Source organism: Saccostrea echinata, unplaced genomic scaffold (assembly GCF_033153115.1).
Source record: "Saccostrea echinata isolate AGI-Se365-2 ecotype Australia unplaced genomic scaffold, CSIRO_AGI_Sech_v1 ptg000057l, whole genome shotgun sequence".
NCBI classification, from domain to species: domain Eukaryota; kingdom Metazoa; phylum Mollusca; class Bivalvia; order Ostreida; family Ostreidae; genus Saccostrea; species Saccostrea echinata.
The window spans coordinates 2,930,073-3,053,490 of NW_026889806.1; the positions used below are offsets into that span (position 1 = coordinate 2,930,073).

The 123,418-nt window shown below is 32.1% G+C and overlaps 6 protein-coding genes and 1 pseudogene across 6 annotated transcripts; 1 reads left to right on the forward strand and 6 right to left on the reverse strand.

Moving 5' to 3' along the window:
* Positions 1-2,086: 2,086 nt before the first annotated feature.
* LOC133174048 (atrial natriuretic peptide receptor 1-like) lies at positions 2,087-19,643 on the forward strand. Its single transcript, XM_061309088.1, has 22 exons — positions 2,087-2,390; positions 2,586-2,945; positions 3,036-3,196; positions 3,343-3,483; positions 8,298-8,525; positions 9,129-9,270; positions 9,525-9,609; positions 10,160-10,274; positions 10,502-10,564; positions 10,772-10,849; positions 11,078-11,185; positions 11,286-11,357; positions 14,844-14,991; positions 15,229-15,384; positions 15,597-15,768; positions 16,585-16,734; positions 16,826-16,949; positions 18,216-18,284; positions 18,367-18,541; positions 18,819-18,917; positions 19,259-19,350; positions 19,590-19,643. The coding sequence occupies exons 1-22, from the start codon at positions 2,087-2,089 to the stop codon at positions 19,641-19,643; spliced, it is 3,096 nt and encodes a 1,031-aa protein (XP_061165072.1).
* Positions 19,644-25,519: 5,876 nt separating this feature from the next.
* On the reverse strand, positions 25,520-27,399 carry LOC133174049 (trichohyalin-like; annotated as a pseudogene).
* Positions 27,400-41,978: 14,579 nt separating this feature from the next.
* Positions 41,979-48,720, reverse strand: LOC133174193 (L-fucono-1,5-lactonase-like). The gene is made up of 8 exons (XM_061309260.1): positions 48,644-48,720; positions 47,758-47,919; positions 46,008-46,084; positions 45,451-45,608; positions 44,346-44,393; positions 43,994-44,107; positions 42,392-42,458; positions 41,979-42,273 (listed from the first exon to the last, which is right to left on the reverse strand). The coding sequence occupies exons 1-8, from the start codon at positions 48,684-48,686 to the stop codon at positions 42,082-42,084; spliced, it is 861 nt and encodes a 286-aa protein (XP_061165244.1). The 5' UTR covers positions 48,687-48,720; the 3' UTR covers positions 41,979-42,081.
* Positions 48,721-54,721: 6,001 nt separating this feature from the next.
* Positions 54,722-61,473, reverse strand: LOC133174206 (L-fucono-1,5-lactonase-like). Its single transcript, XM_061309277.1, has 8 exons — positions 61,381-61,473; positions 60,497-60,658; positions 58,750-58,826; positions 58,192-58,349; positions 57,088-57,135; positions 56,736-56,849; positions 55,135-55,201; positions 54,722-55,016 (listed from the first exon to the last, which is right to left on the reverse strand). Exons 1-8 carry the CDS (start codon positions 61,421-61,423, stop codon positions 54,825-54,827), a joined length of 861 nt encoding a protein of 286 aa, XP_061165261.1. The 5' UTR covers positions 61,424-61,473; the 3' UTR covers positions 54,722-54,824.
* A 6,017-nt stretch (positions 61,474-67,490) lies between these two features.
* Positions 67,491-74,861, reverse strand: LOC133174192 (L-fucono-1,5-lactonase-like). Its single transcript, XM_061309259.1, has 8 exons — positions 74,769-74,861; positions 73,889-74,050; positions 71,590-71,666; positions 71,031-71,188; positions 69,927-69,974; positions 69,574-69,687; positions 67,904-67,970; positions 67,491-67,785 (listed from the first exon to the last, which is right to left on the reverse strand). Exons 1-8 carry the CDS (start codon positions 74,809-74,811, stop codon positions 67,594-67,596), a joined length of 861 nt encoding a protein of 286 aa, XP_061165243.1. The 5' UTR covers positions 74,812-74,861; the 3' UTR covers positions 67,491-67,593.
* A 5,994-nt stretch (positions 74,862-80,855) lies between these two features.
* On the reverse strand, positions 80,856-87,736 carry LOC133174184 (L-fucono-1,5-lactonase-like). The gene is made up of 8 exons (XM_061309249.1): positions 87,644-87,736; positions 86,763-86,924; positions 85,012-85,088; positions 84,458-84,615; positions 83,355-83,402; positions 83,002-83,115; positions 81,269-81,335; positions 80,856-81,150 (listed from the first exon to the last, which is right to left on the reverse strand). Exons 1-8 carry the CDS (start codon positions 87,684-87,686, stop codon positions 80,959-80,961), a joined length of 861 nt encoding a protein of 286 aa, XP_061165233.1. The 5' UTR covers positions 87,687-87,736; the 3' UTR covers positions 80,856-80,958.
* A 5,794-nt stretch (positions 87,737-93,530) lies between these two features.
* LOC133174275 (L-fucono-1,5-lactonase-like) lies at positions 93,531-95,952 on the reverse strand. Its single transcript, XM_061309361.1, has 4 exons — positions 95,901-95,952; positions 95,550-95,663; positions 93,944-94,010; positions 93,531-93,825 (listed from the first exon to the last, which is right to left on the reverse strand). The coding sequence occupies exons 2-4, from the start codon at positions 95,633-95,635 to the stop codon at positions 93,634-93,636; spliced, it is 345 nt and encodes a 114-aa protein (XP_061165345.1). The 5' UTR covers positions 95,636-95,663; positions 95,901-95,952; the 3' UTR covers positions 93,531-93,633.
* Between the last annotated feature and the right edge of the window lie 27,466 nt (positions 95,953-123,418).

Consider the following 123,418-nt stretch of genomic DNA (forward strand, 5'->3'; position numbering starts at 1 on the left):
GGAGATGGAGGTGGGTAATTCAAAAAAAAAAAAAAATATCATTGTATCAAAGATTATTTTATATCTCTTATTAAGCAGGTAATTGTAATTAATTACTTGTATTTAAATCTGAAGAGTAAACGACAACCTTGCCCCTGGTTAGACGACTGGTTCGTCAGTTTGGGCTTGTATAGATATCATTTGTTAAAATTATAATTCGGTTGTATACACTTAAATCAATTATTTATTTTAAACATGACAAATGTAGAATTCCTTACTGCATATCTTCAAAAGTCTACATCCAATTTTACTTCCAAAAACCGACGCAAAACCTGCCATGAGAGTATGATGATGTGCATTTCAAATAAACCATGTTTTATTTATTTTATCAAATATTCGAATATATTCGAATACTTTCATTGAATATTCGAATATGAATTATTGTCAAAATTGACATTCCTACATAAAACACATGAAATTTAATTAAAAATAATTTCACTAGCATAAAATATTATTGTAGTTGTTGTATAGATGTAGCAAAACAGACCATATCATCTGTATACATCAAAGTAAAGAAATATAATTCTTGAAGTACTGGAACAATTCCATTTTTATGAACTCAGTTTCAAAATTATTCACATACCATGAAAAAAAAAGAATAGAAGTGTTTCGGAAGTGTGATATATACGAAATTTATGACTTTGATAGTTTAACAAAGATAGTACAACAGATGTGCAAGTAGGCTCCTGAAGATGGCGGATTTCCAGCTAATTAATAAACTATTAAAATCATAAACCTCGTATCACACTGCCGAAACACTAAATTATTGTCAAGTGATTTTAGATACATGGCTGATGAGAGCCAGCTACTTTGAAACCTGACCCAGGTTTTAATTTTTTTTTCTCCACATTTTTTAATACTATTTCATTTGTTGCTTTCATGCAAGAAATTTCAGAAAGTTGATTAGAAAGACATTTGTGGCTGTATTAAGAAAATTAAAAAAAAAGAAGAGAATTTGTTAAAATATTATGTAAACATTTTACAGTCATAATGAAAAAAGAAAGCTGCTTCAGGAATCTCTAAACACTGCTCACTAAAGTGTTTAAAATCCATGGTAGTTTTATACAGTTAGAGTTATCTGCCCTTTAATGTAAATGGAATAAACGGAAATCTAGAGTAAAAGACCCTATCTGAAATAGAATAAAATATTTTAACATCATATTAGACAAAGATACAGTAATTGAAAACATTATTTGCATTTATTTTCCCAATGAACGTAAACAACAGGGGTCTCTTTTCACTAATACTTCCATGTGTTTGTACATTTTTTTTGGAGAAGGTACCCCATGTTGAAAATGAACTAGATAAACTTAGTATTTATTAGCTGCAGAACTGTAGCTCTCTGGTTGAGAAAATTCGGACATAAAAACCAGAGAGCTACAGATCCATGCATTGAAAAAAAACCCTTCGATTTACGGATACGTTTTTTTCTACACACTTCGGCTATTATTCCTTGTATTATACAACCAGAGAGCTACAATTCTGCAGCTAAGTAATTATATTATACTTTTCTTAAAATAAAAAAAAAATCATTAGTGTTTAGAGTTTCCTAAAATGTACAGAAAATCTGCATATTTAACAAATTTATCTGATATAAGCTTATTAATATTCGCTTTTTAAGTTCTTAAAACAAATTTTCATTTGAAAGCCCTAAAATTACTTTAAATTACGTTGTTCTTCAGTTTATACATGTATCAAGCTTTAAAAAAAAAAATCAAATTTTGACTGTAATAAAGTTGGTTTGATTTATGATATCTTTAAAATTTTATAAATTAAAATTTAATGAGAGACAAACAGACACCCAGTCTTTGATCGCATCTTTTTTTCACCTTTTGAGGTTAACATTATGTAAGATCTGATAAAAAAATGGTACATAATTAAATAAAAAGCATACATAAGTAAATAAAAATTATCCGTTATTAAGGTATATAATTGTAGTGATTTTACTTGAGGTACCTTTAGCAGTTTGGACGCAATCTACAAGTCTAAAGAGGAGTTTTCTTTTTTCCAATCAGACTTCGAAAGAAGAAAAAAATATACCGTAGCTATGTTTCCAAAACAACTTTTATTCTTGGTATTCTTATACCATTTACATGTCTTATATTGCAACAAACCTGAAATCAACATTGGTGTTTTCGTGATGAAGGGAACAGAAAGTCCATGGAGTATCGGTAGAAGCGAAAAAGCGATAGAATTAGGCCAAAGAAAACTAAAGGAAATGCTGGAGGGGTTGGCGACCGTTCGCTTCCTCAGAAGCATGTCCAAAATCGGTAGTTGTACCAAGTACGACTTTGGCGCACTCGGAGCAGAGCATCGTTTTATTAAAAATACCTCTGTATTTATTGGACCTGGTAATCTTTTGTTCGTAAAATTTTAAATCAAATACACATAAGTAATTACATATTTTTCTTCTTCAAAGCAACGTTAATTTTAGAAAAACCTAAAAGCTATTGTATAACAACTCATTGTTTTAATAATAATAATAGGCCCAATAAAGATAATTCATGCGATAATCCTTTCAGCGAAATTCGTGATTTGTTTCTCAGGTTGCAGCACAGGTGTTGAAGCGATAGGAAGAATGGCAGCTGACTGGAATATTCCTCTTATCACCCCCGTCGGAATCAACTCTTTATTCGACAACAAAACGTTCTTTCCAACGCTAACAAGAATTTCATTTTCATTTGATATGGTTGGCCAGTTTTACCTGCAATTATTTCAATTATACAAATGGAAGGATATTGCAATTATACGAGATGCTTACCTTGAAAAAACACTGTCCATTACTCATTTCCAAAGTACTAGTCTTTTACAGCTTTTTACTGAAAATGGACTTCGAGTTACTCTATGTGAAACTCAAGTTTACGGTTTCACAAACGCTCTGAAAGCTGCAGCTAAAGTTTCAAGAGGCAAGAGCACTTCAGGAAATTATGTTTTAATATCAAGTTGCCTATATTTAATGTTTTTCCTTTTAATGAAACTATTCTTTACATTTTTAGTGATTATATTACTCTGCTTCTTTCAACGCATACGAGGATTGCTGTTGGAAGCTCATGATTTGGGTATGACGAATGGTGAATTTGTTTTTATATACTTTAAAACATTTTCACCTTTTTTGTCTGACTTGTGGTATATGGCAGGGGACCAAAAGACGAACGAGGCAAGTAAAAGTTTCTTAAGAGTAATACATCAAATTTATAGGCAGCAGTATAAAAAATTTTTCCAATGTATTTAAAATTACATAAAGTTAAATGTCTTCTTGAAGCATCGTTCTCGGAAAATAATTACACATATATGAATTTGTAGATTGCAAAGAAAGCATTCAATGTACTACTGGTGGCACTTCCGAAAAACCCAGAGAGCCCCGAGATCAAAGTATTTGAAGCCTCCGTGAAGAATCATTCCATTACCAAATATAATTATGATTTTGATACTGAGAAAACAGATGTGAGTTAAATTTATTAATAGAAATGGTATATTATTTTCTCAAAAGAAAATGTCAAAAAAATTATAATAATAACTAGAAACTCATTACTAGTAATGAGAAGGTCTTCCGTTATACTACTTCCTGTTTGCATAAACATGTCTTTTCCAACGTCGGTATCAGCCTAAAACTGATGTAGAAACAAAATAACTTAAAAAATTACTTTTTTCTTCATTTCCTGTCACGACCGGAAGTAATGACGACAGACGATTTTTACACGATGCAAATGAACTGATGACTGACTATAAGTCCTGAAAGTTTTAGACTTCAGTCTTTTACTCTTACCGAGCAATTGTGAGAACACATTCTAATTTTGGGACAGGAAAACACACGACCGGAAGTGAATTGAATAAAAATTTCTGAATTTTCTCTTGACATTTGTAGTATCTACAGCATATGTATAAAAAAAACATTTCAAATACTTATCTTTAAGTGATATTTATGAGAAGGCTAAACATCGAAATAACGTAGTTTATCTCTTTAAACCGGAAGTTTGCAGTTTTTGTTTCCGGTGGAATCTAACATATTTCAAAACACGAAAGAGATGCAACAAAGTGATGCAAGTTTTAATTTTATAAAGAAAAGTTGAAATTTTCGATTTTTTGATCACTTCCTGTGACGACCGGAAGTGACGGCTGACGCGTCTAACCCTATGTGTTTTGCCTACTCTTCAAGGTCTATTACTCATTTAAGTTTGGTGTCTTAATCTCATGCCGTTTCCGAGATCTCGCTCAGATAACTTTTCATTTTGAGGACAGGAAAAACACGCGACCGGAAGTGAATTTTACTAAGATTTTTGACGTTACTCTAGACATTTGCAGTCTGAATAACATATCTAAAAATCTTTTCAAATACTTTATCTATAAAAGATATTTAAGGGAAAGTAAATTACTCAAATTATGTAGTTTACCTCTTATAACCGGAAGTTGTCGTTTTTGTTTCCGGTGGGACTGACATATTTCGAAACTACACATGAGATGCAATAATGTGATGCAAAAAAAAATTCAAAAAAGAAAAGTTGAAATTTTCGATTTCTTTGATCACTTCCTGTGACGACCGGAAGTGACGGCTGACACGCTTAACCCAAATGGGCTCGCCTACTCCTCATGATCTATTACTCGTATAAGTTTGGTGTCTTAATCTCTTACCGTTTCTGAGATCTCACTCGGAAAAAATATTTTTGAAAAAAACGGAAATCGGACATATCTGACGACCGGAAGTGAATTTTGAAAAAATGAAAAAAACGCCTCGGGGTATTTTCATTCTCTATCAACCCTGAAAATTTCAGGAAAATCCATCCAGTCATCTCTGAGAAATCCTGCCGACAAAAAAAGGGGAAAATAATAATAATAATAATAATAATAATAACTAGAAACTCATTACTAGTAATGAGAAGGTCTTCCGTTATTCCACTTCCTGTTGGGAGTCGCCTATGTAACACAGTGTTTTTAGCGGTTTTTTGGCCGGTACTTCTAGCGGAAATAATTTGCTTGGACATGTCCTTTCTAATTCGGTATTATTCTAAAACTAATGTAGAAAGAAAACAACTTGCAAAAAAATTCACTTTTTTGTATCACTTCCTGTCACGATCGGAAGTAATGGCGACACACGATTTTACACGATGCATTTGAACTGATGATTGGCTATCAGTCCTGAAAGTTTTAGACTTCAGTCTTTTACTGTTTTCAAGCAATTTTGAGAACACATTCTAATTTTGAGTACAGGAAAACACGCGACCGGAAATGAATTGTTTAAAAATCTCTGAAATTCTTTTAGACATTTGTAGTATCTACAACATATATAAAAAAACATTTGAAATACTTTATCTCTAAGTGATATTTATGAGACAGTTAAACATAGAAATAACATAGTTGATCTCATAAAACCGGAAGCTTAGGTTTTTGTTTCCGGTGAAATCTAACATATCAGAAAACAGCAAAAGAGTTGCAATAAAGTGATGCAAGTTTTAATTTTAAAAAGAAAACTTAAAATTTTTGAATTTTTATCACTTCCTGTGACGACCGGAAGTGACGGTTGACGCGTTTAACCATATCTGTTTTGTCTACTCCTCAAGATCTATTATTCTTATAAGTTTGGTGTCTAAATCTCTTACTGTTTCCGAGATTTCGCTGAAATAATTTTTCATTTTGAGGACGAGAAAACACGCGACCGGAAGTGAATTTTACAAAGATATCTAAAATTACTCTAGACATTTGCAGTCTGAATAAAATATCTAAATATCATTTCAAATCAATTATCTATAAAAGATATTTATGGGAAAGTATAATACTCAAATTATGTGGTTTTTCTCTTATAACCGGAAGTTGTCGTTTTTGTTTCCAGTGGGACTGACATATTTCGAAACGACAAATAAGATGCAATTAAGTGATGCAAAAAAAGATTCAAAAACGAAAAGTTGAAATTTTTTATTTCTTTGATCACTTCCTGTGACGACCGGAAGTGACGGCTGACGTTCTTGCCCCAAATGGTTTTGCTTACTCGTCAAGATCTATTACTCATAAAAGTTTGGTGTCTTAAACTCTTACCGTGTCTGAGATCTGGCTCAGACAAATTCTCATTTTACGGACATTCAAACGCGCTACCGGAAGTGAATTTTATTAAGATATTTGACGTTACTCTAGACATTTACAGTCTTGATAACATATCTAAAAATCATTTCAAATACTTTATCTATAAAAAATATTTATGGGAAAGTAAAATACTCAAATTATGCAGTTTTTCGCTTATAGCCGGAAGTTGCCGTTTTTGTTTCCGGTGGGACCAACATATTTTGAAACTACAAATAAGATGCAATTAAGTGATGCAAAAAAAGATTCAAAAAAGAAAAGTTGAAAATTTCGATTTCTTTGATCACTTCCTGTGACGACCGGAAGTGACGGCTGACGCGTTTAACCAAAATGGGCTCGCCTACTCCTCAAGATCTATTACTCATATAAGTTTGGTGTCTTTATCTCTTACCGTTTCTGAGATCTCACTCGGAAAAAATATTTTTGAAAAAAACGGAAATCGGACATATCTGACGACCGGAAGTAAATTTCGAAAAAATGAAAAAAACGCCTCGGGGTATTTTCATTCTCTATCAACCCTGAAAATTTCAGGAAAATCCATCCAGCCATCTCCGAGAAATCCTGCCGACAAAAAAAGGGGAAAAAAATAATAATAATAATAATAACTAGAAACTCATTACTAGTAATGAGAAGGTCTTCCGTTATACTACTTCCTGTTTGCATGAACATGTCTTTTCCAACGTCGGTATAAGCCTCAAACTGATGTAGAAACAAAATAACTTTAAAAAAATACTTTTTTTGCTTCATTTCCTGTCACAACCGGAAGTAATGACGACAGACGATTTTTACACGATGCAAATGAACTGATGACTGACTATAAGTCCTGAAAGTTTTAGACTTCAGTCCTTTACTCTTACCAAGCAATTCTGAGAACACATTCTAATTTTTGGGACAGGAAAACACACGACCGGAAGTAAATTGAATAAAAATCTCTTAATTTTTCTCATGACATTTGTAGTATCTACAGGATATGTAAAAATAAAAAAAACATTTCAAATCTGTAAGTGATATTTATGAGAAAGCTTAACATCGAAATAACGTAGTTTATCTCTTTAAACCGGAAGTTTACAGTTTTTGTTTCCGGTGGAATCTAACATATTTCAAAACACGATAGAGATGCAACAAAGTGATGCAAGTTTTAATTTTATAACGAAAAGTTGAAATTTTCGATTTTTTGATCACTTCCTGTGACGACCGGAAGTGACGGCTGACGCGTCTAACCCTATGTGTTTTGCCAACTCCTCGAGGTCTATTACTCCTATAAGTTTGGTGTCTTAATCTCATGCCGTTTCCGAGATCTCGATGGGATTACTTTTCATTTTGAGGACAGGAAAAACACGCGACCGGAAGTGAATTTTACTAAGATTTTTGACGTTACTCTAGACATTTACAGTCTGAATAACATATCTAAAAATCTTTTTAAATACTTTATCTATAAAAGATATTTAAGGGAAAGTAAAATACTCAAATTATGTAGTTTTCCTCTTCTAACCGGAAGTTGTCGTTTTTGTTTCCGGTGGGACTGATATATTTCGAAACTACACATGAGATGCAATAATGTGATGCAAAAAAAAATTCAAAAAAGAAAAGTTGAAATTTTCGATTTCTTTGATCACTTCCTGTGACGACCGGAAGTGACGGCTGACACGCTTAACCCAAATGGGCTCGCCTACTCCTCATGATCTATTACTCGTATAAGTTTGGTGTCTTAATCTCTTACCGTTTCTGAGATCTCACTCGGAAAAAATATTTTTGAAAAAAACGGAAATCGGACATATCTGACGACCGGAAGTGAATTTTGAAAAAATGAAAAAAACGCCTCGGGGTATTTTCATTCTCTATCAACCCTGAAAATTTCAGGAAAATCCATCCAGTCATCTCTGAGAAATCCTGCCGACAAAAAAAGGGGAAAAAAATAATAATAATAATAATAATAATAATAATAATAAACAGTACAATCACTATAAGGTCTTCCGTCTGGAACGGAAGACCTTAATAAACAGTACAATCACTATAAGGTCTTCCGTCTGGAACGGAAGACCTTAATAATAAACAGTACAATCACTATAAGGTCTTCCGTCTGGAACGGAAGACCTTAATAAACAGTACAATCACTATAAGGTCTTCCGTCTGGAACGGAAGACCTTAATAATCTGTAAGCTAAAATTTTGTTTTGCTTTGTATCTTAGGTACATCACTACATAGTGGGATACCATGACTCTTTCCTAATTTATGGCAAAGTGATAAAAGATATGATTCAAAATGGTGAGAATGTATTCGATGGGCGACTAGTAACGAAAAGGATGAGAAATAAAACATTTAGTGGACTAATGGCGGGGAGGTTTAGGATAAACGAAAACAGCGATGGAGAGAGAGACCTATCAGTTCTTGATTTCGATCCACAGGGAAAACTTTGGGTAAGACATTTTGCACGAATTTTTAGGACATCTTTGCAACGTGGTATGTGAAAAACGTATATTTCGAAAAACAGAATCAGTATACAACAAAAGTCTATCATTCTGTTATATACGGAATCATTCTGAAAATCGGAGAATTTTAAATTTCAAGGGAACAGGGAAAATTAGTTATTCAAATTGCATTTTAGCGTCCTCGACAGGTCCATCCACTAATTTTTAAGTATGGGCCCAAAACAAAAACATTGGCATATTGCACAGTTTACAGGAATATAATCAAGTTTGAATAGAATTTAAAACACGTTTCAAGCGATACAAAAGCAAGTTTCACCTATTCGTCAAGACGACATCTCTTGCAGATATTTGAGGTCATTTATTTACAAATATTCATAAAATCTTTGTTTAACAAATTCGTTGTGAAATTCAAGTATACATTTTATAAACGTCGAAATTGGTGATTTAAGTCTCTTAATAAGTAGTCTTGAAGCTAACCTGAACCATATTTTTGTTTACAATTCACTATCTTATTGCTTTCGGATTATACTATATTCAATTTTAGAACATTTGTAGAAGCAGTATTGTTCAACACTGGATTTTTTAATACAGACAGTTGGGGTCTACTCTGGTGCTGACGCCATATTGCGCATGGAGTCAGATCGAAGTATCAAGTGGCCAATGGACAAAGGACCCCCAGTGAATAGACCACGGTGTGGGTTCACGGGTGATGACCCGATCTGTTTTCCAGAAGGTGAATATATTTTACTTTTGTTTTTAGACCAAATACATGTATAATGCTTATGATAAGTATACTTGGCATACTGTAAAAACTATCACTGAATGTGTATATTTCTGTGCATTTCTGTGCATAATGGGTGCATGAAAAGTAAATATAAAATAATGAATGTCTTTTTATGAATATGTTGAATAAGCACTGGATTAAAAGGTGAATCCATTATAAAGCTGTTAATAAACGATAATATATTTAAGCTTTTATATTTTTAGATGGATCTAATCTATTGATTGTCCTGGCCATCGTCTTTTGTGCCATACTAATAATTTTCCTGACTGCAGGAAAAATGATTTACAGGTAAAAACAAAGAATGTTTATCAATATAAAAGTAGATAATTCACAGGCCAATGGGGGAGGGTGTATCTGATGAATATAAACCTTATATTTTCATTTTAAAGAAAAATTACATTTAAATTCTGATAATTTTTTCCTTTGATTTTTTGTGTGGATCTAACTAGTTATGACTTTTACCTAACAAAGCAGCTATAATAGTATTAAAATTACACAGTGTTTGTCACCTTACTATTCGGCTTTGAAATGAAAAAAAAAATTACATGGCAGTCGTGTTCATAAACTTTGTACTGAAACAGTGTATTTTTTTTTAATAATTGATAATATTATATCAAATGTTTATGAAAATCAACCCTGAAAAGATTTTAAAAGTTTGTTCTCATAATTTTTTATTCTAAAAAGTGATCATATTTGAACCATGCATATTTTTTTTTTTCAGGCGGGACAAGATTATATGTAAAACATTATCAATGTGCAAAATTTTAAAGGATTTTTACAAAGCATTTATTTAGATACAACAACATTGAATCGCATTTCTTTAAAAAAATCATTTTAGACAGCTAAGACTACGTGTGGAATTACAAAGCAATTGGTGGAAAATAGAATGGGAAGAATTAGAGAAGAATTCTGAACGAAATCAATCCGTTTTGCGGAATTCAAAAGTATCTAAGGTTAATCAGAAATTTATTATGATAGTAAGCCACGTCAAATCTCTAGATTGGCATTTGTCGCCATTAAATATTCATTGTATACCTTGATGAGGCATGTATAAAGAAGATATTTTAAGATATGCAAGTACCGTAATCATAGTTTTAAAGATTTGATACACGATTTATGCTTTGTAGGTTTTCTTTGTCCAGTGCTTTTACATTCAACACATATTCTGTTTATTGTACAGCTTCATATTCTTTCTGAAAATAACTACGTCAAAGAATTCGAAAGCTTGGTCAAAATGTATAAGGCAAGTATACAGTTAAATATTTTATTTAAATACAACGAATTTAATTCTGAACAGATTTACACTTGACACCTAAAATGTCAAACTACCAAATCAGCAATTCGGTGGAATCATTTTAGCATTGGTTCTGATAATGAAGGCAATTCTTAACTAACTCATTAGAATTGCTACACTTTAAGTCAAGTACTTATCAGTCTGTTGGTTTTGCAGGGATCTGCAGTTGCTCTCACACCAACTGTAATTAAGAATTTCCAACCAACTCGAGATACACAGATGGAATTCATCCATGTAAGAACTAAAAATGTTTATATGTCTTTATATAAATCCACCGAAACATGTCTCTGAATCCCAAAGTATATTTCTTCGATAATAACTTATAAATCTTTCGGAATGTTGTTCAAGAACTTTTATTAAAATAGTTAGTACGAAGACTAGCCAAAAAGTTCGTCGACACATGCTTCTTTTTCCGTACATTTTAATATAGACCAAATTCAAATCTGCTCAAATAAATTTTAGCTTAGAAATGTTAATTGTATTAACCTGACGAAGTTCTATGGATTGACTCAGAAAGACTCAGCAGATTGGTACATTATAACGGAAGCCTGCAGTAGAGGAACACTAAAGGTAATGAATATAAATGCTGTTCATCGTCTATTTATAGATATATTAACTATTTAGAATGTTAAAAATCAGCTTTTTATGCGTTCATTTGTTTCTCTTACAGTTCATTCTCCAAGATGATGGTTTCAAAATCAATAAAGATTTGCAAGCGTCGTTAATATGTGATATACTAAAGGTACTGGTGCGGATAAAAAATTAACAAGATTTCAAGGTGTCATTAAAACTATTTCCTGGATCTCTTTCTCCCCCGAACCGAGTATTTTTGTACAAAATATGAACCTCACAACGTCAGGGGTCAACACGTTGCCGTAGGACCCCTGACTAACTTCGTTTGGTTTTCTTCGGGCTTGCTTCTCTCATTGAGAAACACCAATCGAATTGAAGCTTTCATAAATAGACAGATAATGAAATCAGGAAGGAATCTGTTGACACCTAAGATACACGTGTTACAAGTTGTTTATCACCGAAAGACTTAATATGATTGATAGAGATATAAGAAAAAACAATCAAGACTTAATTTTCTCGAAAGATGCTGTGCAGTAAGTCCTTAAAATATTGAATGAAGTTAGTCAGGAGTCCAAAGTAAACGTGTTGACTCAAGGATCCTTGACGTTGTGAGGATAGATCTGGACTATAGTCATTTAATCTGTCTAATTATATATCCGATATTGAACACCTAATGGATAGGCACTTATCAAAATAATAATAGCCGTCGAACTTTGATTGATTGATTGTATATTGTTTTACGTCCCATTCGAGAATTTTTCACTCATATAGAGACGTCACCATATACCGGTGAAGGGCTTCAAATTTTGACCTTTACTCGGCACTCAGGGCCATTGAGCAGTGAGGGATCTTTATCGTGCCAACGCCTGCCGTGACACGGGGCCTCGGTTTTTAAGGTCTCATCCGAAGGACCCGCAACTTTCACTTCAAAGTGCCGAGCGCATGGCGAAGGAACAGTTGCTACCTATTTTTAATCGACTTAGGTCTGTCGCGGCCGAGATTCGAACTCACGACCTCCCGATCACGGAGCGAGCGCTCTACCGACTGAGCTACCGTGAACGGTCCGTCGAACTTTGAAACCAAGAAACTAAATCATGAAACCAAGAATCTAAATCATCCGGCCTTATGTGCAATAATCTAAATGCACTTTTAATATCCGATTTGGTAAAAACGCTCCGCTCCCAAAATGTTGAACATGCAGATTGCCTGGTTGAATTTGTGTAATAAGCAAAGCAAAGCGCATCGTCAATAGAGTCATTAACAGAATTCTAGGTAGGGTATTCGTAAACACTACAATTGCGAAACGCACAAATTTGTTATAGGCTTCAATTTTTATCTGCCGGTCGGCAGGGGATGCTCACTCCTCCATAGCACCCACCTGATCCCACCTCTGATGACTTAGAGGTCCGTGTTTGCTCTACTCCTATTTTGTAATGTTTAAAGGACTTTTGAGCTCGAATACTGTTCGTTATCTCCACATATTTCATATAAAAAGGTCTGGACATCCGTTCTTAGTAATTCCTTTCCCACTATTTCTCAGACTACATCTGCATGATTATAAAAGGAAAGCAAACTGTGTGCCTTTTGGATTCGTGGAGCATGATTATCTAAACGTAAACCGAATTGAAAACCATTCAAAAGCTATACCATTTTTTGTAAATTTAAATAATTTACAAGAAACTTTCTTTACGCTCATGTGTTAATTTAAGAGTTTGCCAATCATTTTTTTCTTATTTTTTGTGGACTGCGGGATGCTGTTAGACGTCCTTGAAGCACTATAATTATCATTTTTTGAACAACCCTATTTTGGATGTTTACCTTTGCAATCAGAAAGAATGTTCGCGTATCTGCAGGTGGCTGTGTTGCAACGACCCCTATTTTAACTAAAACAAATGCCCTATTTTAAATTAAAACAGACAGCAATGTGGGTGCAATAGATTCTGACTCGAGTGGCACAACAATCAAGCGCATTTAATTTGATCAATATCAATCTGCAATTGCTTGACTTACTCTTAGATTGCTCGTCATAATTCCACAAAGCTATACCCGGAATTTCTTGCGTCAGGTATAATAAACATCTTTTGCATGTTTTCTGAATGTCTTTGAATAAAAACATGCACAAATATTAGAAACGCACCCGTCCATGTATCATTTCCTGTTATTTATCGTTTAGCACTTCAGGCTTGGTCTCGAGCTCACCCTTATCATTTAAAACAAAACTACTTACAGCTCTACACTGCCTTTCGTTAGAATTACCATGCCGATTTTCTGCTTTAACGAAAATGGCACATGGTCACATATCGTCTTCAGCGCATGCCTCCCTGTTTGGCATGATCCTGAAGTTATCTGCTCATATCACAGCAGCTTGCCCCTGTGCAGGTAACGTATTAGTAAAATCTAATTGACAGCCCTTGTTAAGGTGAAATATCCTTCTGCTCTAAATTTCACTATTTTTTTTTAAATTCCCAACATTGATTTTCATCGGCAACAATTAGCATTAGATTCAAATGGAAAATAGTAAGAAGCGTTGCTTACTTTTTTAGAAATGCATATCATGTCTAATTATAATATGATGAAAACGCAAGACAGTGAATAGAAAGATCAATAATTCATCATTTCAAAATAAAATTAAAAACATGAGGTATATATGAATAGAATATTTAGTGTCAAATATATTAATATTTGAAAACATAATGAGGCGTTGAATTTTAGATTAGAATATCATATTGTTTTCTGTGCTTGTAAAAAATGCATCCATCTACAAGAGTTATTAAAAAACCCCACCTTTTTAATGGAACAAAATTATTAATTACGGAAATTCTGCATCTGACACAAGATAAATTACTGTAGCATTTTAAGAAAATGTTTATTGAGAGGTAGCAAACTCTCAATTTTAAAAGTTTAAAATAACTGAGTGCAAACGTTTTAGGTCAACTATTATAAGTAACTATGAAAAATATTAGCAAAAGAAAACAGATATCAATATTTGTAACATAATTCAGACTTGGTTGAATTGACTGTAAATTGGTCCTCATTGTTAAACTCTGGTAAGACAATTCATTGGATAGCTCGGAATAATTTCCTTGAAAAGGTATCTCTCTTATCAGAGAGACATTCCATCTTAAGCATCTCGAATTTATCATTACTTGGTGCTGTACGTCTTTCAATTAATAAATTCGAAATTTCATGTGAGATCGTGATATTAATTGAAGCTTGGCGGACTGAAGCTCACATTCTCCTTACCCTCTATCTATTGGCCGCTCTTCTTCTTTGAACTGTTGCTATTGTCATTCCCCAGTTAGAACTAGGACTTGTCTGTTTTTTAGCTCTTACGGGTGGCATTTTTATGTTTTCAAGTGAAGCAGTACTAAGTTGCTTAAGATGCTAAATAGCTATTTCAAGTGTTAAACACCTGTTAAACACCAAGAGTGATCGCATGAGCCACGTCCTTCTTTTACACTTGTAATTATCGGAGGAAAAAAGTTAAAAGTTCTCCCCTACCATTTGGAAAGCAAATAAATGTGTTTAATTTGCAAATTCATTCAACGATATAATTCGACATAGCTTATGAATAAGGTCACGCAATACCTTTATGGATAAACTATGAACATAAGACCACGCAATACATTTATGGATAAACTAAAAATATTTTCAGGGATGTTGCTATCTCCACAATAGTCCTATCGGTGTCCATGGAAATTTAAACAGTCATCAATGTTTGATTGATAGACGATTTGTTCTTAAACTAGATGGTTTCGGACTTCCAACGATTCGAAGTAAAACTCTTGGAACAGACAAAAGAGGTATTCTGAATGCTTAATTGTTGAAGAATTAACTTGGTAAGTTTTAATGGGAATTTGTTCTAACTTTTCAAATATTATATCATGTAAAAGTATAAGGCATCCTGGCTGTTTTAATGTTCAATTTCGCTACACTATTTTTATCAGAAGTATATGGAATAAACAAACAAACCCTCCAAAACGGTCCAAAGTTACCAATATTTTGATCTATTTGATATATGAATTCATTTAAAACTGTAGAACTACTTTACTTTGCACCGGAGCTATTAAGAAATATGCGAAGAAACACCCCGGTGCAGCAGTCCGCTGACGTATACAGTTTTGGAATGATTGTGCTCGAAATAATAACCAGAAAAGAACCCTTTGAAGATGAGATGAAATTTTGTTCCATAGAAGGTACATATACGAGTGTATCAACATTTGCTTTCTTATTAAGTACTGTTGTAATTTAATGAGACAATGTCATAGCAGGTTTTAAAACCCTGCCCTCACATGAAGTTTTATTTTCTTTTTTAAAATATTTTATAAAATAAATTTTATATGTGATAATATGTTAAATACAATCTTTAGTGTTTTCTGAATATTGAATGTGATTTATGCATTCCTAGACATCATCGATAGGATCAAATTTCCATCCAAAACACCATTCAGACCAGGCCTCGAGGATAAACTGGAAGGGGATAATTCACTCATATCTATGATGTATTCATGCTTGGAGGAAAATGTAGAAAATAGACCAACATTTCCGAGTATAGCAAAGGATTCAAAGCAGATGAAATGGCAAGTACATTGTATCTTAGATATGATTGTGGCATATATAGATAAACTTAAAAAAGATATATGTATCCAAAAGCATTATGGAAAATGTCTGAAATTAAAATTTACTTTTAAGAAAATAAAAAAGAAAGGTGATTAAGGAAAGACATTTCTCGGAAACTCTTTAAATTATTACTCGATGGAATGTCTCAACAAGATTCTTGAAATTTATTCATTTTTTTATTACTTTCATCTCATTCATCATTATACAGTAACAGCCTTATAAAATGTAGACATTTGCACCCCGTGAAGGTACAAAAAATTATAGAGAAATTGAATTTCCTTCCATATCAATGTTTATTAGCGTGAACTGAAATTGGAAGTTATCTGTAAAATCAATGCAGTGAAATGACGTCCTTTGTACACTAAGCATTATATAATTATTGAAGTTGATAGAACTAAGTAGAAAAACCTGCTATTTCCCGAAAGCCAAAATACCGATGGCTTTTTATCCTAAAAATACTTTTTGATCAAATTTTAACAAGAAAATGTAAAACTGGTGCTTTTATTCACTTTTATTCTGAAAATATATTGGAGATATGATAATTTTCCTTATATATGAAATGATTAACTATAATGACGTACTTTGAAAAATAGCAAGGGCTATTCACATTAATTTGTGAATTCAGTTACTTTTTATTTTAGTATTTTTAATAACTTCACCACTGATTCATAGAACCTGAGGAACGGACTACCTTAAAATGGATTTGACAAATTCAATAAATATAATTCACTTCAAAATACTATCTTTCTTAATTATTTACCTTTTAATTCTACAAGGGGTACATTAGGGGAGAACTTTCTTGACAACCTTCTTTCCCGAATGGAGGAGTACGCTAATAATTTAGAAAATGTTGCCGAGGAAAAAATGCATGCCTTTTTGGATGAAAAAAGACGTTCAGAGGAGCTTCTTTATCAGGTGTTACCCAGGTAACGGGTTTTTGATAGTTTCTCTTTAAAACATTGTTTTGCTCTGTGTTAAATCGAATATTTTAAACGTAATGTATTTTTTTTACTCAAGGAGCATCGCACGTGACTTAATTCATGGAAACAAAATAGAGGCTGAAGCATACCAATGTGTCACGATTTACTTCAGTGATATTGTGGGCTTCACCTCAATATCCACAGTAAGCACACCCATGCAGGTAAGGTTTATATGGTTATTGACATTTTCCTGAATTTCTTGTGTACGAGGGGTTATCAAAAAGTTCGTGGACTGATCAGATAAAATTAATACCATGTAGTCTACGCTTACAAAATTTATAAGGAACATAAAACAATAAAAGTTAAAGAAATGTTGAAAATTGATACGTTGATAATTTGCCAAATTATCATTAAATAAAAAAGACATTATATGATCACCCGGCGCTGTCGCCGTTTAGTTTCATGACGTCGGACAACGTCATTGTTTCTCAATGTCCGTTCTCTCTACCTCATACACTTATCTTGATGAAATTACCTGGAGTTAAGTAAGGATTTAAGCACGTCTTGTTTATATGTCTTTACAATGTAATGAACAGCTGCTTTAAATTCATATAATATTGTAAATGGATCTATACATAGGGAAAGATCCTCACTTGATTTTGCCATAATATTTAGCTTGCTACCACATATGATCAACGTCACTTTTCGATGTGACTGACCTTTGACATCCTGACTAAAAATCGACGTTAACTGTGCATCTTTCATCTCTCTGAATCTTTTTGGGCATTTAAAAACAAGTACTATGGATGCATTTTATTTTTCTGTAGCCCGTTTAAACATTCCTTAGGTCTATACCAGTTTTCCAGGAGAGAAACTTTATAGAATGTTGGAAAAAGAAATCCCTCCCCCTTTTTGACGTCATTTTCAAGCCCATAATTGTTTGGACACTCCATATAAAATTTACGATTAAATTTCATAGAACTTACAGAATCGGGTAAAAAGTACAAATTTTACGGAACAATTGTGTCGTTCCACATGCCTGAATTAAGGGGATTTTTTGATGACAAATGCTCATATCAAAAGAATTTTTCTCAGTAACACTCAGGTAGAAAAAAAACACGTCATATTTGAGGTTGCGACATACCATTGCTTACAAAAACGTTCACAATTTATTAAAAAATAAAACTTATGATTTATGGTTTATTCTATAGATAGAAAAGATGATGCTAACTAAATGTGTAAAAATTCATTGATGTATCTAAAACTGTTTTGATTTTATGGCGCTAGTCCACGAACCTTTTGATAACCCTTCGTAAACGCATTGTCATTTGGATGGAACTCTTACTTAAGAATCTTATTTTAGTGATAAATTTATTAAACAATGATTAACTAATTGTATTAAATAAATATGGAATAGTAATTTTTCCAGTCAAATTTTTTTTTCTAGAAAAATATTTTAACATTAAATGGGTTTAATCTTCATAAAGGTGGTAGACTTGCTCAACGATTTGTATACGTGCTTTGACACAGTCATAGAGAACTTTGATGTTTATAAGGTAGGTCTGCAAATTCATTTCACGTGTTACTTATTGGATAATTTTTCATTCATGATTATTGATGTAATAAACTGTTTTGGAGGTGGAAACTATTGGAGATGCTTACATGGTTGTTTCCGGTCTTCCTCTGCGCAATGGGAATGAGCACGTGACCGAGATAGCTAAAATGTCGGTGTCTATCTTGGACAATGTGAAGAACTTCCGAATACGGCATTTACCAGAAATAAATCTTCAGGCACGAATAGGCATTCATTCAGGTGAACTTCTGTCTGATTTACAAGCTGTAAATAAATGCAATCAACGGAAATATCATTTAAAGGTTGAATATTCATTTGTTAACTCGTATGATGGCTCACAATTTTCCAACAGAAATATAAATTAAAATTAAAATGGACACAATTTAATTATACCTTATAACCTGGCAACATTTGAAAGAATTAGTCTTTTGACAAAATTTCATAAAGGAATAATAGTCATTTATTCCAGTTAGTATTAAATTTACCTTAAATACGGATTCTTTGATATCTTGCTCAGGGCCTGTATGTGCTGGAGTAGTAGGAAAACAGATGCCCCGTTATTGTTTGTTTGGAGATACTGTCAATACAGCATCAAGAATGGAATCTAATGGGGAAGGTAAGACATATGAAATCTTTTAGAATTGAATTATTTGCAGACAAATGATTTGATTCGTAACAGGAAAAAAAAATATATGAATCAATATTAAAAATATTAAATTTTGTACATTAGAAATATTTTAAAGGCTGTACTTTTACTTCAGATTTACTCAATTTTTCCCCCAGCAAATAAAAAATGTTCTATTCAGGGCACATTTAGTGGTCAGTATGTTGAAAATCCACATTAAATAGCGTATGTAATTCGTTCTATCATTTTTCAAATCAACGGGAATGCCTCGTGAAATTTTACGATGGAAATAGAGGACTTTGAAATTTAAATGAATTCTTTGTACATTGAAGCCATGAAAATCCACGTTAGTTTGGCAACACGAAATCTCTTGGTTTCCCATGATCAGTTTTTGTTAATTGAACGAGGACCCATTGCAATAAAGGTGAGAAGAAATACAAAGCACAATTGTTTCTAACTTGCTCAAATAATTTTCAAACAATCCTTATGTTCACTGAGTTTTGCGGATCAAATAGATTTTATATGTATAATCATCTTTATTTCTGTTTTCTAGTAAATTTAAACTAAAGGTTTTTAAAATATAGAACAATTTTTATTTATTCTATTGATTTGTAATCATAACTCATTTGCCGCAAGGAACGGAAAAATCTGCTGTTTTTACAGGGAAAAGGAAAGATGACAACCTATTGGCTAATGGCAAAGAATGATGAGCTATGAGTTGAAGATAATACAATTTTGACCCAACTATTAAAATTTTGGTTTTGCAAATTAAATTGTAGAATATCTCATAACGTTGTTTTATTTAACTCAACTTATTTCATTTACTTTAATGTGTATGCTATATGGATACTTTTTCTTCTCCCTTTTATATTCAAGAACTTTTATTTATTAATCTTACTCATGTTACACAAACGATGCTGCAATCTCTCGCAGTTTTCACAGGAGCATGTTATGTATGAATTTTTAAAAATTCTTACACAAATTCTAAAAATATCCTTAGATCTTATCTCATGTTTAAACTTTCTCTGTAAAAAGTTTTGAGATCGGAACGATTTATAACTAATTTTAGTGAAATGGATAACCAACCAACGTATACGGATTTGGACATAGGATTCAAATAATAATATAAAGGAACCTAGTATAAAGTTTAATTATTAAATAAACATAAAAATATAAACATAAGAGTTAAAGAATATAAGAAAGAGCTTTTCGGCTAAAAAAGATATAATTGAGATCATTTAGGGTAACCGACGCTGAAAAACTCTCTCAGTATAAAGACATATATATGATTTATTTCACAATGTAACAACAAAATCTACATTCGTCTGCATTCAGAAATACTTTCTCATTTTCATATGTGGAGTGAAAAACCTAGATTGTGGGGTGAAGTGACCTAGATAAATGAATGGTAGGGTCTAGGATAGAAATTGCATGGGCGAAGGACCGGTCTCCACGTCCCACAGTGGGATTCGAACCCGCTACGTAAGGATCAATTCCTTACTCCGCGACTCTAGAGCGAACGCTCTATTCACTGCGCCACGCGGGCGACTATCAGCATAGTAGATTAAATTAAAATATCTTTTACGGTTTTTTAACTGAGCTTAAGGTATGTCACTCGTGAAATTTGTTATATCAAGGATTTTTTGAGAAGTATATTTTGGATAAGTACTCATATAGTATGACTCAAAATCGCAGAGAAAATGGGGGGTCAGTGTGCATCTAACTGAGCTACGGTACAATTAAGTTGACCTTTTTGCACTTAAATTGTAACCCTTTGGTTAATCACTTTAAGCGTTATCATATTTTATAAGATGTAACCATGGCAATGAACATGATCTTAATTTACGTAAAATAGTTTGAATAATATTTATCATTGAACAAATCATGCAAATTAATGCGCGTAAATTATCGCGTGACCTTTTTGCACTAAAAAAGTCTCATATTTGGGGTATTAAAAATCTAAATAGGCAATAGAATATTTTCTTGTATCAAACTTTTTACGACTTAAGTGCTGATCGGTCAAAAGTATCGAGTAGTTTAAAATAATGAAAGAAAAAGTTGGGGTCAATGATGTAAATTTTGAAATATTGGTCAAAATATACAATTTTCAGGCCAAAAAACTGTGTAAATTTTATCTCGACTTCCTTAATATATCTTCGTTTCTTGGCAATGTTTGTTGAGCGAAGGTGTAAATTTTGTTATAAAAATATAAATTGAGACCTATATTTAATATTCAAAGCATATCATAACGGTAAATACATGTATACTCTGAGTAAAAGTATGTACATGTAAGGCTAAAGTTCCAAGATATTAAATTCAATAAATGTGTAGATTTGCAGAATTTTCTGCTAAATATCCTTCCGCCACAAGAAATAGTCCCTTATAAATCTTGCTTCTTCGTGAATTTTTGAGCCGTTTTTTAATTGAATGTTGAACATTTTACATTGTTTAATTTAAATATGTTATAAAGATTGAATTGTAATAAATAGTTTTTAAGTAAAAGGTTCTGACTGAAATTTTCTAAAAGGCTGACGAGTGACATACCTTAATACAATTTTAAGATAGGTGAAGTCAAAGGAAAGGCTTAGGTAAAAAAAATGTTGATGCAGTTGAACAGCTCTGGTCCATATGTATAGGCATATAAGATTTGATAAAAATATCCTAAGTTTCTCTGAAAATGAGATAATGACTAATTGAAGAAGGTGAGGTAAAAATCAAAAGGAAAGGTAACAATGTTAATGCAGTTCAAAAGCTCTAATCAATATGAATCAGCAGATGAAGTTTGATTTATTTTGCATAACATATAATATTTTAGGACAGGAACCAATAATATAAGTTGTAAGAACTTTTTTCAATCCTTTTATTCAGTAACACATCTTCAAAACAAAACAAGCCGATATGTAAACAAAATTTTGCTTTTTCTGAAAGCAAAACTGACTTTGCGGTTCAATGACCTAGACAAATTATTAAAAATGATTTTTGTTATATACGGTAACATATCTAATTGGTCATAGTTTCAAGAAGCCTATTTTAGTGAATCTTTTTTTTTTTAAAAAAAGAAAGAAATGTTTATTGATTCATGAATTGTACAAAAATTAATATTTTTTTAAATATTCTTTTAATACTTTAACAATTGCATCTAATGATTTAATAGTTTTGTGGGATAAAATATGACTCATAAGGGGGAAATGCTGGATCAATGTTGCGGAGATAACAGTTGCTGCTACTCAACCATCATAGACGTCGGAAGCAAATTGAAAGTGGGGTGGCTAATTGAAAGTGGGGGTGGGGGGCTAAACCAACGGAAAAAGGTAAGCCCCAATTCCCAATGCCTATATTATACCTATCTTTGAAAAAAAAGTGTGTGTGGGAGGGGGGGCTAAGCCCCCCCAGCCCCCCCCCCCGGTTCCGACGCCTATGACCATAACAGAAAACAGCAACTGTTTTTCACAACAGAGAAGGATATACCCCCAACAGAGAGATGAAAAACATTATTTATGTCTCTGACCTCAACAAGGGAGACCGTCACGGTAGCTCAGTCGGTAGAGCGCTCACTCAGTGATCGGAAGGTCATGTGTTCGAATCACGGCCGCGATTAATAAAAATAGGTAGCAACTGTTCCTTCGCCAAGCGCTCGGCACTTTGAAGTGTAAGTTGCGGGTTATTCGGATGAAACCTTAAAAACCGAGGCCCTGTGTCACGGTAGGCGTTGACACGATGAAGAACCTTCACTGCTCAATGGCCCACCGAGTAAAGGTCTAAATTTTAAGCCCTTCACCGGTGTATGGTGACCTCTCTATATGAGTGAAAAATTCTCGAACGGGACATGTAAATCAACAAACAATCAATCAATAAACAAGGGACCAAGGAGCAGAAGATTCGGTGAAAAGACCCAAGTTCGATACGGGGATAAATCGACGAAAGAATCTCGATATGTTGGAAGAAGATGAAGTCTCTCTCCTGACAACATGGTACTGGACCATGGGAGACTTAACATGAGTCTTCAGATAACTATCTGTACATCCTACTGTGAAACATTTACTGCACTGGTTAAAGGACATTCTCGTTTTTTTCAAAACTTTGCATTTCTTTGATGACAATTATGATGCAGGATTTTTTTCCTACGTTTTGAAATTGAAAATATTTATAAGGCAGTGTGAATGTTTAATCATCATTAACATTCTAAATTAATCTACTGACTTTTATTCAAGTAAAACATTACTTCGTAAATTAATAGATGAAACCTGACCTGAACAGCTTTCTAGTCGGACAGCAGTAACTTGGAATAAACACAGTTCTCATAATAAATATTCTCTGTCACAAGTCATACAACTCAAACAAGTTCATACATTTACATTCAAATGTAATGACTGATTTGGCATAAAATTTCAACTTATTACTGAAAAATGATAGTCAAAAACGTGTTTCATTTCAGAGTCTAAGTTCTACTTCAATATTCCCAGTACAGAATTGAATTTTAAGAGCATTTTTGCTTTTATTGCAATCTTCCATTAAAAAAAAAGACAAACTCTGTTGACTTTGAATACTTTTCGTTGCTTTAGATATATAATTTATGTACATAAAAAATTATAAACTTTTACTATCTCAAAAACTATAAGTACATAAAACAAAACAGAATTCATACAATCAAACATTTACTCCATAAGTGAGCATTTGCATTAATTTATCAGAGGGAATCAAAACAACTGTACGTGAAATTGGAATTATTTTTCCTTGAACAATTTATGTCATACAATCTTAACCATCTTATGATTAATCTACAAAATCCATATCATAAAATATCAAGAGTTGTGCAAAAAAGATTCAAAGAATTGACAGATCTTAAGATATTTGAAGAAAGGAAAGAAGTCTTAAGTAAAAGACAGCTATATCAAACGCAGTTTTCTTAATAGAAAACAAGCAACTTAGAAAAAAAACATCTGAAGCACTTGTTGACAATATACCAGTATTAGGTTTGTAAAAAGCACTACCTTGTAAGGACTCTGAACAGAGTAGAATATTTAAAAATATACATGTAATTACATACATTTTAATGCCTGTCAATACTTTTAAATAAGACTGAAATATAGTTTTATAAATTTTTCTTGTATCTTCAACTAAATCATAAAATCGCAGTATAAATTATGATAACACCTTTAAAAGAAAACTTATGTATTAAACTTCAATAAAACTCTTTAATTCTTGAATTCTTGTAAATTTTCAGATTCTCTTTTTAAGTTACAAGCAGCTTGACTTTATATTTGTAAAAACTAGCATTATCTCAGACTGTTCTTCCTACATGTATATAATTTTTTGTCCTTTTTACAGATCTCAGTTTTATTTTATCCCACTTGTTATATATTTGAGCATTTTGATATAAGAAAAATTGCCTATAATTCTGATGTACCAGAACTGCTTTTACTACATCTCTAAAATAGTTCATTGATTTTGACATCTTTTAAGTCTTTACAAATTCATTATTATTTTTTAAATACACATTACAAGTAGCACTGGGCTTAATTTGATGAAAAAAAAAAGACTTCTGAATCAGTATCTTCATTCATAATGATGAAAAGAAGATGTAGTATAAAGGGAGGAACTCTGTCTACTCATAACAAAAATCTGATAAAATCATATTTTTAAAAAAATTATCCTCCATGGCAGTGTACACATTGTTTTTACTTTATAATCTAATTTCAAATCTGCAATTGTTCATTGCTAATCTAGTATTGTTCTCTACCATACTATACTGAACAAAACTACTACATAAAATTTACTTTTAGCAAACAACAAAGTTTCTTTCATGATATACTGTAGACCTGTAAATTTTTCATCACACACTCAAAAAACAAAATTGTTATTTTAAAGCATTATTTTAAAAAAGAACAAGGTATAGTTATGGCCAAAAACATAACCATAAATTTGCTGCACTCTTTTGAGTTCATTTTGATGAATATCATTAATAAATTGTATTCATATAGATTGACAACAGTAAGTAAATAACATTAAAAATCTTTATAAAGAATAAAATAAAACAGCTTGTTGATTACTCTTGATCAGTGTGCACATGCACAACCCCAAAAACTCTGATAAAAAGGCAAATAAAAATTCCTGAAACCGATGCATTTGGTTAAAGGTGCATAGAATATGCACATATTTGAAAATATATCACTTAGCACTTGCTCCAATACACACAGACAAAACAGTCTCATGTTATATTGCACATGCTGCCCTTTTCACTTTAATTAAAACTGAAGTAAACTGCCATTCTTGTCACAGTCAGGACATTCACACACTGAACATACATGTAATATCAAAATCTTCAAGACAATGCATAGATATTTACAATTTAGTATTTACAATGAAAATATGAAAAAATCCTTAAAAATTGTTTTAATTCTCCGAACAAAATAAATCTTATTGTGTGTATAATCTTGTTAGGATTTGCAAAAATTAAAGATTTCACCAAGTGAATCCATTTCACAGTCTTAATGCTTCTGCAAAGCAATACAGACAAATGATTGGTAAACAAATCTGTCAACAAAAAATAAACCTAATGACAAATACACAAGACAAGTAAAAGAAGTTGCTGCCCATTCACAGTTTTATAATTTACAAATATTCTAAGCAAAGTACATGTTGATTGTTCCCTGAATTGGCTGCCTACACATTGGACATAACTGCTCTATCAGACTGTCCAAACATCCCTGACATGAGATTAAGTGATTACAGGGGGTGAAGGACACCTGGACTTCCTCTACACCACAGATCTTACACTTGGAGCGGTCAGACTGGGCGGACAGTCGACGGTTCTCCTCCTCCAGTTCACACAGCCTCCTCTGCCACTCCCCCTCAGGGATCTGCTGACTTCTCTCCTCTTACATTCTTACCCTCTGTCTCTCCTGATCAAAAAGTCTGTCCTTCTGTTGTAAGACTTGATCCCTCTGTTGTAGGACTTGCTGATGTTGTTGTTGGTTCTGTAGGATGATCCTCTCCTTCTGCTGCAGTCTCTCTCTGAGTGACTGGTTCTTCTGTCGGGATTCCCTCACTTCCTGTGTGGTCTCCTCCACCACCCTCAGTGTCTCCTCCATCTCTCTCTTTGTCTCCAAGATCTCTTGATCTTTCTCTGCCACTTCCTTCTCCAGTTGCACTACAATTATTGGATATATCTAATGATTTTCATTCATTTTTAATTACTATTTTTAACAAAATCTTTAAAAATCTAATAATGTCAATTTCCACTTCATGTTTGAAAATCCCATGTTTGTACATATATTTGCCTTACACTTGTTGAAATGTTTTAAAATGAAGAATCGCACAGAAACTGTGATTAATTAAATTAAAAACTTAAACACATCATCACACTTTTATCATGTTTATATCAGAATGTGTTAAATTCATCTTAAGTAAAATATGACAAATTGTAATATATGTATTTCTTAAATAAAATGAGTAGACTGTTATTTACCTATACCTTTCATGTCATGGTGGATTTCAACAAACTCCTCAGGAGAAGGGAGGAAACCTGGTCAAAGAGAAAATATACGAGGGGTGATCAAAAAGTTTGCGAACTATTTCTATATTTACAAAACCACAATTCAGATCAGAATGAAATTTGGCACACATATAGTCATACACATATTCTATAAATAACAGATGTTAAATAATGTTTTGCTCCGTGTTTGTGACGTCACAATGTGAAAATGACGTCAATATGTAGGTCACTTGTGACAAAAAATGGTTGACTCAGTCGTACTCGAGCAATGAACGGCTGTAAAGTTTAACGTGTATCTTGGAAATTCCTTTGCAATAGAATATGATAATTTGTACAAGGTTAATGAAGACAAAAGACTTACCAGAAGTTCAATCATCAATTGGATCGATTGTTTAAGTGAAGACAGGGAGATGATTAAAAATGATATTTGTTCTGTTGCCCAGCGAAAGCAAGCCGGAGAAAAGATGTGTCCTTAGTTGAGCAATTTGTTATGAAACATCGTCAAGTTACAACTAGAATAATGGTTGAATATCTTAACAATAAAATAATTATTATATCCCTAAAATTTCGTTTACTTTAGACTTTAAACATATGAGATATGATAAAAAGAAGCTAGGCGCCCATACTTTATCCACATTGGATAAACGACGCTCCTTAGACAGATGACTCGGGTTGTGTTGGTCACCATACTAGTTGTGGGAAGGGATATCCTTATCCACACATCCTATTGCCGAGATCTGGCCATTTCTGACAGATAGACTGTTCTTGTTATAAAAAATAGCTTGCATGGTAAGAAATACAAGACTAGGAAAAATCTTTTATTTCTCTTAAGGAAGTAATTCAATTAGTTCGCGAACTTTTTGATCATCCCTCGTACACTGTACCATACTGATTGTTAGCTATACATTTATTTAGCAAATAATGAAGCAGAGTATTAATAGCGATTCTCTGTAACCACTTAAACTTCTTGCCACGCATGGCCACCGATTTTTATGAAACTTTGCCCATTATCAACTTGACACTAGAAACGTATGTCCATTAAAATTTCGTTGCTATGGGTCTTGGTTGCCATGGTAACAACCAGAAAAATTGAAAAAATTGAGATTTTCAGCTACTTTGAATCTTTATTAAGCCTAAATAAAAACTAGCAAAAACAAACAAACCATTCTCACAAAAACATGAGACCTTGTTGCCACTTATGCTATAAAGAAACTATTTAGAATTTATCTCTAAGTAAGTGGTAACCATGGGTACATTTGGAATACATTTTAGATGCTGAAAAATGCTAAATATTCACTAATGATAGATGTTACATGATCAAACTCAATCAACAACCAAAGAAAAACAATAAAAATATTTGACCTTAAGTAATTAGGTATTGGCAATATTATTCTAAAAATAACTTTTACGGTTGCCATGGTAACACAGTGTAACCATGCAAAATATGTTACTAAGATTGGGTTAATGCTACTATCTTGAGGAAAAACAACAAAATTCATGACTGGCACACATACATCCTTAGGACCTTGCAACACCAACAACATAAGAAATATTGGGATTAATTGTTACTTTGCAGTGTAACCATAGAAACAACGTACCAGTTATGATATTTTTTTTTTGCTGCTTTGGGAATTTACTTAGCTTTTAATCGAGAAACATATTATTTGACTCACCTTGAATAGTACTTATCTGGTAGAACTAAAGTTGAATATAATATATTGATAAAGTTTGTTGAAAAATACAACACTGTTTCTATGGTTACCAAGAAGGGAAAATGTTCGATTTTGTTAATTTTATATCAATATTAAATCCTATGTGGCAGCTTTTTGCATCCAGTAAGAGATTGGTTGGTAGTCAAAATTGAAAGTCAGGTTAGTTGTTCATATATATCAATCATAAAAGTTTTGGGAATCTACATACAAGGGTACGTATCCAAGGAAACAAAATATTTTTCAGATTTTTGAGCATATTTTTCGGCTAATTTCCATAGCAATGCCCTATTCAAAGAATTGAATTTGAATATTTTGAAATACAAAAATTAGGGTCACACTAGCGCCTTTAAAAATTGATCATCAGTTATATAGAAATATGCTTTTTAAAAAGATAGGATAACATTGAAACACTAAGAAAGTAAATTTAAAATAAATTTGTGGTATTAAAACCATGGCCACCATTGCCAACCTAGAAGAAATATCATATTTCGTCCTTGGTATATCTAAAAAGGATCTCTTGTCTATAATTTGCTTGCATTTCAACCTATAATTGTTTTTATTCTTAAGGGGGATGTCCGGCCACCTTCGGTGCAATGAAAACAAAAAGTAAACATTTCTTCAAATGACTAAATTACACTATAACTTGATCAAATTTTATGTCCTTAGGATGAAGAAACAATAAATATGCATAACTTAATGCCTGTTTTGCGTAAATAATTTACATTTTTGCAGAAAAATGCTTTTGATATGCATTTTAGAACTGCGCAGCTACACACTTTAATAGAGCCTTAAAAAATCCAAAATGCAAAGTGTGCCTTAATGTTCTCCCTACAATCATTTGTTGAGAAAATGTCTAAATTTTGCACTGTTAAGGTATGTCACTCGTCAGCCTTTTAGAAAATTTCAGTCAGAACCTCTTACTTAAAAACTATTTATAACAATTCAATCTTTATAACATATTTAAATTAAACAATGTAAAATGTTTAGCATTCAATTAAAAAACTGCTCAAAAATTCACAAAGAAGCAAGATTTATAAGGGACTATTTCTTGTGGCGGAAGGATATTTAGCAGAAAATTCTGCAAATCTACACATTTATTAAATTTAATATCTTGGAACTTTAGCCTCACATACTTTTACTCAGAGAATATTTTCCTTTATGATATGCCTGGAATATTAAATATAGGTCTCAATTTATATTTTTATAACAAAATTTACACCTTCGCTCAACAAACATTGCCAAGAAATGAAGATTTATCAAGAAAGTCGAGATAAAATTTACACAGTTTTTTGCCTGAAAATCGCATATTTTGACCAATATTTCAAAATTTACATCACTGACCCCAACTTTTTCTTTCATTATTTTAAACTACTCGATACTTTTGACCGATCAGCACTTAAGTCGTAAAAAGTTTGATACAAGAAAATATTCTATTGCCTATTTAGATTTTTAATACCCCAAATATGAGACTTTTTTAGTGCAAAAAGGTCACACAATAATTTACGTGCATTAATTTGCATGATTTGTTCAATGATAAATATTATTCAAACTATTTTACGTAAAATAAGATTACGTTTATTGCCATGGTTACATCTTATAAAATATGATAACGGTTAAAGTGATTAACCAAAGAGTTACAATTTAAGTGCAAAAAGGTCAACTTAATTTTACCGTAGCTCAGTTAGATGCACACTGACCCCCCATTTTCTCTGCTATTTTGAGTCATACTATATGAGTACTTATCCAAAATATACTTCTCAAAAAATCCTTGATATAACAAATTTCACGAGTGACATACCTTAAATGGTAATTTCTTGTTACAAACAAGGCACTGTTGTCTTCAAAATGAGTGTAAAGAACCAAGAAAGTAGTTCATGGACAGCAGCACGTGATCTATTTTTAGCACAAAATTTTTCCAGACCACTTCTTTTTATGGAGGCACGTAAAGGTCTGAAATGAAGAAACTTTAACTACAGACAAAGTAATAAAACACCTCTATATTAAGTTTATTTTAAAAAATAAAGGAGAATTACTTATGAATTTTTTTAAATTATATAAACACAATAAAAAGAGGAGTTGTGTGTAATAAATTGAAGTGAATTAAAAAAATAATTATTATTGAACATTGGTTTTATAGTGTGTCGTTATAACAAATTCTTCAAGTCTTTGCTTCCAGGCAATGAAAATTGTGCAACATCAAAATTAAAGTTTTTGAATGAATTTTTTTCCACTTTGTAATTAAACAAATGTGGTATTTCAAGTATTGAAAACTTCCAGATTTGTAATTATCAACAATGAATCACAAATAAAGTAGACATCGTAAAATTAATGTGAATGAGCTTGTTTTAGCACATATATTTTGTCATACATACATTTTCAAATTCCATTACATCCTAGCTCCATTTCAATAGGTACAAAATCATTAAGAGTAATTATAAGGGGATTTAATGATTTACAAACATTTTTTTTAATTTCTTTATTTTGTCCATGGTTTCCAACTTACAATTTCACCCAGTGAAGAAAACAAAATCAACATAATTATAAACAAGATAGTACATCTTTAATCATATACCTAGTAATGCTAGAATTTTAAAACTTTGACCATAATTTCAAAAACAAACTCAAGATTGTCATGTACAATATAATTGCAAAACAAAGTGCTAATGAAACATTTTGCTAATAAATTAAGACAAATATGCAATCTATCTCCAGTGATGAACTCTAAATTTCAATATTTATTTTTTAAAGTTGATACTAGCATAAATTTTTTTTATAATATTGATGGATACCTAATGTTCACAATGCTCACCTTAGTCAAATTGCTTTCTCTGAGTCTCTCAGCCCCCTGTCTCTCACATTAAGTAAGTATAAAAAAAAACTCTTTGTGGCCCTAAACCAGGTTTTGAGTGTTACATTATATATGTATTGACAACTGCATTTACTAAACATAAATTTGTCAGATTAGTATTCCCTTTTCAATGTAGTTCCCTTGTTATGCTCTAACCATGGACCCCCCCCCCCCTTAAAAAAATCAAACAATTGAACCTACATTTTTAATACACATGAGGATACACTCTATAAAACTAAATGCATATAAATGTGGACATCTTTCCAATGCTGATCTGAATTTTTTTTTTACTTAATTCTTACAAATAAAATCTCAATATATTGGTCAAGAGAAATTTGAGAAAAAAAAAACATTTTTGATTGTTCTGAAATACACCTATGACCTATTATGATCAAAAAAAAAAAAAAAAATTAGCAAATTGATAGATGCTCATTTGAAAAAAAAATAGTGTGTTACTCACAGAAAGCTGTGATTTTAGACATTGGTTTTACATACATGTATTTTTAAAGTCTGAAGTCTTTTTTGTAATGACAGTGAGATAAGAACTACATGATAAATTTTAAAATAATCAGTCCTTGAAAACTTATGTATAAAAGATTCATAAGATTAATCCCTATTAATACACATTACACACGTACATTGCACACTGCTTAAAGACATATTGTATCATAATATGTGTGAATTTTAGTTTGAATACACAGCCCTTGCAGCAGACAGATAAAAGGAATGAATGCTTTCTGATTTAGAAATCTATTACAGAGTAGTATATTTCAAAGTAAAACTCTGAATGGAGTTCTCTTATTTTACATTATATGATTGATATTCTGCTACAAATTATCTCAAAATCCTATATGTAAAACATCACAGGGAACAGCGCAGTATAACGAACAGAATTGATGTTCCAAAGATGGCACTATTGGGCTCTGATTTACAATGTATCCTCACTGGCAAGAGTCTGGGTTTACCACAGATTTCTTTTTAGTTTAGAATTTCAATGCAATTTTCACAAGATATTCCTCAAAGACCTACAATAATAAAATGCAGTTTTAGAAGATCATTCAGAATATTCAACAATTAGAAAAAAAATTATTATAACAGTAGGAAATTGCAAAACAGTACTTATAAATCCTTTCTCTGTTGCCCAGGATGACAAGCCTTACCCTCTCTGCAAACATTGCCCTCTCTTCCAAAGTTCAAACAAAGAAATTAAGATATTTTTATCAAACTTCATGTGCTGATGTACATGTTTATTGTGGAGAGCTTTCAGCTTCGTGAACATTTTTTGATCTTGACCTCACTTTCTGAGTTTAGCTCAGTTTCAAAGAAACTATTCTAAATATTTTTATGTAAGCTTCTGCACTGATACATTATTTGGGGAGAATTTATCAAATTTGTCCAATTTTTTTTTTAACTTTGACCTTCCCAATAATCTTTGACTTTAACATTTATTATGTATAAAACCAAATTTTAAAGAAATTATTCAAGATATTTTCATCAAACTTCATACACTGATACAAATTTTCATGTTGCATTACTAATGAACCCTGAGTGGAACATTCATGTCCTATGGATATATCTCTGTTTTTAAAACATATTTCTGGTTGCATGGTCTAATTTGCTTATCCATTACTAAGAAACCTGAACTAATATCAGGCACATAACAAAATTCTTCACTGGCCTACTTGACTTACTTAAATAAATTAGCAAGAATATAAATGATACAAATCAAAGCAAGTTTAGTATTGAAAATGCAATATGTCAATTAATTTTTGTAAATGCACATATCAAATTGTGAACAAGAACAGCTTAATATTAATTATGAGAGGAGACCTGCTTTAGAAGCTCGATATGCATTAACCAAAGATACCTTGAGCTGATCATTGTCATCAAAGCATTTGAATGACATGCGATGCACATCATTATCTAAACAAGCTCCTGGATATCCAAATGACTTACTTCTCTCTTGCTTTTCTATTGTAATAATGGGAAGACTTGTGTTCATATTTGCAGTCCATTTGCACCTATAACTTATATCCACACCATTATGAATCTTGAGTTTGCTTATTCTTGGCATTGACTCCCCCTGTAAATAAAATTTTATTGTATTAATAAATTCATTGACAAATGGTGTTAAGAATGAAAAATTTTAGTGTTTATAAGCAAGAACCTTGAAATTAAAAAAGAGGAACTGCACATAGATACAAATGCATGGGCTATTGACAAACTTACTTGATTCTTTTGTGCAAAACTAAGGTCTGTATTAAATTGCATCTCAGAACATCTATGGGAAACTAGTTAAGGATATGACACCTACAATATGTAAAATATTTAATTCATAATAATTTAATCAACAATAAATACACAATACTTGAAGCTTTCCATTAATTCCTGTTACTTTCTATACACACATCTTGATTATCTTCCTTAAATCATGCACTAGTTTATGGTACAAATATAATGTAATACATGTAATACAAAAATTTCCATGGAGAATTTTAATTTTCAAAAAAATGTATAATACTGCCTACTGTTTACATATTACACTCTGCTGCCTAGTTATAAAAATAATCGATTCGAAAAATGTGATTTTTCACATAGTAATTATATCACACATTAGGAAATGTGTGTCTCACTTCATCTCTAAAGTCACCAAGATAATAAAATTAAAAATAAATTACATTTACTCAGTAGTCCCTAGAGAGACAATATATATACCTACTCTACTGACTGGTTGCATGATTCTCCATCAAACTCAAAATATTAAATACTAAGAAATAATGGGTTCAAGCAAATTTAGTACATGAAATTTTATCCAAAATTTTCACAAGTTTTTTTTTAGCCGATATCTGCAAGCAAGGCCATTTCAAGACAATTAAGAAGAGATATGTGCGACCGGTCGGCAGGGGATGCTCACTCTTCCATGGCACCTGATCCCACCTCTGATGTTTTAGAGGTCTGTGTTTGCTCTGCTCCTGATTTGTAATGTTTAATGGACTTTTGAGCTTGAATACTGTTCATTATTTCCATATATTTGATTTGTAATTTGTGAATGCTCAACTCTGGCCCAGCCTACTTATTATAAGTATTGATGCATGGGCAATTTTAGTGTAAATATTATTTTCCAGTTGAACAGCAAATCCTGCAATATAAGTTGACACAGTTGATGCAGAAAAAAGATAAGAAAAGTGTATCATACTCAGATTTTGGAGATAAATTATTGAAGAATAAAATGGTAGCAAACATTTTCCTATTACCTTTCCTCCATGTCCTCTGAAAGTGCTATTTAAATATATAAAAAGCTGCAATTTTTGGGAGGGTTTACTCCATGTAATTGGATTTGGAGTTAGAAACCTTGAGATTATGACATGAGTCATGTAAAATTTTATTACCGGGTATACTATAGGGTGTTTGTATTACAGAAATAAGTGCATGTGTGTCTAGATATATGATACAGTGTCAAAACTGATGCAAAACAAATTTTGGAAACAATTTCACACAGTCACATGAATAGTTTATTTTTCTGACTAATGACTATTCAACATGTCCAATAACTTAAGTATTTTAAAAAAAATAGACTTCAAAACATTGCAGTTAAAAACCTGAACACACATTTCCATGATGTGTTTTTAGGTCCAAAACAATGTTCCATACAATGTGTGGCCCTAATGAACATTTTCGGAATCTCAGACACCTGACATCGTACTAGGACAGCGGACTTGCAAACAAAAGTCAACTTTCGGGGAACGTATAGAAACATGTTTTCACACAGCATTTATACTGTACTAAAAAAAAAATTGAAAATTGATTTAGGGACATCTTACAAAGAAATCACTGCATGAATTTATAATAATATGTATTTATACATGATATTTCAGTTGCGGATCCAAAGGGGGGATACGGGGGTTGCAATCCAACCTACTTTTTGATTTTGGTAAAAAAAAAAAACAAAAAAACACAAATATATAATTAGATAATCATTGTTAAAGAAGTTAGAAGAAGTGAAATAGAGAGAGTTGTGGATACATATCCATGTAAATAGAATTTTAATAATTAATAAGAACTTGTTCAGTATTATGAAGTCGCTCAAAAATTGCGGTTTCTTTCGAGTACACTTTTTAGACGTCGATTCATTTAAAATGACATAGAAACCACCCATTCTTTCTGTTATAATAAATCGGATATATCAACAACAAAATATTGATAAGAACTTTTCATATATGGTATGTTATATATTTGGCTTCCTCAACAACTACGCATAAAAAACGCAAAATTCGATTTAAGAAATACAAATGTACTCGTATATTGCTCGAGTTGATTCTACTCGTCGATTTTAATCTCAAAATGAAAAGAAACAATTATTAGAGATTCTCCTTCATCTTTTAAAGATGATATTAAATCTGTACATGCAAAATATTGAATCTTTTTTTTGTTGTTGAATGTGAACTCGTACGCATAGATATGAAATTAATTCATATATATAGTGTTCATGTTATTCTCCCCGTAATTATTATCTTGGCCATCTCCCTATAATTTACCTGGCTTTTCCAATGAGAATGTAATATTAAGTTATGTTATATTTAGGAGGAAACTTGATTGTGAATTAGAGATGTAAAATCGGGTGTCATTTTAAAACCTTGTGCCTAGGTTTTCTTCTCTGCGCCTAATACGTCGAGTATGAAAAGAGTTGTACTGGTGGTATGTTGTACATAATTGTGTTTAAGCACCGGTTATGCTGTTGCATGTTCTGAGTACCTCGACAAGGAAATTAAATTTTTGTATGTCTACAAACAATTTCTGAAACAATAACATATAATTTTTTTTTCTCAAGTGAGGCCATAAACCGCTCTAACAAAATTTTACAAAAATTATAATTTTAATTTACGGATTTGCGCTTAGTGACATACAATTATTAATATAAAGATACAAGTTTATTAAAATTTCTTAGCTCTTGAAGATCCCTGTTCATCTATTTGTCGTTGGGAATTTGGTGTTATTAATTTGCAAAATGAAACAAGCTTTCGGCCGAGAAAGGGAGCAAAAGTGTATTCTACGAAAAGTGGGGACACGCCCCCTGCCCCGTTACTATGTGTTTATGTACACAGTGTATAGGGACATACTAAAACAAGTCCCACGGGGAAAATAAGTCCCACATGAGTCCCACAGAAAAATAATAAGTCCCACCAGGAAATATGATATTTTAGTGATGTTTAAGAATATATCTTTATAGATTATCATTGTTTAAATATATTTTGAATAAAAAATCATTAAAAAAGTGTTTAGAAGCATATTCTGATCGGTTAAAAAACAAAGAACGATAACTCTTGAATCCTCACATAACTTGAGTGCAATTTCCAAGTCCCACCAATAATGACAACAATTTAGTAGTTTTTGAAAACAAATATTTATAGATATTTTTATTATTTAATAATAATTATCTTTTTTTTGTCTTTTTTATAAAAAAAATGTTAGAAGTTCAAGATGTTTATCATGATCCTTTACAAAGAACAATAACTCCTACACCTGCATCAAGTAACAAGCCATCTAGCATGTCTAGTGTCAGACACTCAGAGTAACAATTTTCATTTCAAGCTAACATAATTATTTAATTATTCTTTAATTCTTATGATTTTTCTTTAAAACAAAATTCTAACATGTTTAATACTGATTTTTTTCCCATATAAATTATAACTTGCAAGTTTATGTGCACTTAATCTAATTCTACTAAGAGAGGATCTCTCAGATCTTTCTTTGAGTAAACCAACATATGAACTTCTTTTTCTTGTGTATAATTTTTTTTTTTATAAAATTCAAGTTTTTATGAACCAAAGATTTTTTGATGTTTGCTCTTGAGTGCACTGGTCAATGATTCTTTGTTTATTATATTATAGATATTTTGTGAAAAATCAAATTTACTTATTAGCATGACTTGAATTTTTTTTTAATTAGAAGTGATAAATAGCTGTCAACAGTGATATATTTCAATGATATCACAATGCTTTTTTTTTTACACTAAACTGTATGTATTTTATAACAATTGAAGTATAATGAAGATTTAAATTACTGCAAAAATTCAGGATGCCATTTGATCACTTTCACAGCTATATAACATGATGACCTTGAAGAAATAGCATGTGTATTACATATTACTAGGGTTAGATACCGTTAAGGATGAAACGGTACGATACCATACCAGTATTTTTTAAACGATACGGTATTTTTAACGATACGGTACTTTACCTTGATGAATGAGAATGATGGTTCATTTTATAACAAATGTGCTTTCACCAATCACCAACCCTTCAATATTATGATCTAAATGAGCTTATTAACTATGTTTATATTTTAACTTTTTAATAAATGATGAACAAACCAAATAAATTGAATCTCAAACAAATTAATTTGACTAGATACATAATCACAAAAACGGACTGACCGCTTCAATCGGTTGCCGGGACCTTATTTGTTTGGTCGCACTAAACGATGACGCATTAGAAAATGGATAGAGATGCAGCCTTTTTAATTTACATTTAATATCAGTTTTTATTAATAGAATTAAAACACGATTAATGTGAATGTATTTTAATTTTTTTTAAAATATATATATTAATTTACCTCGAATATCGACAATCGAAAGCAAGAATGGTATTAAGCATCCATTTCTTTAATTAGCCTAGCCTTTCAATGCGCGGAGAATTCGGTTTTAGCGAGTCTGGAATTGTTTTTTTTTAAATCATATTGAATGTATTAAAATGTTTATAAGACTAAGGAATACCGCACTCAAAATATAAAATTGCTTGGTAAATTTTTTTTACTTATTATAAGTAATATGATTACTTAATATGATTGTTAATAACTGGCTATGATTGAGTATTACTCAGAATTACTAAGTAATTTATGAATTTACTTAAAATTCCTTATTGTAAGTAAATTAATTGCTGAAAGTATATGAGAATTTATTCAGAAAATGAATTTAAGTAATTTTCAGTAAAATAATTTACTTAGATTTTATTGTTGCAAGTAATAAAAATACTTTTTAATACATACAAGTAATTTTAAGTAAAAAAATTCTTAAATGTTTCCTGATCAATTCATTTTAATTACTGCATTTAAAAGATAACACACTAAAGTTTATTTTTACATATTTTGGAAAATAGTATACATCTATTTTTCATCGTTAAGGTGGCGTTATATATATATATATATATATATATATATATATATATATATATATATATATATATATATATATATATATATATATATATATAATAGCATGATAAATGAAATGTACATAGCGCATAAGTCAAAGTCATAGTGCATAAGTCAAATATGCAAACAATTTGTAATTAGGGGATAAAAAAGAGTTGTAACGAGTATAAGGCTCGATGTACAGAGCCACTTAATTAATAATTTTACAACTAAGTACACTGCTTCCCTTTTATGTTTGATTAAATCAACCATATCATGACAAAAATACACATCTTATCACCAATGTTGTACAAATGTAAAGGGAATGGAACAAATATACTAGATGCATCAACAAGTTCATAACCCTGTGCAATTTCAGAATGTTTAACACCATGAGCTTGTATGCCAGAGTCAAATCTCAATGTCTCATACATTTGTAATCCAAATACAATTTGTTGTTTAGGAATATCTTCTTTAATTGTGTTGACAATCCATATATATTGAAGATTTCCAAATTCTGGAAGCCCATCACTTTCACCAAAAGCAATTTCACAATCTTTGGGAATGAACTTCTGTCCATTAAGAATAACCCAGGAAACACTGTATATTTCTTTGATGCAATCAATATCTGTTCCAAAAAAGGCATTTATTTCTTTCTTTGCTTCAGACTGAGTGTTACATTTGATATAATTGATGATTTTGCAACAACCATGTCATTATGAAAAAGAGGATGTTTTTCACAGGCATTTAAAGCACATTCATATCTAGCAAAATGATTTGCCAATGATTTTTCGATATTTTTAAAATTCTTAGAACCTGCCATTTTTTGCTTTAAAAACTGATGCTTGTTTTCAAAAGGCATGCTCCATACATGTACAAGGGGGCCATATTTCTCAATTGTAGATGGCAAGTGAAGTAAATTGTGTTGCTTTGGAATTATATTGTTATTTGGAAATAATTCTTTAAATTTTCTGCAATGCCTGGAAATAAGAATTTTTTACATTTGTACAGTTTCAATACTAATGACAGGAGCCAAAATAATGTGTACTAATTCACAAACCTCAGTTATGAATTCAATGTAAGGATTATTAACATAAGAGTTAAGTTTCTCAGCTAGAAATACAGGCAGAAAACGAATCAACACTATCATGCTTGATGATGATTGATTCAGTGTCAATGTATCTTCTTCAAAAATCTTTTGAGGCATTATGTTTGGTCGACATTCTCTGTGTTTATAGCCGTATGGAAAATCCTCCAGTACCCTATTTAGCTGTTTTTTACAGAAAAGACTCCATTAGCAAACAAACTGCGTAAAACTAAACGGGTTTCATAAATAACAACTCCTTCAAATAGAACATGCATAATATCCTCCAGGACCATATTAATGATATTGAAATATGGAAAATCTCTGGCTCCACTACGTTGGTTTATACCATACGCCATTGAAAGACGGTCTCTCATCCCAGCAGTTTGTGTCATATTTATTTCCGTTGTTTGTTGGTCGTATCTTTCTAAGGACCACAATATAAAATCGCTTTCTTTGAACTTTGTCTGCATATCCTCAAAGGTGCATTCACATTCTCTACATTTTTGGTATGCGAAACCAACTCCTTCTTTGAAACCCGTAAATTCATGGGCGGCTAGTGTGTCACTAACAAATGCAAGAGTAGCACCCCTTACATTGATTTGATTTCCCATTATCTGGAGGGTAATTCCCCTTTCAAGTTCTTTTAAATCTTCATTAATTCTTTTCAAAACTATGTTCCTTCCATATTTCTTCATTTTTCTTCTTTTGACGATAGCAACTAATCGTATTAAGCAAAGTCTTGATCTATATTGAGTAGGAAAATTTGCCAAACTGTAGTAAAAAACACCTAACTTGTGTACACCTGATTTTTTCCGAAGAGGATTACAAATTTCAATGTCGTCAAAATATAACAAAATCTGAAGCGCTTGATCTTCCTGACTAAATATAGGGTGTTCTCTATACACTGACCCATCTGTCAAATTGTGAAGAAAAAGTCCATCAAATGCTTGGTTCCTTTGATTTAAAGCAATGTTAAGTATGTCTTCATTCTGTAAAAGCTGTTCTATACTGTTATGCTGTGTCAGTTTGATTATAATTAATCATTGACTTAAAATTTGCAGTAGACATTTGGATATTTTGCCGTCTTGGCTGTCTCCTCTCTCCATCCCTCAATCTTTTTTATTTATTTACGTATGACTTTGCAATATGATCAACAACTAATTTAAACCTGAAGAAGAGTGAATTAACTAAACTGGCTGTTGAAAAAATCTTTCAGTAGAGAAGAACCGACTTCTCCAAAGTGAAATATTTGTCTTGTAAATATTGTTATCATGTCTTTAAACGTTTAAATAACTTCAATGTATTATTAGGACACAAAAAAGGGGACAAACTTCTGCTGAATATGCCAACAAGAAGGGAATTGTTGAAAATGAAAAAGTTTCATTCATATGTCGACTCGATGTATCCCAGAGAACTTGAAATAAAAGATACCACAGTCTGACACATCTGTTTCTTATTTGGATATTTTGCTAGAAAAAGACGTTAATGGTAACCTAACAACAAAACTGTATGAAAAACGTAATGGCTTAAACTTTTCTATCGTCAACTTCCCTTATTTATGTAGCAATATACCCTTATCACCTGCATATGGAGTTTATGTCTCCCAATTCATTCCATACGCGAAAGCATGCTCTACTTACGAAACTTTCTACAACGAGGCAAGCTATTTACAAACAAGTTGATGAAACAAGGATATCAACAGTCTCGTTTGAAGTCAACATTTCGCAAGTGTTATGGTCAATACAATTACCTTGTCAGAAAATACAATCTATCATTAAGTCGAATAATGACAGACGTTTTTAATGCTAATTGTTAGGCCATTATTTACACACTGAATTTTCTAAGGATTTTTTTTCCGTTTGTCCGATTATGACGAGGAACACACGGCGAGTGTGACCGATCGACAGGGGATTCTTACTCCTCCATGGCACCTGATTCCACCTCTGATGCTTTTGAGGTCAGTGTTTGCTCTGCTCCAGATTTGTATTGTTTCAAGGGACTTTTGAGCTTGGTTACCCTTCGTTCTCTCCATATTTCATAGGTGAAAATAATGAACAGTAATCGATCTCAAAAAACCTACAAACAATATAAATTTGTGAACAGGGCATACAACACGGACCCCTTAAAATTCCAGAGGTGGGATCAGGTGTCTAGGAGGAGTAAGCATCCCCTATCGACCGGTCATATCCGCCCTCAGCCCCATGTATTTATAAGATAGACGGAATTAGTATAAAAACAAAGGTATAACAATTGATATCAAAATTCGACCCAATGATAGGTTGTGTTTAACAAGGCCATTATAACGATCACAGAATTTATGAAATGCTGACTATATCTAGCTGATATTACCCTACAAAATAGACGTATTTTATCACAACCTAAATAATGGACGTCGGAAGGCGAATTTTTGAAACTGATATTCCAAGGCTATATAAGGCTGTTTGGACTACGGTGGTAAATTCAAAAACTTGTTTTCTTTGGCCTGACTTCATGGACAGTGCCAGGTAAAGTCATAAAAGCAGAAGGAGACTAGTTTACCTTTGGTGTCCCTCAAGTTAAAAAGAAGCAAACTGTATGCATGATTACAATAAGCTTTGTCTGGGGCTAAGTTGATCATGTACTAATAATTTAAGACAAAATGTTTCGATTGCATTTTTTTCTTCATGAATTCGAAATGGAACTATCAAAGTGATTTATTTTTGTTAAAAATAAACAATCTGTATACATATAAAATCATTTAATGATTGCATAGTTATTTATACATATATTGTGTAATTATGTGAAAGCTTGCTGATAATGTTTAAATAATGTTTCATTGAAATACACTAATTCAAGTCCAGCTTGTAAAAATTGGCTGCATTCAATTTGAAAATCTTTTTCTTGTCTTCAAAAGTCATGGAAGAAAGAAGACTTTGCAGCAAATCAAACACTGTTTTATAGTCAGCTTTGGCAAGATTGCACACTGGCCAGTCCGATCCAAACATACATCTGTCAATTCCAAAGCAAGCCAGGACATGCTGAAAATAAAAATTTCATTAATACTGTACTAGTATAGTAATGCTTTATGTAACATTAAGTTTTCAATGAAATAATTTGAATCTTTTAACAACTTTTTAAAAACACAAGAATAATTACATCAATATATGGTTGGAAATCCTCAGCTTTCCAGCAGTTCCAATCTCCTTCTGTTACAAGACCAGATCTAAAGAGTGTTAAATAACAGAATTACTCACCATGAAATGGTGATATCTATATTAAATATAATCCCTTTTATCCAATTTTTCATAAATAAGAGACACAAATTCATGTTTTAACTCGAATAACAGAATTGGGTACGTGAAAAGATAATTTAAAAAAAATTGCTGATTACAACCTCTCATTAAATACAGATATTATTGTAGTTAATTCAAACAAAATTAGCAAATTAACATGTAACTGAGTGGTACATGTACTTGACTTCAAGTAACTTATTAAAAATCAGTACATCAAGACTTTTGTTTTGATTTGTTACAATTTTCCCAGATAGGCAAAAACAATTGTTTCTCTCTTGCAAAGGTGCTTCTGACTATCCAAAGTTCTAATAACCTTCCCATACCAATATACAGGTATATCATTATTGATAATATTAGCCTCATGATATACCATAAACTTACAGTTTGCAGTAAACATAGAAAATATTCAATGTTTTGTAGTTGGATATGGAATATATTTCACAAATGGACAGAATTTTTTTGATATTTTCAGTTGTGCTTTGCACTGGTGAAAATATCAAAACCCTGTACCACAAGTGAGATAAATTCCATATCCATCTACAAGACATAAATTTTCTGTTTATTCGTTTTTTTCTCCTTTTGCCTCTCTTTTCACATTATAGCTAAGCAATTGTGAGATTGATTTATGTAAACATAGGATTTACAACAATGTGGAGAAACTTTGCCATTTTAGTCAGTGTCAGAATGGTTTATTTACTACCACTTTCTTGTAAAAGGGAAAACTTTTTAAATTACACTTTTGCCAGTTGGTGAAGAGAAGGTAAATCTTGATTTTTGCCACACTTGTGATATTCCTAACAGTGAAAAATATCAATTTGATATTTTTCACTGTTATGAATATCATTTTCAAATATCAATTTTATTCCATGGATAAATTACTGTTTATTACTGTTGAAAATTAAATAAATTTGGATATTTTAGAGCTTGGCTATGATATTAATCATAACTTACAGCTTGAAGTTGACAATTTTTTTCAAATCAGTGATCTTAGCTTGATTATGATTTATCATGACTTACAATTGCAGTTATCATTTGGATATTTTGCTATCTTAGCCTGAGTATAATTAATCAGTGACTTACAATTTGCATTATACTTTTGGATATTTTGCTAACTCAGCTTGATTTTATTTGACCAATGACTTACAATTTGCATTATACTTTTGGATATTTTGCTAACTCAAGCTTAATTATGATTAATCAATGACTTACAATTTGCAGTAGACATTTGGATACTTTGCTATCTCAACTTGGTTATGATTAATCAATGACTTACAATTTGCCATACACATTTGGATATTTTGCTATGTCATCTTGGTTTTGATTAATTGAAAATTTACATTTTGCAGTAGACATTTGGATATTTTGCTACCTCAGTTTGACTATGACTAATCAATGACTTACAATTTGCAGTAGACATTTAGACATTTTGCTACATCAGTTTGACTATGATTAATCAATGACTTACAATTTGCAGTAGACATTTGAATATTTTGCTATCTCAGCAATTTCCTCTCTCCATCCATCAATCTTTTTGTCCTTTACGTAAGGCATTGCAATGTGATCAACAACAAATTTTAACCTGAGGAAGTGAATGAACAAAAATGGCTGTTATAAGTCAAACCAATTATTTTTTTCTTACATAGTGAAATACTCTTTATATGTACCTAGTCATTGTGAAAATGACTATAAACAATTGAATAAATCTATACCGGTAATTTAAAATGACAAACATAAATTCCACCAGAAAGTAGATTGTTTTGTGGGTATTCAATTTTTTATGGTTTTTTTTTTTTTTCAGAAAACCAGAAGTATATTACCTTGGAAATTTTGATACAACACTGGGTATATATTTCAGATGAGGAGGCCTGTAACATAAAATGATTTCAAAACCAGTCAGAAATTATGAATTATATTCTTTAAATGAAAGAATGAATAAAATCAGTATACACTACATGTATATTTTAGATAATTCCATTTCTAATTGAATAACAAATGTTTTCTTTTTAAAAACAAGACATATTTGTGAAACATTAGAAATTGTATCTGAATTCTTTTACCTCTTTGATCTTACCCTAGGCAATAAACCTTGATGTTTACAAAGCTTTATGATAAACATGATGACTTTAACTTTTCAATCGTTAACTTCCCTTACTTATGCAGCAAAATACCTTCATCACCTGGTTTATATCTCTCAGTTGATTCGATACACAAGAGCATGTTCTATGTATGAACAATTTCTAAAACGAGGTAGTTATTGACAAACAAGTTGATGAAACAAGAATATCAGCAGTCTCGTTTAAAGTCGTCACTTCGTAAGTTCTATGATGGATACAATGACCCTGTCAGCAAATACAATTTATCATTAAGTCAAATGCTGACTGACGTTTTTCATACTCATTGTTAGGCCATTATTTACACACTGAATTGTCGATGGATTTTTCCATTATTTCCCAATCATGACTAGGAGCACACGACGGGTGTGACCGGTCGGCAGGGGATGCTCACTCCTGCATGGCACCTGATCCCACCTCTTCTGTTTTAGAGGTCTGCGTTTGCTCTGCTCCAAAATTTGTATTGTTTAATGGACTTTTGAGCTTGAATACTGATCGTTATCTCCAAACATTTCATTTTTTTTTTAAGAAAATGTTCACTTCCAAATTATTCAAAAGCTATGGCTTTCTGAGGTGTCATGTTTTTAACAGTTAGACAGAATTATTAAACCATAGGCCTATTGGTCACAAAGCTCACCTGAATAACCTTGACCATTCAGTTATTTAGTTTTTAAAAGATTTTTGTCCCTCTTTATTCCCAATTAACTTTTGTTGAGTGAAATATAATAAGCTAATAAAAAATAAATGAAATTCTACAAATGAATGTCCTCCCTTACCAGCAAGTAATTACGGAGTTGAATAAACAAAATACCTTAGGAGTAAGTCATAGGGAATTTCCCTCTCTTCCAGTACCTTCAGTCCAGTGAGAACATCTTCTCTTATGATCCAGTCAGGTTTTTCCATCTCTAGAATATGGCGGACTCCTTTAAACAAGGCATACTTTTGCATATCATCAAGAACTTCTGGAAGCTACAAACAGCAAAAGCCCTTCGTGACAATTTTTAACAAGGGTGCTGCAAAGCGGAGCATCCCATCACAAAAAGAACATTCTGATTCTGATATACTTTTTACGCACACACTCTCTCTCACCCAAACACACAGTAACAAACATGTTACTACGTCTCCTACAACTTTGTTGCGATGGATAGAAAGATATTTTAAGAGCCACCTTGCCTCCAAAAAATCAAAAAAGAAAGCTCATTATAACTCAAGTTACCAAATCTTCATTTTTCAACCCTTTGAAATTCCATCTAACTCTAATAATTTTTTTTTTAATTCTCTGTTTCAGATATATTTAAATGTCATTTTTTAAGTTTTGTTTTTATGCACTTTTTTTCTGATAGAAAATGCTTATTTCCAATCACTTGCCTTAGGACTGGTGAGGTCTATTCCAGCTACAACTCCTTTAATGAAAGGATACTTCTCCGCTTGGCTTATGACCCATTCTGAAATGTAAAAAATTAATCAATTCTATCCACATTTTGGATAGACAGATGTCTAGAAGATTATTAGTTATTCCAAATGCAGTGGTCATATTTGAAAATCCTGTCTTCAGCAGATGGTCCCTTCAATTTGCTTAACATTGTTTCCATCTTTGATTTTAGTCAAAGTTACATATAGTTTTGGATTTATTAAAATCTAATTTCACTTAAAATTGCATACATAGCTTTGTTTAGTACTAATTAGGTAGCATTTAAATTTCCTTTATAACATTGTCAATGTCACAGCTTTATGGTGTGAAAACAGCAATAGTAAAACTAAAATTAAAAAAGAAAAAACATAATATCATTAGGCCTTTGAACAGCATGATTTTAAAAAGGAGAAATGGCCGAGATGGAAAAATGGAGAGGAGAGTAACCTCCCCCCCAACCTCAACCTCAACATCTAGAAACAGAGGTGTCATTGGAGTAATAAAAATATATGTCAAATACATAGAATATGGTAAGACTGAAAGTGATATGTCCTCATCAGATCTCATCCAAAATTATAAACTAAATCTTTTAGCTTAAAAGGTACGATCAGTAGTGATGGGAAATCAGAAAAAAATCATAATCGATTATCGGTAATAATCTGCCGCGCATAATCGATTATGATCGAATTTTTAACTTAAATGAAATAATTCAAATAAATATAAAAAAGTTTAAACTTATTCAGATATAAGTTCAGATTTTTACAAAAAAATCATTTAATTAATTATATTCATAAATTTTTATTATTTTTTTTCTTTTAATAAAGTGGAAAATAGGATTTCTTTACTTAAAAAAAAAACTTAAAAAAATCATCATAAAAATATTGAATGGGAATATTACTGATATTAGTCCAGCGTTGCATTATATGTACTTATTTCTTGGAATTACAAGTTTAAAAAGCAGTTATCCAGAATTTGGACTTGTATTCCTGATTATAATTACGTTTACAGATCGTCTATACTATTAATGTTTTCCTGTGTATAGTAAAACCTCTTAATACTGTCCATTTTTCTGTTATTAGTCTGACCCTAATTTCAATCATGGCGGTATAAATATCAACATGGCATGGACACCTTCGATATTTTAAACACTCATCACTACATGTATGTTAAAACTCTTTGCACATGGATTTGGTAATAAAATTAAAGTATTACAATATTATTTTTTGTCAGCGATGTCGGCGACATTTATTTTGTAATCAATTAGTAGCATCGAAGAGCTGCTAACGACCGACAATCGATCGTCGGCGACAATCGGTCCATCACTAACTATCATATCTATTTCAAAAGAAATTACATAAAATTACAAGTGAGAAGCTGTAAAGAAACTTTTCTCCACAGATTATTATTTTGAGGAATCACAATTTCAGTTAAATCCACAGGTCAAAATTATGTGGATTTCTTGGATGGTCATTCTACGACTTGAATGCAATTTAAGTATGCTGTGACAATTAAATTTTTGAGGAAAATTTGTGACTCTGTACTTTGGGTAAATTAATTCCACACGTAAAAATTATGTCAACAGTATATTTTCATATGTACAAAGTAATATTCTCAAGAAAACACAAACAACAATTTTTCTTCTTCAGTTTCTATCAGGATCAGTGGTATATATTCTTTACTGTGACTATGTTACATTAAATGTATTACTTGCTTCGTCTGGAGTCCCATTCAAACACTGGATAAACACAGCATGTCTGACCGGAGTCTTTGTCAGGTTTGTTTCCAAGTCATGGGGTGAAAAATTTTGAAATATTGCCTCTTCTGCTGAAGTTGGCCAAGGATACTGGAATTTCTTCAAATCCCATATGTCTGAAATGAAAGTTTATGAGAGTAAGTAATATTAAAAAAATATTTAAAAATAATTATATTTGGTGACTTAAATCGGGCAATTATTCCTGTCTTATCCTGAACAAGAAAGAAATCACAGGCACTTTTTATGTACCGGTATAAAAAGAAAGGTGTGGTCAATATCTGAAAAAAAAAATGGCTGTGAAAGAAATGATACATGTATGACTTGTATTTGTGAAGTCTTCCTTTCTTCGTCCTTTTTTTACTGCTAGTATGGGATGAGTTACTGTAAAAGTACGTAAATTAGCGCACTCAAAATTTTGTGCAAAGGATGAATGCCCCTAATGACTTGCCAAAATTCCAACAACAACAACAAAAAAAAAAAACTTTCAAAACAAACATTTTTCTTTTAATTGCAGAAACGGTCAACATCTAATCTACAACTTTACATAATTACATTAAATGATATTGACCCGGTTTAACTGTGGCGAGGGCTTGTCCTGAGACACAGTTAGATTATTCTAACTACTAAAGTACATGCAGTGAGACAGGAAAACAATTCATAAAAAAGAGTACTTGGTAATTTAAAAAATGACACTATTTATAAATAGTGACAAATACTGATGCATTCAGGCGCAGCACTGGAAGTCAATTCGTCAAATTTGAAATAATCAAATTGTGATTTGAGTGTTGATATTTAGTTTGCATCAAATATCTTATATCTTATCTACACTGAAAATCTTACGAAAATGGGAATCCACACAGTCTATTTCATATAAATCAGACATTTCTCTCCATGTGTTTATCTTAAAACCAGATAAAACGAACTTATTATCCTGTGACGGGACATACTAAAACAAGTCCCACGGGGAAAATAAGTCCCACATGAGTCCCACAGAAAAATAATAAGTCTCACCAGGAAATATGATATTTTAGTAATGTTTAAGAATATATCTTTATAGATTATCATTGTTTAAATATATTTTGAATAAAAAATCATTAAAAAAGTGTTTAGAAGCATATTCTGATCGGTTAAAAAACAAAGAACGATAACTCTTGCATCCTCACATAACTTGAGTGCAATTTCCAAGTCCCACCAATAATGACAACAATTTAGTAGTTTTTGAAAACAAATATTTATAGATATTATTATTATTAAATAATAATTATCTTTCTTTTTTTAATAAAAAAAAATGTTAAAAGTTCAAGATGTTTATCATGATCCTTTACAAAGAACAATAACTCCTACACCTGCATCAAGTAACAAGCCATCTAGCATGTCTAGTGTCAGACACTCAGAGTAACAATTTTCATTTCAAGCTAACATAATTATTTAATTATTCATTAATTCTTATGATTTTTCTTTAAAACAAAATTCTAACATGTTTAATACTGATTTTTTTCCCCATATAAATTATAACTTGCAAGTTTATGTGCACTTAATCTAATTCTACTAAGAGAGGATCTCTCAGATCTTTTTTTGGGTAAACCAACATATGAACTTCTTTTTCTTGTGTATAATTTTTTTTTTTTTTTTTTTTTTTTTTTTTTTTTTAATAAAATTCAAGTTTTTATGAACCAAAGATTTTTGATGTTTGCTCTTGAGTGCACTTGTCAATGATTCTTTGTTTATTATATTATATATATTTTGTGAAAAATCAAATTTACTTATTAGCATGACTTGAATTTTTTTTTTAATTAGAAGTGATAAATAGCTGTCAACAGTGATATATTTCAATGATATCACAATGCTTTTTTTTTTTTTTTACACTAAACTGTATGTATTTTATAGCAATTGAAGTAAAATGAAGATTTAAAATACTGCAAAAATTCAGAATGCCATTTGATCACTTTCACAGCTATATAACATGATGAACTTGAAGAAATAGCATGTGTATTACATATTACTAGGGTTGGATACCGTTAAGGATGAAACGGTTCGATACCATACCAGTATTTTTTAAACGATACGGTATTTTTAACGATACGGTACTTTACCTTGATGAATGAGAATGATGGTTCATTTTATAACAAATGTGCTTTCACCAATCACCAACCCTTTAATGTTATGATCTAAATGAGCTTATTAACTATGTTTATATTTTAACTTTTTAATAAATGATGAACAAACCAAATAAATTGAATCTCAAACAAATTAATTTGACTAGATACATAATCACAAAAACGGGCTGACCGCTTCAATCGGTTGCCAGGACCTTATTTGTTTGGTCGCACTAAACGATGACGCATTAGAAAATGGATAGAGATGCAGTCCTTTTAATTTACATTTAATATCAGTTTTTATTAATAGAATTAAAACACGATTAATGTGAATGTATTTTAAATTCTTTTTAATATCTGTATTAATTTACCTCGAATATCGACAGTCGAAAGCAAGAATGGTACTAAGCATCCATTTCTTTAATTAGCCTAGCCTTTCAATGCGCGGAGAATTCGGTTTTAGCGAGTCTGGAATTGTTTTTTTTTTAAATCATATTGAATGTATTAAAATGTTTATAAGACTAAGGAATACCGCACTCAAAATATAAAATTGCTTAGTAATTATTTTTTACTTATTTTAAGTAATATGATTACTTAATATGATCGTTAATAACTGACTATGATTGAGTATTACTCAGGATTACTAGGTAATTTACGAATTTACTTAAAATTCCTTATTGTAAGTAAATTCATTACTGAAAGTATATGAGAATTTATTCAGAAAATGAATTTAAGTAATTTTCAGTAAAATAATTTACTTAGATTTTATTGTTGCAAGTAATAAAAATACTTTTTAATACATACAAGTAATTTTAAGTAAAAAAATTCTTAAATGTTTCCTGATCAAATCATTTTAATTACTGCATTTAAAAGATAACACACTAAAGTTTATTTTTACATATTTTGGAAAATAGTATACATCTATTTTTCATCGTTAAGGTGGCGTTATGCACTAGCTGAAAAAAAAGTTTCTCAAATCAACAAAATACTACTTCATTATATATATATATATATATATATATATATATATATATATATATATATATATATATATATATATATATATATATATATATATATATATATATATATAATAGCATGATAAATGAAATGTACATAGCGCATAAGTCAAAGTCATAGTGCATAAGTCAAATATGCAAACAATTTGTAATTAGGGGATAAAAAAGAGTTGTAACGAGTATAAGGCTCGATGTACAGAGCCACTTAATTAATAATTTTACAACTAAGTACACTGCTTCCCTTTTATGTTTGATTAAATCAACCATATCATGTGTGACAAAAATACACATCTTATCACCAATGTTGTACAAATGTAAAGGGAATGGAACAAATATACTAGATGCATCAACAAGTTCATGACCCTGTGCATTTTCAGAATGTTTAACACCATGAGCTTGTATGCCAGAGTCAAATCTCAATGTCTCATACATTTGTAATCCAAATACAATTTGTTGTTTAGGAATATCTTCTTCATTTGTGTTGACAATCCATATATATTGAAGATTTCCAAATTCTGGAAGCCCATCACTTTCACCAAAAGCAATTTCACATTCTTTGGGAATGAACTTTTGTCCATTAAGAATATCCCAGAAAACACTGTATATTTCTTTGATGCAATCAATATCTGTTCCAAAGAAGGCATTTATTTCTTTCTTTGCTTCAGACAGAATGAGTGTTACATTTGATATAATTGATGATTTTCCAACAACCATGTCATTATGAAAAAGAGGATATTTTTCACAGGCATTTAAAGCACATTCATATCTAGCAAAATGATTTGCCAATGATTTTTCCATATTTTTAAAATTCTTAGAACCTGCCATTTTTTGCTTTAAAAACTGATGCTTGTTTTCAAAAGGCATGCTCCATACATGTACAATTCAATTTCTCAATTGTAGATGGCAAGTGAAGTAAATAGTGTTGCTTTGGGATTATATTGTTACTTGGAAATAATTCTTTAAATTTTCTGCAATGCCTGGAAATAAGAATTTTTAACATTTGTACAGTTTCAATACTAATGACAGGAGCCAAAATAATGTGTACTAATTCACAAAGCTCAGTTATGAATTCAATGTAAGGATTATTAACATCAGAGTTACGTTTCTCAGCTAGAAATACAGGCCGAAAACGAATCAACACTATCATGCTTGATGATGATTGTTTCAGTGTCATTGTATCTTCTTCAAAAATCTTTTGAGGCATTATGTTTGGTCGACATTCTCTGTGTTTATAGCCGTATGGAAAATCCTCCAGTACCCTATTTAGATGTTTCACAGAAAAGACTCCATTAGCAAACAAACTGCGTAAAATAAAACGGGTTTCATAAATAACAACTCCTTCAAATAGAACATGCATAATATCCTCCAGGACCATATCAATGATATTGAAATATGGAAAATCTCTGGCTCCACTACGTTGGTTTATACCATACGCCATTGAAAGACGGTCTCTCATCCCAGCAGTTTGTGCCATATTTATTTCCGTTGTCTATTGGTCGTATCTTTCTAAGGACCGCAATATAAAATCACTTTCTTTGAACTTTGTCTGCATATCCTCAAAGGTGCATTCACATTCTCTACATTTTTGGTATGCGAAACCAACTCCTTCTTTGAAACCCGTAAATTCATGGGCGGCTAGTGTGTCACCAACAAATGCAAGAGTAGCACCCCTTACATTGATTTGATTTCCCATTATCTGGATGGTAATTCCCCTTTTAAGTTCTTTTAAATCTTCATTAATTCTTTTCAAAACTATGTTCATTCCATATTTCTTCATTTTTTTTTCTTTTGGCGATAGCAACTAATCGTATTAAGCAAAGTCTTGATCTCTATTGAGTAGGAAAATTTGCCAAATTGTGGTAAAAACACCTAACTTGTGTACACCTGATTTTTTCCCAAGAGGATTACAAATTTCAATGTCATCAAAATATAACAAAATCTGAAGCGCTTGATCTTCCTGACTAAATATAGGGTGTTCTCTATACACTGACCCATCTGTCAAATTGTGAAGAAAATGTCCATCAAATGCTTGGTTCCTTTGATTTAAAGCAATGTTAAGTATGTCTTCATTCTGTAAAAGCTTTTCTATACTGTTATGCTGTGTCAGTTTGATTATAATTAATCATTGACTTAAAATTTGCAGTAGACATTTGGATATTTTGCCGTCTTGGCTGTCTCCTCTCTCCATCCCTCAATCTTTTTTATTTATTTACGTATGACTTTGCAATGTGATCAACAACTAATTTAAACCTGAAGAAGAGTGAATTAACTAAACTGGCTGTTGAAAAAATCTTTCAGTAGAGAAGAACCGACTTCTCCAAAGTGAAATATTTGTCTTGTAAATATTGTTATCATGTCTTTAAACGTTTAAATAACTTCAATGTATTATTAGGACACAAAAAGGGGACAAACTTCTGCTGAATATGCCAACAAGGAGGGAATTGTTGAAAATGAAAAAGTTTCATTCATATGTCGACTCGATGTATCCCAGAGAACTTGAAATAAAAGATACCACAGTCTGACACATCTGTTTCTTATTTGGATATTTTGCTAGAAAAAGACGTTAATGGTAACCTAACAACAAAACTGTATGAAAAACGTAATGGCTTAAACTTTTCTATCGTCAACTTCCCTTATTTATGTAGCAATATACCCTTATCACCTGCATATGGAGTTTATGTCTCCCAATTCATTCCATACGCGAAAGCATGCTCTACTTACGAAACTTTCTACAACGAGGCAAGCTATTTACAAACAAGTTGATGAAACAAGGATATCAAAAGTCTCGTTTGAAGTCAACATTTCGCAAGTGTTATGGTCAATACAATTACCTTGTCAGAAAAGACAATCTATCATTAAGTCGAATAATGACAGACGTTTTTAATGCTAATTGTTAGGCCATTATTTACACACTGAATTTTCTAAGGATTTTTTTCCGTTTGTCCGATTATGACGAGGAACACACGGCGAGTGTGACCGATCGACAGGGGATTCTTACTCCTCCATGGCACCTGATTCCACCTCTGATGCTTTTAGAGGTCAGTGTTTGCTCTGCTCCAGAGTTGTATTGTTTCAAGGGACTTTTGAGCTTGGTTACCCTTCGTTCTCTCCATATTTCATAGGTGAAAATAATGAACAGTAATCGATCTCAAAAAACCTACAAACAATATAAATTTGTGAACAGGGCATACAACACGGACCCCTTAAAATTCCAGAGGTGGGATCAGGTGTCTAGGAGGAGTAAGCATCCCCTATCGACCGGTCATATCCGCCCTCAGCCCCATGTATTTATAAGATAGACGGAATTAGTATAAAAACAAAGGTATAACAATTGATATCAAAATTCGACCCAATGATAGGTTGTGTTTAACAAGGCCATTATAACGATCACAGAATTTATGAAATGCTGACTATATCTAGCTGATATTACCCTACAAAATAGACGTATTTTATCACAACCTAAATAATGGACGTCGGAAGGCGAATTTTTGAAACTGATATTCCAAGGCTATATAAGGCTGTTTGGACTACGGTGGTAAATTCAAAAACTTGTTTTCTTTGGCCTGACTTCATGGACAGTGCCAGGTAAAGTCATAAAAGCAGAAGGAGACTAGTTTACCTTTGGTGTCCCTCAAGTTAAAAAGAAGCAAACTGTATGCATGATTACAATAAGCTTTGTCTGGGGCTAAGTTGATCATGTACTAATAATTTAAGACAAAATGTTTCGATTGCATTTTTTTCTTCATGAATTCGAAATGGAACTATCAAAGTGATTTATTTTTGTTAAAAATAAACAATCTGTATACATATAAAATCATTTAATGATTGCATAGTTATTTATACATATATTGTGTAATTATGTGAAAGCTTGCTGATAATGTTTAAATAATGTTTCATTGAATTACACTAATTCAATTCCAGCTTGTAAAAATTGGCTGCATTCAATTTGAAAATCTTTTTCTTGTCTTCAAAAGTCATGGAAGAAAGAAGACTTTGCAGCAAATCAAACACTGTTTTATAGTCAGCTTTGGCAAGATTGCACACTGGCCAGTCCGATCCAAACATACATCTGTCAATTCCAAAGCAAGCCAGGACATGCTGAAAATAAAAATTTCATTAATACTGTACTAGTATAGTAATGCTTTATGTAACATTAAGTTTTCAATGAAATAATTTGAATCTTTTAACAACTTTTTAAAAACACAAGAATAATTACATCAATATATGGTTGGAAATCCTCAGCTTTCCAGCAGTTCCAATCTCCTTCTGTTACAAGACCAGATCTAAAGAGTGTTAAATAACAGAATTACTCACCATGAAATGGTGATATCTATATTAAATATAGTCCCTTTTATCCAATTTTTCATAAACAAGAGACACAAATTCATGTTTTAACTCGAATAACAGAATTGGGTACGTGAAAAGATAATTTAAAAAAATTGCTGATTGCAACCTCTCATTAAATACAGATATTATTGTAGTTAATTCAAACAAAATTAGCAAATTAACATGTAACTGAGTGGTACATGTACTTGACTTCAAGTAACTTATTAAAAATCAGTACATCAAGACTTTTGTTTTGATTTGTTACAATTTTCCCAGATAGGCAAAAACAATTGTTTCTCTCTTGCAAAGGTGCTTCTGACTATCCAAAGTTCTAATAACCTTCCCATACCAATATACAGGTATATCATTATTGATAATATTAGCCTCATGATATACCATAAACTTACAGTTTGCAGTAGACATAGAAAATATTCAATGTTTTGTAGTTGGATATGGAATTTATTTCACAAATGGACAGAATATTTTGATATTTTCAGTTGTGCTTTGCACTGGTGAAAATATCAAAACCCTGTACCACAAGTGAGATAAATTCCATATCCATCTACAAGACATTAAATTTTCTGTTTATTCGTTTTTTTTTCCTTTTGCCTCTCTTTTCACATTATAGCTAAGCAATTGTGAGATTGATTTATATAAACATAGGATTTACAACAATGTGGAGAAACTTTGCCATTTTAGTCAGTGTCAGAATGGTTTATTTACTACCACTTTCTTGTAAAAGGGAAAACTTTTTAAATTACACTTTTGCCAGTTGGTGAAGAGAAGGTAAATCTTGATTTTTGCCACACTTGTGATATTCCTAACAGTGAAAAATATCAATTTGATATTTTTCACTGTTATGAATATCATTTTCAAATATCAATTTTATTCCATGGATAAATTACTGTTTATTACTGTTGAAAATTAAATAAATTTGGATATTTTAGAGCTTGGCTATGATATTAATCATAACTTACAGCTTGAAGTTGACAATTTTTTTCGAATCAGTGATCTTAGCTTGATTATGATTTATCATGAATTACAATTGCAGTTATCATTTGGATATTTTGCTATCTTAGCCTGAGTATAATTAATCAGTGACTTACAATTTGCATTATACTTTTGGATATTTTGCTAACTCAGCTTGATTTTATTTGACCAATGACTTACAATTTGCATTATACTTTTGGATATTTTGCTAACTCAAGCTTAATTATGATTAATCAATGACTTACAATTTGCAGTAGACATTTGGATACTTTGCTATCTCAACTTGGTTATGATTAATCAATGACTTACAATTTGCCATACACATTTGGATATTTTGCTATGTCATCTTGGTTTTGATTAATTGAAAATTTACATTTTGCAGTAGACATTTGGATATTTTGCTACCTCAGTTTGACTATGACTAATCAATGACTTACAATTTGCAGTAGACATTTAGACATTTTGCTACCTCAGTTTGACTATGATTAATCAATGACTTACAATTTGCAGTAGACATTTGAATATTTTGCTATCTCAGCAATTTCCTCTCTCCATCCATCAATCTTTTTGTCCTTTACGTAAGGCATTGCAATGTGATCAACAACAAATTTTAACCTGAGGAAGTGAATGAACAAAAATGGCTGTTATAAGTCAAACCAATTATTTTTTTCTTACATAGTGAAATACTCTTTATATGTACCTAGTCATTGTGAAAATGACTATAAACAATTGAATAAATCTATACCGGTAATTTAAAATGACAAACATAAATTCCACCAGAAAGTAGATTGTTTTGTGGGTATTCAATTTTTTATGGGTTTTTTTTTTTTTCAGAAAACCAGAAGTATATTACCTTGGAAATTTTGATACAACACTGGGTATATATTTCAGATGAGGAGGCCTGTAACATAAAATGATTTCAAAACCAGTCAGAAATTATGAATTATATTCTTTAAATGAAAGAATGAATAAAATCAGTATACACTACATGTATATTTTAGATAATTCCATTTCTAATTGAATAACAAATGTTTTCTTTTTAAAAACAAGACATATTTGTGAAACATTAGAAATTGTATCTGAATTCTTTTACCTCTTTGATCTTACCCTAGGCAATAAACCTTGATGTTTACAAAGCTTTATGATAAACATGATGACTTTAACTTTTCAATCGTTAACTTCCCTTACTTATGCAGCAAAATACCTTCATCACCTGGTTTATATCTCTCAGTTGATTCGATACACAAGAGCATGTTCTATGTATGAACAATTTCTAAAACGAGGTAGTTATTGACAAACAAGTTGATGAAACAAGAATATCAGCAGTCTCGTTTAAAGTCGTCACTTCGTAAGTTCTATGATGGATACAATGACCCTGTCAGCAAATACAATTTATCATTAAGTCAAATGCTGACTGACGTTTTTCATACTCATTGTTAGGCCATTATTTACACACTGAATTGTCGATGGATTTTTCCATTATTTCCCAATCATGACTAGGAGCACACGACGGGTGTGACCGGTCGGCAGGGGATGCTCACTCCTGCATGGCACCTGATCCCACCTCTTCTGTTTTAGAGGTCTGCGTTTGCTCTGCTCCAAAATTTGTATTGTTTAATGGACTTTTGAGCTTGAATACTGATCGTTATCTCCAAACATTTCATTTTTTTTAAAGAAAATGTTCACTTCCAAATTTTTCAAAAGCTATGGCTTTCTGAGGTGTTATGTTTTTAACAGTTAGACAGAATTATTAAACCATAGGCCTATTGGTCACAAAGCTCACCTGAATAACCTTGACCATTCAGTTATTTAGTTTTTAAAAGATTTTTGTCCCTCTTTATTCCCAATTAACTTTTGTTGAGTGAAATATAATAAGCTAATAAAAAATAAATAAAATTCTACAAATGAATGTCCTCCCTTACCAGCAAGTAATTACGGAGTTGAATAAACAAAATACCTTAGGAGTAAGTCATAGGGAATTTCCCTCTCTTCCAGTACCTTCAGTCCAGTGTGAACATCTTCTCTTATGATCCAGTCAGGTTTTTCCATCTCTAGAATATGGCGGACTCCTTTAAACAAGGCATACTTTTGCATATCATCAAGAACTTCTGGAAGCTACAAACAGCAAAAGCCCTTCGTGACAATTTTTAACAAGGGTGCTGCAAAGCGGAGCATCCCATCACAAAAGAACATTCTGATTCTGATATACTTTTTACGCACACACTCACTCACTCACCCAAACACACAGTAACAAACATGTTACTGCGTCCCCTACAACTTTGTTGCGATGGATAGAAAGATATTTTAAGAGCCACCTTGCCTCCAAAAAATCAAAAAAGAAAGCTCATTATAACTCAAGTTACCAAATCTTCATTTTCAACCCTTTGAAATTCCATCTAACTCTAATAATTTTTTTTTTAATTCTCTGTTTCAGATATATTTAAATGTCATTTTTTTAAGTTTTGTTTTTATGCACTTTTTTTCTGATAGAAAATGCTTATTTCCAATCACTTGCCTTAGGACTGGTGAGGTCTATTCCAGCTACAACTCCTTTAATGAAAGGATACTTCTCCGCTTGGCTTATGACCCATTCTGAAATGTAAAAAATTAATCAATTCTATCCACATTTTGGATAGACAGATGTCTAGAAGATTATTAGTTATTCCAAATGCAGTGGTCATATTTGAAAATCCTGTCTTCAGCAGATGGTCCCTTCAATTTGCTTAACATTGTTTCCATCTTTGGTTTTAGTCAAAGTTACATATAGTTTTGGATTTATTAAAATCTAATTTCACTTAAAATTGCATACATAGCTTTGTTTAGTACTAATTAGGTAGCATTTAAATTTCCTTTATAACATTGTCAATGTCAAAGCTTTATGGTGTGAAAACAGCAATAGTAAAACTAAAATTAAAAAAGAAAAAAAACATAATATCATTAGGCCTTTGAACAGCATGATTTTAAAGAGGAGAAATGGCCGAGATGGAAAAATGGAGAGGAGAGTAACCTCCCCCCCAACCTCAACCTCAACATCTAGAAACAGAGGTGTCATTGGAGTAATAAAAATATATGTCAAATACATAGAATATGGTAAGACTGAAAGTGATATGTCCTCATCAGATCTCATCCAAAATTATAAACTAAATCTTTTAGCTTAAAAGGTACGATCAGTAGTGATTGGAAATCAGAAAAAAATCATAATCGATTATCGGTAATAATCTGCCGCGCATAATCGATTATGATCGAATTTTTAACTTAAATGAAATAATTCAAATAAATATAAAAAAGTTTAAACTTATTCAGATATAAGTTCAGATTTTTACAAAAAAATCATTTAATTAATTATATTCATAAATTTTTATTATTTTTTTTCTTTTAATAAAGTGGAAAATAGGATTTCTTTACTTAAAAAAAAACTTTAAAAAATCATCATAAAAATATTGAATGGGAATATTACTGATATTAGTCCAGCGTTGCATTATATGTACTTATTTCTTGGAATTACAAGTTTAAAAAGCAGTTATCCAGAATTTGGACTTGTATTCCTGATTATAATTACGTTTACAGATCGTCTATACTATTAATGTTTTCCTGTGTATAGTAAAACCTCTTAATACTGTCCATTTTTCTGTTATTAGTCTGACCCTAATTTCAATCATGGCGGTATAAATATCAACATGGCATGGACACCTTCGATATTTTAAACATTCATCACTACATGTATGTTAAAACTCTTTGCACATGGATTTGGTAATAAAATTAAAGTATTACAATATTATTTTTTGTCAGCGATGTCGGCGACATTTATTTTGTAATCAATTAGTAGCATCGAAGAGCTGCTAACGACCGACAATCGATCGTCGGCGACAATCGGTCCATCACTATCATATCTATTGCAAAAGAAATTACATAAAATTACAAGTGAGAAGCTGTAAAGAAACTTTTCTCCACAGATTATTATTTTGAGGAATCACAATTTCAGTTAAATGCACAGGTCAAAATTATGTGGATTTCTTGGATGGTCATTCTACGACTTGAATGCAATTTAAGTATGCTGTGACAATTAAATTTTTGAGGAAAATTTGTGACTCTGTACTTTGGGTAAATTAATTCCACACGTAAAAATTATGTCAACAGTATATTTTCATATGTACAAAGTAATATTCTCAAGAAAACACAAACAACAATTTTTCTTCTTCAGTTTCTATCAGGATCAGTGGTATATATTCTTTACTGTGACTATGTTACATTAAATGTATTACTTGCTTCGTCTGGAGTCCCATTCAAACACTGGATAAACACAGCATGTCTGACCGGAGTCTTTGTCAGGTTTGTTTCCAAGTCATGGGGTGAAAAATTTTGAAATATTGCCTCTTCTGCTGAAGTTGGCCAAGGATACTGGAATTTCTTCAAATCCCATATGTCTGAAATGAAAGTTTATGAGAGTAAGTAATATTAAAAAAATATTTAAAAATAATTATATTTGGTGACTTAAATCGGGCAATTATTCCTGTCTTATCCTGAACAAGAAAGAAATCACAGGCACTTTTTATGTACCGGTATAAAAAGAAAGGTGTGGTCAATATCTGAAAAAAAAAATGGCTGTGAAAGAAATGATACATGTATGACTTGTATTTGTGAAGTCTTCCTTTCTTCGTCCTTTTTTTTACTGCTAGTATGGGATGAGTTACTGTAAAAGAACGTAAATTAGCGCACTCAAAATTTTGTGCAAAGGATGACTGCCCTTAATGACTTGCCAAAATTGCAACAACAACAAAAAAAAAAAAACTTTCAAAACAAACATTTTTCTTTTAATTGCAGAAACGGTCAACATCTAATCTACAACTTTACATAATTACATTAAATGATATTGACCCGGTTTAACTGTGGCGAGGGCTTGTCCTGAGACACAGTTAGATTATTCTAACTACTAAAGTACATGCAGTGAGACAGGAAAACAATTCATAAAAAGAGTACTTGGTAATTTAAAAAATGACACTATTTATAAATAGTGACAAATACTGATGCATTCAGGCGCAGCACTGGAAGTCAATTCGTCAAATTTGAAATAATCAAATTGTGATTTGAGTGTTGATATTTAGTTTGCATCAAATATCTTATATCTTATCTACACTGAAAATCTTACGAAAATGGGAATCCACACAGTCTATTTCATATAAATCAGACATTTCTCTCCATGTGTTTATCTTAAAACCAGATAAAACGAACTTATTATCCTGTGACGGGACATACTAAAACAAGTCCCACGGGGAAAATAAGTCCCACATGAGTCCCACAGAAAAATAATAAGTCCCACCAGGAAATATGATATTTTAGTAATGTTTAAGAATATATCTTTATAGATTATCATTGTTTAAATATATTTTGAATAAAAAATCATTAAAAAAGTGTTTAGAAGCATATTCTGATCGGTTAAAAAACAAAGAACGATAACTCTTGCATCCTCACATAACTTGAGTGCAATTTCCAAGTCCCACCAATAATGACAACAATTTAGTAGTTTTTGAAAACAAATATTTATAGATATTATTATTATTAAATAATAATTATCTTTCTTTTTTTAATAAAAAAAATGTTAGAAGTTCAAGATGTTTTTCATGATCCTTTACAAAGAACAATAACTCCTACACCTGCATCAAGTAACAAGCCATCTAGCATGTCTAGTGTCAGACACTCAGAGTAACAATTTTCATTTCAAGCTAACATAATTATTTAATTATTCATTAATTCTTATGATTTTTCTTTAAAACAAAATTCTAACATGTTTAATACTGATTTTTTCCCCATATAAATGATAACTTGCAAGTTTATGTGCACTTAATCTAATTTTACTAAGAGAGGATCTCTCAGATCTTTTTTTGGGTAAACCAACATATGAACTTCTTTTTCTTGTGTACAATTTTTTTTTTTTTTTTTTTTTTTTTTTTTTTTTTTTTTTTTAATAAAATTCAAGTTTTTATGAACCAAAGATTTTTGATGTTTGCTCTTGAGTGCACTTGTCAATGATTCTTTGTTTATTATATTATATATATTTTGTGAAAAATCAAATTTACTTATTAGCATGACTTGAATTTTTTTTTTAATTAGAAGTGATAAATAGCTGTCAATTGTGATATATTTCAATGATATCACAATGCTTTTTTTTTTTTTACACTAAACTGTATGTATTTTATAGCAATTGAAGTAAAATGAAGATTTAAAATACTGCAAAAATTCAGAATGCCATTTGATCACTTTCACAGCTATATAACATGATGAACTTGAAGAAATAGCATGTGTATTACATATTACTAGGGTTGGATACCGTTAAGGATGAAACGGTTCGATACCATACCAGTATTTTTTAAACGATACGGTATTTTTAACGATACGGTACTTTACCTTGATGAATGAGAATGATGGTTCATTTTATAACAAATGTGCTTTCACCAATCACCAACCCTTTAATGTTATGATCTAAATGAGCTTATTAACTATGTTTATATTTTAACTTTTTAATAAATGATGAACAAACCAAATAAATTGAATCTCAAACAAATTAATTTGACTAGATACATAATCACAAAAACGGGCTGACCGCTTCAATCGGTTGCCAGGACCTTATTTGTTTGGTCGCACTAAACGATGACGCATTAGAAAATGGATAGAGATGCAGTCCTTTTAATTTACATTTAATATCAGTTTTTATTAATAGAATTAAAACACGATTAATGTGAATGTATTTTAAATTCTTTTTAATATCTGTATTAATTTACCTCGAATATCGACAGTCGAAAGCAAGAATGGTACTAAGCATCCATTTCTTTAATTAGCCTAGCCTTTCAATGCGCGGAGAATTCGGTTTTAGCGAGTCTGGAATTGTTTTTTTTTTTAAATCATATTGAATGTATTAAAATGTTTATAAGACTAAGGAATACCGCACTCAAAATATAAAATTGCTTAGTAATTATTTTTTACTTATTTTAAGTAATATGATTACTTAATATGATCGTTAATAACTGACTATGATTGAGTATTACTCAGGATTACTAGGTAATTTACGAATTTACTTAAAATTCCTTATTGTAAGTAAATTCATTACTGAAAGTATATGAGAATTTATTCAGAAAATGAATTTAAGTAATTTTCAGTAAAATAATTTACTTAGATTTTATTGTTGCAAGTAATAAAAATACTTTTTAATACATACAAGTAATTTTAAGTAAAAAAATTCTTAAATGTTTCCTGATCAAATCATTTTAATTACTGCATTTAAAAGATAACACACTAAAGTTTATTTTTACATATTTTGGAAAATAGTATACATCTATTTTTCATCGTTAAGGTGGCGTTATGCACTAGCTGAAAAAAAAGTTTCTCAAATCAACAAAATACTACTTCATTATATATAAATAAATAAATAAATAAATAAATATATATATATATATATATATATATATATATATATATATATATATATATATATATATATATATATATATATATATATATATATATATATAAAATAGCATGATAAATGAAATGTACATAGCGCATAAGTCAAAGTCATAGTGCATAAGTCAAATATGCAAACAATTTGTAATTAGGGGATAAAAAAAGAGTTGTAACGAGTATAAGGCTCGATGTACAGAGCCACTTAATTAATAATTTTACAACTAAGTACACTGCTTCCCTTTTATGTTTGATTAAATCAACCATATCATGTGTGACAAAAATACACATCTTATCACCAATGTTGTACAAATGTAAAGGGAATGGAACAAATATACTAGATGCATCAACAAGTTCATGACCCTGTGCATTTTCAGAATGTTTAACACCATGAGCTTGTATGCCAGAGTCAAATCTCAATGTCTCATACATTCATTATCCAAATACAATTTGTTGTTTAGGAATATCTTCTTCATTTGTGTTGACAATCCATATATATTGAAGATTTCCAAATTCTGGAAGCCCATCACTTTCACCAAAAGCAATTTCACATTCTTTGGGAATGAACTTTTGTCCATTAAGAATATCCCAGAAAACACTGTATATTTCTTTGATGCAATCAATATCTGTTCCAAAGAAGGCATTTATTTCTTTCTTTGCTTCAGACAGAATGAGTGTTACATTTGATATAATTGATGATTTTCCAACAACCATGTCATTATGAAAAAGAGGATATTTTTCACAGGCATTTAAAGCACATTCATATCTAGCAAAATGATTTGCCAATGATTTTTCCATATTTTTAAAATTCTTAGAACCTGCCATTTTTTGCTTTAAAAACTGATGCTTGTTTTCAAAAGGCATGCTCCATACATGTACAATTCAATTTCTCAATTGTAGATGGCAAGTGAAGTAAATAGTGTTGCTTTGGGATTATATTGTTACTTGGAAATAATTCTTTAAATTTTCTGCAATGCCTGGAAATAAGAATTTTTAACATTTGTACAGTTTCAATACTAATGACAGGAGCCAAAATAATGTGTACTAATTCACAAAGCTCAGTTATGAATTCAATGTAAGGATTATTAACATCAGAGTTACGTTTCTCAGCTAGAAATACAGGCCGAAAACGAATCAACACTATCATGCTTGATGATGATTGTTTCAGTGTCATTGTATCTTCTTCAAAAATCTTTTGAGGCATTATGTTTGGTCGACATTCTCTGTGTTTATAGCCGTATGGAAAATCCTCCAGTACCCTATTTAGATGTTTCACAGAAAAGACTCCATTAGCAAACAAACTGCGTAAAATAAAACGGGTTTCATAAATAACAACTCCTTCAAATAGAACATGCATAATATCCTCCAGGACCATATCAATGATATTGAAATATGGAAAATCTCTGGCTCCACTACGTTGGTTTATACCATACGCCATTGAAAGACGGTCTCTCATCCCAGCAGTTTGTGCCATATTTATTTCCGTTGTCTGTTGGTCGTATCTTTCTAAGGACCGCAATATAAAATCACTTTCTTTGAACTTTGTCTGCATATCCTCAAAGGTGCATTCACATTCTCTACATTTTTGGTATGCGAAACCAACTCCTTCTTTGAAACCCGTAAATTCATGGGCGGCTAGTGTGTCACCAACAAATGCAAGAGTAGCACCCCTTACATTGATTTGATTTCCCATTATCTGGATGGTAATTCCCCTTTCAAGTTCTTTTAAATCTTCATTAATTCTTTTCAAAACTATGTTCATTCCATATTTCTTCATTTTTTTTTCTTTTGGCGATAGCAACTAATCGTATTAAGCAAAGTCTTGATCTCTATTGAGTAGGAAAATTTGCCAAATTGTGGTAAAAACACCTAACTTGTGTACACCTGATTTTTTCCCAAGAGGATTACAAATTTCAATGTCATCAAAATATAACAAAATCTGAAGCGCTTGATCTTCCTGACTAAATATAGGGTGTTCTCTATACACTGACCCATCTGTCAAATTGTGAAGAAAATGTCCATCAAATGCTTGGTTCCTTTGATTTAAAGCAATGTTAAGTATGTCTTCATTCTGTAAAAGCTTTTCTATACTGTTATGCTGTGTCAGTTTGATTATAATTAATCATTGACTTAAAATTTGCAGTAGACATTTGGATATTTTGCCGTCTTGGCTGTCTCCTCTCTCCATCCCTCAATCTTTTTTATTTATTTACGTATGACTTTGCAATGTGATCAACAACTAATTTAAACCTGAAGAAGAGTGAATTAACTAAACTGGCTGTTGAAAAAATCTTTCAGTAGAGAAGAACCGACTTCTCCAAAGTGAAATATTTGTCTTGTAAATATTGTTATCATGTCTTTAAACGTTTAAATAACTTCAATGTATTATTAGGACACAAAAAGGGGACAAACTTCTGCTGAATATGCCAACAAGGAGGGAATTGTTGAAAATGAAAAAGTTTCATTCATATGTCGACTCGATGTATCCCAGAGAACTTGAAATAAAAGATACCACAGTCTGACACATCTGTTTCTTATTTGGATATTTTGCTAGAAAAAGACGTTAATGGTAACCTAACAACAAAACTGTATGAAAAACGTAATGGCTTAAACTTTTCTATCGTCAACTTCCCTTATTTATGTAGCAATATACCCTTATCACCTGCATATGGAGTTTATGTCTCCCAATTCATTCCATACGCGAAAGCATGCTCTACTTACGAAACTTTCTACAACGAGGCAAGCTATTTACAAACAAGTTGATGAAACAAGGATATCAAAAGTCTCGTTTGAAGTCAACATTTCGCAAGTGTTATGGTCAATACAATTACCTTGTCAGAAAAGACAATCTATCATTAAGTCGAATAATGACAGACGTTTTTAATGCTAATTGTTAGGCCATTATTTACACACTGAATTTTCTAAGGATTTTTTTTCCGTTTGTCCGATTATGACGAGGAACACACGGCGAGTGTGACCGATCGACAGGGGATTCTTACTCCTCCATGGCACCTGATTCCACCTCTGATGCTTTTAGAGGTCAGTGTTTGCTCTGCTCCAGATTTGTATTGTTTCAATGGACTTTTGAGCTTGGTTACCCTTCGTTCTCTCCATATTTCATAGGTGAAAATAATGAACAGTAATCGATCTCAAAAAACCTACAAACAATATAAATTTGTGAACAGGGCATACAACACGGACCCCTTAAAATTCCAGAGGTGGGATCAGGTGTCTAGGAGGAGTAAGCATCCCCTATCGACCGGTCATATCCGCCCTCAGCCCCATGTATTTATAAGATAGACGGAATTAGTATAAAAACAAAGGTATAACAATTGATATCAAAATTCGACCCAATGATAGGTTGTGTTTAACAAGGCCATTATAACGATCACAGAATTTATGAAATGCTGACTATATCTACCTGATATTACCCTACAAAATAGACGTATTTTATCACAACCTAAATAATGGACGTCGGAAGGCGAATTTTTGAAACTGATATTCCAAGGCTATATAAGGCTGTTTGGACTACGGTGGTAAATTCAAAAACTTGTTTTCTTTGGCCTGACTTCATGGACAGTGCCAGGTAAAGTCACAAAAGCAGAACGAGACTAGTTTACCTTTGGTGTCCCTCAAGTTAAAAAGAAGCAAACTGTATGCATGATTACAATAAGCTTTGTCTGGGGCTAAGTTGATCATGTACTAATAATTTAAGACAAAATGTTTCGATTGCATTTTTTTCTTCATGAATTCGAAATGGAACTATCAAAGTGATTTATTTTTGTTAAAAATAAACAATCTGTATACATATAAAATCATTTAATGATTGCATAGTTATTTATACATATATTGTGTAATTATGTGAAAGCTTGCTGATAATGTTTAAATAATGTTTCATTGAAATACACTAATTCAAGTCCAGCTTGTAAAAATTGGCTGCATTCAATTTGAAAATCTTTTTCTTGTCTTCAAAAGTCATGGAAGAAAGAAGACTTTGCAGCAAATCAAACACTGTTTTATAGTCAGCTTTGGCAAGATTGCACACTGGCCAGTCCGATCCAAACATACATCTGTCAATTCCAAAGCAAGCCAGGACATGCTGAAAATAAAAATTTCATTAATACTGTACTAGTATAGTAATGCTTTATGTAACATTAAGTTTTCAATGAAATAATTTGAATCTTTTAACAACTTTTTAAAAACACAAGAATAATTACATCAATATATGGTTGGAAATCCCCAGCTTTCCAGCAGTTCCAATCTCCTTCTGTTACAAGACCAGATCTAAAGAGTGTTAAATAACAGAATTACTCACCATGAAATGGTGATATCTATATTAAATATAGTCCCTTTTATCCAATTTTTCATAAACAAGAGACACAAATTCATGTTTTAACTCGAATAACAGAATTGGGTACGTGAAAAGATAATTTAAAAAAATTGCTGATTGCAACCTCTCATTAAATACAGATATTATTGTAGTTAATTCAAACAAAATTAGCAAATTAACATGTAACTGAGTGGTACATGTACTTGACTTCAAGTAACTTATTAAAAATCAGTACATCAAGACTTTTGTTTTGATTTGTTACAATTTTCCCAGATAGGCAAAAACAATTGTTTCTCTCTTGCAAAGGTGCTTCTGACTATCCAAAGTTCTAATAACCTTCCCATACCAATATACAGGTATATCATTATTGATAATATTAGCCTCATGATATACCATAAACTTACAGTTTGCAGTAGACATAGAAAATATTCAATGTTTTGTAGTTGGATATGGAATTTATTTTACAAATGGACAGAATTTTTTTTGATATTTTCAGTTGTGCTTTGCACTGGTGAAAATATCAAAACCCTGTACCACAAGTGAGATAAATTCCATATCCATCTACAAGACATTAAATTTTCTGTTTATTCGTTTTTTTTTTCCTTTTGCCTCTCTTTTCACATTATAGCTAAGCAATTGTGAGATTGATTTATGTAAACATAGGATTTACAACAATGTGGAGAAACTTTGCCATTTTAGTCAGTGTCAGAATGGTTTATTTACTACCACTTTCTTGTAAAAGGGAAAACTTTTTTAATTACACTTTTGCCAGTTGGTGAAGAGAAGGTAAATCTTGAGTTTTGCCACACTTGTGATATTCCTAACAGTGAAAAATATCATTTTGATATTTTTCACTGTTATGAATATCATTTTCAAATATCAATTTTATTCCATGGATAAATTACTGTTTATTACTGTTGAAAATTAAATAAATTGGGATATTTTAGAGCTTGGCTATGATATTAATCATAACTTACAGCTTGAAGTTGACAATTTTTTTCAAATCAGTGATCTTAGCTTGATTATGATTTATCATGACTTACAATTGCAGTTATCATTTGGATATAATTTGCTATCTTAGCCTGAGTATAATTAATCAGTGACTTACAATTTGCATTATACTTTTGGATATTTTGCTAACTCAGCTTGATTTTATTTAACCAATGACTTACAATTTGCATTATACTTTTGGATATTTTGCTAACTCAAGCTTAATTATGATTAATCAATGACTTACAATTTGCAGTAGACATTTGGATACTTTGCTATCTCAACTTGGTTATGATTAATCAATGACTTACAATTTGCCATACACATTTGGATATTTTGCTATGTCATCTTGGTTTTGATTAATTGAAAATTTACATTTTGCAGTAGACATTTGGATATTTTGCTATCTCAACTTGATTATGATTAATCAATGACTTACAATTTGCGGTAGACATTTAGACATTTTGCTACCTCAGTTTGACTATGACTAATCAATGACTTACAATTTGCAGTAGACATTTAGACATTTTGCTACCTCAGTTTGACTATGATTAAACAATGACTTACAATTTGCAGTAGACATTTGGATATTTTGCTATCTCAGCAATTTCCTCTCTCCATCCATCAATCTTTTTGTCCTTTACGTAAGGCATTGCAATGTGATCAACAACAAATTTTAACCTGAGGAAGTGAATGAACAAAAATGGCTGTTATAAGTCAAACCAATTATTTTTTTCTTACATAGTGAAATACTCTTTATATGTACCTAGTCATTGTGAAAATGACTATGAACAATTGAATAAATCTATACCGGTAATTTAAAATGACAAACATAAATTCCATCAGAAAGTAGATTGTTTTGTGGGTATTCAATTTTTTATGGTTTGTTTTTTTTTTTCAGAAAACCAGAAGTATATTACCTTGGAAATTTTGATACAACACTGGGTATATATTTCAGATGAGGAGGCCTGTAACATAAAATGATTTCAAAACCAGTCAGAAATTATGAATTATATTCTTTAAATGAAAGAATGAATAAAATCAGTATACACTACATGTATATTTTAGATAATTCCATTTCTAATTGAATAACAAATGTTTTCTTTTTAAAAACAAGACATATTTGTGAAACATTAGAAATTGTATCTGAATTCTTTTACCTCTTTGATCTTACCCTAGGCAATAAACCTTGATGTTTACAAAGCTTTATGATAAACATGATGACTTTAACTTTTCAATCGTTAACTTCCCTTACTTATGCAGCAAAATACCTTCATCACCTGGTTTATATCTCTCAGTTGATTCGATACACAAGAGCATGTTCTATGTATGAACAATTTCTAAAACGAGGTAGTTATTGACAAACAAGTTGATGAAACAAGAATATCAGCAGTCTCGTTTAAAGTCGTCACTTCGTAAGTTCTATGATGGATACAATGACCCTGTCAGCAAATACAATTTATCATTAAGTCAAATGCTGACTGACGTTTTTCATACTCATTGTTAGGCCATTATTTACACACTGAGTTGTCGATGGATTTTTCCATTATTTCCCAATCATGACTAGGAGCACACGACGGGTGTGACCGGTCGGCAGGGGATGCTCACTCCTGCATGGCACCTGATCCCACGTCTTCTGTTTAAGAGGTCTGCGTTTGCTCTGCTCCAAAATTTGTATTGTTTAATGGACTTTTGAGCTTGAATACTGATCGTTATCTCCAAACATTTCATTTTTTTTAAAGAAAATGTTCACTTCCAAATTATTCAAAAGCTATGGCTTTCTGAGGTGTTATGTTTTTAACAGTTAGACAGAATTATTAAACCATAGGCCTATTGGTCACAAAGCTCACCTGAATAACCTTGACCATTCAGTTATTTAGTTTTTAAAAGATTTTTGTCCCTCTTTATTCCCAATTAACTTTTGTTGAGTGAAATATAATAAGCTAATAAAAAATAAATAAAATTCTACAAATGAATGTCCTCCCTTACCAGCAAGTAATTACGGAGTTGAATAAACAAAATACCTTAGGAGTAAGTCATAGGGAATTTCCCTCTCTTCCAGTACCTTCAGTCCAGTGTGAACATCTTCTCTTATGATCCAGTCAGGTTTTTCCATCTCTAGAATATGGCGGACTCCTTTAAACAAGGCATACTTTTGCATATCATCAAGAACTTCTGGAAGCTACAAACAGCAAAAGCCCTTCGTGACAATTTTTAACAAGGGTGCTGCAAAGCGGAGCATCCCATCACAAAAGAACATTCTGATTCTGATATACTTTTTACGCACACACTCACTCACTCACCCAAACACACAGTAACAAACATGTTACTACGTCCCCTACAACTTTGTTGCGATGGATAGAAAGATATTTTAAGAGCCACCTTGCCTCCAAAAAATCAAAAAAGAAAGCTCATTATAACTCAAGTTACCAAATCTTCATTTTTCAACCCTTTGAAATTCCATCTAACTCTAATAATTTTTTTTTTAATTCTCTGTTTCAGATATATTTAAATGTCATTTTTTTAAGTTTTGTTTTTATGCACTTTTTTTCTGATAGAAAATGCTTATTTCCAATCACTTGCCTTAGGACTGGTGAGGTCTATTCCAGCTACAACTCCTTTAATGAAAGGATACTTCTCCGCTTGGCTTATGACCCATTCTGAAATGTAAAAAATTAATCAATTCTATCCACATTTTGGATAGACAGATGTCTAGAAGATTATTAGTTATTCCAAATGCAGTGGTCATATTTGAAAATCCTGTCTTCAGCAGATGGTCCCTTCAATTTGCTTAACATTGTTTCCATCTTTGGTTTTAGTCAAAGTTACATATAGTTTTGGATTTATTAAAATCTAATTTCACTTAAAATTGCATACATAGCTTTGTTTAGTACTAATTAAGTAGCATTTAAATTTCCTTTATAACATTGTCAATGTCAAAGCTTTATGGTGTGAAAACAGCAATAGTAAAACTAAAATTAAAAAAGAAAAAAACATAATATCATTAGGCCTTTGAACAGCATGATTTTAAAGAGGAGAAATGGCCGAGATGGAAAAATGGAGAGGAGAGTAACCTCCCCCCCAACCTCAACCTCAACATCTAGAAACAGAGGTGTCATTGGAGTAATAAAAATATATGTCAAATACATAGAATATGGTAAGACTGAAAGTGATATGTCCTCATCAGATCTCATCCAAAATTATAAACTAAATCTTTTAGCTTAAAAGGTACGATCAGTAGTGATGGGAAATCAGAAAAAAATCATAATCGATTATCGGTAATAATCTGCCGCGCATAATCGATTATGATCGAATTTTTAACTTAAATGAAATAATTCAAATAAATATAAAAAAGTTTAAACTTATTCAGATATAAGTTAAGATTTTTACAAAAAAATCATTTAATTTAGGAATGACTCTAATTCTTAGCCAAATTATTCGAGGATAACCTGGTTTGGGTCAGTTTACGCTTTATAATCCGCGAAGCGGATTATAAAACAGCGTAAACTGACCCAAACCAGGTTATCCTCGAATAATTTGGCCAAGAATTAGAGTCATTCCTTATAATTTAATTCTAAAATCATTAAACAACTGTGGGTGTAAAATTTCGTTGCTTTTTATTAGTTCAAATTTGCCGCTCAATAATACAACCCTAGTAACGGAAGTGATGGGAAGCGAGGGGAGGTAAAAACTTATACATAGTCCTAGCAGCCATGTTTTTTGTTTACATGTGGTAAGATCCGAGTTACTGTTTGAAGTTAAAGGTACATTTATTAAATCTGGAATTTTCCATGAATCCCGAGGACTGGAAATGAGAGGATTGCATGGATACACTCGATTCAGCTGGTTGTCAGGGGGGTGTGTCCCCATACCAAACCAGGTTATACAGAAAAAATTTGTGTTCTTTTTTGGATATTAACCAATCATAGGCTAGAATACAAACAAAATTAAATTATTTAATTATATTCATAAATTTTTATTATTTTTTTTCTTTTAATAAAGTGGAAAATAGGATTTCTTTACTTAAAAAAAAAAACTTTAAAAAATCATCGTAAAAATATTGAATGGGAATATTACTGATATTAGTCCAGCGTTGCATTATATGTACTTATTTCTTGGAATTACAAGTTTAAAAAGCAGTTATCCAGAATTTGGACTTGTATTCCTGATTATAATTACGTTTACAGATCGTCTATACTATTAATGTTTTCCTGTGTATAGTAAAACCTCTTAATACTGTCCATTTTTCTGTTATTAGTCTGACCCTAATTTCAATCATGGCGGTATAAATATCAACATGGCATGGACACCTTCGATATTTTAAACATTCATCACTACATGTATGTTAAAACTCTTTGCACATGGATTTGGTAATAAAATTAAAGTATTTCAATATTATTTTTTGTCAGCGATGTCGGCGACATTTATTTTGTAATCAATTAGTAGCATCGAAGAGCTGCTAACGACCGACAATCGATCGTCGGCGACAATCGGTCCATCACTATCATATCTATTGCAAAAGAAATTACATAAAATTACAAGTGAGAAGCTGTAAAGAAACTTTTCTCCACAGATTATTATTTTGAGGAATCACAATTTCAGTTAAATCCACAGGTCAAAATTATGTGGATTTCTTGGATGGTCATTCTACGACTTGAATGCAATTTAAGTATGCTGTGACAATTAAATTTTTGAGGAAAATTTGTGACTCTGTACTTTGGGTAAATTAATTCCACACGTAAAAATTATGTCAACAGTATATTTTCATATGTACAAAGTAATATTCTCAAGAAAACACAAACAACAATTTTTCTTCTTCAGTTTCTATCAGGATCAGTGGTATATATTCTTTACTGTGACTATGTTACATTAAATGTATTACTTGCTTCGTCTGGAGTCCCATTCAAACACTGGATAAACACAGCATGTCTGACCGGAGTCTTTGTCAGGTTTGTTTCCAAGTCATGGGGTGAAAAATTTTGAAATATTGCCTCTTCTGCTGAAGTTGGCCAAGGATACTGGAATTTCTTCAAATCCCATATGTCTGAAATGAAAGTTTATGAGAGTAAGTAATATTAAAAAAATATTTAAAAATAATTATATTTGGTGACTTAAATCGGGCAATTATTCCTGTCTTATCCTGAACAAGAAAGAAATCACAGGCACTTTTTATGTACCGGTATAAAAAGAAAGGTGTGGTCAATATCTGAAAAAAAAATGGCTGTGAAAGAAATGATACATGTATGACTTGTATTTGTGAAGTCTTCCTTTCTTCGTCCTTTTTTTTACTGCTAGTATGGGATGAGTTACTGTAAAAGAACGTAAATTAGCGCACTCAAAATTTTGTGCAAAGGATGACTGCCCTTAATGACTTGCCAAAATTGCAACAACAACAAAAAAAAAACTTTCAAAACAAACATTTTTCTTTTAATTGCAGAAACGGTCAACATCTAATCTACAACTTTACATAATTACATTAAATGATATTGACCCGGTTTAACTGTGGCGAGGGCTTGTCCTGAGACACAGTTAGATTATTCTAACTACTAAAGTACATGCAGTGAGACAGGAAAACAATTCATAAAAAGAGTACTTGGTAATTTAAAAAATGACACTATTTATAAATAGTGACAAATACTGATGCATTCAGGCGCAGCACTGGAAGTCAATTCGTCAAATTTGAAATAATCAAATTGTGATTTGAGTGTTGATATTTAGTTTGCATCAAATATCTTATATCTTATCTACACTGAAAATCTTACGAAAATGGGAATCCACACAGTCTATTTCATATAAATCAGACATTTCTCTCCATGTGTTTATCTTAAAACCAGATAAAACGAACTTATTATCCTGTGACGGGACATACTAAAACAAGTCCCACGGGGAAAATAAGTCCCACATGAGTCCCACAGAAAAATAATAAGTCCCACCAGGAAATATGATATTTTAGTAATGTTTAAGAATATATCTTTATAGATTATCATTGTTTAAATATATTTTGAATAAAAAATCATTAAAAAAGTGTTTAGAAGCATATTCTGATCGGTTAAAAAACAAAGAACGATAACTCTTGCATCCTCACATAACTTGAGTGCAATTTCCAAGTCCCACCAATAATGACAACAATTTAGTAGTTTTTGAAAACAAATATTTATAGATATTATTATTATTAAATAATAATTATCTTTCTTTTTTTAATAAAAAAAATGTTAGAAGTTCAAGATGTTTTTCATGATCCTTTACAAAGAACAATAACTCCTACACCTGCATCAAGTAACAAGCCATCTAGCATGTCTAGTGTCAGACACTCAGAGTAACAATTTTCATTTCAAGCTAACATAATTATTTAATTATTCATTAATTCTTATGATTTTTCTTTAAAACAAAATTCTAACATGTTTAATACTGATTTTTTCCCCATATAAATGATAACTTGCAAGTTTATGTGCACTTAATCTAATTCTACTAAGAGAGGATCTCTCAGATCTTTTTTTGGGTAAACCAACATATGAACTTCTTTTTCTTGTGTATAATTTTTTTTTTTTTTTTTTTTTTTTTTTAATAAAATTCAAGTTTTTATGAACCAAAGATTTTTGATGTTTGCTCTTGAGTGCACTTGTCAATGATTCTTTGTTTATTATATTATATATATTTTGTGAAAAATCAAATTTACTTATTAGCATGACTTGAATTTTTTTTTTTAATTAGAAGTGATAAATAGCTGTCAATTGTGATATATTTCAATGATATCACAATGCTTTTTTTTTTTTTTTACACTAAACTGTATGTATTTTATAGCAATTGAAGTAAAATGAAGATTTAAAATACTGCAAAAATTCAGAATGCCATTTGATCACTTTCACAGCTATATAACATGATGAACTTGAAGAAATAGCATGTGTATTACATATTACTAGGGTTGGATACCGTTAAGGATGAAACGGTTCGATACCATACCAGTATTTTTTAAACGATACGGTATTTTTAACGATACGGTACTTTACCTTGATGAATGAGAATGATGGTTCATTTTATAACAAATGTGCTTTCACCAATCACCAACCCTTTAATGTTATGATCTAAATGAGCTTATTAACTATGTTTATATTTTAACTTTTTAATAAATGATGAACAAACCAAATAAATTGAATCTCAAACAAATTAATTTGACTAGATACATAATCACAAAAACGGGCTGACCGCTTCAATCGGTTGCCAGGACCTTATTTGTTTGGTCGCACTAAACGATGACGCATTAGAAAATGGATAGAGATGCAGTCCTTTTAATTTACATTTAATATCAGTTTTTATTAATAGAATTAAAACACGATTAATGTGAATGTATTTTAAATTCTTTTTAATATCTGTATTAATTTACCTCGAATATCGACAGTCGAAAGCAAGAATGGTACTAAGCATCCATTTCTTTAATTAGCCTAGCCTTTCAATGCGCGGAGAATTCGGTTTTAGCGAGTCTGGAATTGTTTTTTTTTAAATCATATTGAATGTATTAAAATGTTTATAAGACTAAGGAATACCGCACTCAAAATATAAAATTGCTTAGTAATTATTTTTTACTTATTTTAAGTAATATGATTACTTAATATGATCGTTAATAACTGACTATGATTGAGTATTACTCAGGATTACTAGGTAATTTACGAATTTACTTAAAATTCCTTATTGTAAGTAAATTCATTACTGAAAGTATATGAGAATTTATTCAGAAAATGAATTTAAGTAATTTTCAGTAAAATAATTTACTTAGATTTTATTGTTGCAAGTAATAAAAATACTTTTTAATACATACAAGTAATTTTAAGTAAAAAAATTCTTAAATGTTTCCTGATCAAATCATTTTAATTACTGCATTTAAAAGATAACACACTAAAGTTTATTTTTACATATTTTGGAAAATAGTATACATCTATTTTTCATCGTTAAGGTGGCGTTATGCACTAGCTGAAAAAAAAGTTTCTCAAATCAACAAAATACTACTTCATTATAAATATATATATATATATATATATATATATATATATATATATATATATATATATATATATATATATATATATATATATATATATATATATATATATATATATATATATAAAATAGCATGATAAATGAAATGTACATAGCGCATAAGTCAAAGTCATAGTGCATAAGTCAAATATGCAAACAATTTGTAATTAGGGGATAAAAAAAGAGTTGTAACGAGTATAAGGCTCGATGTACAGAGCCACTTAATTAATAATTTTACAACTAAGTACACTGCTTCCCTTTTATGTTTGATTAAATCAACCATATCATGTGTGACAAAAATACACATCTTATCACCAATGTTGTACAAATGTAAAGGGAATGGAACAAATATACTAGATGCATCAACAAGTTCATGACCCTGTGCATTTTCAGAATGTTTAACACCATGAGCTTGTATGCCAGAGTCAAATCTCAATGTCTCATACATTCATTATCCAAATACAATTTGTTGTTTAGGAATATCTTCTTCATTTGTGTTGACAATCCATATATATTGAAGATTTCCAAATTCTGGAAGCCCATCACTTTCACCAAAAGCAATTTCACATTCTTTGGGAATGAACTTTTGTCCATTAATAATATCCCAGAAAACACTGTATATTTCTTTGATGCAATCAATATCTGTTCCAAAAAAGGCATTTATTTCTTTCTTTGCTTCAGACAGAATGAGTGTTACATTTGATATAATTGATGATTTTCCAACAACCATGTCATTATGAAAAAGAGGATATTTTTCACAGGCATTTAAAGCACATTCATATCTAGCAAAATGATTTGCCAATGATTTTTCCATATTTTTAAAATTCTTAGAACCTGCCATTTTTTGCTTTAAAAACTGATGCTTGTTTTCAAAAGGCATGCTCCATACATGTACAATTCAATTTCTCAATTGTAGATGGCAAGTGAAGTAAATAGTGTTGCTTTGGGATTATATTGTTACTTGGAAATAATTCTTTAAATTTTCTGCAATGCCTGGAAATAAGAATTTTTAACATTTGTACAGTTTCAATACTAATGACAGGAGCCAAAATAATGTGTACTAATTCACAAAGCTCAGTTATGAATTCAATGTAAGGATTATTAACATCAGAGTTACGTTTCTCAGCTAGAAATACAGGCCGAAAACGAATCAACACTATCATGCTTGATGATGATTGTTTCAGTGTCATTGTATCTTCTTCAAAAATCTTTTGAGGCATTATGTTTGGTCGACATTCTCTGTGTTTATAGCCGTATGGAAAATCCTCCAGTACCCTATTTAGATGTTTTACAGAAAAGACTCCATTAGCAAGCAAACTGCGTAAAATAAAACGGGTTTCATAAATAACAACTCCTTCAAATAGAACATGCATAATATCCTCCAGGACCATATCAATGATATTGAAATATGGAAAATCTCTGGCTCCACTACGTTGGTTTATACCATACGCCATTGAAAGACGGTCTCTCATCCCAGCAGTTTGTGCCATATTTATTTCCGTTGTCTGTTGGTCGTATCTTTCTAAGGACCGCAATATAAAATCACTTTCTTTGAACTTTGTCTGCATATCCTCAAAGGTGCATTCACATTCTCTACATTTTTGGTATGCGAAACCAACTCCTTCTTTGAAACCCGTAAATTCATGGGCGGCTAGTGTGTCACCAACAAATGCAAGAGTAGCACCCCTTACATTGATTTGATTTCCCATTATCTGGATGGTAATTCCCCTTTTAAGTTCTTTTAAATCTTCATTAATTCTTTTCAAAACTATGTTCATTCCATATTTCTTCATTTTTTTTCTTTTGACGATAGCAACTAATCGTATTAAGCAGAGTCTTGATCTCTATTGAGTAGGAAAATTTGCCAAATTGTGGTAAAAACACCTAACTTGTGTACACCTGATTTTTTCCCAAGAGGATTACAAATTTCAATGTCATCAAAATATAACAAAATCTGAAGCGCTTGATCTTCCTGACTAAATATAGGGTGTTCTCTATACACTGACCCATCTGTCAAATTGTGAAGAAAATGTCCATCAAATGCTTGGTTCCTTTGATTTAAAGCAATGTTAAGTATGTCTTCATTCTGTAAAAGCTGTTCTATACTGTTATGCTGTGTCAGTTTGATTATAATTAATCATTGACTTAAAATTTGCAGTAGACATTTGGATATTTTGCCGTCTTGGCTGTCTCCTCTCTCCATCCCTCAATCTTTTTTATTTATTTACGTATGACTTTGCAATGTGATCAACAACTAATTTAAACCTGAAGAAGAGTGAATTAACTAAACTGGCTGTTGAAAAAATCTTTCAGTAGAGAAGAACCGACTTCTCCAAAGTGAAATATTTGTCTTGTAAATATTGTTATCATGTCTTTAAACGTTTAAATAACTTCAATGTATTATTAGGACACAAAAAGGGGACAAACTTCTGCTGAATATGCCAACAAGGAGGGAATTGTTGAAAATGAAAAAGTTTCATTCATATGTCGACTCGATGTATCCCAGAGAACTTGAAATAAAAGATACCACAGTCTGACACATCTGTTTCTTATTTGGATATTTTGCTAGAAAAAGACGTTAATGGTAACCTAACAACAAAACTGTATGAAAAACGTAATGGCTTAAACTTTTCTATCGTCAACTTCCCTTATTTATGTAGCAATATACCCTTATCACCTGCATATGGAGTTTATGTCTCCCAATTCATTCCATACGCGAAAGCATGCTCTACTTACGAAACTTTCTACAACGAGGCAAGCTATTTACAAACAAGTTGATGAAACAAGGATATCAACAGTCTCGTTTGAAGTCAACATTTCGCAAGTGTTATGGTCAATGCAATTACCTTGTCAGAAAATACAATCTATCATTAAGTCGAATAATGACAGACGTTTTTAATGCTAATTGTTAGGCCATTATTTACACACTGAATTTTCTAAGGATTTTTTTCCGTTTGTCCGATTATGACGAGGAACACACGGCGAGTGTGACCGATCGACAGGGGATTCTTACTCCTCCATGGCACCTGATTCCACCTCTGATGCTTTTAGAGGTCAGTGTTTGCTCTGCTCCAGATTTGTATTGTTTCAATGGACTTTTGAGCTTGGTTACCCTTCGTTCTCTCCATATTTCATAGGTGAAAATAATGAACAGTAATCGATCTCAAAAAACCTACAAACAATATAAATTTGTGAACAGGGCATACAACACGGACCCCTTAAAATTCCAGAGGTGGGATCAGGTGTCTAGGAGGAGTAAGCATCCCCTATCGACCGGTCATATCCGCCCTCAGCCCCATGTATTTATAAGATAGACGGAATTAGCATAAAAACAAAGGTATAACAATTGATATCAAAATTCGACCCAATGATAGGTTGTGTTTAACAAGGCCATTATAACGATCACAGAATTTATGAAATGCTGACTATATCTAGCTGATATTACCCTACAAAATAGACGTATTTTATCACAACCTAAATAATGGACGTCGGAAGGCGAATTTTTGAAACTGATATTCCAAGGCTATATAAGGCTGTTTGGACTACGGTGGTAAATTCAAAAACTTGTTTTCTTTGGCCTGACTTCATGGACAGTGCCAGGTAAAGTCACAAAAGCAGAACGAGACTAGTTTACCTTTGGTGTCCCTCAAGTTAAAAAGAAGCAAACTGTATGCATGATTACAATAAGCTTTGTCTGGGGCTAAGTTGATCATGTACTAATAATTTAAGACAAAATGTTTCGATTGCATTTTTTTCTTCATGAATTCGAAATGGAACTATCAAAGTGATTTATTTTTGTTAAAAATAAACAATCTGTATACATATAAAATCATTTAATGATTGCATAGTTATTTATACATATATTGTGTAATTATGTGAAAGCTTGCTGATAATGTTTAAATAATGTTTCATTGAAATACACTAATTCAAGTCCAGCTTGTAAAAATTGGCTGCATTCAATTTGAAAATCTTTTTCTTGTCTTCAAAAGTCATGGAAGAAAGAAGACTTTGCAGCAAATCAAACACTGTTTTATAGTCAGCTTTGGCAAGATTGCACACTGGCCAGTCCGATCCAAACATGCATCTGTCAATTCCAAAGCAAGCCAGGACATGCTGAAAATAAAAATTTCACTAATACTGTACTAGTATAGTAATGCTTTATGTAACATTAAGTTTTCAATGAAATAATTTGAATCTTTTAACAACTTTTTAAAAACACAAGAATAATTACATCAATATATGGTTGGAAATCCCCAGCTTTCCAGCAGTTCCAATCTCCTTCTGTTACAAGACCAGATCTAAAGAGTGTTAAATAACAGAATTACTCACCATGAAATGGTGATATCTATATTAAATATAGTCCCTTTTATCCAATTTTTCATAAACAAGAGACACAAATTCATGTTTTAACTCGAATAACAGAATTGGGTACGTGAAAAGATAATTTAAAAAAATTGCTGATTGCAACCTCTCATTAAATACAGATATTATTGTAGTTAATTCAAACAAAATTAGCAAATTAACATGTAACTGAGTGGTACATGTACTTGACTTCAAGTAACTTATTAAAAATCAGTACATCAAGACTTTTGTTTTGATTTGTTACAATTTTCCCAGATAGGCAAAAACAATTGTTTCTCTCTTGCAAAGGTGCTTCTGACTATCCAAAGTTCTAATAACCTTCCCATACCAATATACAGGTATATCATTATTGATAATATTAGCCTCATGATATACCATAAACTTACAGTTTGCAGTAGACATAGAAAATATTCAATGTTTTGTAGTTGGATATGGAATTTATTTTACAAATGGACAGAATTTTTTTTGATATTTTCAGTTGTGCTTTGCACTGGTGAAAATATCAAAACCCTGTACCACAAGTGAGATAAATTCCATATCCATCTACAAGACATTAAATTTTCTGTTTATTCGTTTTTTTTTCCTTTTGCCTCTCTTTTCACATTATAGCTAAGCAATTGTGAGATTGATTTATGTAAACATAGGATTTACAACAATGTGGAGAAACTTTGCCATTTTAGTCAGTGTCAGAATGGTTTATTTACTACCACTTTCTTGTAAAAGGGAAAACTTTTTTAATTACACTTTTGCCAGTTGGTGAAGAGAAGGTAAATCTTGAGTTTTGCCACACTTGTGATATTCCTAACAGTGAAAAATATCATTTTGATATTTTTCACTGTTATGAATATCATTTTCAAATATCAATTTTATTCCATGGATAAATTACTGTTTATTACTGTTGAAAATTAAATAAATTTGGATATTTTAGAGCTTGGCTATGATATTAATCATAACTTACAGCTTGAAGTTGACAATTTTTTTCAAATCAGTGATCTTAGCTTGATTATGATTTATCATGACTTACAATTGCAGTTATCATTTGGATATAATTTGCTATCTTAGCCTGAGTATAATTAATCAGTGACTTACAATTTGCATTATACTTTTGGATATTTTGCTAACTCAGCTTGATTTTATTTAACCAATGACTTACAATTTGCATTATACTTTTGGATATTTTGCCAACTCAAGCTTAATTATGATTAATCAATGACTTACAATTTGCAGTAGACATTTGGATACTTTGCTATCTCAACTTGGTTATGATTAATCAATGACTTACAATTTGCCATGCACATTTGGATATTTTGCTATGTCATCTTGGTTTTGATTAATTGAAAATTTACATTTTGCAGTAGACATTTGGATATTTTGCTATCTCAACTTGATTATGATTAATCAATGACTTACAATTTGCGGTAGACATTTAGACATTTTGCTACCTCAGTTTGACTATGACTAATCAATGACTTACAATTTGCAGTAGACATTTAGACATTTTGCTACCTCAGTTTGACTATGACTAATCAATGACTTACAATTTGCAGTAGACATTTAGACATTTTGCTACCTCAGTTTGACTATGATTAATCAATGACTTACAATTTGCAGTAGACATTTGGATATTTTGCTATCTCAGCAATTTCCTCTCTCCATCCATCAATCTTTTTGTCCTTTACGTAAGGCATTGCAATGTGATCAACAACAAATTTTAACCTGAGGAAGTGAATGAACAAAAATGGCTGTTATAAGACAAACCAATTATTTTTTTCTTACATAGTGAAATACTCTTTATATGTACCTAGTCATTGTGAAAATGACTATAAACAATTGAATAAATCTATACCGGTAATTTAAAATGACAAACATAAATTCCACCAGAAAGTAGATTGTTTTGTGGGTATTCAATTTTTTATGGTTTGTTTTTTTTTTTCAGAAAACCAGAAGTATATTACCTTGGAAATTTTGATACAACACTGGGTATATATTTCAGATGAGGAGGCCTGTAACATAAAATGATTTCAAAACCAGTCAGAAATTATGAATTATATTCTTTAATTGAAAGAATGAATAAATCAGTATACACTACATGTATATTTTAGATAATTCCATTTCTAATTGAATAACAAATGTTTTCTTTTTAAAAACAAGACATATTTGTGAAACATTAGAAATTGTATCTGAATTCTTTTACCTCTTTGACCTTACCCTAGGCAATAAACCTTGATGTTTACAAAGCTTTATGATAAACATGATGACTTTAACTTTTCAATCGTAAACTTCCCTTACTTATGCAGCAAAATACCTTCATCACCTGGTTTATATCTCTCAGTTGATTCAATACACAAGAGCATGTTCTATGTATGAACAATTTCTAAAACGAGGTAGTTATTGACAAACAAGTTGATGAAATAAGAATATCAGCAGTCTCGTTTAAAGTCGTCACTTCGTAAGTTCTATGATGGATACAATGACCCTGTCAGCAAATACAATTTATCATTAAGTCAAATGCTGACTGACGTTTTTCATACTCATTGTTAGGCCATTATTTACACACTGAATTGTCGATGGATTTTTCCATTATTTCCCAATCATGACTAGGAGCACACGACGGGTGTGACCGGTCGGCAGGGGATGCTCACTCCTGCATGGCACCTGATCCCACCTCTTCTGTTTTAGAGGTCTGCGTTTGCTCTGCTCCAAAATTTGTATTGTTTAATGGACTTTTGAGCTTGAATACTGATCGTTATCTCCAAACATTTCATTTTTTTTAAAGAAAATGTTCACTTCCAAATTATTCAAAAGCTATGGCTTTCTGAGGTGTTATGTTTTTAACAGTTAGACAGAATTATTAAACCATAGGCCTATTGGTCACAAAGCTCACCTGAATAACCTTGACCATTCAGTTATTTAGTTTTTAAAAGATTTTTGTCCCACTTTATTCCCAATTAACTTTTGTTGAGTCAAATATAATAAGCTAATAGAAAATAAATGAAATTCTACAAATGAATGTCCTCCCTTACCAGCAAGTAATTACGGAGTTGAATAAACAAAATACCTTAGGAGTAAGTCATAGGGAATTTCCCTCTCTTCCAGTACCTTCAGTCCAGTGTGAACATCTTCTCTTATGATCCAGTCAGGTTTTTCCATCTCTAGAATATGGCGGACTCCTTTAAACAAGGCATACTTTTGCATATCATCAAGAACTTCTGGAAGCTACAAACAGCGAAAGCCCTTCGTGACAATTTTTAACAAGGGTGCTGCAAAGCGGAGCATCCCATCACAAAAGAACATTCTGATTCTGATATACTTTTTACGCACACACTCACTCACCCAAACACACAGTAACAAACATGTTACTACGTCTCCTACAACTTTGTTGCGATGGATAGAAAGATATTTTAAGAGCCACCTTGCCTCCAAAAAATCAAAAAAGAAAGCTCATGATAACTCAAGTTACCAAATCTTCATTTTTCAACCCTTTGAAATTCCATCTAACTCTAATAATTTTTTTTTTAATTCTCTGTTTCAGATATATTTAAATGTCATTTTTTTAAGTTTTGTTTTTATGCACTTTTTTCTGATAGAAAATGCTTATTTCCAATCACTTGCCTTAGGACTGGTGAGGTCTATTCCAGCTACAACTCCTTTAATGAAAGGATACTTCTCCGCTTGGCTTATGACCCATTCTGAAATGTAAAAAATTAATCAATTCTATCCACATTTTGGATAGACAGATGTCTAGAAGATTATTAGTTATTCCAAATGCAGTGGTCATATTTGAAAATCCTGTCTTCAGCAGATGGTCCCTTCAATTTGCTTAACATTGTTTCCATCTTTGGTTTTAGTCAAAGTTACATATAGTTTTGGATTTATTAAAATCTAATTTCACTTAAAATTGCATACATAGCTTTGTTTAGTACTAATTAGGTAGCATTTAAATTTCCTTTATAACATTGTCAATGTCACAGCTTTATGTTGTGTAAACAGCAATAGTAAAACTAAAATTAAAAAAGAAAAAACATAATATCATTAGGCCTTTGAACAGCATGATTTTAAAAAGGAGAAATGGCCGAGATGGAAAAATGGAGAGGAGAGTAACCTCCTCCCCAACCTCAACCTCAATATCTAGAAACAGAGGTGTCATTGGAGTAATAAAAATATATGTCAAATACATAGAATATGGTAAGACTGAAAGTGATATGTCCTCATCAGATCTCATCCAAAATTATAAACTAAATCTTTTAGCTTAAAAGGTACGATCAGTAGTGATAGGAAATCAGAAAAAAATCATAATCAATTATCTGTAATAATCTGCCGCGCATAATCGATTATGATCGAATTTTTAACTTAAATGAAATAATTCAAATAAATATAAAAAAGTTTAAACTTATTCAGATATAAGTTTAGATTTTTACAAAAAAAATCATTTAATTAATTATATTCATAAATTTTTATTATTTTTTTTTCTTTTAATAAAGTGGAAAATAGGATTTCTTTACTTAAAAAAAAACTTAAAAAAATCATCATAAAAATATTGAGTGGGAATATTACTGATATTAGTCCAGCGTTGCATTATATGTACTTATTTCTTGGAATTACAAGTTTAAAAAGCAGTTATCCAGAATTTGGACTTGTATTCCTGATTATAATTACGTTTACAGATCGTCTATACTATTAATGTTTTCCTGTGTATAGTAAAACCTCTTAATACTGTCCATTTTTCTGTTATTAGTCTGACCCTAATTTCAATCATGGCGGTATAAATATCAACATGGCATGGACACCTTCGATATTTTAAACATTCATCACTACATGTATGTTAAAACTCTTTGCACATGGATTTGATAATAAAATTAAAGTATTACAATATTATTTTTTGTCAGCGATGTCGGCGACATTTATTTTGTAATCAATTAGTAGCATCGAAGAGCTGCTAACGACCGACAATCGATCGTCGGCGACAATCGGTCCATCACTAACTATCATATCTATTGCAAAAGAAATTACATAAAATTACAAGTGAGAAGCTGTAAAGAAACTTTTCTCCACAGATTATTATTTTGAGGAATCACAATTTCAGTTAAATCCACAGGTCAAAATTATGTGGATTTCTTGGATGGTCATTCTACGACTTGAATGCAATTTAAGTATGCTGTGACAATTAAATTTTTGAGGAAAATTTGTGACTCTGTACTTTGGGTAAATTAATTCCACACGTAAAAATTATGTCAACAGTATATTTTCATATGTACAAAGTAATATTCTCAAGAAAACACAAACAACAATTTTTCTTCTTCAGTTTCTATCAGGATCAGTGGTATATATTCTTTACTGTGACTATGTTACATTAAATGTATTACTTGCTTCGTCTGGAGTCCCATTCAAACACTGGATAAACACAGCATGTCTGACCGGAGTCTTTGTCAGGTTTGTTTCCAAGTCATGGGGTGAAAAATTTTGAAATATTGCCTCTTCTGCTGAAGTTGGCCAAGGATACTGGAATTTCTTCAAATCCCATATGTCTGAAATGAAAGTTTATGAGAGTAAGTAATATTAAAAAAATATTTAAAAATAATTATATTTGGTGACTTAAATCGGGCAATTATTCCTGTCTTATCCTGAACAAGAAAGAAATCACAGGCACTTTTTATGTACCGGTATAAAAAGAAAGGTGTGGTCAATATCTGAAAAAAAAAAATGGCTGTGAAAGAAATGATACATGTATGACTTGTATTTGTGAAGTCTTCCTTTCTTCGTCCTTTTTTTACTGCTAGTATGGGATGAGTTACTGTAAAAGAACGTAAATTAGCGCACTCAAAATTTTGTGCAAAGGATGACTGCCCTTAATGACTTGCCAAAATTGCAACAACAACAAAAAAAAAACTTTCAAAACAAACATTTTTCTTTTAATTGCAGAAACGGTCAACATCTAATCTACAACTTTACATAATTACATTAAATGATATTGACCCGGTTTAACTGTGGCGAGGGCTTGTCCTGAGACACAGTTAGATTATTCTAACTACTAAAGTACATGCAGTGAGACAGGAAAACAATTCATAAAAAGAGTACTTGGTAATTTAAAAAATGACACTATTTATAAATAGTGACAAATACTGATGCATTCAGGCGCAGCACTGGAAGTCAATTCGTCAAATTTGAAATAATCAAATTGTGATTTGAGTGTTGATATTTAGTTTGCATCAAATATCTTATATCTTATCTACACTGAAAATCTTACGAAAATGGGAATCCACACAGTCTATTTCATATAAATCAGACATTTCTCTCCATGTGTTTATCTTAAAACCAGATAAAACGAACTTATTATCCTGTGACGGGACATACTAAAACAAGTCCCACGGGGAAAATAAGTCCCACATGAGTCCCACAGAAAAATAATAAGTCCCACCAGGAAATATGATATTTTAGTAATGTTTAAGAATATATCTTTATAGATTATCATTGTTTAAATATATTTTGAATAAAAAATCATTAAAAAAGTGTTTAGAAGCATATTCTGATCGGTTAAAAAACAAAGAACGATAACTCTTGCATCCTCACATAACTTGAGTGCAATTTCCAAGTCCCACCAATAATGACAACAATTTAGTAGTTTTTGAAAACAAATATTTATAGATATTATTATTATTAAATAATAATTATCTTTCTTTTTTTAATAAAAAAAATGTTAGAAGTTCAAGATGTTTTTCATGATCCTTTACAAAGAACAATAACTCCTACACCTGCATCAAGTAACAAGCCATCTAGCATGTCTAGTGTCAGACACTCAGAGTAACAATTTTCATTTCAAGCTAACATAATTATTTAATTATTCATTAATTCTTATGATTTTTCTTTAAAACAAAATTCTAACATGTTTAATACTGATTTTTTTCCCCATATAAATTATAACTTGCAAGTTTATGTGCACTTAATCTAATTCTACTAAGAGAGGATCTCTCAGATCTTTTTTTGAGTAAACCAACATATGAACTTCTTTTTCTTGTGTATAATTTTTTTTTTTTTTTTTAATAAAATTCAAGTTTTTATGAACCAAAGATTTTTGATGTTTGCTCTTGAGTGCACTTGTCAATGATTCTTTGTTTATTATATTATATATATTTTGTGAAAAATCAAATTTACTTATTAGCATGACTTGATTTTTTTTTTTAATTAGAAGTGATAAATAGCTGTCAACAGTGATATATTTCAATGATATCACAATGCTTTTTTTTCTTTTACACTAAACTGTATGTATTTTATAGCAATTGAAGTAAAATGAAGATTTAAAATACTGCAAAAATTCAGAATGCCATTTGATCACTTTCACAGCTATATAACATGATGAACTTGAAGAAATAGCATGTGTATTACATATTACTAGGGTTGGATACCGTTAAGGATGAAACGGTTCGATACCATACCAGTATTTTTTAAACGATACGGTATTTTTAACGATACGGTACTTTACCTTGATGAATGAGAATGATGGTTCATTTTATAACAAATGTGCTTTCACCAATCACCAACCCTTCAATGTTATGATCTAAATGAGCTTATTAACTATGTTTATATTTTAACTTTTTAATAAATGATGAACAAACCAAATAAATTGAATCTCAAACAAATTAATTTGACTAGATACATAATCACAAAAACGGGCTGACCGCTTCAATCGGTTGCCAGGACCTTATTTGTTTGGTCGCACTAAACGATGACGCATTAGAAAATGGATAGAGATGCAGTCCTTTTAATTTACATTTAATATCAGTTTTTATTAATAGAATTAAAACACGATTAATGTGAATGTATTTTAAATTCTTTTTAATATATGTATTAATTTACCTCGAATATCGACAGTCGAAAGCAAGAATGGTACTAAGCATCCATTTCTTTAATTAGCCTAGCCTTTCAATGCGCGGAGAATTCGGTTTTAGCGAGTCTGGAATTGTTTTTTTAAAATCATATTGAATGTATTAAAATGTTTATAAGACTAAGGAATACCGCACTCAAAATATAAAATTGCTTAGTAATTTTTTTTACTTATTTTAAGTAATATGATTACTTAATATGATCGTTAATAACTGACTATGATTGAGTATTACTCAGGATTACTAGGTAATTTACGAATTTACTTAAAATTCCTTATTGTAAGTAAATTCATTACTGAAAGTATATGAGAATTTATTCAGAAAATGAATTTAAGTAATTTTCAGTAAAATAATTTACTTAGATTTTATTGTTGCAAGTAATAAAAATACTTTTTAATACATACAAGTAATTTTAAGTAAAAAAATTCTTAAATGTTTCCTGATCAAATCATTTTAATTACTGCCTTTAAAAGATAACACACTAAAGTTTATTTTTACATATTTTGGAAAAATAGTATACATCTATTTTTCATCGTTAAGGTGGCGTTATGCACTAGCTGAAAAAAAAGTTTCTCAAATCAACAAAATACTACTTCATTATATATAAATATATATATATATATATATATATATATATATATATATATATATATATATATATATATATATATATATATATATATATATATATATATATATATATATATATATATATATATATATATATATATAAAATAGCATGATAAATGAAATGTACATAGCGCATAAGTCAAAGTCATAGTGCATAAGTCAAATATGCAAACAATTTGTAATTAGGGGATAAAAAAAGAGTTGTAACGAGTATAAGGCTCGATGTACAGAGCCACTTAATTAATAATTTTACAACTAAGTACACTGCTTCCCTTTTATGTTTGATTAAAATCAACCATATCATGTGTGACAAAAATACACATCTTATCACCAATGTTGTACAAATGTAAAGGGAATGGAACAAATATACTAGATGCATCAACAAGTTCATGACCCTGTGCAATTTCAGAATGTTTAACACCATGAGCTTGTATGCCAGAGTCAAATCTCAATGTCTCATACATTCATTATCCAAATACAATTTGTTGTTTAGGAATATCTTCTTCATTTGTGTTGACAATCCATATATATTGAAGATTTCCAAATTCTGGAAGCCCATCACTTTCACCAAAAGCAATTTCACATTCTTTGGGAATGAACTTTTGTCCATTAAGAATATCCCAGAAAACACTGTATATTTCTTTGATGCAATCAATATCTGTTCCAAAAAAGGCATTTATTTCTTTCTTTGCTTCAGACAGAGTGAGTGTTACATTTGATATAATTGATGATTTTCCAACAACCATGTCATTATGAAAAAGAGGATATTTTTCACAGGCATTTAAAGCTCATTCATATCTAGCAAAATGATTTGCCAATGATTTTTCGATAATTTTAAGATTTTTAGAACCTGCCATTTTTTGCTTTAAAAACTGATGCTTGTTTTCAAAAGGCATGCTCCATACATGTACAATTCAATTTCTCAATTGTAGATGGCAAGTGAAGTAAATAGTGTTGCTTTGGGATTATATTGTTACTTGGAAATAATTCTTTAAATTTTCTGCAATGCCTGGAAATAAGAATTTTTAACATTTGTACAGTTTCAATACTAATGACAGGAGCCAAAATAATGTGTACTAATTCACAAAGCTCAGTTATGAATTCAATGTAAGGATTATTAACATCAGAGTTACGTTTCTCACCTAGAAATACAGGCCGAAAACGAATCAACACTATCATGCTTGATGATGATTGTTTCAGTGTCATTGTATCTTCTTCAAAAATCTTTTGAGGCATTATGTTTGGTCGACATTCTCTGTATTTATAGCCGTATGGAAAATCCTCCAGTACCCTATTTAGATGTTTCACAGAAAAGACTCCATTAGCAAACAAACTGCGTAAAATAAAACGGGTTTCATAAATAACAACTCCTTCAAATAGAACATGCATAATATCCTCCAGGACCATATTAATGATATTGAAATATGGAAAATCTCTGGCTCCACTACGTTGGTTTATACCATACGCCATTGAAAGACGGTCTCTCATCCCAGCAGTTTGTGCCATATTTATTTCCGTTGTCTGTTGGTCGTATCTTTCTAAGGACCGCAATATAAAATCACTTTCTTTGAACTTTGTCTGCATATCATCAAAGGTGCATTCACATTCTCTACATTTTTGGTATGCGAAACCAACTCCTTCTTTGAAACCCGTAAATTCATGGGCGGCTAGTGTGTCACCAACAAATGCAAGAGTAGCACCCCTTACATTGATTTGATTTCCCATTATCTGGATGGTAATTCCCCTTTCAAGTTCTTTTAAATCTTCATTAATTCTTTTCAAAACTATGTTCATTCCATATTTCTTCATTTTTTTTTCTTTTGACGATAGCAACTAATCGTATTAAGCAAAGTCTTGATCTCTATTGAGTAGGAAAATTTGCCAAATTGTGGTAAAAACACCTAACTTGTGTACACCTGCTGTGTCAGTTTGATTATAATTAATCAGTGACTTAAAATTTGTAGTAGACATTTGGATATTTTGCCGTCTTGGCTGTCTCCTCTCTCCATCCCTCAATCTTTTTTATTTATTTACGTATGACTTTGCAATGTGATCAACAACTAATTTAAACCTGAAGAAGAGTGAATTAACTAAACTGGCTGTTGAAAAAATCTTTCAGTAGAGAAGAACCGACTTCTCCAAAGTGAAATATTTGTCTTGTAAATATTGTTATCATGTCTTTAAACGTTTAAATAACTTCAATGTATTATTAGGACACAAAAAGGGGACAAACTTCTGCTGAATATGCCAACAAGGAGGGAATTGTTGAAAATGAAAAAGTTTCATTCATATGTCGACTCGATGTATCCCAGAGAACTTGAAATAAAAGATACCACAGTCTGACACATCTGTTTCTTATTTGGATATTTTGCTAGAAAAAGACGTTAATGGTAACCTAACAACAAAACTGTATGAAAAACGTAATGGCTTAAACTTTTCTATCGTCAACTTCCCTTATTTATGTAGCAATATACCCTTATCACCTGCATATGGAGTTTATGTCTCCCAATTCATTCCATACGCGAAAGCATGCTCTACTTACGAAACTTTCTACAACGAGGCAAGCTATTTACAAACAAGTTGATGAAACAAGGATATCAACAGTCTCGTTTGAAGTCAACATTTCGCAAGTGTTATGGTCAATACAATTACCTTGTCAGAAAATACAATCTATCATTAAGTCGAATAATGACAGACGTTTTTAATGCTAATTGTTAGGCCATTATTTACACACTGAATTTTCTAAGGATTTTTTTCCGTTTGTCCGATTATGACGAGGAACACACGGCGAGTGTGACCGATCGACAGGGGATTCTTACTCCTCCATGGCACCTGATTCCACCTCTGATGCTTTTAGAGGTCAGTGTTTGCTCTGCTCCAGAGTTGTATTGTTTCAATGGACTTTTGAGCTTGGTTACCCTTCGTTCTCTCCATATTTCATAGGTGAAAATAATGAACAGTAATCGATCTCAAAAAACCTACAAACAATATAAATTTGTGAACAGGGCATACAACACGGACCCCTTAAAATTCCAGAGGTGGGATCAGGTGTCTAGGAGGAGTAAGCATCCCCTATCGACCGGTCATATCCGCCCTCAGCCCCATGTATTTATAAGATAGACGGAATTAGTATAAAAACAAAGGTATAACAATTGATATCAAAATTCGACCCAATGATAGGTTGTGTTTAACAAGGCCATTATAACGATCACAGAATTTATGAAATGCTGACTATATCTAGCTGATATTACCCTACAAAATAGACGTATTTTATCACAACCTAAATAATGGACGTCGGAAGGCGAATTTTTGAAACTGATATTCCAAGGCTATATAAGGCTGTTTGGACTACGGTGGTAAATTCAAAAACTTGTTTTCTTTGGCCTGACTTCATGGACAGTGCCAGGTAAAGTCACAAAAGCAGAACGAGACTAGTTTACCTTTGGTGTCCCTCAAGTTAAAAAGAAGCAAACTGTATGCATGATTACAATAAGCTTTGTCTGGGGCTAAGTTGATCATGTACTAATAATTTAAGACAAAATGTTTCGATTGCATTTTTTTCTTCATGAATTCGAAATGGAACTATCAAAGTGATTTATTTTTGTTAAAAATAAACAATCTGTATACATATAAAATCATTTAATGATTGCATAGTTATTTATACATATATTGTGTAATTATGTGAAAGCTTGCTGATAATGTTTAAATAATGTTTCATTTAAATACACTAATTCAAGTCCAGCTTGTAAAAATTGGCTGCATTCAATTTGAAAATCTTTTTCTTGTCTTCAAAAGTCATGGAAGAAAGAAGACTTTGCAGCAAATCAAACACTGTTTTATAGTCAGCTTTGGCAAGATTGCACACTGGCCAGTCCGATCCAAACATGCATCTGTCAATTCCAAAGCAAGCCAGGACATGCTGAAAATAAAAATTTCACTAATACTGTACTAGTATAGTAATGCTTTATGTAACATTAAGTTTTCAATGAAATAATTTGAATCTTTTAACAACTTTTTAAAAACACAAGAATAATTACATCAATATATGGTTGGAAATCCCCAGCTTTCCAGCAGTTCCAATCTCCTTCTGTTACAAGACCAGATCTAAAGAGTGTTAAATAACAGAATTACTCACCATGAAATGGTGATATCTATATTAAATATAGTCCCTTTTATCCAATTTTTCATAAACAAGAGACACAAATTCATGTTTTAACTCGAATAACAGAATTGGGTACGTGAAAAGATAATTTAAAAAAATTGCTGATTGCAACCTCTCATTAAATACAGATATTATTGTAGTTAATTCAAACAAAATTAGCAAATTAACATGTAACTGAGTGGTACATGTACTTGACTTCAAGTAACTTATTAAAAATCAGTACATCAAGACTTTTGTTTTGATTTGTTACAATTTTCCCAGATAGGCAAAAACAATTGTTTCTCTCTTGCAAAGGTGCTTCTGACTATCCAAAGTTCTAATAACCTTCCCATACCAATATACAGGTATATCATTATTGATAATATTAGCCTCATGATATACCATAAACTTACAGTTTGCAGTAGACATAGAAAATATTCAATGTTTTGTAGTTGGATATGGAATTTATTTTACAAATGGACAGATTTTTTTTTGATATTTTCAGTTGTGCTTTGCACTGGTGAAAATATCAAAACCCTGTACCACAAGTGAGATAAATTCCATATCCATCTACAAGACATTAAATTTTCTGTTTATTCGTTTTTTTTTCCTTTTGCCTCTCTTTTCACATTATAGCTAAGCAATTGTGAGATTGATTTATGTAAACATAGGATTTACAACAATGTGGAGAAACTTTGCCATTATAGTCAGTGTCAGAATGGTTTATTTACTACCACTTTCTTGTAAAAGGGAAAACTTTTTAAATTACACTTTTGCCAGTTGGTGAAGAGAAGGTAAATCTTGAGTTTTGCCACACTTGTGATATTCCTAACAGTGAAAAATATCAATTTGATATTTTTCACTGTTATGAATATCATTTTCAAATATCAATTTTATTCCATGGATAAATTACTGTTTATTACTGTTGAAAATTAAATAAATTTGGATATTTTAGAGCTTGGCTATGATATTAATCATAACTTACAGCTTGAAGTTGACAATTTTTTTTCAAATCAGTGATCTTAGCTTGATTATGATTTATCATGACTTACAATTGCAGTTATCATTTGGATATAATTTGCTATCTTAGCCTGAGTATAATTAATCAGTGACTTACAATTTGCATTATACTTTTGGATATTTTGCTAACTCAGCTTGATTTTATTTAACCAATGACTTACAATTTGCATTATACTTTTGGATATTTTGCTAACTCAAGCTTAATTATGATTAATCAATGACTTACAATTTGCCATACACATTTGGATATTTTGCTATGTCATCTTGGTTTTGATTAATTGAAAATTTACATTTTGCAGTAGACATTTGGATATTTTGCTATCTCAACTTGATTATGATTAATCAATGACTTACAATTTGCGGTAGACATTTAGACATTTTGCTACCTCAGTTTGACTATGACTAATCAATGACTTACAATTTGCAGTAGACATTTAGACATTTTGCTACCTCAGTTTCACTATGATTAATCAATGACTTACAATTTGCAGTAGACATTTGGATATTTTGCTATCTCAGCAATTTCCTCTCTCCATCCATCAATCTTTTTGTCCTTTACGTAAGGCATTGCAATGTGATCAACAACAAATTTTAACCTGAGGAAGTGAATGAACAAAAATGGCTGTTATAAGTCAAACCAATTATTTTTTTCTTACATAGTGAAATACTCTTTATATGTACCTAGTCATTGTGAAAATGACTATAAACAATTGAATAAATCTATACCGGTAATTTAAAATGACAAACATAAATTCCACCAGAAAGTAGATTGTTTTGTGGGTATTCAATTTTGTATGGTTTGTTTTTTTTTCAGAAAACCACAAGTATATTACCTTGGAAATGTTGATACAACACTGGGTATATATTTCAGAAGAGGAGGCCTGTAACATAAAATGATTTCAAAACCAGTCAGAAATTATGAATTATATTCTTTAAATGAAAGAATGAATAAAATCAGTATACACTACATGTATATTTTAGATAATTCCATTTCTAATTGAATAACAAATGTTTTCTTTTTAAAAACAAGACATATTTGTGAAACATTAGAAATTGTATCTGAATTTTTTTTTACCTCTTTGACCTTACCCTAGGCAATAAACCTTGATGTTTACAAAGCTTTATGATAAACATGATGACTTTAACTTTTCAATCGTTAACTTCCCTTACTTATGCAGCAAAATACCTTCATCACCTGGTTTATATCTCTCAGTTGATTCAATACACAAGAGCATGTTCTATGTATGAACAATTTCTAAAACGAGGTAGTTATTGACAAACAAGTTGATGAAACAAGAATATCAGCAGTCTCGTTTAAAGTCGTCACTTCGTAACTTCTATGAAGGATACAATGACCCTGTCAGCAAATACAATTTATCATTAAGTCAAATGCTGACTGACTTTTTTCATACTCATTGTTAGGCCATTATTTACACACTGAATTGTCGATGGATTTTTCCATTATTTCCCAATCATGACTAGGAGCACAAGACGGGTGTGACCGGTCGGCAGGGGATGCTCACTCCTGCATGGCACCTGATCCCACGTCTTCTGTTTAAGAGGTCTGCGTTTGCTCTGCTCCAAAATTTGTATTGTTTAATGGACTTTTGAGCTTGAATACTGATCGTTATCTCCAAACATTTCATTTTTTTTAAACAAAATGTTCACTTCCAAATTATTCAAAAGCTATGGCTTTCTGAGGTGTTATGTTTTTAACAGTTAGACAGAGATAAAGCCATAGACCTATTGGTCACAAAGCTCACCTGAATAACCTTAACCATTCAGTTATTTAGTTTTTAAAAGATTTTTGTCCCTCTTTATTCCCAATTAACTTTTGTTGAGTGAAATATAATAAGCTAATAAAAAATAAATAAAATTCTACAAATGAATGTCCTCCCTTACAAGCAAGTAATTACGGAGTTGAATAAACAAAATACCTTAGGAGTAAAGAAGAGATTGCAAGGGTCCATGAAAAAAATCCGCTCTATGAATTTTTCTCATTTTTACATATAATTTGCCTTACGTTAATGGTATCATAATATTAAAATGTCAACCATGGTCATCAGGGTTATAAAGAAGATATGGTTGCCATGGTAACCACCGTTTTTCAATATTTTGATATTTATGTAGTGAAATTTTAAGTATGTCATACAGATATCAAAATTGAAACAAATTAAATAATTTTCACCAGATACTAAATAATATGCTTTATATTCATTGAAAATAAAAATTGTATCGGAAACTATTGATAGATATAGTATTGCCACAGTTGCTTTGGGGAGTAGTCATTGTAAATTTGCAGTTATATTTTCACCCCAGGAGCAGTTTTCAAAGTCTTGACAAAAAATTGCCCAATGAATTTTCCTAAAATTGATATATTTTGTAACAATTAATATAAGTGACTTATGGTTAAAATATGAAGTGGGGTCATCACATTCTTTTTTAAGCTACATGCATTTCAATAACCCCCCCCCCCTTCCTAAAATATTAAAAGTCTTCATAAATTTTAATCTGATGGTTTGTTGCTGAACCTTTAATGTGCATAATCTGTTAAAAGACTATAAAAAAAACAATATGTACAGATTAATAAAATATTTTTTTTCCTGAAAATCTTGTGGTGGTTGCTCATTTTATACGTAGAGCAGAATGATAGCAGAATGATATAAGTATCACGTACACAAAAAACAACAGTATGCACATTTTTTTTTATTTTTCCCTCATTAAAATATTCATTCCGTTATTATTTCAGTATAAATATATATATTCTAAACCAGTGCACAGTGGTCCAAGGGCCAAATAGTTCATGCTCTGAACACTCATCGAGGTCTCTGCACTGTGACTTGGAATCGGAAGGGGGGGGGGGGGGGGTTAGTCACTTGAACACATTGAATAAGTAGATTTTTCAGAGAACTTGTATCTGCAATATATACCGTATATAAAATAAATTCTAGCTATTATCTTATTTGACAAATTTTATTGATTTGCTATGTAATATTTACATTTGCAAATATTTTTCCTACACATTCATTGCAAGTTCATTTTCTCATGAACTAGGTAAGCCTACATATCTCCATTGTGACGTCATAATGCCACACTTGACGTCAAAACTATAGGCCTAGTGCAAACTGTTTGTTTCCAAAATAATGGTTGAATGACTTTTATAAATTTGCGCTTCATGATCACGCGGTTCATGAAATATGCTGAGGTGAAGCGTCTTTGTTCATGTCCTCGTGAATTTTCAAAAATTAAATTAATTTTTCAAATACATTCCCTTAAGCATGATGAGTTGAAATTTTTTATTTTAAATGTATATAACGTTATGCTCAAAATAATTTTCTTTCTCGGGTTATATTCATTATAATCACTGAGAAAATCACGCCGTCTGAAGCTTCTAGGAAATGATTGTGTGTTCATAGATGTAAACCCTATAATTAAAAAAAACGATCTCAAATAAAATTCTAGTATTTTGATTTAAACTAGAGGACGTAAGGATCCAAGTATGAAGTAAATTTACTTATGAAACAGATTACAGCGTTCAGAACTACGACAAAGGCTAGACGTGTCAAAACGAAAAAAACACATGGAAAAAAAAAATCTGCGTCGACGCTCACCAACACTCTGCAACATCACATCTTTAGGGCCTATCTTATTCTTTCTCCGTTTTAAAATATTGCCACGAAAACCTTTTGTCATGGGCGTAATCATAATCACGCTCCTTATTCCGGAAATGGTTACCGTAAATCTTCTTTTTTTAAACATCACATGAGTCGATCACGTGACGCCATGCAATCGCTTCCGTAAGTCATAGGGAATTTCCCTCTCTTCCAGTACCTTCAGTCCAGTGTGAACATCTTCTCTTATGATCCAGTCAGGTTTTTCCATCTCTAGAATATGGCGGACTCCTTTAAACAAGACATACTTTTGCATATCATCAAGAACTTCTGGAAGCTACAAACAGCAAAAGCCCTTCGTGACAATTTTTAACAAGGGTGCTGCAAAGCGGAGCATCCCATCACAAAAGAACATTCTGATTCTGATATACTTTTTACGCACACACTCACTCACTCACCCAAACACACAGTAACAAACATGTTACTACGTCCCCTACAACTTTGTTGCGATGGATAGAAAGATATTTTAAGAGCCACCTTGCCTCCAAAAAATCAAAAAAGAAAGCTCATTATAACTCAAGTTACCAAATCCTCATTTTTCAACCCTTTGAAATTCCATCTAACTCTAATGATTTTTTTTTTAATTCTCTGTTTCAGATATATTTAAATGTCATGTTTTTTAAGTTTTGTTTTCATGCACTTTTTTTCTGATAGAAAATGCTTATTTCCAATCACTTGCCTTAGGACTGGTGAGGTCTATTCCAGCTACAACTCCTTTAATGAAAGGATACTTCTCCTTATAGGTGTTGGCACGATAAAGAATCCTCACTGCTCAATGGCCCTGGGTGCCGAGTATAGGTATAAATTTGAAGGCCTTCACCGGTATATGGAATCTGAAGAAGAACAGCAAAGCCATGATTAGTCATATTTATATGAAAGCATCCTCAGGTAGTGTTACTGTAGAATCAAATTTTTTAAATCACCCCCCCCCCAGACTACTTTTATATTTAAGCTTTTCTGCTTCTTCCTAGCCAAAGTGCTCAGGGGAGCAATGTGCCCCATGGGCTTCTTGTTATTGAATAATTTGCAATGGTTACACTTACATTTCTTTTAAATGGGAAAAAAGGAATTTTATGTTTTTCTTTACTCTTTTAACTTTTTTTAACATATGATATTTCATTGATCATCTGAATAATTTTATTCTCTTTCAGGACAGGACAGAAGTTTAATGATGGGGTCTGATATTCTAAGGAGGTGTTGCTTGTAGAAGCTAGGATCATTGCTCCCATTGTCCGTAACACACAGAAAGAGGTTAATGTGCTCAAGTTATGGTTCTCAGCGACTCGGACACTTTCTAGACCTTGTGCAAAGTTGTAACTATCTTATTTGTGTAATATACTTAATTTTCATGTAAACCAAGGACATTGTCATATCCTTTTAAGAGATTGAAGACATGACTTCAGTGAGGGATGGACTTTATTAATATTAATGATGTGATACTCTACCTTACTAATTGTATTATAAAAGATGTGCACACTAAGTATCACTAGCTTTTACCATCTTGGCTCTGAGACCTATGAAATGATTATGGTTCATAATCATAATATAATTATGATCATAATCATATGATTATAATTATGGTGATAATGATTATGTGAGTTTTCACATCTTGGCTCCGAGACCCCAAGCCAATGTACCATTGTTTTATTCAAATATTTTTTTATAATAAATCTTTATAAACTTTCAAGTCTTCTTAGTCCAAACAAATTCTGTTATATGATGTCTAAGCATGCATGTGATTTACCTTTAGTTAGATAAACTCAGCTATTTGTGGGTACACTCAATTCACATCCACACTAGGTTGATATTATCATTCTAACTTGAAAAACAATGAAAACAATGGAAGAATTTGGTAAAATTTGATAGAAATTTGAAGAGTTTATATCATCTATTAAACAAATCATCTATTAGAATAAATGATATCACCTTTTACAATAGATGATGTCACCTATTCAATTTGAGTGAGTGATATCACCTATTCAAATAGGTGATTTTACTAAATGGCCATAAATACCAAAATGGCACCTTATAGCAAGTTTGAATAAATCTTTCTTTTATGAAATAAATTTTAAAATTTATTTCATAATCATGATGGGCATAACTTTCTGTATATAATGTGGTTTTATTATTGTGATATAAGTGGGTTCAGGTTGGATGATCTAGACTAACTTTACTTAGTGTGAAACAACTATGAATGATATATTAATGCGCAGCACTGTTAAGGCGTACTTCGAAGAAATCAACAGAATATAAACGTGTATAAATACATACTTTTAAAATGAATTTAATTTTGTAAAGGTACTATATTATCTTATGACTTTAACATTCTTTGAAATAACATTGTATACCTCGCTCTATACTGAATTTGGTTTGGTCACGTTATTTGATAGCCACGTGATAAATGCATGTAATTTGTACTGTATGTAGGTCACAAACAAATTTCAATATCGCAAGGGCATACCCTAGTTAAAATTAAAAATCAAAGTAATAGATTGTTTCTACATAACTTGTAGTTTATGGAAAGTGCTGCTGCTTTAAATAGAATTCGCATTTTATTAGTTTAAATTTCATGTTATCTTGCTAATGTCGAAATATGTGTGACCTTTACAAAGCATTTTATGTATTTATTAAGTTATGCTATCGATTTCAGGAAAGCAGCAGCACTTTTCAAGTTAAAGAATATGTCCATTATATGTATTCAAAAAGTGGTCAAGATCTATGAAGTGTATGCCCTTGCCAAAAGGCGATTTAATGAGGCACCTCGGCGTGAAACATGCACACCCTGTAGACAAAAACACGGTAGAATTAATTCAATACATTCTCTCGATAGTTTTTAAATTATGACACTAAACAAATGTTTCAGATTTGTATTAATGGTCTACCTAAGATTTTCAAATAATATTCTGTTTAATAATAAAATGCATATTTCACTGTGAAAAAATTACTTGATCCGCCTCTCACTGCACATAAAATGCGTCAAACTTTACCATGATGACGTCATGTCGACAAGTGCATTGCGATCAGTGACTTGTTTATATCTTGCTGTGTGGGATTAAACTAGCGACAAAAATAAATGCAGTGGTAAGTTTTGATGTAGTTCATTATTCTTATGCAGTTTAGATTCGCAAATTATTTCATTTTCTGTTATTGTGAGGAATTGCTATATTTGTGTGATGTCACAGTAAACTTTTCCCGTATAAATTAGGCCCCGCCCCCTTTATGCAGCCTTAACAGAGCTGCGTGTGTTGAGAATGTTTATTGAGAATGTCATCTTTTAAAAAAGAGCACAGTTCCATAAAGGTAAGCATTACATACTTTATGTCAAACAAATTATATACTGATATTTCTTTCATTCAGTTTTATTTTTTCCCTATTGTTTTAGTCTATCTGTTTTAAAAAAAACCCTGCACATTGACTGGGTAAAAATGTTATTTGACTCCATGATGTTAATTGACTGAATTCACTTTACCAATGTATATTTTGTTGAATGACTTGGTGATATGGTCTGGATTATGTTGTTAGGTGACTGGGTTTTGTTATTTAGTTGATTAGGTCCAAAGACCATAAACTGAGAACAAACTTAAAATCAAAATTTCAAACAAATTTAACTTTTGAAATAATTCAGATAATGAAGCAAAATTTACACTATTATATACAAAACTGGAGGTTTTTATGCAAATATGTTCAATAAAAATCAAGATATTTAAAATCCAATTTTTGACTCAAGTCTGTCCTCAGTTTATGGTCTTTGGGCTAGGTTACGTTTTTCACTGAAAATATTCTGTTTCTAAGTGACTGGGTTATGTTTCTCTGTGACTGGGTTATGTTGTTCTGTGACTGGGTTATATTGTTCAGGGACTAAATTATATGTTTCTCTCTGACTGGGTTATGTAGTTCAGTGACTGGGTTATGTTTCTCTGTGACTGGGTTATGTTGTTCTGTGACTGGTTATGTTGTACAAGGACTAGGTTATGTTTCTCTGTGACTGGGTTATGTTCTTCTGTGACTGGGTTATGTTGTTCAGGGACTAAATTATGTTTCTCTCTGACAGTGATATGGTTACGTTTCTCTGTTACTGGGTTAGGTTGTTCTGTGACTGGGTTATGTTGTTCAAGGGCTAGGTTATGTTTCTCTGTGACTAGGTTAAGTTTCTCTGTGACTGGGTTATGCTATTCTGTGACTGGGTTATGTTGTTCTGTGACTGGGTTATGTTGTTCAGGGACTAATTTATGTTTCTCTGTGACTGGGTTATGCTGTTCAGTGGCTGAGTTTTGCTATTCTGTGACGGGGTTATGTTGTTCTGTGACTGGGTTATTTTGTTCTGTGAATGGGTTTATGTTTCTGTGTGACTGGGTTATGTTGTTCAGGGACTGGGTTATGTTTCTCTGTGACTGGGTTATGTTGTTCAAGGACTAAGTTATGTTTCTCTGTGACTGGGTTATGTTTCTCTGGGACTGGGTTATGTTTCTCTGGGACTGGGTTATGTTGTTCAAGGACTAGGTTATGTTTCTCTTTGACTGGGTTATGCTATTCTATGACTGGGTTCTGTTGTTCTGTGACTGGGTTATGTTGTTCAAGGACTAGGTAATGTTTCTCTGTGACTGGATTAAGTTTCTTTGTGACTGGGTTATGCTATTCTGTGACTGGGTTAGGTTGTTCTGTGACTGGATTATGTTGTTCAGGGACTAAATTATGTTTCTCTGTGACTGGGCTATGTTGTTCAGTGGCTGGGTTTTGCTATTCTGTGACTGGGTTAGGTTGTTCTGTGACTGTGTATTTTGTTTTGTGACTAGTACTGGGTTTATGTTTCTCTGTGTCTGGGTTATGCTATTCTGTGACAGGGTTATATTCTTCAGGGACTAAATAATGTTTCTCTGGGACTGGGTTATGTTGTTCAGTGACTGGATTAGTTTCTCTGTGACTGGGTTACGTTGTTCTGTGACTGGGTTTATTTTTCTCTGTGACTGGGTTATGTTGTTCTGTGACTGGGTTTTGTTGCTCAGGGACTAAATTATGTTTCTATCTGACTGAGTTATGCTAGTCTGTGACTGGGTTAGGTTGTTCTGTGCCTGGGTTATGTTGTTCTGTGCCTGGGTTATGTTGTTCAGGGACTGGGTTATGTTGTTCTGTGACTGGGTTATGTTGTTTAAGGACTAGGTTATGTTTCTCTTTGACTGGGTTATGTTTCTCTGTGACTGGGTTATGTTGTTCAAGGACTAGGTTATGTTTCTCTGTGACTGTGTTATTTTTCTCTGTGACTGGGTTATGTTGTTCTGTGACTGGGTTTATGTTCCTCTGTGACTGGGTTCTGTTGTTCAAGGATTAGGTTATGTTGTTCAGTGACTGGGTTATGTTTCCCTGTGACTGGGTTATGCTATTCTGTGACTGGGTTATGTTGTTTTGTGACTGGGTTTTATTGTTCTGTGACTGGGTTATGTTGATCAGGGAATAGATTATGTTTCCCTGTGACTGGGTTATGTTACTCTGTGACTGGGTTATGTTATTCTGTGACTGGGTTATGTTGTTCTGTGACTGGGTTTATGTTCGTCTCTGACTGGGTTATGTTGTTCTGTGACTGGGTTATGTTTCTCTGTGACTGGGTTATGTTGTTCTGTGACTGGGTTATGTTTCTCTGTAACTGGGTTATGTTATTCTGTGACTGGTTTATGTTTGTCTCTGGCTGGGTTCTGTTTCTCTGTGACTAGGTTATGTTGTTCAGGGACTAGGTTATGTTTCTCTGTGACTGGGTTATGTTTCTCAGTGACTAGGTTATGTTGTTCTGTGACTTGGTTATGTTGTTCTGTGATGGGTTATGTTGTTCAGGAACTGGGTTATGTTTCTCTGTGACTGGGTTAGGTTGTTCTGCGACTGGATTATGTTGTTCTGTGACTGGGTTATGTTGTTCAGGGACTAGGTTATGTTTCTCTGTGACTGGGTTATGTTTCTCTGTGACTTGGTTATGTTGTTCAGAGTCTAGCTTATGCCATCATTATCAGGTTATGTTCAGTGACCAGTTTACTGTTTTTAACAAGTGTCAAATAAAAACATTACTTCTTGTGAACCTGCAGGTAAAGTGTAGTTTAGATTTTCTCATATGATCAATAAAATTTTCATATCCTTCCTTTATGGGCGGGATATTTTATATCCCCCATGCCTTACCGGATCTGCCAAAGGATGATTAACAACCAAATAAGATTTTAAAATGAAACCTATTTCGTACAATATACAAACCAGGACAATTTTGTTTTCTTTAATTAGGCCTATTATCATTACTGGGCTATAAAACGTAATCTGCTGATTTATATGTAAGATATAAGTACTTAATGTAACAATCGTTATGAAAGCCGACCATTCGCCTGAATATTCCATCTCCAATTATAGTTTTATTGTTCGTGCTAGATCAGTACATGCCACACATAATCATAACGATAATGTTTACAAATATATATTGCATCGGGATCGAACATGTTTTATATTAGAAAAAGCCATACCGGAAATAATTTTCCCGGAATCCGTGACTGGGTTATGTTATAGACTCTACCCATTCTGCATACCTAGGAATGCGCGCTTTTAATTGGTTTTTGTAGATGTCGCCCTGGGTTTTTCCAGGGGTCTGCGTCGTTCGCGGCATTCCTTGATTTGGCTGCTAGCTGCAAGGACGATTTAAAAGGTATAGGCGAACCATAATTCTTTTACATTTGTTCTTTTCTTGATACTTATTTTGCATTCATTATGACCTTTCGGGTATTAGTTTTTGGTCATTCCTTCATTCGTCGTCTTGAGGAATTTATCATATCTCACAGAGAATGGAAAAATTTATCACTAGATGCTGGGCAATTTCATGTTTGTTTTAAAGGAATTGGGGGTGGAACTGTCCGACCGGGTCAAAAATGTCTGCAAAAGCCTTGTTATATGAATATCTTAGAGACGTTTCGACCTCAGGTGCTTGTTTTGCAGGTCGGAGGCAATGATATAGAAGTTGACTCGGATCCTGCAAAATCAGCGCGCGATATATTTTCTTTCGCCTGTTTTATCCTTCAAGCTTACAATGTTAAGCATATCATACTTGGTCAGTTGTTGCGAAGATTTTCTCGCCGTTGTGGGAAACTCTTCAACAACACTGTTTACCAAATTAATCAACATATTGAACAGTTTTGTCGAAACAATCCAAATATTACCTTTTGGCACCATCGCGGTTTTTGGCAAAATAGCAGATCACTTATGCTCAGTGATGGTGTGCATTTAAATTCATTAGGAATGCGGAAATATACAAAGAGCATTAGATCTGCCATTGGTATTTGCCATAGACGTGGATGTTTTTAAGTTGTTAGCAATATTGATACAGGGTATGAACACCCTAGCAGGATTATGTAACATTGTGCAGCATTAATGATGTTGCTCATATATGGTATTCAGAACAATTGTCTGACCCTAGACTTGTGTGCTGCTTGGTTATATGTCACAACGATTGTTGTGTGTTCACACCTTAACTGTAATTATTAGCAGTTGTGTGTGTGTGTTATTATTTTTTTTCCATTGGTTTCTCACGTTATTATACATAAATCTCCTGATATAGGTGAGCCTTGTTTTGATGTTGCTCACAGGTATACACAACAGGAGAAGCATACGTGAGTGTGGTTGCACAATTGCATTGTGCTTTTGTTCATCATTATTAATTAGATGTATTAAGTATAATGCATCTACGGTTGCTCACATTCCCACAATGTTTTATATTTTGTGTCGTGAACCTTTTATAACCTTGTAGCATACTGTTCTCGGGTCCTTTTATTCCCTGAATATTGCCTATAATCTTGTTAGTATTTATAGGTAATGGATGCTTAAGAATTGAACAAAACTTTATTTGATTGTGTCTACACTTTGTTTAACTTAGGTAACCATGCCTAGAGGGAAAAACCGCGTGCGTGTGGCGCGGCAAGACCAAGATGTCACAAATAGTTCAAAACGAGTGCGTTCTTCGAAAAAGGCAGTTCCACCCAATAAACCTAACCAACGTTTTCCGGAACAACAAGCATCCAATCCCTCACAATCTGTACAGTTACCCTCTGCAGACGAGATTGCAGCAGCCCTTCTTAAGAAAATTCAAAACCCTTCTGATATTAATCAGCCTGTCACTTCCGCCCAGTCTGTTTTTACAACTCCTCGCATCGACCATCCAACGGCACAAACTGTCACTAGCCAACCACCCACTAATCCGACAGATCTGGTATCCTTATTTGGCAACTTGACTTCACGCTCTACGATTAGCCAACCTGTACCATCAACATCATCATTGACATCCACTGCTGGCAATAGTTTACCATCTGTTAGTTCCGTCGAAGGTAGTACAACAATGCCTGTAAATTTTAGCAACATTTCTATTGTCAAAAATGCTTTACCTTTGGCGTGTCATGTCAGTGACAAACTTAGGAATGCTGTTTTTGATGACGTATACGTAGATTTTGCTGCCTTGTTACTACATGTCAAGCAACTTGACGAAGTACATGATATTTCGTCGGGCATAAAGCTTCTAACTAACTGCCATTCTACCCCTATAAAAACACTTTTTAACGTCCATCAGTGGAATAATGCTTTTGATATTTACATGTCGTTGTACATCACAAAATATCCATCTCTTGCTTTAGACCTCATTAAGTACGGCAACAACATGAGAAAAATATCACTAGACTATGGTTTCCAGGCAGCGAAATTATTCGATGAAGAATTTAGAAAACTTCGTCAAGTTCATAAACTTGAGTGGTCGGTTATACATGATGAGTTGTGGCGGGTGGCAACAAGCCAGAACAAATCTGGAATTTACAACCTCTCCTCAAATTCAAAGCGCATCAAAAACCCCTTTCAGGCTAAGATCCAGCAGCGACCAAACTATAGCTACCCAAATGGTTTCTGCTGGAGATTCTGCAGTACAGTGTAGTTTCAAAGAGTGCAAACTCAAACATCTGTGCGTGCACTGTGGCAAAAAACACGCGACCGACACCTGCGGCTCTGCCAAAAAATCACAAAATTCCCCAAAATCTCAGAACACCAGTGAAGTGTGATAGACTGGCGTATCACCTTAAAAGGTACAATCAGATTGACAGAGATTTTTTAGTTTCCGGTTTTACCAATGGCTTTCGTATTGGGGCAGTACCTTCTGTACAGTCAGTTTTAAAATGTAGAAATCATAAAAGTGCTATTGACAACCCTGAAATTGTCTGTGATAAAATAAATAAGGAACTAAGATTAGGACGATACAAAGGTCCCTATGATCAACCCCCGTTTCCAAATTTTGTCTGTTCCCCTTTAGGTTTGGTTCCTAAAAAAGAGATAAGGAAATATCGTGTCATTCATGACTTGTCCTTTCCTAAAGGAGAGTCAGTTAATGATTCAATTCCACGGGAGTTTTGTTCCATTTCTTACCAAAATATAGAGACTGTTATAGGTTTAGTACAATCACATGGTTTTAATTCGCTTATGGCGAAAGCAGACATTGGGGATGCTTTTCGTTTACTCCCTATTCACCCTGATGATTATCATTTACTTGGCTTTGTATGGGAAGGTAAATATTACTATGACACATGTTTACCTATGGGTTGCTCATCTTCCTGTCAGCTCTTTGAGAAAATTCATCAGCACTCCACTGGGCTTTATCACAGAACTTCGGGGTAGTAGGCATATCACATCTTTTGGATGACTTCTTCTTCGTGGGTAAACAAAATACTAGTGTTTGTGCACACTCGTTAGATCAATTTTTGAAATTATGTAACGATATTGGTGTACCTATTAAGGATGAAAAAACTCAGTTACCAACGAAAATTATTACAATTTCTGGAATAGAAATTGATTCCGTTTTAATGGTTGCACGTTTGCCAGAGGATAAAATTGCTAAAATATCTTGTCTTTTGCATACTTTTAGGAAGAAACGCAGTATTTCTTTGCAAGAGCTCCAGTCATTGATTGGCTTGTTAAATTTTGCCTGTAGTGTTATTATTCCAGGCAGGGCTTTCCTACGTAGATTGATAGATCTAACAATCGGTCATTCTTGTCCTTCATACCGCATTACGCTCAATGCTGAAGCTAGGTCAGACTTGCATGCCTGGTCTACATTCATTGATAATTTCAATGGGAAGTCCTGTTTTTTATTTGATAAATGGGTTTCATCAGATACAATTAAATTATATTCTGATGCTGCAGGTGTGCATGGAGGTTATGCAGCTGTTTTTGGTAGCAAATGGTTAACTGGTGAGTGGTCAAACGATATGATGTCTTGGCATATTACTGCAAAAGAATTATTTCCTATAGTGTTAGCTTTAGAATTGTGGGGACATTATTTAAAAAGCCATAGAATATTATTCTTTACGGATAATGCTGCGGTTGTCGATATCATCAATAAAACTTCATCAAGGAATAAAATAGTCATGAAATTGGTTAGGCGTTTGGTCCTAGCCGCATTAAAATATAACATCTTTTTCCGCGCTAAACATATCAAAGGCAAACATAACATAATTTGTGATATGCTTTCTCGCTTTCTTTTTCAGAAAGCTCACAAATTGGCACAATGGTTGGCCCCTTGTCCAACCAATATTCCAGATCACTTCTTGATAGTTTAGTTACATCCCTGTTAAATGCATCATTGTCATCTGCCACAGTTGCATCGTATAACAGATTTATTCAAAACTATATGCAGTTTTGTAACATTTATTTTCCTGAGAGTCAGGCGTTTCCATCTTCCCATGTGATGTTGACTCAATATATAGCCTATTTGTTTTTGAAAGGTTATAGCCCATCCACAATATCAACACACATGTCGGCAGTTAGTTTTGTTCACAAGGCTAACAGTCGTATCGACCCTACTAAAAATTTCTTGATAAAAAAGATTTTGAAAGGTGCGCACAATATTAGGGGTTCCGTGGATTGCAGACTACCAATAACAAAAGACATTTTAACAAGATTGATTTCATCAATTCCATATGTCGTGGCAAACTGCGATAACCAATTGCTAATAACTGCAATGTTTCTGTTGGCTTTTTACGCATTTTTAAGAGTAGGCGAGATTACTGTCAAATCGCCGTCGTCGGAGTCCTCCGCCGTTTTACAATTTGAAAATCTGTCCTTTCAATGGGATAACTCATCATTATTGGGAATGTCACTAATTCTTGTTCACTATAAACATAGTGACCTTCACCCTAGAACTATTTTAATCCCAAGGCAATGTAATAACCAGGCTTGCCCAGTTTTTGCACTTTACAATTACGTGAAAGCATTCAATCACACTAAAGGTCCCCTGTTTCAATTTAAATGCGGATCTCCTATTTCACGTTCGTTCTTCAACTCGGTTCTTGGATCAGCTGTTTCATTTATAGGTCTGGATAATAGATTTTATAAAGGTCATAGTTTTCGTATAGGAGCAACCACGTCTGCTGCAGCAAGGGGAGTCCCGTTAAGTGTCATTCAGAATATGGGAAGATGGAAATCAGATGCATTTCTAAAGTACATTCGCATGCATAATTTTTGAAATACAACAGAGACATTTTTTAAATTTTTGATTATCCGTTTCCCTAGTATATGGGTTAGCATTGCCTACCAGCGGGGACCATAAATTAGTTCGCTGGGTCATCTCTGCCTGCCATTTTTAACACTAGTACTACGTATTTAATATGTTTATGTTTGGTTTAAGGCTGGGTCAACACTGCCTGCCAGCAACGATTTTCTTACTTTACATTATTAACTTTATGTAAGGCTGGGTCAGCATTGTCTGTCAGCAGAGAAACTTGTAGATTTACCTGTACTCTTCTTTGGTCAATATCGGTTTACATCAGCAATTTTGAACATGTGGAGAAATGTTGATCTTTGTAATCTGGGACAGCATTGCCTGCCAGCAGTGAAATACATAAATGTATTTCCTTGTGTGTGTATCTATTTAGTGGCATTCAAAATTGCCTCTAAATGATTATTATGATGTTGTACTTGTATATGTACATTTATCACAGGTTGGCTCAGTTTAAAACTCGTAAATGCATGTTGACCTTTAGTTATGAAAATGTTTAATTAGTTATGAAAGGTATTTTCGCTGTAATTATTCTGCATATCGCTTTTTCTGTACAATTCCTTTTTAGCTGCATTATTATTTTATTCTATTTTAGTATTTTTTTTTTGTTTGACTCGTCATGTCTGCCAGAGTCCTTGGGTGGGGGATCCCCTCTTGCAGAGGTGATGGGTGGCAACATTATTTATCCCCACCTTTGCGAATCTATGTCAATTTATTCAATCATATCAAATGATGCATTTTCTAAATGCTAATTATATAATATTCAATAATTTGAGTAATGTACTTTTGTGAATAAATGACTTTTTCACACAATATGGGTCTTATGTCTATTTTACGCAAAACAAGCTCGGACTCTGGCTGTTTATAATTTAGAAGTACATCGGTTGGCATAAATACAATTTGTGGTTTAGGAATATCTTCTTCAATTGTGTTGATAATCCATATATATTGAAGATTTCCAAATTCTGGGAGCCCATCACTTTCACCAAAAGCAATTTCACATTCTTTGGGAATGAACTTTTGTCCATTAAGAATAACCCAGGAAACACTGTATATTTCTTTGATGCAATCAAAATCTGTTCCAAAAAAGGCATTTATTTCTTTCTTTGCTTCAGACTGAGTGAGTGTTACATTTGATATAGTTGATGATTTTCCAACAACCATGTCATTATGAAAAAGATGTTTTTCACAGGCATTTAATCTTTAAATTTTCTGCAATGCCTGGAAATAAAAATTTTTAACTTTTGTATAGTTTCAATACTAATGACAGGAGCCAAAATAATGTGTACTAATTCACAAAGCTCAGTTATGAATTCAATGTAAGGATTATTAACATCAGAGTTAAGTTTCTCAGCTAGAAATACAGGCCGAAAACGAATCAACACTATCATGCTTGATGATGATTGTTTCAGTGTCATTGTATCTTCTTCAAAAATCTTTTGAGGCATTATGTTTGGTCGACATTCTCTGTGTTTATAGCCGTATGGAAAATCCTCCAGTACCCTATTTAGCTGTTTCACAGAAAAGACTCCATTAGCAAACAAACTGCATAAAATTAAACGGGTTTCATAAATAACAACTCCTTCAAATAGAACATGCATAATATCCTCCAGGACCATATTAATGATACTGAAATATGGAAAATCTCTGGCTCCACTACGTTGGTTTATACCATACGCCATTGAAAGACGGTCTCTCATCCCAGCAGTTTGTGCCATATTTATTTCCGTTGTCTGTTGGTCGTATCTTTCTAAGGACCGCAATATAAAATCACTTTCTTTGAACTTTGTCTGCATATCATCAAAGGTGCATTCACATTCTCTACATTTTTGGTATGCGAAACCAACTCCTTCTTTGAAACCCGTAAATTCATGGGCGGCTAGTGTGTCACCAACAAATGCAAGAGTGGCACCCCTTACATTGATTTGATTTTTGATTTCCCATTATCTGGATGGTAATTCCCCTTTCAAGTTCTTTTAAATCTTCATTAATTCTTTTCAAAAGTATGTTCATTCCATATTTCTTCATTTTTTTTCTTTTGACGATAGCAACTAATCGTATTAAGCAAAGTCCTGATCTATATTGAGTAGGAAAATTTGCCAAACTGTGGTAAAAACACCTAACTTGTGTACACCTGATTTTTTCCCAAGAGGATTACAAATTTCAATGTCATCAAAATATAACAAAATCTGAAGCGCTTGATCTTCCTGACTAAATATAGGGTGTTCTCTATACACTGACCCATCTGTCAAATTGTGAAGAAAATGTCCATCAAATGCTTGGTTCCTTTGATTTAAAGCAATGTTAAGTATGTCTTCATTCTGTAAAAGCTGTTCTATACTGTTATGCTGTGTCAGTTTGATTGTAATTAATCATTGACTTAAAATTTGCAGTAGACATTTGGATATTTTGCCGTCTTGGCTGTCTCCTCTCTCCATCCCTCAATCTTTTTTATTTATTTACGTATGACTTTGCAATGTGATCAACAACTAATTTAAACCTGAAGAAGAGTGAATTAACTAAACTGGCTGTTGAAAAAATCTTTCAGTAGAGAAGAACCGACTTCTCCAAAGTGAAATATTTGTCTTGTAAATATTGTTATCATGTCTTTAAACGTTTAAATAACTTCAATGTATTATTAGGACACAAAAAGGGGACAAACTTCTGCTGAATATGCCAACAAGGAGGGAATTGTTGAAAATGAAAAAGTTTCATTCATATGTCGACTCGATGTATCCCAGAGAACTTGAAATAAAAGATACCACAGTCTGACACATCTGTTTCTTATTTGGATATTTTGCTAGAAAAAGACGTTAATGGTAACCTAACAACAAAACTGTATGAAAAACGTAATGGCTTAAACTTTTCTATCGTCAACTTCCCTTATTTATGTAGCAATATACCCTTATCACCTGCATATGGAGTTTATGTCTCCCAATTCATTCCATACGCGAAAGCATGCTCTACTTACGAAACTTTCTACAACGAGGCAAGCTATTTACAAACAAGTTGATGAAACAAGGATATCAAAAGTCTCGTTTGAAGTCAACATTTCGCAAGTGTTATGGTCAATACAATTACCTTGTCAGAAAATACAATCTATCATTAAGTCGAATAATGACAGACGTTTTTAATGCTAATTGTTAGGCCATTATTTACACACTGAATTTTCTAAGGATTTTTTTCCGTTTGTCCGATTATGACGAGAAACACACGGCAAGTGTGACCGATCGACAGGGGATTCTTACTCCTCCATGGCACCTGATTCCACCTCTGATGCTTTTAGAGGTCAGTGTTTGCTCTGCTCCAGATTTGTATTGTTTCAATGGACTTTTGAGCTTGGTTACCCTTCGTTCTCTCCATATTTCATAGGTGAAAATAATGAACAGTAATCGATCTCAAAAAACCTACAAACAATATAAATTTGTGAACAGGGCATACAACACGGACCCCTTAAAATTCCAGAGGTGGGATCAGGTGTCTAGGAGGAGTAAGCATCCCCTATCGACAGGTCATATCCGCCCTCAGCCCCATGTATTAATAAGATAGACGGAATTAGTATAAAAACAAAGGTATAACAATTGATATCAAAATTCGACCCAAAGATAGGTTGTGTTTATCAAGGCCATTATAACGATCACAGAATTTATGAAATGCTGACTATATCTAGCTGATATTACCCTACAAAATAGACGTGATGCGTTTCTTGTAGTTGTCTTCTCACCATTTCCTGCAGTGACCATGGTACCTTTAGTTTTTAAAATTTCGAGTGGGTTTGGTTCATACGGGGTTGACAGTTTGGTTGTTTTTGGCTGTTTTAACAAAACATTGTCCCCTACTTCCAAATTTATTTCCTTTGCCCGAGAATAGTGATCAGCATGTTGTTTCATTTTTAATTTAGCTTTAATGTCATTTTCCTTTAGTTAGGTGTGGATTTCACATTTTCCTCCTTTATTTTCTTTAAGAATGTCTACATCCATCTTGGTTCTGATTTTCCGGCTGAATAGTGCTTCAAATGGAGATTTTGTGGTACAATGCGTTGTTGCCCTGTAGTTCCTTAGAAAAGTGAAGATTTCTTGTTTCCAACTTTTATGCTCCACATTAGCTGCTTTAATAGTTTTCTCAATTGTTCTCATGAATCTTTCAGATTCTGCATTTGCTTTAGGCCATAAAGGAGTAATTTTCCTGTGAGAAAATCCCAGGTATTCCGAATACTGGCGAAATTCCGTTCCGTTAAATGGAGGTCCGTTATCAGTCTTCAGAGTTTTTGGTATTCTAAATTCTGCAAAAATTTTGTCTAACTTAGGAATAACAGCTTTTGCAGAGGTAGATTTAAGAATGTTCACTATCGGATATCTCGAGTACTCATCCATAACAACCATGAGATAATCTCCCGAGGGAAACGGTCCACAAAAATCCATTGATAGGTCCGTCCATGGTCCACTTGAGTAAAGGTGACATCTTCAGTGGCTCTAGATGTTTTGTTTCTGTTGTTTTGTTGTTACTTGACAAGGCAAACAGCTTTTGAGTGTCGACTCAACTTGGTTATCAATTCCAGAAAACCAAACTTTTTCCCTTAGCAACGACTTTGTTTTCACGATACCTTGGTGTCCTTCATGTGCTAACCTTATGACATGTTTTCTGAGTGAGCGTGGAACAAACAGTTTGTCATTTCGGAGAACTATCCCAGTTTCCGAAACAGTTCATTCATCCTTCAGTTTATAGACAAATTGCCAGTCTGGTCGTGTTGATTTCTTGAAAACAGACCATGATCCACTCTTCATTGCCTCTCGAATGTCTTGTATCAAAATATCGTTGTCAGAAGCCTTTTGAATTTCATCCAGAGTCATGGATTTCGGGATATTTGTCTGGACTACAAAATTGATGCAACTTTCAACAGTAGAGAGTGATTCAGAATTTTCTTGAAGAATTGGGTGACGTGAAATATAGTCACGTGGGTTGAACTTTCCAGGTTTGTACTTAATACGGAAATCATAGGGCTGTAGTCTCAACGCCCATCTCTCAATTCTGGCAGGCGGCTTTGAAGCTGGGTTTCCAAATATTAATTCCAATGGCTTGTGATCCGTTACAAGTTCAAATGTGTTTCCAAGAAGATAAAGATGGAAATGTTCGCAACTCCAGACAATTGCAAGAGCTTCACGTTCCGTCTGGGAGTATCGTTGTTCCACTGGAGAAAGTGTTTTACCTCCATAGGAAATAACTTTTCGGGTGCTATTTCCATCAATTTGGGTAAGGATAGCTCCAAGTCCGACAGGGCTTGCGTCGACGATGACTTCTGTGCGCCTTGAAGGGTCAAAATAAGATATAACTGCACTACTAGTTAATGCTTCCTTTATATTCAGCATTGCCTCTTCATGTTTCTTTTCCCAAGTCCATCGTTGATTCTTTTTGGTCAATTCACGTAGAGGTTGTGAAATTGTGGCGAAGTCCTTGATGAATCGCGCACAGTAGTTAGCCATGCCAAGGAAACTGCGCATTTCAGATGCATTCCTGGGGTTTTCCGAATGTTTGATAGCTTCAACTTTCCTAGGGTCAGCTGATATTCCATTTTCAGAGAAAATAAATCCAAAGAATTCAAGCTTTCTTTTGTTGAACTCACACTTATCTTTGTTGAGTGTAAGATTTCGTTCCCTCAGTCGAGTTAAGAGCGATTTTAACGACTTGTCGTGCTCTTCCTGAGACTTGCCAAACACAATAATATCATCACTTATATTGCGTGTTCCATGTATGCCTTCTATAGTTTGTTGAATCACTGCCTGAAAAACTTCAGCTGCCGAATTGACTCCAAAAATCAGTCTTTTGTAACGAAACAGTCCAACATGTGATGAAAATGTCGTGATGTATCTCGATTCAGGTGCTAATTCAAGTTGGTGATAGCCTTTATTTAGGTCAATTATAGAGAATACTTTAGCTCCATTCAAGTCAGTGATGAGTTCATCAATAGTAGGCATCAAATGGCGTTCTCTAAGTATAGCTTCGATAGCTCTTCTCATGTCAATACAAACTCTCACCTGGTCAGGATTTTTAGGTTTGGGAGCTACTAAAATAAGTGACACCCAAGGAGTCGGTCCATCAACTTTTTCTATGATGTCCATTTCTTCAAGTTTCTTTAGCTCTAGTTCCAATTTCTTTCGTCGGTGAAACGGAATTCTTCGATGCGGTTGCGCAACAGGCTTCACTGTTTCGTCAATGTGAAGTTTTACTTGAAAGTCTTTCAATTTTCCTATCCCCTCAAATCGATCAGCAAACTTCGTTAATATGCTGGATTGGTCCGTAGTTTCATCTTGGTCTACAGCATTTATTGTAATCGAAATGAGTCCAAGCTTCTGTGCGTCAGCGCAGCTTAGTAAACATCCACTTGCACTTTTCACCACAAAAATTTCAGTGTCAATAATCCTAAGTTTAGATTCTAGTTCAGCTCGAAATTTACCTTTTATAGGTAATGCTGCTTTTGTTCCGTAAGCATGAACCTTGGCATTTGATTTTGACAATTTGATTGGTTTCTTGCGACTTATTTTTTCAAATGTCGACTCATCCATGACTGTAACACTTGCTCCAGAATCCACCAGCATACTAACTTCAATCCCATTTATTTTGACATCTGCGATAGGCAAGGATTTTGTTACATTGAGTGACAATCCGAAAGCGTACTCTTCATCACTACTGTCATTATCCAGATTGATGACCAATGGTTTTCTTGTTCTGGACCTGCGGTTGAAGTTTTTGGTATCCTGTTTCTGGCCAGACCTACACTGCTTTGCAAAATGTCCGATTTTCTTGCATTTGTTGCACACGCCTTGCCCTTTGCTGGGCACGGTCTATCTTTATGTCGCCATTCCTTTCCACAATTGCGACACGTATTTGTTGGTTCTCTTTGTTTCCTTTGTTTAGAAGAATTCATTCTCCTATTCGCAGTATTTAGTTGTATGTCTTGACTCTTATGGTCTTCCATACCGGAGGCTTGGAGTTGAGAGACTTCCATGGCTCTCGCTGAATCTAGGATTTGTTGGAGCGTTAAGTCAGGCTTACGCAGTGCTTTGCGTCTCAAACGACTTGACTCACGTCCTTGTATGACTTGTGACTTAATTTCTCTGTCTATATCCTCAAACTCACAGTTTTCGGCTAATTGTCGCAGTCTTGTATGATAGGAATCCATTGTTTCACTGGAGTTTTGTTTGGCTTGTCGAAATTTATATATTTCAAATTGAACATTCTTCTTTGGGTTAAAGTGCTCCGTTAATTTTGTTTTTGCTGCATCAAAGTCATTATGCTAACCTGTATCACCGAGCGTGTTGAAAATGTTGTACACTTCATCTCCTCCATAATGTAAGAGCATTGCCCTTTTGCGATCATTCCTGGTAATTCCCATCGCAAGGACGAAATTTTCAAATCGCTGGATCCACTTTTTCCAACGCTGTCCTATTGAACTTTGATCTGAGACATCAAACTTCGGAAATGGAGGAAATTCAGTAGCAATTTTTTATATTTCTCAGTCAAAATTAATAACCGCTCAAACACTATGTTAAATTTATATCCTCGTCGCCAATGTAATGTTGCTAGTAAGAATAACACATGATTTCTCTTTGGATGCAAATCTATTATAATTACTAACTCAAACAGAGATAAACAAAGATACAAAATAGCAGAATTAATATGATATCCTGAGAAAGTATAAACAGTTGACCAGTGAGGCGATGGAATTAAGATAAAACAATAAACGTCCCAAAGCATTAAGAGTTCAGCCATCAGGAAACATAAACAAACTGCACGGTTCTGTTTATCCTAACGTTTGCACTTAAACATTACAATGCTTAGTACCATTCTTGCTTTCGACTGTCGATATTCGAGGTAAATTAATACATATATTAAAAAAAATTAAAATACATTCACAAATATCGTGTTTTAGTTCTATTAATAAAAACTGATATTAAATGTAAATTAAAAGGGCTGCATCTCTATCCATTTTCTAATGCGTCATCGTTAAGTGCGACCAAACAAATAAGGTCCTGGCAACCGATTGAAGCGGTCAGCCCGTTTTTGTGATTATGCATCTAGTCAAATTAATTTGTTTGAGATTCAATTTATTTGTTTTGTTCATCATTTATTAAAAAGTTAAAATATAAACATAGTTAATAAGCTTATTTATAGATCATAACATTGAAGGGTTGGTGATTGGTGAAAGCACATTTCTTATAAAATGAACCATCATTCTCATTCATCAAGGTAAAGTACCGTATCGTTAAAAATACCGTATCGTTTAAAAGATACTGGTATGGAATCGTACCGTTTCATCCTTAACGGTATCCAACCCTAGTAATTTGTAATACACATGCTATTTCTTCAAGTTCAACCGTTCACGGTAGCTCAGTCGGTAGAGCGCTCGCTCCGTGATCGGGAGGTAGTGAGTTCGAATCTCGGCCGCGACAGACCTAAGTCGATAAAAAATAGGTAGCAACTGTTCCTTCGCTATGCCATGCGCTCGGCACTTTGGAGTGAAAGTTGCGGGTCTTTCGGATGAGACCTTAAAAACCGAGGCCCCGTGTCACGGCAGGCGTTGGCACAATAAAGATCCCTCACTGCTCAATGGCCCTGAGTGCCGAGTAAAGGTCAAAATTTGAAGCCCTTCACCGGTATATGGTGACGTCTCTATATGAGTGAAAAATTCTCGAATGGGACGTAAAACAATATACAATCAATCAATCAATCTTCAAGTTCATCATGTTATATAGCTGTGAAAGTGATCAAATGGCATTCTGAATTTTTGCAGTATTTTAAATCTTCATTTTACTTCAATTGTTATAAAATACATACAGTTTAGTGTAAAAAAAAAAAAAAGCATTGTGATATCATTGAAATATATCACTGTTGACAGCTATTTATCACTTCTAATTAAAAAAAATTTCAAGTCATGCTAATAAGTAAATTTGATTTTTCACAAAATATATATAATATAATAAACAAAGAATCATTGACCAGTGCACTCAAGAGTAAACATCAAAAATATTTGGTTCATAAAAACTTGAATTTTATAAAAAAAAAAAAAATTATACACAAGAAAAAAAGTTCATATGTTGGTTTACTCAAAAAAAGATCTGAGAGATCATCTCTTAGTAGAATTAGATTAAGTGCACATAAACTTGCAATAGAAAGTTGTAGATATATTTCCCCATCAAGAAAGGAAAGATGTAATGCTTGCAATACTGGTGTGATTGAGGATGAACTAAATTTTCCTACGATCATGAATATTGTAAAATTATTTATTTATAATTCGATGAGGATCAAAATCGACTATAGATGCTGTTTTTAGATTTTGACAAGTCATTAGAAAGGCTACAGGAAGCATATAAATCGGGGACATAGAGAATGGAATTTTCATAAAATCTTATAATATTTTCTTTCAATACAGAATATATGTACTTTAATATGATTAATCTATTATGTTTTTGAACCAGAGAAATATGACTGTATACTGATATTCTGTTTGTATTTCTTGATATACATGAAATGAAAGATATACGTGTAATTTATATGGAAAAAAGCAGTATTAAACATGTTAGAGTTTTGTTTTAAAGAAAAATTATTAGAATTAAAGAATAATTAAAAAATTATGTTAGCTTGAAATGAAAATTGTTACTCTGAGTGTCTGACACTAGACATGCTAGATGGCTTGTTACTTGAAGCGGGTGTAGGAGTTATTGTTCTTTGTAAAAGATCATAATAAACATATTGAACTTCTAACTTTTTTTTTATAAAAAAAAAAAAAAGGAAAAAGAAAGATAATTATTGATTGTAAAAGATCATAATAAACATCTTTAATTTCTAACATTTTTTTTTTTAAAAAGAAAGATAATTATTATTAAATAATAATAATATCTATAAAATATTTGTTTTCAAAAACTACTAAATTGTTGTCATTATTGGTGGCACTTGGAAATTGCACTCAAGTTATGTGAGGATGTAAGAGTTATCGTTCTTGGTTTTTTAACTGATCTGAATATGCTTCTAAACACTTTTTTAAAATGATTTTTTATTCAAAATGTATTTAAAGAGTGATAATCTATAAAGATATACTCTTAAACATTACTTTAATATCATATTTCCTGGTGGGACTTATTATTTTTCTGTGGGACTCATGTGGGACTTATTTTCCCCGTGGGACTTGTTTTAGTATGTCCCGTTCAATTTCATTATGCTAATAATGATAAATAAAAGGGTTCACTTTCTGTGATTGCTTTCTTTTTCTGAAAAATAGCAGGAATAATAATTAAAATGTAGCATTAGAATGTCTGTGAATGCTTTTCTTTCCACATGCTCTGGTCTATGCTTGTGTACTTGGTATCTATGTGCAAGTTCTGAAGATAGCAAGTCAATGCAGTACTATATAACATTGTATTTTTACATTACAGGTGCTTGGACACAGATTTGAAGTTAATATTTTCTCAAATTTTCTATATAATTTCATGACTTATATGTTGCTATAGCATTTCATACTAAAATAAAATAAAAATCTTCCTTCATCTCGAAGTTATTGAAACTTCAAATTTCTGGACGCGTTTGATTGACACATCCTTGCACTTTGACAAATTTTAATTTTATTCTTAATACTTAAGAAAAGTGGCAATTTTGTTGTGTATTAATGAAAAATATTAAAAGTATAATCCAGAAAATTCAGAGTAGAAATGTTCGAAAGCAAAACCACTCCGTGCTCAGTGGTGTGTGCAGACTTTAACAATTGAACACACCCGGTGAATCGTAAACATTAACAGTAACAGAGCTCGTGCCCTGTTTACAAAAAGTTTACGTTTCACGCGTGTATTCAATTTGTTAAACTCTGTACACAACACTGAGCATGGGCTGACGATTTTAGTGAGAGGATTTGCTTTCGCACATTTCGCACATTTCTACTCTGAATTTTCTGAATTATAGATGTAATGTTTTTCATTAATACACAACAAAATCGCTTCTTTTCTTAAATATTAAGGATAAAGATAAAATTTGTGAAAGTGCAATGATGTGCTAATCAAACGCGTCTAGGAATTCGTAGTTCCAATAATTTCTAGATAAAATAAGTTTTTAATTATGTTTTCGTGTGAAATGCTATTGCAATATATAAGTCGTGATATTATACAGAAAATTTGAGAAAATATTAACTTCAAATCTGTGTCTAAGTACCTTTAAATTGCAACCTCAATTATTTAGAATTTAAACTTAAGTGTATTTCTTTCACTCTTAACAATGGTAAAATTAAATGTGATCACTGACGATGGAAGAAAGGCAGACTCCTTTCGTAATCAGGTATTATTCAGTATATTGTAGTGCTTCTGAATTTCCTAAGTTACCGTGCTGCAGTGTAATGCTTAGTGCAGTGTCTGCATGCATTCTTAGAAAAGATTAAGTAACTAATGCATACATGTCATTTGGAAAGGGGCATTGTATTGGTAATTTCATGGCATACATAATTTCTATCTTCATCAGAAACTTAACAGAAAAATATCACCAAAACTTGCCCAAAAGAATGGTACCCGTATCGTAAATAAAATTTAAAAGTTCGATAATATATTTTGCAAAGATCCAAAGAGGGTAGACTTTACTTTACCGGTCCCCAGATCCGCAAGATCCGCGCGCTCATTGTACTATGACGTAAGATTTAAGTCACTCAACTGATTAGGGTTAGTTTACACATTTTTCGACTGGTTTGGATTAGTTTTGCACCCACCTGAAAGATTGGGGTTAGTCCTTGCACAAGTTTTCGACTGATTAGGGTTAGTCTCGCATCCCTCCGAGAGGTTAGGGTTAGTCCTCGCACATGGGTTAGTCTAGCATTTGCCCGGGAGATTTGGGTTAGTCCTCGCATAACATCTGAAAAATTAGGGTTAGTGTCTTGTTTTTTTTAGATTAATTAGGAAATTCAGATACATCTGCATTTTTTGTAAGATCTTAATTCAGCTTTAACGACATCTCGTTGGTTTGTTTACATGAAAGAAATGGCTAAGTACGAAAGAAACGGCACTAAGCATGCGCCGCACGCGCTTTGTTGACAATTATTTTTTGTCTCCTTTTCAATGAATAAACAATATTTATTACTTTCTTCAGAGAACGAGGTTAAAAACTCCGTTTAAAAACGAAGTTTTAAACTAAACTTTTAACCGTAGAATTCGATTTTGGGATCAAAAAGGCTTAAAACCTAATACTTTTAATTTTTTTTCGATCGCTCACGCGATCTCATATATATTGAAGTCGCCTACGGCGACACTATATTTTAGCAGTAAAGTAAAGTCGTTCCTCCAAAGATTAACAAAAAATACTGAGTATGAATAAGTGTCATAAATGTCTTACCTTCTGTAACAAAGATATTCAAAAACCACTAAAATACTACAAATTTCCTTCGAGATAGAATATAAACAAACAAAATGGCGGAGGTTCGTTCGGAACACTGTTTCCATCGAAAAAATCCGAGAAAAATTCCGCGAAATACGAAAACTGTCAAAACAAACGACACGTGTGTTCGGCAGTGTAAAGAATCTGATTTTTTAGGATTTTTTTTCTTGTAAGACAGATCTCTGGTTGGTAACATAAAAAGTAAAACGACAATTTTAGAACTACATGTAGTATTCTTATTACTCAGGTAGCACACAGCAGATTTTTAAACATTTTTAAAATTGGGTGACGGGGTGTCAACTTCCAGTTAGTTTTTTATCAAAATATTTTATAATCAGGTTTTAAAGTGTATCCAAAATATATATTAATAAAAGTGTATATCAATAAGAAAATCAAGTAGAATTTGCTAAAATTTGTATACTTTACATATATTTGATTTTTCTGAAATCTTAAATCAGTTATTTTATAGGTCTTTCATATCGAAACATGTTGAATATTATTCAATATATAAACACATAAACACATTTAAATGTGTATGTTTTTATATTCATCAATAGCTGACCAGGTGCTTCGACATGTAGGGATTTTTTAAGGTAGAAAAAAAAATATACATTAGGTGTTCGACGCAGAAGGTTCGTAAAAAAAAAAAAAAAAAAAAAAAAAAAAAAAAGGCAATATTTCATATCACCAGGATGGAACCAGTGAGAAAAAAGTTTGGTACCATACCTTATAGAAT

Coding starts and splice junctions, on each gene's coding strand:
- LOC133174048 (XM_061309088.1), top strand. CDS start 2,087: ATGTTTCCAAAACAACTTTTATTCTTGGTATTCTTATACCATTTACAT. Junction 2,946..3,035: donor TGCAGCTAAAGTTTCAAGAG/GCAAGAGCACTT, acceptor TTACATTTTTAG/TGATTATATTACTCTGCTTC. Junction 9,610..10,159: donor GCAGGAAAAATGATTTACAG/GTAAAAACAAAG, acceptor AAATCATTTTAG/ACAGCTAAGACTACGTGTGG.
- LOC133174193 (XM_061309260.1), bottom strand. CDS start 48,686: ATGTCTGATTTATATGAAATAGACTGTGTGGATTCCCATTTTC. Junction 47,920..48,643: donor CTGTGTGGATTCCCATTTTC/GTAAGATTTTCA, acceptor CTTTCATTTCAG/ACATATGGGATTTGAAGAAA. Junction 46,085..47,757: donor TGGGACTCCAGACGAAGCAA/GTAATACATTTA, acceptor TTTACATTTCAG/AATGGGTCATAAGCCAAGCG.
- LOC133174206 (XM_061309277.1), bottom strand. CDS start 61,423: ATGTCTGATTTATATGAAATAGACTGTGTGGATTCCCATTTTC. Junction 58,827..60,496: donor TGGGACTCCAGACGAAGCAA/GTAATACATTTA, acceptor TTTACATTTCAG/AATGGGTCATAAGCCAAGCG. Junction 57,136..58,191: donor CCCTATGACTTACTCCTAAG/GTATTTTGTTTA, acceptor TTTATGTTACAG/GCCTCCTCATCTGAAATATA.
- LOC133174192 (XM_061309259.1), bottom strand. CDS start 74,811: ATGTCTGATTTATATGAAATAGACTGTGTGGATTCCCATTTTC. Junction 71,667..73,888: donor TGGGACTCCAGACGAAGCAA/GTAATACATTTA, acceptor TTTACATTTCAG/AATGGGTCATAAGCCAAGCG. Junction 69,975..71,030: donor CCCTATGACTTACTCCTAAG/GTATTTTGTTTA, acceptor TTTATGTTACAG/GCCTCCTCATCTGAAATATA.
- LOC133174184 (XM_061309249.1), bottom strand. CDS start 87,686: ATGTCTGATTTATATGAAATAGACTGTGTGGATTCCCATTTTC. Junction 83,403..84,457: donor CCCTATGACTTACTCCTAAG/GTATTTTGTTTA, acceptor TTTATGTTACAG/GCCTCCTCATCTGAAATATA. Junction 83,116..83,354: donor GTTGTATCAAAATTTCCAAG/GTAATATACTTC, acceptor TCACTTCCTCAG/GTTAAAATTTGTTGTTGATC.
- LOC133174275 (XM_061309361.1), bottom strand. CDS start 95,635: ATGCCTTACGTAAAGGACAAAAAGATTGATGGATGGAGAGAGGAAATT. Junction 94,011..95,549: donor CCAAATGTCTACTGCAAATT/GTAAGTCATTGA, acceptor AACACTCTTTAG/ATCTGGTCTTGTAACAGAAG. Junction 93,826..93,943: donor ATTTCCAACCATATATTGAT/GTAATTATTCTT, acceptor TTTTATTTTCAG/CATGTCCTGGCTTGCTTTGG.